Source organism: Thamnophis elegans, chromosome 2, assembly GCF_009769535.1.
Source record: "Thamnophis elegans isolate rThaEle1 chromosome 2, rThaEle1.pri, whole genome shotgun sequence".
Taxonomy (NCBI): domain Eukaryota; kingdom Metazoa; phylum Chordata; class Lepidosauria; order Squamata; family Colubridae; genus Thamnophis; species Thamnophis elegans.
In genome coordinates this window covers 51,908,949-52,053,127 of record NC_045542.1, presented here as the reverse complement: position 1 = coordinate 52,053,127, position 144,179 = coordinate 51,908,949, and the positions used below count along the sequence as shown (strand labels likewise).

Sequence of the window (144,179 nt, the reverse complement as noted above, 5' to 3'; positions counted from 1 at the left end):
CTCTTCTTACTCTCATCCTCTGTAAATAAAGAGAACAGATAAATGGCAGACTAATGTTAACCAAAGCGAAACAAAACGAGGACAGAATCATAGGGCTGGAAGAGACCTTAGAGGTCTTCTAGTCCAACTCCCTGGCCAAGGCAAGAGTCTTTATACAGGTAGTTCTCAATTTATGACCACAAGGGAGCCCAAAATGTATGTTGTTAAGTGAGTGCCCCATTTTATGACCTTTCTTGCCAGAGTTGTTAAGTGAATCACTGCAGTTGATAAGTTAGTAACCCAGTTGGTAAGTGAATCTGGCTCCCCCATTGATTTTGCTTGTCAGAAGGTCACAAAAAGCTATCATATGACCTTGGGACACAGCAATGGTCATAAATATGAACCAGTTGCCAAGCATCTGATTTTTGACCACATGATCATAAGGATGCTGCAAAGGTCGTAACTGTGAAAAATAGTCATGTCACTTTTTTTAGCACTGCTGTAACTTTGAACAGCCACTAAATGTACTGTTGTAAGTCTAGTACTACCTGTACTGTCCCATAAAAATTGTTGTGATATTCCCAGAACTCCAGGAAAATATGGCAGACATCAGATGGAAGAATGCTTAACTATCCTGCGTGAGAGCAATGAGTTAATGATGCCCAAATGAGTCTCCACTGAATAGAAAAGTAGCACATCAAAGAGAAGTATTTACTCTCCCAGCCTAGAGATAAGTTAGGGTTAGGGTTAATGTTAACTAACCCTCATATATCATGAGATACCTTTTAAACAGATAAGAGAATCCTCATCGATCTGCACCTTAAAACCCAACTTTGCTGCAGAATCTGTTTGTTCTTACAAAAATCTGATTCCAGTACAACAAATGTAGAACACTATATGGCTAGAAAAATGACATCCAACTGGTTATTTAAAAACTATTTTATGGATTGTATATTATCCGCTACTGTTTCTTCAACATTATTTCCATTTTTGTTAATGGAAATAATGTCAAAGAAACAGTGGTGGTTAACATTTACTGCGTTGAGTTATCCCATGTGGAATTGTCCATGGTGAGTTGTTGGCCACAGATGGCCACAGTGAGATGGCCCTGGCGGGTTGGAGGTGGTGAAATGGCCATGGCGAGTTGTCCCATTCCACTCCAAATTCATCAGCTTTTTTGACTGCAGTGCCAAAGTCATTGGTTAGGTATTACCTAGCCTAGTTTAGATAGGCTCTTTGTCAGGCAACAGAGTGCTGTGACTTAGCCTAATGGATAAAGGAGCCCTTGCTCCTGTTTGGTCCTCTCTGGGAATCTTGCTTGATGTTCAGCACAGGACAAACTTAATCAAAGGGGTGTAGGAAAAAAGTTCCTGAGGTTTTTTTTCTCTCTCCATTGTTCTCCTTGACTTTACTTTGTCACACTTACTTTCTTGCAGAATGAGTTGGACATGAATATGGGTCTCTGGAACATTGCTTCCTGATGTCATTTGTGCAAAAATGTCAATTGACAATTCTGGTGGGACAGTAGTCAAGGTCTTGGGCTAGTTCAGTGGCTTTTGCCATCCAATTAGCAATTTCAGCTGATAGTTCTTTTATTGAATAGGATGACAACAAAGGCACATGCCCTTTCCAGAAGTACAAGACTGATGGAAATAAGGGCATTAGTGAAATAGTTGAAAGGACAGGGTTGGTAGCATAGTCCATGATGAGTGTATAACTATCTGACTTTGCCCATGACCCAAAAAGTATTCAGGATCCAAAGAAGAGACACTCATTGGAGAGGAATATTCACCACAAGTGATCAGAAGTGACCTTTCCCCTCAACATGGATCTCAGATGCAGATAATTAAAAAGCCTCCTTATGTAGTGTATGGAATTTCATCTGGGTTAAATCAAGTCCTAAACAAGACTAAAAGTGGATGATTCTGGAGGTTTCTTCTCTTGACAAATAGCAGTTCACCATTAAATGGAGCCGTGTACCTGCAGAAGTTAACATCTTACCTCAGAGCATAATCTATATAAATAAAAATGTAATGGTTGTTTGTTCAAAATCCCTAATCTCTGAAAGTTCATCACCAATTGCTTTGAAATTTTGACACAATGTTGCATTCGAATACTCAAACGCGAGCGAAACTACCTAAGTCCCTTTTCGATATGATGGATGATTTTGAACTGAGAGATATCTGGCGAGAAAGAAATGCAGAAGAATATGATTTTTCTTTCTTTTCCGATAGACCCTTTCCAGAATTGATTTCATACTAATTACCAATGACTTGCTTTCTAGGGTGAAGAAGACAAAGATTTGTGCCAGAGTCTTACCAGTTTGGATGGAGTTGGGAGGGGTGACACAAGCAAGAAGGTCCTGGAGATTGAATGAAAATTTATTCAGATATGAGAAATATATTAATGAATGTAAAAAATTGTTTACAGAATACTTTGTTTTTAATATGAATAGGGGCACATCTATGGAAATTGTATGGGATGCAAGTAAAGCTTACATGAGAGGAGCTTTGATAAACCTAAATAGATTACATAGATGTAAACAAGGGGGAAAGCGAACAAAACTGGAAGATGAAATTAGGAAGAAAGAGCAAGAGTTAACTTTAAAACCAGGAGATATAAAGATTAAAGAAGCAATTACCTTATTAAAAGACCAATTTAATATGTTGATCTCAGACCAAGTAGCCACTAGTCTGTTATATGCAAAACATAATACTTTTTGTAATGCAAATAAATCTGGCAGATGGTTAGCATATCAGTTTAGGAAAAAACAAACATCTCGTAACATAGCTAAATTGCACTATAGAGGGAAAGAAGTGTTTCAACAGGGGCAGATTCAAAAGGTCTTCAGTGAATTTTTTACAGAGCTGTACAAGGGTGACAAAATTAATGGTCTAGATATAGAGAGATACTTGGACAAAGAAAAAATACCCATAGTTAAAGAAGAGCAGAGGCAAAAATTGAATCAACCAATAACTTCGGGGGAAATTTTACAGGTAATTAAGCAGTTAAAGGCAGGGAAGGCACCTGGTACAGATGGCTTGACAGCGGCTTACTATAAAAATCTACAATTAGAAATGGTAGAACCTCTTAAGGAATTATTTAATAAGATTCAAACGGAAGGTAAGGTACCTCCATCTTGGAAGACAGCTTTTATATCCCTGATACCCAAAGAAGACCAAGATATTACCCAACCAAAAAACTGTAGACCTATCTCACTACTTAATGTAGATTATAAATTTTTTACTAAAATACTAGCAAATAGGTTAATGTTGGTTATTCAACAATTGATTCATAATGATCAAACAGGTTTTATTCAAGGGAGACAAATGAGAAGTAACGTAAGATTAATTGTTAATGCACTAGAATATTTGGGAAAGAATAACCAAATTCCTGCTGCGTTCATATTTCTGGATACTGAGAAAGCCTTTGATCGAGTTAATTGGCAATTCCTGTTTAAAACACTGCAAAAAATGCAAATAGGAGAACATTTCTTACAATCAATTAAAGCAATATATCAACAGCAAACGGCTCAAATTATAGTTAATGGAAGTTTAACAGACTCTTTTCAAATTTAAAAAGGTACAAGACAGGGTTGTCCCTTGTCTCCATTACTGTTTATTATAACTTTGGAAATATTGATGAACAAAATACGGGGCTTGGAGGGCCTAAAGGGAATTAAGATTAGGCAGCAAGAATATAGAGTGCGTACTTTTTTGGATGATCTGGTTATAATATTAACCCAACTGCAGGAATCTAGTATGATCTTAATATGATTAACCAATATGGTCAAGTGTCAGGATTTAAAATAAATCTAGGGAAAACAAAAATACTAGCTATAAATATGAATACTAAACAAAAGGAAGAACTAGAAGGAATTATAGGATGCGAAATAGTTAAGAAGGTCAAATATTTAGGGGTTCATATTTCAACCTCAAATGGGAAATTATATAAGTATAATTATGAACCACTTTGGCATAGTATACAGACAGATGAAAAAATGGGACAAGTTACAGTTATCTTTGCTGGGAAGAATAGCAGCAGTGAAAATGAATATTTTACCTAAATTTATATTTCTTTTCCAAATGCTACCTATACTTAAAAAAGATGTGAACCTGTTAGAATGGCGGAAGGGTATTAATAAATTTGTATGGGTAGGAAAGAAGCCGAGAGTAAAAATAAAAATAATGCAAGATGTGTGTGAGAGGGGAGGTTTGAAAGTACCCAACCTAAAATTATATTATGATGCAGTAGCATTATCTGTAATTAGTGTTTGGATTGATTTAACAAATGATAGGATACTTAATATTGAGGGGTATGATCTGATATATGGCTGGCATGCTTATCTGTTATATAATAAAAAAGTGGACAAGAATTTTAAAAGTCATATCTTAAGGAATGCTTTACTGCGGGTTTGGAAAAAATATCAATATAAATTAAATGATAAGATACCCATCTGGGCAATTCCAAGACATGCAATAGAAAATATGAACATAGCACAAAAACAGGACATACGGTAATTACTTACAGACAGCTTCTTACCCTAGAAAGGGGTGTATTACAACTAAAATCCTTAGATGTATTAAAAGAGGAAAAGGTAATTCAAACATGGTTCCAGTATGGACAGCTACAGGCCAGGTGGAAAACAGATCAAAAAATTGGTTTCATGCAAGTCGAGGATAACTTATTTAAATAAATAAGAGTTCAAAGTTTAATGCATATAAAGAGAATATACAATGTATTAGTACAGATGGATTCCAAAACAGAATTAGTTAAAGACTGTATGATAAAGTGGGCTCAAAATATTGAAGAACCAATAATGTTGGATACATGGGAAAGAATTTGGGTAAGAAATGTAAAATTTACACAAGCCCAAAACTTGAGAGAAAACTTTTATAAGATGTTTTATAGATGGCATTTGGATCTTAAAAAGTTGGCTTCTATGTATCCGAATCTACAACCCAAATGTTGGAGATGTGATTCTCTCAACGCTACATATTTTCATATATGGTGGACTTGTAAAAAGGTTAAGGCATTTTGGATAAAAATATGGTGGATTATGCAAAATGTTCTTTAAAAAAGGATAAAGTTTACTCCTCAGTTATTTTTGTTAGGTATAATTACTGATTGTACAGCTGTAGAGATAAATTTGATTTTGCACTTAATAACTGCAGCTAGATTGTTGGTGGCGCAATACTGGAAGAAGGAAGACTTGCCTACAATTCAAGAATGGACATTGAAAGTCAAAAATTTAGCCGAGATGGCTAAAATATCTGCATATCTTAAGTATCACTCAAACGAGAGATATAAACGAGACTGGAAAAAATGGATTGATTATATACAAAATAAATACGGGACTAAGAAATTCCAGATATCTTATGATTAAGATCAGGAATGATATAAATTGTTTAAAGCTAGCTTAGCAAGGAGGAGCTAAGTTCAATGTAAAGATGTTATCAATTTTTGGCCTATCCCCAGCCAGCCCAGCGGAACTCCAGAGGAGGCGGAGGTGCAGCATCTCCTCAGCCCGGCCAGCCGTGCACGCTCTCCACCCCACCTTCACAGCGAGCCAGCTACGGCCTCCCCAAGGCAGCTCCGACGAGGCGGCGGTGGAGGTGTCAGCCTGAGGTGCAGTGGGGCTGGGGCAGCCCCTGGGTGCCCTATGAGGCGGCACACTGAGGACTTCTCCTCCTCCGAGATCCTGGACGTCTCACTCTCCCAGGCCACCAACTTGGGGGAGCCCAAGCATAGCTCCTCCGAGGAGATGCCCAACAACTTCCACGAGGCTGACAGCCCTGGCACCGTCTCCCCCAACCAGCCTCGCCTGGCCCAGCAGCCCCGAGTCCTGACCAACGGCAGCACCCACCTGCCACCCCACTACACCCAGACTGGGCCACAGCAATGCGTGGCTGGGTATAGATAATAATAATAATAATAATAATAATAATAATAATAATAATAATAATAATAATGCAGACTTTGCAAAGAAGCTGACGAAACTGTTGATCACATACTCAGCTGCTGTAAAAAAATCGCGCAGACTGATTATAAATTGCGGCACAATTCAGTAGCACAAATGATCCATTGGAATTTGTGCAAAAATTATAATATTAAAACAGCAACAAACTGGTGGGAACATCAGCCTGAAAAAGTCACAGAAAATCAGATGGTCAAGATCTTGTGGGATTTCCGTATACAAACCGACAAAATACTGGCGCATAATACACCAGACATCACACTGGTTGAGAAAAATAAGGTCACAATCATAGACATTGCAATACCAGGTGATAGCAGGGTCGCCGAGAAGGAACATGAAAAAATCGCAAGATACCAGGACTTAAAAATCGAAATTCAACGACTATGGCACAAACCAGCAGTGGTAATTCCAGTGGTAATTGGCACACTGGGTGCTATTCCAAAAGCACTGGAATTACATTTAAAACAGTTAAAAATTGACAAAATCACCATCAGTCAAATGCAAAAAGCCGCACTGCTTGGATCTGCACACATATTACGAAAATACGTTACGACGTCCTAGGCCCCTGGGTGGGGCCCGACTAGTAACCAATGCCAAATCCGGCGAAACAACTGGCCGCTGTGATACAATTGTACAACAACAACAACAACAATAATAATAATAATAATAATAACTCCGCCGTTGCCGGTCCCAAGCCCGGATGAGAAAGGAGGAAGGTTGGGATCAGGTTGGCATCTGGTCCCGTAAAAAACCCCCCGCCAACCCATACAATATGGTGAAAAAAACGAATAAGAATTCCATACCGCATCGGTCGTCGCGCGGGTTAACAAGGGCCGCGGCGGATGTTGGGGTCCCTGGACATCCGTCGACAAGTGGGCTACAAGTGGACCAGCCAACAAAACGACAAAAATATAGTGCAGATGAAAACCGTGCCATAATGGCCTGTTACTACAACTCAGAGCCAGAAAAAAGAGGATATTTAAAGCGAATGTATGAATTATGGAAACAACAATATCCAGATTCAAATGTTAGTGAACAACGACTAGCAGATCACAGGCGATTTATTATACGGAATAAAGTGTTTAGTGAAGTTGAACATGAGGAAATTCAGGCAAATTGCAAAACCCAAAAAACAATATCACAAGCGGAAATAACTGATATTCAAGACACAACTAAAGACACTATAGTAGAACTCCCAGAAGAAGCTCTCAGGGAGGAAATAACATCACCACCACTAGAACCAGTTATCACTGAACCAACTGATGAACTAACTCAAAAACAAAAAGAATTGAAGGATAAGATCATGGAGCATTTTCTGCTTAATGAGGAAAGGCAACGTTTACCATCACTAAAAACTGTGCCTAAGAAAATTTTGGCCCCTATCATGAAAATGGTTAATGCAGTGTTTTCAACAATTGAACCGGGATCCATCTTGGAAACAAACCAGTTAATGTACAGCGCAGCTGTAATAGTCACTAATGAACTAGGCATTAAAATTAAAGTACCTAGTCACACAACAGAAAAAGCATCAAAGCCAAAGTGGAAAATCCGTCTAGAACAAAAAATCAAAAAATTAAGGGCAGATGCTAGTAACTTAAAGAACATGCATGAGCAACGGCTTAAAAACAACAAAATCATAGATCGGCTAATCAGAAGATATAGATTGGATACAAGAAACATCAATGAAGCTGTAGAGATTGTAAAACAGCAGATAACAGCAACAGCTAGAAAAATTGAAAGATATGAGGCACAAATCATCCAATATAAACAAAATCAGCAATTTCGATCAGACCAACGGCGTTTTTATCAAAGTCTTAATGTGAATGGTGACACCAAAAGTGAAAAACCAGAAAAGCAGGCCACAGTTGAATTCTGGAAAGAATTGTGGGAAAATGCAAAGGACTACAACAAGGAAGCAAAGTGGATACATGACTTTGAGAAAAGCATTGGCAACAAACAAATGCAAGTATTAGAAATAACAACTGAGATGATCAAAAATCGAGTTAAAAAGGTAAAGAATTGGACATCACCTGGAAAGGACCAATTACATGGTTTCTGGCTCAAATATCTGACCAGTTTACATGCAATATTGGCCAGGCAACTGAATGAAATTTTACAAAAGGGCCAAATTGATGAATGGTTGACAACTGGAAAAACATACTTGATTCAGAAAGATCCAACTAAAGGAACAACACCTGAAAACTATAGACCAATAACATGCTTACCAACAACCTTCAAATTACTCACAGGCATTATTGCAGATAACATGATGGATTATTTGGAAACAAACAACATCTTGCCAGTAGAGCAAAAAGGCAACAAAAGAAGGAGCAGGGGCACAAAAGATCAGCTTCTAATTGATAAAATGATATTAGAAAATTGTAAGAACAGAAAAACGAACTTGAATATGGTCTGGATTGATTACAAAAAGGCATTTGACTCACTGCCACATAGTTGGATCATAAAATGCTTAGAAACAACTGGCATTAGCAAAAATATTACATCCTTTACTGAAAAGGCAATGAAACAATGGAGAACTGAGTTGGCAGTAGGGAATGAGAGCTACGGAATGGTTAATATCAAGCGAGGAATTTTCCAGGGTGATTCACTTTCACCTCTTCTCTTCATCATCGCAATGATCCCACTATCAGTAATCTTAAAAAAAATGAAATTAGGCTACCAAACAGCCAAAAAAGCTGAAAAAATTTCGCATTTACTATATATGGATGATTTGAAACTCTATGGAAAGTCAGAAATAGAAATCCAATCACTGACAAATACAGTCCGAGTATTCAGCACCGATATTTCAATGCAGTTTGGCATGGAAAAATGCGCCACTGTATCCATAAAAAGGGGCAAAATCACTGCATCTGAGGGAATTGAAATGCCCAATGGCCAACTAATTAAATGCAAAGAAAATGAAGCCTACAAATACTTAGGCATTCTGCAGTTGGATAACATCAAGCATGGAGAAGTAAAAACTATTGTCAGGCGAGAGTACACCAACAGAGTTAGGAAAATTTTGAAATCTAAATTGAATGGTGGAAATACAATCAAGGCCATAAATACCTGGGCAATACCAGTTATAAGATACACAGCTGGCATAGTTAACTGGACACAAGCTGATTTGGACCTTTTGGACCGAAAAACCAGGAAACTAATGACAATGCACTACAGTTTACATCCACGTGGTGATACTGATAGACTATATCTGCCCCGAAAATCAGGTGGCAGAGGATTATTACAAGTGAAGCAAACAGTTGAAGAAGAAAAACATGCACTGGCTGATTATTTAAAAGAAAGTCAAGAACATCTATTAATCGAAGTAAAGGACAAAAATCTACTGAAGGCCCAACAGACAAAACAAGAATACAGAAAAGATGTGATAAAATCAAGAATGGAGAGTTGGCAGAACAAAGCACTGCATGGTCAATTTCTGGAAAAAATAAAAGATAAAGTGGACAGTGAACAAACTTGGTTATGGTTAAAAACAGGTACATTAAAGAAAGAAACAGAGTCACTAATCCTGGCTGCGCAAGAACAAGCTATCCGCACAAATGCCATTAAGGCCAAAATCGAAAAATCCTCTGATGATGCCAATTGCAGACTTTGCAAAGAAGCTGATGAAACTGTTGATCACATACTCAGCTGCTGTAAAAAAATCGCGCAGACTGATTATAAATTGCGGCACAATTCAGTAGCACAAATGATCCATTGGAATTTGTGCAAAAATTATAATATTAAAACAGCAACAAACTGGTGGGAACATCAGCCTGAAAAAGTCACCGAAAATCAGATGGTCAAGATCTTGTGGGATTTCCGTATACAAACCGACAAAATACTGGCGCATAATACACCAGACATCACACTGGTTGAGAAAAATAAGGTCACAATCATAGACATCGCAATACCAGGTGATAGCAGGGTCGCCGAGAAGGAACATGAAAAAATCGCAAGATACCAGGACTTAAAAATCGAAATTCAACGACTATGGCACAAACCAGCAGTGGTAATTCCAGTGGTAATTGGCACACTGGGTGCTATTCCAAAAGCACTGGAATTACATTTAAAACAGTTAAAAATTGACAAAATCACCATCAGTCAAATGCAAAAAGCCGCACTGCTTGGATCTGCACACATATTACGAAAATACGTTACGACGTCCTAGGCCCCTGGGTGGGGCCCGACTAGTAACCAATGCCAAATCCGGCGAAACAACTGGCCGCTGTGATACAATTGTACAACAACAACAACAATAATAATAATAATAATAATAATAATAACTCCGCCGTTGCCGGTCCCAAGCCCGGATGAGAAAGGAGGAAGGTTGGGATCAGGTTGGCATCTGGTCCCGTAAAAAACCCCCCGCCAACCCATACAATATGGTGAAAAAAACGAATAAGAATTCCATACCGCATCGGTCGTCGCGCGGGTTAACAAGGGCCGCGGCGGATGTTGGGGTCCCTGGACATCCGTCGACAAGTGGGCTACAAGTGGACCAGCCAACAAAACGACAAAAATATAGTGCAGATGAAAACCGTGCCATAATGGCCTGTTACTACAACTCAGAGCCAGAAAAAAGAGGATATTTAAAGCGAATGTATGAATTATGGAAACAACAATATCCAGATTCAAATGTTAGTGAACAACGACTAGCAGATCACAGGCGATTTATTATACGGAATAAAGTGTTTAGTGAAGTTGAACATGAGGAAATTCAGGCAAATTGCAAAACCCAAAAAACAATATCACAAGCGGAAATAACTGATATTCAAGACACAACTAAAGACACTATAGTAGAACTCCCAGAAGAAGCTCTCAGGGAGGAAATAACATCACCACCACTAGAACCAGTTATCACTGAACCAACTGATGAACTAACTCAAAAACAAAAAGAATTGAAGGATAAGATCATGGAGCATTTTCTGCTTAATGAGGAAAGGCAACGTTTACCATCACTAAAAACTGTGCCTAAGAAAATTTTGGCCCCTATCATGAAAATGGTTAATGCAGTGTTTTCAACAATTGAACCGGGATCCATCTTGGAAACAAACCAGTTAATGTACAGCGCAGCTGTAATAGTCACTAATGAACTAGGCATTAAAATTAAAGTACCTAGTCACACAACAGAAAAAGCATCAAAGCCAAAGTGGAAAATCCGTCTAGAACAAAAAATCAAAAAATTAAGGGCAGATGCTAGTAACTTAAAGAACATGCATGAGCAACGGCTTAAAAACAACAAAATCATAGATCGGCTAATCAGAAGATATAGATTGGATACAAGAAACATCAATGAAGCTGTAGAGATTGTAAAACAGCAGATAACAGCAACAGCTAGAAAAATTGAAAGATATGAGGCACAAATCATCCAATATAAACAAAATCAGCAATTTCGATCAGACCAACGGCGTTTTTATCAAAGTCTTAATGTGAATGGTGACACCAAAAGTGAAAAACCAGAAAAGCAGGCCACAGTTGAATTCTGGAAAGAATTGTGGGAAAATGCAAAGGACTACAACAAGGAAGCAAAGTGGATACATGACTTTGAGAAAAGCATTGGCAACAAACAAATGCAAGTATTAGAAATAACAACTGAGATGATCAAAAATCGAGTTAAAAAGGTAAAGAATTGGACATCACCTGGAAAGGACCAATTACATGGTTTCTGGCTCAAATATCTGACCAGTTTACATGCAATATTGGCCAGGCAACTGAATGAAATTTTACAAAAGGGCCAAATTGATGAATGGTTGACAACTGGAAAAACATACTTGATTCAGAAAGATCCAACTAAAGGAACAACACCTGAAAACTATAGACCAATAACATGCTTACCAACAACCTTCAAATTACTCACAGGCATTATTGCAGATAACATGATGGATTATTTGGAAACAAACAACATCTTGCCAGTAGAGCAAAAAGGCAACAAAAGAAGGAGCAGGGGCACAAAAGATCAGCTTCTAATTGATAAAATGATATTAGAAAATTGTAAGAACAGAAAAACGAACTTGAATATGGTCTGGATTGATTACAAAAAGGCATTTGACTCACTGCCACATAGTTGGATCATAAAATGCTTAGAAACAACTGGCATTAGCAAAAATATTACATCCTTTACTGAAAAGGCAATGAAACAATGGAGAACTGAGTTGGCAGTAGGGAATGAGAGCTACGGAATGGTTAATATCAAGCGAGGAATTTTCCAGGGTGATTCACTTTCACCTCTTCTCTTCATCATCGCAATGATCCCACTATCAGTAATCTTAAAAAAAATGAAATTAGGCTACCAAACAGCCAAAAAAGCTGAAAAAATTTCGCATTTACTATATATGGATGATTTGAAACTCTATGGAAAGTCAGAAATAGAAATCCAATCACTGACAAATACAGTCCGAGTATTCAGCACCTGATATTTCAATGCAGTTTGGCATGGAAAAATGCGCCACTGTATCCATAAAAAGGGGCAAAATCACTGCATCTGAGGGAATTGAAATGCCCAATGGCCAACTAATTAAATGCAAAGAAAATGAAGCCTACAAATACTTAGGCATTCTGCAGTTGGATAACATCAAGCATGGAGAAGTAAAAACTATTGTCAGGCGAGAGTACACCAACAGAGTTAGGAAAATTTTGAAATCTAAATTGAATGGTGGAAATACAATCAAGGCCATAAATACCTGGGCAATACCAGTTATAAGATACACAGCTGGCATAGTTAACTGGACACAAGCTGATTTGGACCTTTTGGACCGAAAAACCAGGAAACTAATGACAATGCACTACAGTTTACATCCACGTGGTGATACTGATAGACTATATCTGCCCCGAAAATCAGGTGGCAGAGGATTATTACAAGTGAAGCAAACAGTTGAAGAAGAAAAACATGCACTGGCTGATTATTTAAAAGAAAGTCAAGAACATCTATTAATCGAAGTAAAGGACAAAAAACTACTGAAGGCCCAACAGACGAAACAAGAATACAGAAAAGATGTGATAAAATCAAGAATGGAGAGTTGGCAGAACTAAGCACTGCATGGCCAATTTCTGGAAAAAATAAAAGATAAAGTGGACAGTGAACAAACTTGGTTATGGTTAACAACAGGTACATTAAAGAAAGAAACAGAGTCACTAATCCTGGCTGCGCAAGAACAAGCTATCCGCACAAATGCCATTAAGGCCAAAATCGAAAAATCCTCTGATGATGCCAAATGCAGACTTTGCAAAGAAGCTGATGAAACTGTTGATCACATACTCAGCTGCTGTAAAAAAATCGCGCAGACTGATTATAAATTGCGGCACAATTCAGTAGCACAAATGATCCATTGGAATTTGTGCAAAAATTATAATATTAAAACAGCAACAAACTGGTGGGAACATCAGCCTGAAAAAGTCACCAAAAATCAGATGGTCAAAATCTTGTGGAATTTTCGCATACAAACAGACAAAATACTGGCGCATAATACACCAGACATCACATTGGTTGAGAAAAATAAGGTCACAATCATAGACATCGCAATACCAGGTGATAGCAGGGTCGCCGAGAAGGAACATGAAAAAATCGCAAAATATCAGGACTTAAAAATTGAAATTCAACGACTATGGCACAAACCAGCAGTGGTAATTCCATTGGTAATTGGCACATTGGGTGCTATTCCAAAAGCCCTGGAATTACATTTAAAACAGTTAAAAATTGACAAAATCACCATCAGTCAAATGCAAAAAGCCGCACTGCTTGGATCTGCACGCATATTACGAAAATACGTTACGACGTCCTAGGCTTCTGGGTGGGGCCCGACTAGTAACCAATGCCAAATCCGGCGAAACAACTGGCCGCTGTGATACAATTGTATAATAATAATAATAATAATAATAATAATAATAATAATAATAATAATAATAATAATAATAATAATAATTCAGAAGGTTTTAGAGAATGAGAAAGTCAAGATCTTGTGGGACTTCAGAATTCAGACTGACAGGCACTTGACCCACAACACACCTGATATAACAATAGTTGAAAAGAAAAAGGTATGGTTCATTGATATTGCAATACCTGGAGATGCACGAATTGAAGATAAACAGCAAGAAAAAATCACAAAGTACCGGGACCTGCAAATTGAAGTTGAGCGACTGTGGAAAAAGAAATCGTGTGTTGTCCCTCCAATTACAATTGGAGCCCTTGGAGCAATACCTAAAGGGCTACCTCGCTATTTGGAAATTTTAAATTTATCAGACTTGAACATTCTGATTCTACAAAAAACCACCCTACTTGGAACAGCTTATATCCTCCGACGTTACCTTAACAGTTCCTTGGTCCTTGGTTAGGACTCGAGCTGTTGAGCTACCAACCAGGCCCAAAGGCTGTGAATGTCACCAAAGATTAACCACATAACAACAACAACAACAACAACAACAACGATACATTTTGTTACCACCAGGATGTGCGCATGTGCGAGAGAATGGAATGGCGACTAAGCTTTTCCGCTCCAATACGAGCTGGCGAAAAAGCGCTGGGGAATTCCAGGAACTGGCTTTGTTCTGCTCTTTCTGAGGCCTCCGGGATGAGTGACCTTCTGGGGGTCTGTGTGGACCAAAACTTGAAGGGAACCGGCGTCCTTGACCAGCCGTGGACATCAAAAACTCCAGCGCGTCCCGGCGTCTTTAGCGGTGAGAATGACGGCCCCATAAGGAAAACAGAGGCGTTTGAAAACATTTTGCGGCGGTTTGAGTGTCTGCGGAGTTTTTCAATCCTCCCCTTCCAGCTGTTACAGCGGGGTGAACTTGGTGAGCCTCTTAAGGTGGTACCTCTTAAGGTGGTATGGCCTGTGCTGGCCAACTACTGCCAGCCTTGCCAGCCTTTAGAAAGGAGGAGATCAAACAGGACTCCTACCCAGAGCAGGCGAATCGGGCGGCTGGCTGAACCTACCGTGACTGTAGCCTTCTCTGGATTTCCACCCCCCTCATATTTGGCTCAGTTCTTCCAACGACGCTGCCTCCTTAAACAACGCTGCTCCTTCCACCAATGCTGCTTTTGCTATCAACGCTGCCCCCTACATCAACGTGGCTTTTTCCACCGTGGCTCTTTCCATCATTATAGCCCTCCCCCCCACAGCACTATTCCCTCTACCAATGCTGCCTTCTCCGTCAACACTTCCATCAACACTGTCCCCTCTATCAATATTGGTCCCTTATCATCTTGGGCTTTAACCATTTGACTGCCCTCAAGCATATTTCTAGGACTTTTGGATTGGTTATCTTGGCTCCAACTGCTGCCAGTATTACTATCTTTCACAGCTTGTGGACTACCAGCATTGACAGCTTTATTACCTCCTATTGCGACCCCTGGACTACCAACGGGGAGAATGCCTGTTTATTCCATCTAAGCCTCTTTACTATGGACTGTGGACTGTGGTCACTTGGAGGTATTTGCAGTATTCCACCTTTATTACCTATGTTAGCTGGCTCCCCCAGTTCATTTTTATGGACCTGGCCTGTTGGACTCCTAGTTTTATATCTTCGTTCCCAGACTATGACCACTATTACGACCATCACCGGCCATTACCATTACCATCTCAGGAACTTTATTTAGCCACCTGGACTATTGCTCCTCTTATATTAGACTACCAGAGAAAGAGGTTATTCTATCTCCCTTATACCTCGCCGGCCTTGACCGGCCTATTGTGCCTCGTTCCATGTACTTACGTTTCTATGTAAGGATCTACTCGCCTAGCTTTAACATCTTTTTAACATCTGCGCAATTTCTCTTGTATGTAGTGTGAATGTGTGTGACTGTGAGTGTCTGATCCCACCTTTTTAACTTAATGTAATCCCTTTGTTCATATTATATTGTTGTAACTTTTTAAATTTCTTGTGGGGTTTGAGTGAGCGAGCGCTTGGGTGTGTATGTGAGGCTTGCGATTGGAACTGGGTTCCTCCCCACTGAGTGCTCTGCAGAAGTGTTGGGGGGCTCTGGGCCATTCCCAATCTCAGGATGATTGATTCGAAGGACCTGCCGGGGAATGCGGAGGCTATGGGGGTGGGTGGAGGGACCATGGACACGGGAGTGGTCTTAACAGGGGGGGGGCAGATATGGCGGGGACTTTAGGGCTAGCCATTACCGGGGAAGGAGGGTTCGCTACGTCACAGAGATCCCTCCTTCTGGCCCTATTTGTCCCACTCCAAGGCCAGATGGCGTGAGTAATCAGGACCCTGGTCTCAGGCTGCTGTCGCTAAATGCCAGGTCTGTAGTTCACAAGGCTCCCCTCGTCTGGGACCTAATATTAGACGAGGGGGCAGACCTGGCATGTATTACTGAAACCTGGCTGGGCCTGGAGGGAGGAGTCCCCCTCACTGAGATGTGCCCAGAGGGTTTTCAGGTGCTTCATCAACCGCAACCTCAAGAAAGGGGTGGGGGTGTGGCTATTGTTATCCGAGAGTCTCTAGCTCCTCGTAGGATCCCTGCTCCGGAGCTTGTCAGGTGTGAGTCCTTGCTGGTGAAGTTGGACCTCACGGGTCAAGTGGGCTTGTTGTTAACATACCTGCCTCCCAACAGCATTGCAACAGCCCTCCCCTCGCTCCTCGAGTCAGTAGCCGAGCTGGCAATTGAATTCCCCAGGCTTATGGTTCTGGGGGACTTGAATGTTTGAATGTTTATTTTATTTATATGCTGCCTTTTTCCCCCGAAGGGGACTCAGGGCGGCTCACAACTCAAACCAGGGAAGGGGGATACAAACAAAAAATTAAAATGACACAAAACAATACATAATTTAAAACACACGACAGTCATACCATTCGAGACGGGGGCAACAATTCTTTAGCCCCAGGCCTGTCGGAACAGCCAGGTTTTAAGGGCTTTGCGGAAGGCCTGGAGGGTGGTGAGGGTTCGAATCTCCATGGGGAGTTCGTTCCAGAGGGTCGGAGCAGCCACAGAGAAGGCTCTCCTCCGAGTAGTCGCCAGTCAACACTGGCCGGCGGATGGAATTCGGAGGAGGCCTAATCTGTGGGATCTAATCGGTCTACTTCAATTTGCCTTCACTCGGCGAGCACTCTGATGGAGCGCAGGAGTTCATGGCTTCCATGACAGCCATGGGCTTGGCCCAAGTAATCCGGGGCCCGACTCACTCGGCGGGTCACACGCTCGACCTCGTATTCCTTTCGGAGCAGTGGAGTTGTGATCTTGGTTTGAGGGGTAGTGAGATCTTACCCCTGTCATGGTCGGACCACTACCTACTGAGGCTTGACTTTCGGAGGCCAAACCCCCACTGTAGGGAGGAGGAACCAATTAGGTGGTTCCACCCCAGGCGCCTTATGGACCCTTTGGGCTTTCAGACGGCGCTTGGTGTTGTTCCTGATACCCTCGCCCGCAGTCCGGCGGAGACCCTGGTTGCTGCTTGGAACTCAGCAGCGTCAGAGGCTCTCAACCAGATTGCGCCTTTACGGCCGATCCGAGGCAGTGGATCCAGGAGGGCTCCTTGGTTTACTGAGGAACTCCGGGAGATGAAGCGCCAAAAGAGACGCCGAGAGCACCGCTGGGGATCCAGTAAGTCCGAGTCAGTCCGGGCACTATTAAAATCTTGCATCAGAGTTTACCTTTGGGCAATTAGGACGTCAAAAAGAACACATATTGCCACTCTGATAGCTTCCGCTGAGTCGCGCCCAGCCACCTTGTTTAGGATAACCCGTTCCCTCCTGAATAGGAGGGATACGGGTGATCCTTTGTGAGGTAGAGCTGAGGAATACGTCCAATTCCTTGCGGATAAAGTTGCTCGGCTTCGGGCGGACCTGGACTCCAATTGCGCAGAGCCAGCCTCTTAACAACTGCAGTGATTCACTTAACAACCGTGGCAAAGAAGATTGTAAAAATCAAATGCTACTCACTTAACAACTGCTTTGCTTAGAAATGGAAATTCTCATCCCAGTTGTAGTTGTAAGATAGTAATAAGGACTTAGACTTATATACCACTTCACAGTGCTTTATAGCCCTTTCTAAGCAGTTTACAGAGTCAGCACATTGCCCCCAACAATTGGGGTCCTCATTTTACCCACCTCGGAAGGCTGAGTTAACCTTGAGCCTGGTAACATTTGAACTGCTAAATTGCAGTCAGCCGGCACGCAGCAAAAGTAGCCTGCAGTACTGCACTCTAACCACTGCACCATCAAGGGTCATCAGATGAAGATGATTTGTAGCCAGGGCCAACTAAACTATAATACTGTCAAGGGACAACATGCTCTTTTCCCCGCCACATAAAAAAGAACAGATTGTAATTTGAATCAAGGCAGTGTCTTCCACTGGTCAAGGCAATAGATTGGCTCTCACAGGGTGCAGGATGCACCAAGCTTCGTTTTTCAGTATGTTTCCACTGTTCTCCATCTTTCTCCAGGGTCTGCTTTCTTTTTTTTCTTTTTTTTCATAAATGTTTTTTTTAATTTTAGTTTAAAACAGGTACACATCTTTCTTTACATCTGTAGAAAATGTATCAATCAATTACAGATAAGTTTTGGTACATCTCCTCCACAGTCAACCAATATAACTCATATTAACTAAAGCATTATTATATATCCATTTTCATTTAACTGTAATTATTATTTAGAAATATTGATGAAAGTAATAATCTTGAACAATCCCTGCCCACACCGGTGGGAGAGGAAAAAAAAAAAAAAAAGAAAGGACAGATAAAAAATAAAAATTAAAATAAAAAATAAAAAATAAAAATAATACAAAAAAAGACAAAAACGACAAGAGACAAGGCAGGAAAACAAAACAAAACACAGGTGTCTATCATGAGAAAAAAAAGAAGTATATCAACTGGTTACAACATGCTTTGGTGCTTCTCTTCCATTAACTCATATTAATTCAAATATCTTAACTCGAATATTTACCATATCAACATCATTATACCTCCAGTTTTAATTATTATGGTTATTTAAACATCCTTCATCCTTAGCTATGCATTACATAATTAATCCATAACACATGCTGACAATTCATTTACTTATTTGTAAAATCCTCTATTATCATCAAATCCTCATATCCTATTTTAGCTGGACATCCATAATATTTAATTATATCATATATCATAACATTTTCCCAGTGTTGATTAACATTTGATTGTATGTATTTTATTTAGTTTTTTAATAGTGATAATTATTGTAGTTAATACTCTTTATGTATAATCTTCCAATTGTTAGTTATCATATCAACTCCACATTATATACATTACTATCAATATCAATTATTATTCAACTATATCTGTTACAAGAAAAGGCGATTAGGTTTAACTAGTTTTCAATTGTATTCTTCAATCTATCAGCCAGTTCCAAATTATATATACTATCCATATCAGTCATTATTCAGCTATATCTATTACACATTAAGGTAATCAGATTTAGCTAGATTTTAAATTACGTTCTTCCATCTATCAGCCAGTGTCTCTCCAATAGCAAGATCTTCTCCAGCCAATTGCCACGCGTTGGATAAATTTACCAAATGTTTTCATAAGCAAATCCAGACAAAGATATTTTGGCACCTTTGGACTCTGAATGTCAGTGATGAAATAATAATGTTGTCCTGGGCTTGTAAAATTTTCCAAATTAACTTTAATTCTCAAGGGTGGATTTTCCATTCCTCCTGCACTCTGTCTTTTTAAATGAGTCTTCTTTATAGCTCCCCCCCTCCTTTCTTCCTCTGAGATAGACCAGACACCATTTCTCACATTTTCCGTTTGTATTTCAGGAGCATTTAAACATTCAACGATCTCAGTTTTTACTTCATATTTTAAAATCAGATGCTCCAATTTTCTTTCCAGCCTTTGATAAGAATCAAAGAGTCCTCTGCATGCGGAAAAAAGAATCTGAAATGAAATCTTAGAGGTATTTTGGGACGCCATGATGTGTCGCAGTTAAAAATTGCAAGCTCTTTTTTTTTTCCACAGACTTCTTAGTCTGTTACAGGCTGTGCAATCTTATCTGATCGTAAACAAAGCCAAGTAATAAAGTAATAAAAGTGTTGAATCGTGACGGGCTAATTAGTAGAAAATAAATTTTACGATCCACTTAGGGAGATTCAGAGGGGGGAGGATGTCGAGGAGTTTCTTGAAGCATTTAAGAAGTAAAGTAACCACCAGCCATAAATCCATTAAAAAAAGCCAATTCGCCGCTAAATTTTCCTGTTCTTTGGTTTCAGTTATCTTAAGTTTTTAACGCAAACAGTCTCTCTTGGATAATAAAATCAGCTTACCAGATGACATCACTTCTACCATTCTTAGGGGCAACCTGCAGTTTCAGTTAGCACGCAGCTAATCCAAAAAGGAATTGGCACGAGGAGTTAATACCCCCCCCCAGAGACTTGCGGGTGTCTCTGAAGTCCTGGGTCTCTCCTCACCTTCACTGTCGTCTACGGGACAGCTAGAGTTCAAAGAACCCATCCAAAAATCCTTCGGTATAGAGGAATTTCAGGAGTAGCCTGAAACTCCATCTTCTCACTGCTAAGCCCCGCCTTCTTCCCCCTCCAGGGTCTGCTTTCTAAGGCAGATGATTCATTCCATCTAATAGTAGGGCTAGCCTTGATTTTAGTTTCATGCTCCATATCTATTTTCATTTAATGCCGTTATTTCCGGTAAATGATCCACAAACACACCAGCTGACTGGGTGGTTCCATTCTCTAATCTGTCTGCCAAGAATAAGTTTTGATTTATAATCTGGGCACAAGATTATGTGTAAAGAAAAAGCCAATTTCCCTCAATCCATTTCCAGAAATCTATGCGCCTCTGTGGTAAGAACGCCGCTTGGCATTTGTGCATTGTCCATTGTCTATCGTTGCTATGCAATGTGATAATGCAGCTTAGCTATGTGTCTTTTTGGAATCAATCCTTGCAGCTGCTAATGATAATAGTCATTGATTCTCTTGCTTTTAGTTGCACGAATGAAAAGAGAAAATAGAGAAAGAAACAGTTGCAGGCATTCCTTACTAACATTTATTGGAAAAGATATAGTCTTTTCCTCTTCAATTTCTTGGATGATATATATTATGCATGTCATTTGGGGCTCTTCTGAAAGAAAGAAATTGCACCAGGGCACTTTTTCCCATCGAGATTTCAAAATACCAGTTTGAAATAAAGAAACCTCTTTTTCTATATCAGATTTTATGGCAATTGCCCCCACCCTGAGTTTTACATTATGCTGACCTCCCTGCATATTGAGTTATAAAATAGCTGACCCTCAGTTATTTTGTGAGCACCGGTATATATATATTTTAGTTGTCTCTTGTATATTATTGTTTTATTCCACAACCTGAAACCTTCCAGCAAGGGTAAAGGTAAAGGTAAAGGTTCCCCTCGCACATATGTGGTATTTCTTCCTGACTCTAGGGGGCGGTGCTCACCTCTCTTTCAAAGTCAAAGAGCCAGCGCTGTCCAAAGACGTCTCTGTGGTCATGTGGGCGGCATGACTAAACGCCGAAGGTGCACGGAATGCTGTTACCTTCCTACCAAAGGTGGTCCCTAATTACAATGCATATTTTAAAAAGCTCAATCAATTCTATAAAGATTAAAAAAACAAGCTGTCTTATACCCAAAGTCCTACTGAATTAAGTTTGTCTTCCTCCTTCTCCTCCTCCTTCTCCTCCTCCTGAAATTTTCATCCATAAAACATAATTGAATAGCTCATTCTTTATTAAGGAGGAATCAATTGAAGTTAAATTCTTTATTAGTTGCTTAAGTCCCTGTATTATTATAGGTCAGCCAAAACTTCACATTTTTCATGCTTTGCTTGGACAAGTCAAAAGTCTCAGACCCCTGTCTGAGGCTGGTCTCTGCCTGTGCGTGGAAACCCAATCCTTTCCAGATATGCTGTGGACTTTTCTACCAACTCTACCTGCAAAGCAAGAAAAATGTGAGGTGTTAGCTTAGTAGTATTTATGAAAACATAAATAACAATTCTCGCAGATTAATTTAAACCAGGTAGAAAACGCCCTGTAATAACTGGGTGCCAGACTATTTCTTCAGCTTTTCCCAGTAGTTCTAATAAGAGGAAAGGGATAGAGAAATACCTGAAAGATATGCATCAGCTTATCAGGTTCCAGCTTATCAAGTGTATTGATCAGCTACTTCCGCTGCAAATGGGATTTTTTTTTGCCCATGTGAATATCTACCAAAGATTGCCAAGGTGCTGTTGGCAGCAAAAGTTGACTTGTATCCTTGATCTGTTTCTCTATTAATGACTTAGATCATTGGCAACACCCCAAAGACCCAAAAGCAAAGGCCTTCTCTCTTTTTTTTGTAATTTATTATTTTAAAGTAATGACAGAGAATAGGAAAAAAACACAAAGATAAAAATTTGATTTGATTTGATTTGATTTATTGCATTTCTATGCCGCCCTATTCCCAGAAGGACTCAGGGCGGCTCACAAACCAAGTAAGGGTGGGGGGGGGGATACAAACAGGAGGGGAAAAAAATCCACGCATTGTCAAAGTAAATATTTTTAAGTGAAAAAATGCAACAAAAGGAAAAGGGTATAATATTTCCTAGATGCAATTCTGTGTATAATTATCTAATTTTGTAATTTTGTAATTTAATAAACTTATATGCTGCCCAATCCTGTAGGACTCCGGGCGGCTTACAAATACAAAGATAAAACAAAAATAAAGAAAATAGGGGAACGACGAGAACAATTTAAAAGGAACACACCATACACTCGACTTAGCTGGGGGCTGGACCTCATTCATGGGTCAGCAGCCTCAGGCCTGCCAGAACAGCCAGGTTTTGGTGGCTTTTTGGAAGGCCGCGAGAGTGGGAAGGGTCCGGATCTCTGCGGGAAGATCGTTCCACAGGGCCGGAGCAGCTACAGAAAAGGCTCTCCCCCGAGGGGCCGCCAGCTGGCATTGTCCGGTCGATGGCACCTGGAGGAGGTCTAGCTTGTGAGTTCTTATCGGCCGTTGGAAGGTATGTAGCAGGAGGTGGTCTCGCAGATATCCAGATACAAGGCCATGTAGGGCTTTAAAGGTAATAACCAGCACCTTGAAGCGCGTCCAGAGACCAATAGGGAGCCAGTGCAGCTCGCGGAGGATAGGTGTAACATGGGTGTATCGAGGTACACCCAATATCGCTCGCGCGGCTGCATTCTGGACCAACTGTAGTCTCTGAACACTCTTCAAGGGCAATCCCATGTAGAGCGCATTACAGTAATCGAGCCTTGAGGTGACGAGGGCATGAGTGACCCTTTGAAGTGCCTCCCAGTCCAGATAGGGCCGCAACTGGTGCACCAGGCGAACCTGGGCAAAAGCCCCCCTGGTCACAGCCGACAAGTGGTTTTCTAATGCGGATCCAGGAGGACACCCAAGTTGCGGGCCCTCTCTGAGGGGTGTAGACTTTCACCCCGCTGGCTAATAGATGGAAAGTCTGGACTATCCTTGGGAGGGAACATCAATAGCCACTCGGTCTTGTCTGGATTGAGTGCCAGCTTGTTTACTCCCATCCAGACCCTAACAGCTTCCAGGCACTGGCACATCACTTCCACTGCTTCGCTGAGTTGGCATGGGGCAGACAGATACAGCTGGGTATCGTCCTCATATTGGTGGTATTTTATCCTGTGCTGGCGAATGATCTCGCCCAGTGGCTTCATGTAGATGTTAAATAGGAGGGGGGGGACAGGATCGAGCCCTGCGGCACCCCATATTTAAGGGGCCTAGGGGTCGACCTCTGTCCTTCAACCAACACCGACTGTGACCTGTCAGAGAGATAAGAGGAGAACCACCGCAAAACGGTGCCTCCCACTCCCACCTCTCCCAGACGTTGCAGAAGGATACCATGGTCGATGGTATCAAAGGCCGCTTAGAGGTCAAGAAGTACCAGGATAGAGGAATGTCCTCTATCTTTGGCCCGCCAGAAATCATCGGTCAGCGCGACCAAAGCAGTTTCAGTGGAGTAACCAGGCCTGAAACCCGACTGAAAGGGATCTAGATAGTCTGCTTCATTCAAGGACCGTCGGAATTGAAAGGCCACCACCTTCTCAACAACCTTCCCGACAAAGGGGAGGTTGGAGACTGGATGATAGTTTTTAAGAATAGCTGGATCCAGAAAAGATTTCTTAAGGAGTGGTCTCACCACTGCATCCTTTAAAGGCTGCGGGAAAGATCCCTCTTGTAATAATCTAACACAATTATTGTTTGTATATGTATATATACACATACACACACTAATTGTGGTAGATAATTATACATAGAATTGTAACTTTGATATGTGTGTGTATGTGTGTCTGTGTGTGTGTATGTAGAGGTTCCCCTCGCACATATGTGCTAGTTGTTCCCGACTCTAGGGGGTGTTGCTCATTTCCATTTCAAAGCCGAAGAGCCAGCGCTGTCCAAAAAAGTCTCCATGGTGATGGGGCCGGCATGACTAAATACTGAAGGCACATGGAACGCTGTTACCTTCCCACCAAATGTGGTTCCTATTTTTCTACTTGTATTTTTTATGTGTTTTCGAACTGCTAGGTTAGCAGAAGCTGGGACAAGTAACGGGAGCTCACTCACTTACATGGCACTAGGGATTCGAAACAGCGAACTGCCGACCTTATATATATTGCTTATATATATATAAACAAACCTGGCCATCTCACTAACCAGAGCTTGGAGTTTCCTGACCAGCATCTTATTTAATGCTGCCAATAGACTTAAGTACAGCAAGTATAACAGATGGGTTTTCTCCCCTGCCATATGGAGATCATCACAGAGAATGGTACTTAAACTTAAATCTAGCCTGATGATCCCAAAGCCCCTTAAGCAGCAGGCTGTTTTTTAAGTTAGCTAAAACCAACAGGCTAGAAACTGGCTGGTAATAATTTGAGGAAACAGATGACTTAAGAGAAAATTTCTTGAGTAGGTACTGCAAACTTTTATTTTTTTTAAAAAAATGAAGCAGTGGGGGTGATAGTGTACGTGTATTGTCTGTGTTCCTTAATGGAAGGGTTCACTACGGTCCCCAAAAGTGGACAAATTAACTTCCAGGCAGGTTGAAATAGTCAAGATGGCCAAGAATCTAATCCACAAGGGGTCAATCTCAGAATACTCTTTTAGTTTTGCAGTGAAATTTTGCAAAAAAAACCCCAACCATTTACCCAGAGAAGACACAGCTCTGAAGACCTCATAGACAAATCTGTAAACAAAACTGGCTGCAAACGTTGAGTTCTGAATAAATGAATTCACTTGGGTGCACAGCAGTCAATCTGAATTAGCGCAACTGGGCAGAACTTCAAGGAGCCTGGACAGTATTTTACAATATCTGATGTCTGTATACAAAGAAAAGAAAACCTTCTTTGTTCTCACAATAATCCTATGATATTTTATTTTAATTAACTTAAATCTATTTTAGTTTCTCTCTTGGATTCACCTATTTTCTTTGGAGCATAACCAATTTGATGCCTGCATGTTGCTCTCAATCCAACCCTATTCAACCGGTCTGAACCAGCTGAATACCACCTCTGAACTTGTCGCCCTGCCCCCCGCCCCCCCTGTATGGACTGAAAATATGCAGGTTGGCTGCAGTTTATTCAGATCATCAATGCGATTTCATTCAAAGTAGTGCATGGTGAGTTACTCCATTTGAACCAGATTGATTTTCTCCAACTAGCTACTTTGCTCTTGACAAATTATTCATGCCTCATCTAAACAAAATAGTATGGTTATGCCAGACTGGTGTTTTGATGCTAGCTTTCATCAAGATAGTTTGACATTTCTTTGAATCAAAGAAAATGAAGCGAACCTGGCCGAAGCTGCCTCACAGTTGTCACAAACCTTGAGAAAGGAGGGTAGGAGGGAGTTGATAGCCAAGTTTACAGTCAAAATAAAAAGTTTTCTTGTGGGAACCAAGGATTCATTGGACAATGTGACTGATGATGACACTGGGGAGGGGGGAAGCATTAATCTTTAATTAGATGAAAACCATGGGAACTTTCAGAGTTGGTTTTTACTGGCTGTGCCGATATGATGTAGCCAATAAACCTGTTCTTAGAGGAATCTACCTGCCTCAGAGTTCTGCTTCAATGGGTGCATTACTCAGAATGCTGACACAAAGTACCCCTTCAAGTTCTGCAAAGGCCCATATTAAACTAGCAACATCCCAGGCAGGAGTAGGCTTAAAAGTTTTTAGCAATGGGTTCTCTGCCCGGTGGGCATGGCCATGGTTGCGTGGCCTAGTTGGCCTCCTGCACATGGAAGGAGGCCCATTTTCCGGGTTTAGTAATTAATCGCAAATGTCTTCAATAAAACCAAACGTATTGGAAAGATTGCCTGCAATTTCTCCCACTCGGTGCCTGGGTATGAATATAAACAGGTTCACCAATGGATAGAGAACAGGGGTGGGGTTGGAAAATGTGAGCAACTGGTTCTCTCCCTGGTTGCTGGGAGAGTGTGGCCTACTCGGCCTCCTCCACCACGGTGTAGAGGCATTTTCACCCTCCCCAGGATCCAGAGGCCCTCTGGAGGCCAGAAACAGGCCCATTTTCAGACTTCCGGTATTTCCAGTAGGCCTGGTTTTTGCCTTCCATGTGGACCCTGCACTTACCTGGCATGATGAAGGGACTACATAGAGACTCCTGGGAGGGTCAGAGCAGGGAACTACCGGTTTGGCGAATCAGATGCAAAATTAACACCCGGTTCACCCAAACCGGTGCAAACCGGCTGAATTGCACCCCTGATAGAGAGATAGAAGTGCATACACCATTTGGAGAACTTTTCCAGATTTATGTCATCCTACACTCGTGAAAAATGGAAATCCATTTTCTACTCAGAAGTTATTCTTGATCAACTTGCAGGCTATAAGACATAGCAGCAATAGAGGATTCACTGCCTCATGCATGTCAAAGTATGCCACAGCCACCAAATTATTTGTGCATTGGCCCCTCTCCTTTCCCAACCCCCTGAGTAAACTTGCTGTCAGCCTCTGCTTTGCTACTGCTTCGGCTGCCATTGAAATGGGGAGGGGGGCATGGTATTTGGGAGGGGAATCATTATGTGCTGGAGGAAGATTCTAGACGCTGTCCTGACCATCTCATTGCGCATGTGGAGGAAGGAAATTTCCCGCCAAGGTTAACTGTCCAGCATTCCACCCTGATGATGTTTTTTGAAGATATCTCCCACCTGACAGTTGGGTGAATTATAATTGGACTATGGACTGGGGTGCCAAGGGGAGGGGATTGACCTATACATGATATTCTTTGCTTTCGCGCCTAATTAACCAGATTCAGCTTAGCTTCACTACTATTCATTTGTAATTAGAAAAAGTACACTTAATTTCTAACAAATGGAGTTGAGTGGTTTCTTTCCTGATTATTAAATGAAGCAGCACCTGACACTTGCAATCATAAGCTAACCTAGTTCATCAATTTGCTATTTTTTCCATGTTAGCCAGCAACAGTGTCCTGTGGCAGCCACTTCACCGTTTGAATGGTATGGCTAGCCAGTTTTAATGATGAGCAGATCCTAGCACTGTTTGATTCGTTTTGATTCAGTGTGGTAGCTAAAGATCACCTCAAGGGCAATCAGACACTGAATCTTTTGTAAGTTACAAGACGGTGCCTACAAGATGGTAGGCACATGTCTCTTACAGCTGCATGCAGTTGGAAAGAGTGTAACTTTTGCAGATTATCTACAAGTACAAAATACTGTAGTTGCTCTCAGTCGGCTGTTACCCTTCAGTTATATCGGGCTTAAATACAACTCTTAAACTGGGTTGGGAAAGCTGCATAACAGAATCATTGCTACATATAAATTTTACTGCCTTGCACATAACGGATTCTTCATTGATTTAATTTCCAAGAAATGGAGTTGATGTTTTAGGTATTATTATTATGATTGGTTGCATAGTAAGCCAGATGCATTTTATCCACACATTGAGCAAGGTGGGCTCAGTGCGTGGATAGACAGATATTGTGGCTTCATAATGTTAAAGGTATCATCACAGGATGTAAGCTATTCCCAGTAAGGCTTGCTACTATGCTTTGCTTTCTTCCAGGCAACCCTTTGCACCCTGGGCAGAGGCAGAAACATCCTTTCACTTATGCCACTGGTTGCCTCCCAGAAGCTCCCTAATTTCTGCTTCACCTACTGTTCAAAAACATGGTTCTAAATAGCATAGGGGTATAATACTTTATTGACATGTAGGATGTCACTGGTTTGAAACCCAGCAGAAATTTTATATATATTACAATTTTTCCTTCCCTAGTCTACCTAAGTATTCATTGGTCTTTTAAAAGTAATAAGTCCACCAGTAACTGACGTGGGGTGAAACCATTCCACTTCAGCTGACTGGAAATATTATAAATGATTCTAGAATTTCTCTCTTCCTGATCTTCTTAAACTAGCATTTCCCCCCCTTTTCCCCCAGCATCCATGAAAAAGTAGGAAATAGAATAATGGATAAGCAACAACAATGACAAACACATTTGGGTAGTCACTGTGTTAGAAATGCAGCATATGAGATTTATGTTTAATTCCTTGCACCTTACACAGGTTCATGCTCTATGCTTTCTATTTCTATTCAAAGCTATTCCAAATTCTTCAAAGTTGAGGGTGTGATTCTTATTGATTATGCTTATTTGTACAGTGGCAAAACTAATTGGCAAACCTTTGCAAATAAGGATGCAGCAAAGTATTTAAGCCCAGGGCCAACGAAGTTCTTTTGCTATTGCAAATCTAAAGAGATTCCCCATAGACATTTCTAAGAAAAGAGAGGAAAACTAAGCTATATAGTGTTTGCTTTGACACACTGCTTATTTAATCAACGGCACACAACTCTACCCTTCCTGAGAAAAGGACAGAAAATTAGCAAAACCACTGATCAATGAAAGCAGTCAAGTCTTTGGTTGCTATTCTGAATTAGGTCACATCACTATAACCATAAAGGGCCCTAGGATCCTTCCATCCTTCCTTCCTTCCTTCCTTCCTTCCTTCCTTCCTTCCCTGGCTACTCAGATACTGTATCTTCTTTCATCCATGCAACTTAATCATAGGTAAAATGCGACATCTATGAAGTTGACAAAATTAGTTACACAAGACCATTACCATTTTGCATAATACGTTACTGAGCCCTTGGAATTTAGCCCTCACATATACTGAGCACAATTGCTTTGGTGCTGAAGCTAAAGATGGATAGAAGGAGAAGGGCTTGGGAGAACCCAGAGGATGCTTTGGAGGTTGGCAGGAAAGAAGGCAATAGCTTTAAAGTGTTTTAGAAGGATTGTGGTACAGACAACTCCATTTCAATTAGAACTGCCCATTAAATTGTCACAGGGAAAATATAATATGCCTTCTTCTGGGGTATCATTTTTCTTCAATTCTCCAATCTAGCTACACTTGTGATGTTTTCTTAGGGTATCCAAATACTAATCAGGTGGAAATCAGCCAAAGTTGGCTGGTTGCTGCCATCTAGTTTCTCCTTTTCCCTTTCACTCAACTGTGTCTGATTCTCCAAAACCTCCTGAACAAGTCCCTGCAGTTTTCTTGGCCAGGTTTGTCAGAGCTGGTTTGCCATTGCATCCTTCTGAGGGCTGAAATAAAGTGACTGGCCCAAGGTCACCCTCCTGGCTTTGTACCTAAGGCTGAAAATGTTTGGCCACTTTCTTTCCAGCGACATCACTACTTCACCAAAAGGCCTCATGCAGTTCTCCAGAAGTCCAGAAGGCTATTTTCATCTGACCATCAGCAATATTTTATACTCTCCAGCAGAGGCCTCACTTTGAAGTAACCTCATCTTCTTAACAGGATGGGGCTTCCAGTGTGCCATTCAAAGGGCAGGAAAATGGCACCTTGCCCTATTGTGTTGGAACAGCAGTCTGAGTCAGATCCAGTTAAAACATAAAGAAGGGCAAGAAGGAAGGACACAGGTGCTGACGTTGCCTGGCAACATTTAGCATCTGGACCTGGTCCAGAACATCTGGATAAGTTAACATAGAGGTCATCTGATCTCATCCTTCCCAGAGGGAGATATGTTGCTATTTTAATATTAGTACTTCTAAATGTCCCTTTAAGCAGATTGATTTCCATTTGCAAAACATATGCAAATTGTGGCTCCCTTTTGTTTTCTTTTTGTTTTCTGTTATTCTGGAGGGTTACCAAGGTAACACACATAAAATGTACTATTGGGTAGCAATAATACAGATAGTCCTCGACTTAAGGTTGTAAATGAGCTCAGAGTTACGGCCATAAGCCATTGCAGTCAAGATATCACAAGACCAGACCCAATTTTTTGACAATTTTTGCAGTGGTCAGTCAGCAAATGCCATTGTCATTAAGTGAATGATGCAATTGTTAATTGAATCCATTTCCCGCCAATTGGTGGAGGTTTTTTTGTCGTAAACTGGAAATAAATGCTGGAAACCAGCAAAAAAAAAAGTCACAAATCATGGTCACGTGATAATAAGATGCTGCAAAGGGCTATAAAAGTGAGGTGTTTGCCAACTTTCAAGAGGTGACTCCTTTCATCCCAGAACTTGCTGAAGGGGTATTGTCTTTTCTCAGCTGAGTCAATGACATTGCACATCAGTAGCAAATCTCTGCCTGTTCTTCCCAGACAAGAAGAGCTACTTTTAAGTCTCATAAAGTAGTTTTCCACCAAGATGAAATGTCCAGCTACTAGCTAATTGGATAAAAGTATATATCATGAAGAATCCCTTCCCTACAGAGGTGGGTTTCACATCATTTTACCACCAGTTCGCCGTGCACCAAAACTCTGAGCGCATCCCTCTGTGTATGCACTTTGCTCATGCCCGCAGCTTGCACGCATGAGCGCAGCTTAGAAATTGTGGCTAAATAGGACGGCATAGAGCCAAGGCGGGTGAGTAGGAGTGGGATGGGCGGGGGCAGGGTGGGTTGCCCACCTGCAGGTCATCACTGCCGGTTCACCTGAACCAGTCCAAACTGGCTGAATACCACTACTGGTTCCCTATAAGTAAGGGTGACATACTTATGAAAGAGAACTGTGAAGCTTCTGAAAAGAGTTGGCTTCCTTTCCCTGCAGTCTGGAAAACAGACAGAAAAAAAATGGAATAAATTGCTTTTGTAACTGAGCCAGTCCCCCCTCTTTTCTGCGGTTCAGAAGGGGTTGGAGTTTAACATCTACCTTTTTTTGCTAGGCTCATTAGAGTTATGAGGGTTTTTTTAAGCTTTTAGTTTCACTGCTGCTTTCAGTCATTTTAAAATTGGTTTTAAAATAAGCCACCTAGAGCCATTGCAAGAAATGACATGTAAATTTAGAACTCAATAAAATGCATTAATCAAAATAAAAATAATTACTTGTACCTATTCTTGGCTCTAGCTAACTCCCTTTCTTTTAGCTTTACCTCCTGCATAGTCCCCAAGAGATTTCCCCAAAGAATACTTTCTTGCAGGAAAAAAATGCAATGCTATCTTGCTTCTCCTTGACCTACTTATACTTTCTGTTATTTCCAAAATTCAGGAGGAATTGTACTTTTTCCAACTAAATTTTGTTAAAATGATAATTTTGTGCTCATCAGATGCATAGTACTTCTATAATCTTCCAGCAGTACTGATGAACTAGCAATCTCCTGGTGATTTTGCAATCTGTAGTTTTAAATCACATTATTCCTTAGCTCAGGGGTGTCAAACTCGTGGCCCATGGCCCAAATGCATCATGCGCTGGCCATGCCTACCCCCATTTTAGGAAAGTTGCTATATGTCACATGACAATGCGAGTTTGACACCCCTGCCTTAGCTCCATACTTGACAGCAAGGGTGAGGAAAACAATCACCCAAATCTTCCAAATTGAAGGATCTAATCAAGAAAGAATGAATTTGCAAGTTAAGTTTGCTGAGTGTTACCAAGGCTCACCTGTGATTCCTAATAGCATGCTTTTTAGGATCTAGCTGGGTGGCCTCTGCTTTAAGTCAGTAGAGCAGCAAATTGTATCCACTGGCCCGTGCCAAGGACTGACCGCAAGAGGGCAGCCATGGAGCGAGATGCCATTCCTGTCTGTAGAATATTTGAAAACTTCACTAAAGTTGTTAACCCTCTCGTCTCACTTGAAGGTTGATTTGCAGTTTACAAAAAATGTGCTATTGTAACACTAGCCTATGGAAAGTAGAAAAATTTAATTGTTTGAACCACAGACTCTAGATAAACATCCTCATTTTGTTATTGTGGAATGAAAGGAAGACTGCACTGTGGAAAAGGACATACAAGCAGAGAAATACTGATGCTCAAAACAGGGTTATTTGTTGGTCAGAAGCTAGTTTGGTTAAGAAGTGTGGGAGATAGAGAGGAACTATCAACTGGACATGAATATTTTAAAATTAATTTCATTTCTAGTGCTCAGAGGCAAATAATCAAAGGTTGTTCTGACTTCATTCCTCTGCAAAAATTGCGAAGGTAAAGGCTTGTTTGAGTCAAGTCTGAATACATGGCTGTATCATTATAAGTTTATTGGCAACAGTGTAGAAATGGTTTGTCATTGTTTTCTTTGGAGGATAATCTGTCAATTTCCTAGTGTAGTCTATAGCGCTAGGTATTTCCTGAGTTTCTCACATCCAATCAGAAATTAGGCCAAAATTTGTTTAGTTTCTGAGCTCCAACAAGGTCCGTTCGATGCTGCCATGTGTCAAAAGTAGGACATATAATTAAAAGATGGAAGGAACAGGGAAATAAAGGACATTGGCAGTAATGAGAGTCCTTCAGTACATTTGAAGAAAGAAAGCACATGTGATTTTTCTAACACAATCTACTTCCTTTTAAATTATACTCCTGAGCTTCACATGAGGACATAAACCAGGAGATGCAGCACATGTTCACTGAAACCATGACTACATTTGGATAACTGTCGTCCTCGGTGTCTCATAAGCAAAGATCCCTTCGTAGATCCAGCCTCAGTCTTGTGATGGAATCTCTGTAACTTGCTGGGGACCCAAAAACATTTTCCTTCATCAAATCAACATTTTAGGTGCTGGTGGGTTCAGGATCTACACTTGCTGAAGAGGCAAATGAGGAAGGGAAAAGCAGAACTCAGTGGAGATAGCTTCAAACCTCTCACCCATGCATTATATAATTTAGTTCAAAGAGGGGGGGTCAATCTATTTTCCAAAGCACTAGAAAGCAAAACAAGAAACAATGGGTGGAAAGTAATCAATGAGAGAAGCAAACCTAGAACTAAGAAGAAATTTCCTGACAGAAGAATTAGCAAGTGGAACAGCTTGCCTTCAGAGGTTGTGGGTGCTTCATCACTGGAGGTTTTTAAGAAAAGACTGGACAGTCACTTGTCTGAAATCATATATGGTCTCCTGCTTGAGCAGGGGATTGGACTAGAAGACTTCCAAGTTCCCTTCCAACTCTGTTATTCTGTAAATAAATATCAAGTTGTCAGAAAAGGTTTGATTCTAGACTAGAAAATCAGATGTACTTAACATAGGTTTTGACCTTCAATTTGACCCTTGCCATGATGAAAAATGTATGCTGATTGCAACAAATGCTGAATCCAACATAGCAAGAAGACCAAGCCTTACCTTAAGAGGGATCTTTTAATAATATGGAGATTTGTGTTTCTAATTCCTGATTAGTCCATGCATAATTTCAGAGGTACAAGCAGACAGGAATTATTTAGCAATCATCTATGAAGGATGGGGGGGGGAGGCAACAGTTGTGGCTATAGTTATGGCTGTTTCATATTCATCACCACTCGGCTGAGTGTTTGGAGAGCTCCAATTGGGCTTGGTAAGTGCAGCTCTTTCCAACCTTCCAAGTGGCAGCTCTGATTTTACTTATGCTTGCTTGTCTCTGAACACTATCAAAGCAGAGCCCCAGGTTGTAACCCAAAGCTCACTACATTCATATTCAGGATCTCCATATATCCTGCTAATCATGGCATGGAGACACCCCTCTAATCACATTTATAATAGTTTTATTAAAATGTTTTTTTCAGATATAAAAGATAAGATGAACTTTAAAGAAGAAAACAATTCAGCGAAAAAAGTATGATAGAAACAAGAAAAGTACTCAAAGAGCAATTCCTGATCTCCTTTACAGCAGTTAGAATCAATCTTCATGCCTCCCTCTTTAAAAATATATATTTATACATCTTCCCATTATTCAGCCCTTTTAATCAGAAAAACATAAATCACCAAATCGCTTCATTTTCCCCCCAATTCTCAGTAAAAAGTCCACAAAACATTTCAAATCTTTAATAACAGAGAATAACATTATCTTGTTCCCGATCAGTTCCATTTTGCCATTTCTACTCATTCCATTCCATTATCTCCACAGGTCCTTTCCTCATTTATTCATTCATTCATTCATTCATTCATTCATTCATTCATTCATTCATTCATTCATTCATTTATTTACCACATTTATATGCCGCCCAATCCCCAAGGACTCCGGGCGGCTTACAAAAATAAAGAGAAAAAAAAAACACATAACGAAACACATAACGAAAGAAACAGTTTAAAACAGCAACACCTCATACATTCATTCTAATTGGGGCTGGACCTCAACAATGAGATCAACAGCCCCAGGCCTGCCGGAACAGCGAAGTTTTTACAGCTTTCCTGAAGGCCATGAGAGTGGGTATGGTCCGGATCTCTGGGGGTAGCTGGTTCCAAAGAGTTGGAGCAGCCACAGAGAAGGCTCTCCTCCAAGGGCCCACCAGCCGACACTGTCTGGCTGACGGCATCTGAAGGAGGCCCAATCTGTGGGATCTTACTGGCCGCTGGGAGGTATGTGGCAGTAGGCGGTCTTGAAGGTACTCTGGCCCTAAGTCATGTAGGGCTTGAAAGGTGATAACCAACACCTTGAATTGCGTCGGGAGACCAATTGGTAGCCAGTGCAGCTCGCGGAGGACAGGTGTAGCGTGGGTGTACCTCGGTGCACCCAATATCGCTCGCGTGGCTGCATTCTGGACTAACTGCAGTCTCCGAACGCTTTTCAAGGGTAGCCCCATGTAGAGCGTGTTGCAATAATCCAGCCTCGAGGTGACAAGGGCGTGAGTGACCGTTTGAAGTGCCTCCCGATCCAAATAGGGCCGCAATTGGTGCACTAGACGTACTTGGGTAAAGGCCCCCCTGGTCACAGCCAATAGATGATGTTCCAGTTTCAGCTGTGAATCCAGGAGGACCCCCAAATTGCGGACCATCTCTGAGGGGCGTAAATTTTCACACCCCCCGCAAGGTTAAGGATGGACTGTCTAAGCAGTCCTTCAGGGGCAGCATCCAAAGCCACTCAGTCTTATCGGGATTGAGCACAAGTTTGTTCACCCCCATCCAGATCCTAACAGCCTCCAGGCATCGGCACATCACGTCTGCCGCTATACTGAGCTGGCACGGGGCAGAAAGATACAGTTGAGTATCATCCGCATATTGATGGTACTTTACCCCGTGCTGTCGCATGATCTCACCCAGCGGCTTCATGTAGATGTTAAATAGGAGGGGGGACAAGACCGAACCCTGTGGCATACCACATTTGAGGGGCCTAGGGGTCGGCCTTTGCCCCCGACCAACACCAACTGCGACCTGTCAGAGAGGTAGGAGGAGAACCAATGTAAAACGGTGCCTCACACTCCCACCTCCCCTAGGCGTCGCAGAAGGATACCATGGTCGATGGTATCGAAGGCCGCTGAGAGGTCAAGAAGCACCAGGATAGAGGAATGTCCTCTATCCCTGGCCCGCCAGAGATCATTGGTCAGGGCAACCAAAGCGGTTTCCGTGCTGTACCCAGGCCTGAAACCGGACTGAAAGGAGTCTAGATAATCCATTTCATTCAAGGTCCGTCGGAGTTGAAGCGCCACCACCTTCTCAACAACCTTCCCTAAAAAAGGAAGGTTGGAGACAGGACAATAGTTTTTCAAAATAGCTGGGTCCAGGGAAGGTTTCTTGAGGAGGAGTCTTACCACTGCTTCCTTTAATGGTTGCGGGAAAGACCCCTCCTGCAAAGATGCGTTAGTAATCGTCTGGAGCCAGCCTCGTGTCATCTCTCTGCTGGTCGAAACCAGCCAGGAGGGGCACGGGTCCAATTAACAGGTGGAGGCACTCATCGCTCCCATGGCCTTGTCCACTTCCTCAGGGGTGACAAATTCAAACTCATCCCAGAAAATCCGATTAAGACTAACATTTGGCATCTCGGCTGGTACTGCCCAAGCGGAGTCCAGGTCTGTCGGAATCTGAGTGATTTTATCTGACAGAAACTGAAAGAACTCCTCAGCTCTTCCCTGCAGGGGTTCCCCCGCCTTCTCACCTTTCAGGAGGGAGCGGGTCACCCTAAACAGGGCGGCTGGGTGAGATTCCGCAGACGCAATAAGAGCGGAAAAATGTGTACATTTTGCCGCCCGTATCGCCACTAGATAAGTCCTAATAAAGGCTCTTAATAGTGATCGATCAGATTCAGAGTTACTAGCCCTCCAACGTCGCTCTAGGTGTCTCTTTTGGCGCTTCATCTCCTGGAGTTCCTCGGTAAGCCAAGGTGCCCTCCTGGATCCACTGCCGCGGAGAGGCATCAAAGGCACAATCCGATCCAATGCTCCAGCCACCGCAACGTTCCAGGCAGCGACCAAAGACTCGGCCGGATTGCGGACAAGGGAGTCAGGTATCTCTCCAAGCTCCCTCTGAAATACCTCCGGGTCCATCAGGCGCCTGGGGTGGAACCACTTAATCGGCTCCACCTCCCTGCAGTGGGGGAGTAGCGTCCTGAAGTCAAGCCTCAGCAAGGAGTGATCTGACCATGACAAGGGCGAGGTCTCTATTCCCCTTAACTCGAGATCATGTCTCCACTGCCCCAAGAGAAATACAAAGTCAAGCGTGTGTCCCGCTCTATGAGTCAGACCCTGAACTACCTGGGTCAAGTCCATGGTTGTCATGGAAGCCATGAACTCCTGTGCCCTATCTGAGTGTTCACCAAGAGACAGCAGATTAAAGTCCCCCAGTACTATTAGTCTGGGGAACTCTACCGCCAACCCAGCTACTGCCTCTAGCAGCACAGGCAGGGCTGTCGTGACGCAGCTGGGAGGGAGGTACGTCAACAGCAAGCCCAATTGAACCCCTGGGGCAGGGATCTCTGGGGCAGGGATCCTGCGAGGAACGACCTTCGGACGATAACTGCTACTCCCCCACCCCTTCTTTGGTGTCGTGGTTGGTGGAGCACCTGAAACCCATGTGGGCACATTTCTGAGAGGGGAACTCCTCCCTCTTGGCCCAGCCAGGTTTCGGTTATACATGCCAGGTCTGCCTCCTCGTCTAATATTAAATCCTGGACGAGGGGAGCTTTGTTCACAACTGACCTGGCATTTAGCAGCAACAACCTGAGACCAGGGCCCTGTACTACTCTGCCACCAGGTCCTTGAGTTGAGTCTGAGGGGCCGGAACAAGGAATCGCTGTAATGTAGTGAGTCCTTCTTCCCCGGTAATGGCTAGCCCTACAGCTCCTGTCATATCTGCCCCTCCCAGTCATAACCGAAATGCTCTGACATCCCCCCATCCCCGTAGACCTCCCTCCCCCATGGCCCCCATTCTTCCCGGCAGGCCACATGTACCATTCACTCCAGGGTGGGAGGCGAGTCTGGGCCCCCATCCACTTCTGCTTCTGCACTCAGTGGAAGGGACTCCAGGTCGCACTCCCGGTCCTATCATACTCACCAATCAAACACTCTCTTCAGACACACCCCACAATAGTTATTAAAATACAATAATACAATAATTAAATTAAAAGTGGGGACATTTTCTCTCACATTCATACACTCATACACCCAACAAACCAACTAAAAAATGCTGTTCCTAAATTGATGGCAATTAAAATAATTTAGGAACAGTAAAAAAATTGAAAGTCCCGATCAGCGGTTCCAAATGGTCTTGTCCCCAGAAAGTCACTTAACTGTAGCAGGGGAACCCCCAAGCAGGGGGTGTTATCAACTGCTTGGGGGAGATCTTGGGTCGGTGTCCTCTGGGTCTCCAGCTCCGGCACGGGGTTCTCCTCTGCTGTTTCCCGCAGCCTGGCCTGAAACCGGGCCCTCGTCCAAGCCCTGCAAGGGAGGACCTTCGTCCGAGCCCCACAGGGAAGGCGCTCAGCATGAGTCCGAAGCAGCTGGAGCCGGTGGTAGTTGGGGGGGGAGTTCCTCGTTCTCCTTGTTCTTCTCCTCTGCGGGACCTGGAAGTGGCGCAGGAAATCTGAGGCAGCTAGGGCAGCTGGCGATAGTTGGGGGGGCAGGCTCCCCGTCCTCCGATCAGTCCTCCGGTAAAGAGAGGCCATCGGGATTTAAAATAGTTGTTCCATCACCGTCCGGCTTTTAGCACAAAAAGCACTGAGAGTAAGACGGAGGCCAGGAAGTAGAAAATGAAGCCGTAGAGGCTGTTGAGGCCGAGGATGCAGGCGGTGGCTCCCGAGAGCGCGGAGACGGACGTCCTGAAATAATCCAGGATGGTTACGTTTTCCCGGAATGCTGGTTCGCTGATGAATTGGGGGCCTTCGCATTTGGCCACCACGGCGGCCATGGCTTCAGCAGGGATTGGTGGGGCAGCTCTCCTACCGGATGGTGCTTTCTCGCCATGTATTTTCTCCCCTCACCTCTCGCCCAACCACTTTCGCCGCCTCCGACCTCACCGTGAAGAGGCCGCTGCCGCTGCCGCCGCCATACCGCTATCCAAATACCACTATTGTAGGTATTTCAGTGTTTTTCCATTTTGTGCATGCAGCAATCTTGCTGCATTTATTATATACAAAACCAACCTTCCATAGTTTTTTTAACTTACTACCCATAAGTCTCAATAAAAAAAGTTCCAATTAATAATTATTTTTAACATTCTATCATTGTGTGTGTTTATATCCAGTAATTCATTTCTTGCACACCATGCACAGTTAAATGATCCTTGATGTTTTCCATGTTTCCAACAATGATTGGACTCACTAATGAAATTTAGAGGATGTAGCCTCCATATCATCCCCAGTTCACCATGGATACAGCCATTTCTATTACAAAACAGTAGCATTTCCTTCTTCTCCCTACACAAGGCTCATTGCGCAAATGATGTGTAACTTCTCAATCATAATCTTGGTAATGACATAATCAGATATTGGATTGTGTAAACTCCTATTTGTTAGTTGAGATTGCTGCAAGCATAACTCTTGTCTCTCCAGTGAACATGACTCACCATGATCATTTTAGCATTAGTTGTAAGAGAGACTTGATTTCTATTGAGAAACCTGCTGATTTTCTTCCTTGTTTTGTTACATTGGGGCATGTATCGCTTTTGAATATTTGGAAGCTAGGATAAAATTGACGAAGTTATTCCAGCTCCAATGATAGGAAGAAAGAACATGTCTGTTAGAGGACTGGTAAAACTTTGCCCACCTGACAGGACAAAGTGGAAGGAACTCTCTTAAAATGGAATGTGAAATGCCTCCCACTTCATCCTTCACCCCACCTCCAATCTATCAGCTGGACTACATTTAGACAGAGATTTACCAGTCTTTCAGAAGACTGGTAGACCGGTTTATTCTTCTTACTTCAGAAAAAAAACTAAGTGAGAACTTACAAAGGTGAAGCACCTCAGAAACTAATGCTTCCAATTCATGGACACCTGTTCCCCACCCCTATCCTCCCATACACTGGATAGGAGTGCTGCCCTTAAAAATGGCCATATAATTAAATTATGGGACATGGTGGCTCAGTGGCTAAGATGCTGAGCCGGTCGATCAGAAAGGTCAGCAGTTTGGTGGTTCAAATCCTTTGTGCCACGTAACGGAGTGAGCTCTTGTTACTTGTCCCAGCTTCTGCCAACCTAGCAGTTCGAAAGCATGTAAAAATGCAAATAGAAAAATGGGAACCACCTTTGGTGGGAAGGTAACAGCGTTCCATGCGTCTTTGGTGTTTAGTCATGCCGGCTACATGACCACGGAGATGTCTTTGGACAGTGCTGGCTCTTCGACTTTGAAACAGAGAGGAACACCGGCCCCTAGAGTCAGGAACCACTAGCATATAAATGCGTGGGGAAACTTTATCTTTACCTAATTTAAGTTATGCAGACAGGATTACTTGCTTCTTTACTGAGGTAGGTTAGTTTTGTCATCAGGGCAGCATAAAACACATTGACATATGCTGACAGAGAGGAGGAGGAGTAAACATTGATGTGACCCTGACAATAACACTTTAATGCAACCTACCATGATGGAATGAGGACCTTTCTGAGAGAAACAATCAACGTCCATATGCGGGCCTTGAGTGAAAAGCCAAAACCTGTTTGTCCCCCCCCTCCCCCCCCCCCAAAAAAAAACAGACTCTGGCTAGCATTTCTAAAGCTGTTTCTGGACGTAGTTCTTGTTTGCACTGCTGTTTATATATTGTTGATGCATGAATGAAGTCCTGATGCTCTGGAGTTTACTGACAGAAAAATGGCAGGTAAGTTGTTATCAGTTTCCACTACATTGGACATTGCACTTAGAAGCCTGGCAGAATTTGTTAAACAAAGGCAGAAAGTTTAATAATATCTACTTATCTGGGAATAAGCTGTACTGTACACAATGGGATTTATTCAGTCATTACATTTGCCTAGGATTGTGCTGCAAATTACACCATTTTCAGGGAACACATGAATTAGCTCAGCAACCTGGTACACTGAGGAGAATTATAAAGCAGGTTTCAGCCTAGTAAATGCTAATGCCGATTTGACATGGGCCAAACTCTTTATATGATTACTGGGCTTAAGATTTCTGTGGCAGCTCTGGCCCTACAATAAAATGGAAATAGTTTGCAAACTGATGTCCAGCAAATGACTTGTACCCTTCTGGCAAGCAGACAGTGAAAGCTGGATAATCAGGCCTGGCCTAGTTAAAAGGAAAGAGTTTGGAGATTTTAACTATTATAGGGTGACTCTTTCTAAGATCTTATTGGCTTAAAACTATTAAGGCATCATGGGGAATTCTTCAAAGATTTGAACGTGGTGTTGCTTCATGATCTACCCTCATCCTCACCTGCCCTTTGTCCTTCGAAAGCAGTTTGACTTGTAATAAGAAGCCTCGTCTCAAGCTATTCCCAATGTCATGAAAAACTGGATCTGCTGGCTTCTCTTTCAGGCCAATATTAATGTTATGTGAATACATAAGGATCAAAGGTGGTATTCAGCAGGTTCTGACCAGTTCTGGAGAACCAGTAGCGGAAATTTTGAGTAATTCGGAGAACCGGTAAATGCCACCTCTGACTGGCCCTGCCCCCATCTATTTTCTCTCTCCTGAGTCCCAGCTGATTGGGAGGAAATGGGGATTTTGCAGTAACCTTCTCCTGCCACGGCCACCAAGCCAGGCCCACAGAACCGGTAGTAAAAATTTTTGAATCCCACCACTGATAAGAATGGTGGCTTTTCAAGGCTCTCCGAAAGAAAATAATTGCAAAGCACAAACCGTTTTTCATCAGGAGGAGGAAAAACCAGAGGTCTAAAAGCAAACTTACTTCAAACAGTCTCTCTAGGATGGATCCTGTTTACCGTTCATGATCTTGAGTAGCAGGAATTGAAAGGGAAATATTTTGAAATGAAGAGTTCAGGAAGGAAGCTAAGTGAAGTAGCTGTGCCCAGAAGCACTTTGCATTTTATTGCAGGCCCCACTGGTAGATTAATGTAATCAACTGATTATGTTGTAAACTTCCAAGGAATCCAAGTCCACTTCATCAGAAAAATGATGGGTTTATTACTGTGCATTTGATTAAGTGAGTAATAAGTCACAGAAGCATTAAAAAGGTTGGCTTTTAAGGGAACATAAGGCTCTTGGCCAGGGGTGAAATTCAGCAGGTTCTGACAGGTTCTGGAGAACTGGTAGGGGAAATTTTGAGTAGTCCGGAGAACCGGCAAATACCATCTCTGGCTGGCTCCAGAGTGGGGTGGGAATGGAGATTTTGCAATATTCTTCCCCCAGGAGTGGGGAGGGAATGGGGATTTTGCAGTATCCTTCCCCTGCCACGCCCACCAAACCACGTCCACAGAACCGGTAGTAAAAAAATGTGAATTTCACCACTGCTCTTGGCTATTTTTGCAGCAACATATTACCATGGCTTCTCTGGCAACAATCTCACTGGAAAGTCCTTTGGGGCCAATGGGATGATACAATCAGCTGATTTATAATTATGTTCGCAAACCCCAAGCACTCTCCAAACCTTACGGCCTACTTCAAAACATCTTTGAAACCAAGCGACCCTAAAGCTGATCACTGCCTAAATTGGGAGCCATCTTGGATTCACGTGTAAACTGCCTTTACTTCTACCTACCCTAAACCTGGATACTTAGTCTCTCCCACTCTAACTAATTCAGTCATTTTTAATAATTTTCACACACATACAAAAATCAGATTAGTCAACTCTTTATCAAGCAAGATCCTTGTGGGCTTTAATGAAGAATGGGAGAGCCATTTAATAAAGCCTTTGCTTTCCTAATCTTCTTTGGCCTTTGCCTGATTGCCTGTTGTAAAATGGTTCCCAAGTACAAGGCCCAGAACATTGATTTGAGATAATCACATTATATCACACTTGACGCAAACAATACATCGAAAATGAAAGGCAGTACAGTCTTGTGGACAAATTGTTTCTCTTCTCTTACCGGCATCACCTGATGAATATAAATGCAAAATTGTAATCTCTTACTTGGATTTTCTGACTAAGAGCGCATATTGGCCTTAAATGCATAGCTTGTTTTAACAAGACTTCATTCTACAAACACAACCCTTGGAATTTACAGAATATGCTGGCTTGTGGTTCTAATTTCAAGCAGAAGCAGATCCTGTAAGTCCGATATATTATCCAGCCCAACAGGCAGAGACAAAAGCTCATCTATTCTTTTTGGAGAGTGGAAAAAGTATGTGTGTGTGTGTGTTATTTGTATTACATCAGCCAGCTGCCGGCCTTGAATTTACAGCTCTCACTTACCCCGGTTAAGGTTATAAGTTAAATTATAAGACTAGAGAGTTTGGCTAATCTCATGCAGACTTCAACTTTTGCATACAATGTGATCTGTGTATGTGGCTTTCAAAAAAAAAAATCCTTAATTTTAAATAAGCACACAAAATCAAGGCAGCATTTTGCTCCAGTAAACAGATTCTTATATTTGACATCAAACATTAATCAAGGAAAACAAAAACAAAAGAAATATTTATGGAAGAGGAATGATTTTATACTATACACAGATACAGGGAAATGAGCCATAATTAGAAAACAATTCCAGAAATGAAAACACTATTATTAGTAAGTTGTTAATTCATCATGATTATTGAAAACCCTGATTGGCTCCATTTCTGGAGTAAATTGAGCATAGGATATTATCCTTGTGTGCTTTTGATTGCTGCATTAGGTACGACTCCTTACCATATCCCCCTGGCCAAAAGAAAGTGAACCTCACAGGCTGGCTGCTACAACAGCTTTCAATTATTCTACTTCCCATACTTTGAAACCTCCAAAGCATTAAGCAAGAAGTATTGGGTCTTGCCTACTAAGCCTTTTCTTGCAGTGGCAATCCAGGAATGTCTTTACCCAAAAAGAGAGAAGATGGTGGAGCATCAGAAATGCTTCTCTCCTTGAAAAGAGGACAGAGGAACTGCCCCACAAAAGGACGTTCATTTGTAATCAAATTAGGAATTAAAGTAAGCTTAGACTATGGTCCTAACAGGACATAGTATGGAATAGTTCAATCAGCATCCAACATGATTTCTCTCTGAAGAGAGCCAGTTGAGATCTATAGGGATTAATGGTTTTAAATGTTTAACCAGCTATTTTAAAAGTTAATGGACTACAGTACAGCTACGCATCACAGTCCCCCTTTTCAGTGTGGCATCTGACGTATTACATCCTTGTCCTGTGCATACATTCTCTTTATATATAGATATGTGTACGTGTCTCCTACTACAGATCCAACTGAGACACCAAATTCATTTTGGATTCACATCTTGAAGCCAACAAGCTAGCTTAAGCTATTTATAGAGGGTATATGAAAATGTCTCATCCTCCTCTTTAAATACAATTGCTTCTCCAAAACAGTGCAGGCAGAATTATCAGGCCATGTGTTTGCCCTTTCAGGTGACCCAGGGCAAGACGAGATCTTGCATCTACATTTCCAAGCAAAGGGAGGGGAAGAGAAGAAGGGCAAGGAAATGTATCTAGGGAACAGGAATGCGTAGGGGAAGGGGAAGGGGAGGCATGATCTGGCCAGCTTTTCCAATATTGCCCTTACATCACCTCCCTGCTCGAGGGTTTGGGGTGCTTCACAGATTGCTAAAGAGTTCGTTTTTCTTGCTCCAGTCCATTTGTGGTGCCCGTTTGCTGGTGCGTTTCTGATGGGCGCGCTCTTTGGCTACTGCCAGTGGGATGTCCAAGTCAAGAATGGGATCGGATGTGGTGCTAAGTTTGTCCTCCTTCTCATGAGAGTACAGCTGTAAGAACAAAAGGGTGCAAAAACAGACAATATACCCAACAGCTATCAGCTATTCTGCTGAAACAACCTCTGTCTTATGGGTGACCCAAAGCCCACACACTTATTCCTGTGTGCATTTACATGACACAACTCTCTATAGTTTGGAGTAGCAATGAGTATGAAGCCTATGAAGGCACCTAGCAGGAAGATTATTTTCATCTCTTGATATTAAAGGGCCTGGAATATTTTGGTTTGATGCAGGATGGGAAAAGATTAACCTTAAAAATGTTACTTTTTAAATTTTTATTACAGAACTTATTGTGAATTTATGAATAAAAGGAGCAGCCAAGTGACAATGGAAATACTGCAGCGGAAGCAGTTGTGCTTGTGGTCTCTTTCTGTTGTCCTGCTCTGGGACCACAGGCTGGAGGGTAAGAGAGCAGTAAGGTGGGTCACTGTTCTTTAATTTCCTGTCTGGGTTCAGGAACTCACACAGCCAGGACTATAAGCCATGATTCTAGATTTAAACTGTCATTTTTTAAAAAATTACTTTAAAGACAGGTAGCTTTAGGCTGATCAAAGGAAATCAAAGTAAAAGTCAGTTTAGTCTTAGTGTTTAAGCCACACAGCAATGCCAAGTTGTTCTGCAAGATCACAACGGCAACATAATTTGCAAAAAGGATCTAATCCACTTTGGGAGCCTGCAGAAAAAGGTTAGTCTAAATAACTCTCTTTTAAGCATTCACAGAATTCAGCCTCATCCACTTTCGGGATCACAAAAGCCACACCCACGCAGTATTAAAATATGCCACATTTGGGGTTTTCCACTGGATATATGCAGAAATGGGTTGGGTGACTCTCCCTAAGATCAAATTAGCTTTATGACCAAAGGGGATATTAGTCCCTCTTTTTTTAATAACTCTCCCTGGACACAACTAGATCCTTAGATTAGTGTTGGGTACAAATCAGGGGTATTGCTGACAGTTTTACTACCGGTTCACAACCCCGTGCACTGTTCAATGTAAATTGTTCTAAACACTAAAATCCAAAATGGCAGCGGTCCAGTGGCGGCAAGGGAACCAATTCAGGAGCGTGGCAGGCCTGAGTCGCTGCCGGTTGTGCAACCCAGGTCTGACTTCCACTGCCAGTTTGGCCTGGTTCGGCCAAACCGGCAGCAACCCACCTGTGGTACAAATAGCAAATCACCTCCCTTCAACTGTTTTCAGCAGGAACATCTGACAGTTCCTAATCTGTTACTAAATCTCCAATAGCTATTTCTCACCAAATAAAAAGTAGAAGTATTTAACAAACCTCTTTTTTTAAAAAATATATATATGGATAATGTAATCTTTCCAAGCAGTCGCAAAAAGAAACTGCAGAAGTTTTACTTATCATTGAGTCATGGTGGTGCAGCGGTTAGAATGCAGGATTGCAGGCTGACTCTGCCCACAGCCAGGAGTTTCATCCTGACCGATTCAAGGTTTGACTTAGCCTTCTATCTTTCCAAGATTGGTAAAATGAGGAGCCAGATTGTTGGGGTCGATATGCTGACTCTGTAAACTGCTTAGAGAGGGCCGTAAAAGCACTGCAAAATGGGATATTAGTCTAAGTGCTATTGCTGACAAATTAAGAGAAAAATGTTTCTTCTACCAAACAAACTGGGACCTAGCTTCTCCATCACTGCAAAATAGTACCACATGTATCCTTCTGGTCTTTTGAGACAGTCAAAGGAATATTTACCTACACCTCTCATTGGATGACCCACATCACTCATCACTCCCATTTGCCTACTACACCCAGACTGTGTTCATACCTCAATGGAAGGTTCACTTAGAGTTGAAGAAGGAGACAGGGTCATAGGGCTAGAAGGGCTTTCAGGATTAATCTCCGTTTGTTCATCTCTAAGGTTCCCCTAGAAATAAGAAAGAAAAAAAACTTGTAGTGGCAGGAGAGGGCTCTTTAAGTAATAGGCACAGCATTATTTCAAATTAAAGGCAGTGGAACGGAACACATTTTATTGTAATGCTTTCTTTTTAGCCAGTCATGATGATCTCATAGTCCTATTTCCCAACTGAATTGTTAACTGCTATCCCACCATAGCTTCCCATAAGGGACTGGTCAGTTCTGTCTGTGTAAATACACTGTGTCCATTCTTCTCAAGACCATTGTTCTCTGTATCAAGGTTCATTTAAATTCTCCCCTGAGCTGCTGGCAACAAGGTCAGAAAAAATCTTGTTAACATACAATACAAGGATAAGAAGTTGATTCAAAAGAATTTTTCTTGTACAATTCCGAGCTGTGGGTGCAGTAGCAATTCCTCACTTTCCCTGGGAACTTTTAGTTCGTTTCGTTTCGTTTATTGGTTTTGTATGCCACACACTTCCGAAGGACTCCGGGCGGCTCACAATGAGGGGGAATGTTTCTTTATTTAACAAGGAAGCTGTGTGGGCTATCGATTCTGTTTTGACCAATCACTTGAAGGGCATTATAGAATTAGAAAGTGAAACAGAATGGATGCCATCTAATATAGAATTAGAAAGTGAAACAGAATGAATGCCGCATAAATCAATCTGGAAAAAGGGTGACAATCCCATGAGACCATGCCCAGCAGCTATTCTTTCACTCATCTGCTAACTTCATCTCTCTTTTTTAAACCAACTGGCCAGTTCAGCTTTTTGGAAAGAAGTGAATAAACCACCAGCAGCACAATTCCTCAAGCTAAGTTAGAGCAAATTCCCCTTTCGTGTTGCTTGCCTTAGGACCAATAAATTTGTTATCCACATGGGAGAGCATTTTCTTCACTTGTTCTTACACCAGTGAGTGTATTCAGATGCTGAACATGACCAAGTACTATTACAATGAGCCACTCCCTATTCAGTTCTTCTGCTTCCCCTATTCATTTTTTATCATGCCACCATAAACTATGAAACTATGATTCATGATTAGAAAAAGCAAGACAGTTTGATCAATTCTGGCTAAAGTCTTGCTTGTTTCCACCAAATATAGTTAAGACTAACCACAATTTGTCCAGATTTGAATGATAAGCAAATAGTTCATTAAAATCTCCTTGCAGCAGCCTTCTGTTGTTCTCATAGCACCAAACTTTCAGCTGATGTACACAATTTAAGCAGTCTATTTTTGGTAAAATGCTATGCATGTATTGAGATTTTATTAAACTTTGAAATTTCTGGGAAAGAGCTAAGCTGGACAAATTAGGAGATGGATTTCTGGGAAAGAGGAAAATTGAAAGACTGAAAGATCTTTAATTCTGTTGAAATGTTGCCCCAAGGAATATTTGCATTCCAGAGTCTTTTAAAACAAGAGATTCTCCCTCTGAACCACATGGGTGGTTCAAAAATGTGAGATATAAATAAATGAATATATAAATATAAATAAATATACTTCTATATTTGTTCTATAGATGTATATGAAATGATTCTGAAAGTGATTATTGCATTATATCATATGGCATATTCATCTGTGGTGCAGAACAGCAACTATTGGCTTGCAATTAACATTCAGACCAACTAGGGGGGAAATGACATTGAATGACATAACTATCCTGTTTACCCATAGTCTGGCAACATCCTCATTCTGTCTCTGAATGTATATTCATTTTTTTTTATAAAAAAAAGCCCAGCCCTTTTTAAAAAAACACGTTTCTAATGAGGTTTTCCTTCTTCTCCGACTTTAATTAGGCTTTGTTTTTTCAAAGCAGACTGGAAGTAACTTGGCCTTTTAAAAGATGTGAGATTCCACCCATGGGGTGAAGAATGGGCCATTCTATTCAGTGACAAGAGGCAGGCTCTGAAATGAGTGACAGGCCTTCCAAGGCATCGGCCATCCCTCTCCTCAGACTGCTTTTCTCTACAGGATCATCAAGAGCAATGATTTCACAGCCCACCTTCCTTTACCAATTTAGGAAGAGTTCACCCTTTTGATCTGGCAGCCAGCCAAGGGCTGCTCTGAGCAGTTTGCACAGGGAAGGTTTTTTCTTAAAAAAAGGAGAAAGAAAATATCTTACAACTATGAGAACACAATCTTGGCATGTGCAATGCTTCTGTATTATCTCCAGTGTGAATGTATTGGAAAACTAGGGCCAACAATGTAGACTCAGAAGGCATGAGAGTAGTTCAGTAATCTGTTGATGCTCCACCACCACCAATAACAACACATATAGAGCAGAGAAATCTGCAATGTTGAATGTTGATTCTAACACATCTATCAAGGAACCATGTGATTGGCAGTAATTTTTACCTTCTCCACATCACCATTGGCAACTGGTTCTGGTAAAAGACCTAAGAGGGAGAAAGAACAGAACAAACAAACAAAAAGGAAGTGAATACATTTTATTCTTCTAGCAGGATTTCTACAACCCATTGCAATACTACTTAGCATATCCCGTAACCACTAACAGGTTGACTCAAGAATCATTGCTTCCTCTGGGATCTCCCAATTTTGCTACAGAAATATATCCCATCATCAGAACCCCACCCCCTCTCTCTCACATGCACACACACACACACACACACACGTACATAAAGAAACACACCCTTCTCTGCAGTCACTTCCACAGAGCAGATCCAATATGGGGCAAAAATTGACAACTTCTTTGTCTTTGGAATTGGTTAAGGAGCAGGACAGATAATATTAGACATCACCAGATTGGGTAGGTGATCACTGTTATACAGTTTATTGTATATAGGTATGTATATATGTATGTACAGTATGTGAGGGGCTCAGTGCCTAAGACACTGAGCTTGTCAATCAGTAAGGTCAGCAGTTCAGCGTTTTGAATCCCTAGTGCTGCGTAACAGAGTGAGCTCCTGTTTCTTGTCCCAGCTTCTGCCAACCTAGCAGTTCGAAAGCATGTAAAAATGCAAGTAGAAAAAATAGGAACCACCTTTGGTGGGAAGGTGACAGAGTTCCGTGCTCCTTCGGCGTTTAGTCATGCCGGCCACATGACACAGAGATGTCTTCAGACAGCATTGGCTCTTTGGCTTTGAAACAGAGGAGCATCATCCCCTAGAGCTGGGAACGACTAACACATATGTGCGAGGGGAAACTTTACATGTATGTATGTATGTATGTATGTATGTATGTATGTGTGTGTGTGTGTGTGTGTATGTATTGGATGGATGGATGGATGGATGGGTGGATATATTTCTCTGCACACTTTTATCTAGGGACCCAAGAAACCTTACATGGGGACCATTAGGGATTAAGGGGTCAAATTAGTACCTTCCAGTTGCTTAAAATATCCATTTGGTCCTTAGATCCCTCCAAAACTGGCCCAGTATTATGGTTTTCAGTGAGTGCCTTGCACCATTACAATCTCTCACAATTTTGTGTGAGGCAAATAGTACCAGCACCGCCTCTGGCCTACATACCATACAGGTACGTGTGAATTGCAAAACCATCTATCAACCACAGGTACTGGTATTTTCCCTTCTCAGTCGCCCAATAGGCAGGTGATCAGATTGAAACACCGATGCAATTATTGCTGCCTACATACAGAGATTTGCTACATTTTCAATTATAGCACAGCTGCCTTCAAGGAGAACTGGGAACAAGTGTGGTTTTATTCCTGCCTTCATGTTATTTTCATAGAAACTCTGGAAAGCAGAGAGAGATCATGGAGATCACCCAGTGAATATTGTAGCAAATCCATATCCCCCCCAACCTAACATGGACGCTCCCATTTCATGTGTCCAACACACTCAAATTTTGTACACTGCAATTTTAACCAACTGTAACAAATAAATGCATGGAATTTCATGGATTTTATGCAGAATCTTTTCTATAATTTTATAGAAAACATCTGGGGCAGGGGCGGCAGGGCACAAACTGAAGAGGTATATCATGAGCCATGGACTGTAGACCAAGCACAATTCTCCCTAGCACAATCTCACCTTGCTGACACTGCTTTTGTTTACTGCACACCTCATGGGGTACCCCAAAAGTGAGAATAGGAAGAGCTGCTTTAATGCAGTGACAGGTGAGTGAACAGCATTCTGCTGTGGAGCAACAGCAGCAAGATATTAATTTCCATCCATTTTCCCAAGCTTTCTTGGGGTTGATAGCAGCCATCTAATGTATAGGGCAATGATTTGGGATGGGCAGGTGTTCATACCTGCCAAACCTTTCACAAGACCTGCATGCCCGAAGATTTGGATTTCAGCTTTATTACCAATGCTATTTTGACCAGAAATGACTGTCTGCCAGCAGTTCTAAAACTCAACCGTGTAGTTGTTAGGACACTTTAATAATGCAACGATGAAACAGAACCTTCTATTGCAGATTATTTTATTTCTGCAAGTTGTGTTTCACTTTGGTTCCCCGCTCCATAAACTTCAAAAGGTTCATGAATATAAGCCAACCTTATGTAAGAATAGGAACTATTTACATACACCATAAACCTTGAGATCATCTTTTCACTTCTTCTAAGTAACTTCTTCTAAGTAAGTATCCTGTGCCTGCCCCAAGATTTTTCTTGCTTAACTCCGTCTAGTCTTTTATCAGAAATGCTGTTGTAACCTAAATCTTCCTCTGAACATCCTTTATGCACTCACAGAGTTAGTACTCCTTTACAGTATTAATATTTTTCTCTTCTTTTTGCATCAGATTTAAATTTTTGAGATCTAACATTTGACACTTTTCAATCGCTGGCCTTATTGTTTTATGGCATTAAATCAAAAGAAAAACTGTGGCTGAATAATTAGCTGTTTCACAAACGTTGAATTGAGTTCAACTCTTGGAAAGTCATTAGAGGAAGTGACTCAGGGTCTAGAACTGCAAGTCTTTGGTGCAACAGCCGCTTTGCATGCTGGGGGATTCCAGGTACTGTTCCTGGCATTGCCAAGAAAACAGTGAAGTAGCAAAGGATGGGGAATTCTGCGTGGAGAGCCACTGAAAAGCAGGACAATTACTCTCCATCAAACTAAGGCTTGATACGGTTTAAAGCAACTTTTCTGTGCATTCTTGAATGCTAACTGGGTAAGTGGGAGTAAGAACACACAAACCCAATAATCTGCAAAACAACCTGCAAAATTCAGAATGATGCCTTAATGAAAGGGTTGAAAACTGCAAAAGCAAGTTGTTGAATTACATTTGTGGGTACATATACATATATTCCATATATTACATATATTCAAAGAAGCCTGTTAAGACCTGGTTGCTATGATACCAACACAGTGGCCAGATTTATATATTACACTACAGGCTGCCCCCCCCCCCCATATTTAACTAGGGCACAAACTGAGGAATACACAGGACCTGATCCAGAATCACGATATTAACCTAGTCCCTTTTCGTGTGCGTGCTGTCACAACAGATACACGAAAGGGATGGCACTTGCATGGCAACAGCGTAATAATGCATGTCATTTAACTCCTCCCCCTGACCGACATCTGGCAGGGGAATCAGATCAGATTCAAAGCCAGGACTCAGAGCGGAAGTGGAACCACCATTGTACGTGACCATCAGTTACCACAAGTCAAGAGAGGAAGAGAAAAAATGTTAGCTCAGCAGTGGGGAAAGTTGCAATGAGCTGCATTTCGTTTGGTTTAAAAGTAAAGTATGAACCAGGCCATTAGGGCTTCTGCAGCAATCCTCATTTGGCATCATGTGAGAGTTCAGCCAAGGTGCCCCAGTTGTTCAACTGGTTTCCACAAGTCTCCAGATTCTGTCAATAAATCCTCACCAGTGACACAGTGGAAATTATGCCCTCAGTCCAAGAACTGAAGAAAGTCTCTTGTTTGTGATCATCTACTTTGGATCATCCAAATAACTGCTTCCTGATCTACTTCCTCTCCCTTTCTAAAAATTCATCTCCACTCCCCCAATGCAATAACTTTCACTCAAGGCCAGCTCTAAGTCCCAACCATGTTTGCTGAGCAGCGGGAAGAATCCATTTCTTTCTGGGATTGGACACTGTGCTTTTGTCATCAAAGAAAAAAAAAAGGCAGTTAGCTGGCGTTGGAGTTGTGGTTTAGCAACAATCACAGAGATAATTCTGAGGTGTACTTGCCAAAGACACAAACAATGCACAAGGACTGAAGGAAATGGCAGTTGGTGGCTGGTGCCACAACAATGAATCTTTTGTTTATAGGGAAGGAGAGAAAAAACATGTCCCCATGTTGCCTTAAACAAAAAACTAGACCGAGCTGGAAGCCTGCCTAACTCTTCAGACCCTGGATCCTCTTCCAATTATAGCATGTTGCACATAATTGCAAAATATTAGGACACCTTTAAGTAAAACAAATGGCCATCTTTCATAACCCAAGTATAGGTTTGGCTCTGGTTTAGGTGAGACAAAGCTCAGAGCCAAACTAGAAGGGCAGACAGTCTCCATCCAGAATAGGCAAGTTCTCAGGAACAAAGAGAAGGTCAGCTGGACACAGGGTGGCTATCAGCTAAGAGAGAATGTGATTTCTTCCCACCTCCTTGGGTCTTGCATGTCGCACTGCAATATCATCTGCAACATCATCAAGAGTCATTGTGGCATAAGCGAGAGAAACAGCAGCAATAATATCGCCACCTCTGTAGGTTCATTCCCCAGATGTCAAGCCGCATAGAGTCGCCTCAGTGAGATGGGCAGCATAGATGTTTGAAAGGAGGGAGAGAAGGAGAGGGAGAGAGAAGGAAAGAAAGAAGCAGGAAAGAAGGTAGGTAGGTAAGTAGGTCAAGATAAGCTGCTGCAAATGCAGAGGTCCTACACCAGAAGGCATGAATGTGTGAACCTGGAATGTGATTCAAATATGGATAACTTGAGAATTGGGCTCCTTACACTGAGAGGAACAAAGCACTAAGATTAGGAACAAATTGTCTATGAAGATTCTTAATTATTTAGGTCATGGTTGTCCCAAGGAAGCTTTTTCCAGAAACCAACTGGACTTTCGGGGCGGGGTGTGTTTTCTTTGAAAATGTTTCACTTCTTATCCAAGTAGCTTCTTCAGTTTTGAATGGAGAACTGTTAGAACTGAAGAACCTTCTTGGATGAGAAGTGAAACATTTTAAAAAGAAAAAAAACCCCAAGAAAGTCTAGTGGCCTTTTGGAAGAAGCATCTCTGAGACATTAGGAACAAGCTTTGCAGTAGACACAGAGCTTAAACATTCTGTGCCCCTGGAAAAAGGGGAAACAAAAAACCTTTGGGAAGAATCCAGAACTTTCAGAAGCTCATTCAGCTTGCTCCTTAGCAATCTGTTGCCTGAGCTCTGGGCAATTGGCAAGCACAGCCTAAGGCTACAGACATTCTCCTTGCAGCCCATCCCGTCCAGAGGTGGGTTGCTCCCGGTTTTACTACTGGTTCGCTGCCCTTGTGCGCCAGATGTGTGCTATGCGCGCGCGTGCAGTTCAATGTAAACTGTTCTTCACACATGGGCAGAACAATTTACAGTGAAAGGACGTTGGTCTTACCTGAACGTCTATTTTCAGAGTGGGAGGAGGGAGTGGTCACGTGTGGGTTTTATCTTAGCCTGATTGGTCCAAAGACTGAGAGTGAAGCTTTAAATACTGGTGCCTTCCAATCCTGGCCCAGATTCTCGAAGTTGAACGGTATAACTGAAACAACAAAAAAACAACCACAACAAACCCCGGGAACACCCGGGCCCTCCCCTTGGCCCCAATGAACAAAACTCAGTGCGGGTCGTGACCACTCCCTCCCCCACTCTGAAAATAGACATTCAGGTAAGACCAACGTCCTTTTTCCAGAGGAGGGGGAGGGAGTGGTCACGTGTGGGACATACCCAAGCTAAGGTCCCAGGGAGGGAGAACAAGAACCACTAGGGCCCAAAGGGAGCCTCAGCCGCCACCCACTGCAAGACTCTCCAACCGAAGGACGCATCCGCAGATGCGAGAGCATCCAGATGATAATGTCGGATGAAAGACGTCGGAAAAGCCCAAGTGGCCGCTCGACAGATGTCCTCAAACAGGGCCCTCGTGGCCCACACCGCTGTGGTCGCGGCACTCCTAGTAGAATGGGCCGTGATCCCCGACGGGGCCGGCCGACCCGAAGCCCCGTAAGCCTCCACAATGGCCTGACGCAGCTAACGGCCAATGGTAGCCGAAGACACTCTCGATCCCAGCAACCCCGGCTGGAAGGAGACAAACAAGGCCTCCGACCTATGGACCTCCCCGGTCCGCCGGAGGTAGATTCGCAAAGCGCGGCGGACATCCAACCGATGCTAGAGACGTTCCCTGTCATTGGATGGGCCTGGGAAAAAGTCGGGCAGGACGATCTCCTGAGCCCTATGAAAGGGGGTGTTCACCTTTGGGACGAAGGCTGGGTCAAGGCGAAGAACCACCCTGTCCTGGTGAAAGTGACAAAGGTCATCCCTGGAAGACAGGGCGCCTAGCTCAGAAATACGTCGGGCGGATGTGATCGCCACCAGGAAGCCCACTTTCAGCGACAAGAAACGTAAGTGAACTGAGCGGAGGGGCTCAAACGGGGCCCCTGTCAAGGCCCTGAGGACCAGGGGAAGATCCCACGTGGGGAACTTGTGGATGGGGGAAGGCCTGAGATTAGCCGCCCCCTTCAGGAAAAGCGTGATCAGGGGAAACTGGGAAAGGGAAGAAGACCCCCCCCCCCAGGACCGAAGACAGAGCTGCCACCTGGCGATGCAAAGTATTCTGCGAAAGCCCGTCCTCCAGACCCTTCTGAAGGAAATCCAAGACGTTGGGAATGGTGGCCCTATCGGGAGAAATGCCCCTAGGCGAGCACCATCGGACGAAGGCCGCCCAGGTGGAGTTATAAATGCGGGTCGTCGACGGCCGCCGAGCCGCCTCGATGGTATGAATGACCCCGGAGGACAGATGAGCCTCCCTCAGAAGCTGCCGTTCAAGACCCAGGCGGTCAGATGAAGCCACTGGGGTTCCGGGTGTACCAGAGCCCCCTGCAGCAAGACTACCTCCCCCGGCAGAATCCTCCATGGAGGGGCCACCAACAGCTGTACCAGATCCGCGAACCAGGGCCTCCTGGGCCAATACGGGGCCACTAGAATGACCAGGGCCCCCTCCACCACCACCTTCCTGACGGTCCCCGGGATGAGGGGAATGGGAGGTAAAGCATAAAGAAGGCCCGGGGGCCACCGGCTCCGGAGGGCATCCGTGCCCTCCGCTGACCTGGACTGGAAACGGGTGAAAAACTGTGGAAGCTGGGAGTTCGCGGGCAACGCAAACAGGTCTACCAGAGGAGATCCGAACCTTTGGCAGATCCTCTGAACAGTGACGGGTGGAGTTGCCACTCGCCGTTGTCCAGAGTCGCTCGACTGAGCCAATCTGCCTGGACATTGGAGAGTCCCGAGATGTGCTCTGACACCAAGGACAGCAGGTGCCTCTCCGCCCAGGAGCCCAGCCACAGAGCCTCCAACCAGAGGGCCCGCGAGTGGGTCCCACCTTGACGATTGATGTGTGCCTTGGTGGCCACATTGTCCGTCAGGAGGAGCACATGACGCCCCTCCACCGAGGACTGGAAGTGATGCAGAGCTAGTCGCGCCGCCTTCAGCTCCAGCCAATTTATGTTGTGGCGGAGGTCCGAGGCCAACCACCTGACCTGCGCCATCCGAGAGCCCACCAGGGCCCCCACCCGAACAGACTCGCGTCCGTGGTGACGGTCACCCTGTCCGGCTCCCAGAAGCAGCAGCCCCACTGAATGGCCAGGGAGAGCCACCACGCCAGAGAGACCCGGACCCCCGCCGGGAGACGGAGAGTCCAAAGAGAATTGCTCAATCGTCCCCTCTGAAAGGGGATGAGTTCCCACTGGAGAGGCCTGAGATGAAGTCTGGCCCACGGAACAATCCCGATGCAAGAGACCATCTTGCCCAATAACTGTGACAGAGAGAGGATGGAAGTGAACCGCCTTGCGCGAACGCTTTTCGCCAGCCGACGGAGGCTGCCCTGCCATTCCTGAGACAGACTCACCACCCCCGACTCGGAATCTATGACTGTCCCCAGGTGAAGAATGCGAGTGGAGGGGGAAAGATGGCTCTTGGTGAAGTTCACCGAAAAGCCCAGGCTTTGAAGGCTCCGAATGGTGAGCCCAAGATCCGAGCTGGCCTGAGGAAGAGACCCCGCCTGAACCAAGACATCGTCTAAATAACATTGGAGCTGAACCGGCACAGACCGCAGATGAGCCGCCAGAGCCGCTAGAACTTTCGTGAAGGTCCGTGGGGCCGAGGCCAGGCCGAAGGGAAGAGTCCTGTACTGGTAGTGGCGGGACCCGTGAGAGAACCTCAAGAACCGGCGATGAGCGGGCAGGATGGGAATGTGAAGATAGATCTCCGTGAGGTCCATGGAGGCCAGGAAGTCCCCTTTCCTGATGCCCTGAAGGATAGATCTGAGGGATGACATTTTGAAGCGCCTGTACACCAGAAACCTGTTCAGGCGCTTGAGGTCTAGAATCGCCCTCCAGCCCCCCGTGCTCTTCGGAACCACGAAGAGATTGGAGTAGTGGCCCAGGCCTCGTTCTCCCAGAGGAACTGCCTCCACCACCCAAATGTCGAGAAGGTGGGCAATTGCCTGATCCATCAGGCGGCGGCGCTCCCGACTCCGAGACGGAGGGAACGACCGGAAGAGGTTTGGAGGAGTGGAGAGAAATTCTAACCTGAGACCGTGATGAACCGTGGCTCGGACCCAAGGGTCTGACGTGATCTTGTCCCATTGATCCGCATAGAGGGAGAGGCGGCCGCCGATGGGACGACTTGGGTTCGAGTCACTTCCCCCTGCAGTAGGGACGGCCACCTCCTCCATGAAAGGGCCGCCTAGCCTGGCCCTGGAAGCAATTCCTGTCCTGAAAGGACTGCCCGGAGAACTGTCTATCAGCTGGGAAGGAAGAAAAACGCTGGTTATAGCCATAATCTGCAGCCCTATACCTTTGCCTACGGAAAGGGCGTGACTTAGTCTCAGGCTTCTTAGCATTAGAAGGAAGGACCTTCTTCTTGTCCTTATCCTCTACTAGGATGGGAACGAGGGCCTCCCCGAAAAGATTGGGCCCCTTGAAGGGGGCGGCCGCCAAATCCCATTTTGCCTTGTTATCCATCTGCCAGTGACGCAACCAAAGAAGCCTACGAGAGGTGATAGAGGTGGCCAAGGCACTGGAGGCAAACTTGACCGTATCCAGGGTCGCATCAGCAGAGAACTGGCAGGCCGCCATGATCTTAAACAGATCCTGGTAGATTCGCTCGTCCTGGATGGGAATGCGCTCCTGAAGCTTCTTAAGCCACATGACTGTGGCGCGGTTAAAGTAGGAAGCCGAGGCCGCGGACTTAATAGCCCACGCCGTGGCGTTAAAATTTTTCTGCAAGGTAAACTCTGCACGCTTATCCTTCGGTTTCATCTTATCTGCCGCGTCGCCCGACACCACCGGAGAGGAGGAGACAAGGGCGGCCACCGGGTTGTCAATGGTTGGCAGCTGAATGGCCTGAGCAAAGGTCTGCTCCACGTTATAGTGCCGGCGGTCATTACTGCCAGGAGCCGAGAAATTGGAGGGGCGAGCCCACTGGTTGGTCAAGACCTCCAAAAACAGGGGAGGAGCAGGAATCTCCTCCTTGTTGGTGGCCATAGCAGAAAACATGGCCATGTCAGGATCCCTGGGGGGGGCACTGACGGATCCCCCGTCCCAACTTTAGTGGTCTGCCGTGCCTTGTCCAAGAGAATCTTAAACATGGCAGGAACAAAGAGGCCCTTAGAAGATGGCTTGTCAGAAAGGGCCGCATTCTCATCATCTAAGAAGCCCATTTCCTGGAGGTTCTCCCCTCCCCAAGAAAGAAGCCTCGCTGACCATGGAAGGAGAGGAAGCTCGATACTGGGCCCTGCCTAGCCCCCCATGCCTAGAAGAAATGGAGCCCTTCTCCCATTGGGCAATGCCCCGTGAGATGGCTGCAGAAATAAGTTGTTTAATTCCTTCAGGAAGATTATCCAGATCCTTCACATCCCCATAAACAGAACCAGGCCCCTGGGGTGCCAACATGTGAGAGGAGCAGGGGCTCCTGGATGTACCCTCCAGAGGATCACCTGCAGGGGAAGGGGAATGCCCTCTCCTGGAGAAGGCCCGAGGCCTGCCAGGGGAGCTTGAGGAAGAAGCAGGGCTAAATCCCCTAGGGGAAGATCTGCTGGAAACAGGCCCGAGGGGGGACCTGGACCTGGACCTGTCCCGGGATGAAGGCCTGGCCAACTGGGCCTGCCTCTCTGCTCTTGCAAAAGACTTCTCCAGCGCCCTATGCCACCTGGCTTCCTCCCTAGTGGAGGACCTAGAAGGGCGCCTGGCGACCAAGGATCCCTGGGAGGGAGCCCCCCACCCCACTTCCTGATCCAGGGCCTCCTCACCCCCAGCTGGGCCCACCACCTGGCCCTGGGGAATCTCCGCTCCCTCGTCCATACCCAACTCACGTGTCCGATGAAGGGAGCAGGAACACAGGCCTCCGAAAGTCCCACTGGAACCAGGGCCTAAGGGCCTGTGGGGAAAGCTAGGCCCAAAGCCTCGTGCTAGGCCTCACCCACGAGGTAGGCCGAAACAAGGCCCCGCGCACGTGGCGACCTTCAAAATGGCCACCGGAACTCCGTGTGCGGGTAAAAAGGCCGGCAACAAGTCCAGCGGCTTAGCCGGGCTTCCAGGAGCCGGCGCTGCGCTGAGAAGAGTCGGGGAGAGCCATGCGGCACCCAGGCACGCTCTCCTCACCCCCGCTTGGCCCCCACAGCAATTAAAATGAATACGGCGGCGCGGCGATCAGCTGTTCAGCGGGCGGCTCGCGCGCTCCACGAGGCACTGAAGCCACTTCTGCCGCCGCTGCCTGCAATGAGAGCTGCTTCTCAAGCAGCTGAAGCTGGAGCTGGCACCCCCGCACTCCCGGGGATAGGGCTGAGGCTCCTGGCCCTTGGGGGAGGGGAGGACAAACGCCCCACAGGGCCCTCTCCAACCGCCCGAGGCAGAGATCTGTCCCTTGGGGCCGCAGCTGCACAATTTAGTGTTTTTAGAAAAAGTTTTAAAGTGCCCAATTAAGCCAAATAGGAACCAGATTGAAACAACAATAAATCCTACCTAGGTATTTCTCTAACAGTGCTTGGACCAAAGACGGAGAGAATCTGGGCCAGGATTGGAAGGCACCAGTATTTAAAGCTTCGCTCTCAGTCTTCGGACCAATCAGGCTAAGATAAAACCCACACGTGACCACTCCCTCCCCCTCCTCTGGAAAACTGCATGTGCACTACTAAACAACATGCTGGCAAAAGCAGCAGCGGCCAGGAAACCGATTCGGGGGCGTGGCCAGCCTGGATCGCTGCCAGTTCTGTGACCCAGGCCAATATACCACTACCAGTTCGGCAAAACTGGGCCGAACCGGTAGCAACCCACCTCTGATCCTGTCCATCTCCAGAGCAGTAAGATGGAACTAGGAAGGAAAATTTATCATCACCATGTGTACATTCTTCTGTGATTGACCTAGCTTATTCCATCTGGCACCACCAATACTTTTCAAAGTTTTGCTGCTTTACGCATTAGAAATTGCCAGTAGGGGATTAAATTTTAACTGCCAGTAGGGGATTAAATTTTAACTGCCAGTAGGGGATTAAACTGATTGGGTTGTGTCTTGATTAGGTGGAGGTGTGTCCTTATTTGGTGGAGGTGTGTTCTGTTCTGATTGTTTGGGGGGGTTGTGTTTCATGTGAGGGTAGGAGGGGTTTTAAAGAGGCTGATTGTACTTTTGCAGTCTGGCTTCTGGTTCTGGGTCGTGCCTCCTCATCAGTTTGTGTTTTTGTCTGTTTTCTTTGTGGATGTTTTTTGGTGATATTCTGTGTGGCTATTGTGGGTGTGGGCCTGGTCTCATTCATCATGTTTGGGATTCGTTTGTTAATAAGGGCAAGCTTCCAAAGGGCTGGCAGGCGGGAGGTATCATCCCGCCTGTTCATGCTGTGTGGGCGTTTTTCTATTTCGATTGCTTCTCTGATTATACGGTTGTTGAAGTGTTCGGCCTTGGCGATAGTTCTTGTCTTATTGAAATCAATTTTATGTCCTGTGGCTTTGAGGTGTTGGACCAGGGAAGAGGTTGGTTCCTCTTTTTTGATTGCATTTTTGTGTTCTTCAATGCGTGCACTTATTCTTCTGTTGGTTTGTCCGATGTATGTGGTGGGGCAAGTAGTGCATGGGATTTCATATACTCCTTGATTTTCTAATTCAATTTTGTCTTTGGGGTTTCTTAGGATGGTGGATATTTTCCGGTCTGTGCAGAATGCTGTCTTGATGTTGTGTTTGCGGAGGATTTTGCTGATTCTGTCTATTCCAAAGAAATAAGATCACCAACCTAATCCAAAAAGAAACCCCCACTAAAGTCCAGGACAGAGAACAAGAAAATGGAAAAGCCCTCCTCCCATACATAAAAGGCACCACAGACAGAATCAGCAAAATCCTGGGGTTGTGACACTAATATATACTTTCTTCCCTGGCTTCAGCTGATAAGGAGGAGACCTGTGGCTTGATGGCTAAGACGTTTGCCTAAGATGCAATACAGCACAGGTTCGAATCCCAGTAAGGGTATGGCTAGCTGATGAGAGCTAAATAGCTTGAAATAGATCTATACTAGTCTCCCTTTATTTATTTATCAGCACAAATAAAAACACACACATATATATATATATATATATATATATATATATATATATATATATATGTATATGTATATGTATATGTATATGTATATGTATATGTATATGTATATATTATATATGTATATGTATATGTATATATATATGTGTGTATATATATATGTATGTATATGTATGTGTGTGTGTGTATGTGTATGTATGTGTGTGTGTGTGTGTGTGTGTGTATAGATAGATAGATAGATAGATATAGATATATAGATATATAGATATATAGATATATAGATATATAGATATATATATTCATCTGTCCTATAGTAGAGACTATCTGAAGCTCAGGGTTGAACTGTGTTATCGGTGCTCTCTGATTGTTTGCTTGCAGACATTTTGTTACCCATCATGCTGGCGAGCCTCTGGAGCCTGGGGAGGGCGAAAAATGCATGCAAAAAATGGGGGGGGGGGTGCCTGTAGTGCGTGTATGCACACTGTGTGTGTGTGTGTGTCACGCATTGCATTATGGGTGCAGCACACCCGCACACGACCCTCCTGCGTTCCCCCCACTTATGGCACGCGGGCCACAAAAGGTTCACCATCGCTGGATTAAGAGATTCCAAAGAGCACTGTTCCTCTTTCTTAGGTAAGTGACCCTGTCCCATTGATGCTCCAGAAATGTTTCCCTCCATGCCACCCAAAACTATTCCTTCATGGGATCCCAAAGCAGGCAATCCAAATTCAAAAAAATGCTGTACAAGAGATGTCAGTTTGAGGATGCATCGCATGGAGAGAGATTAAGCTCTTGAAAACTTAATTCAATACACTGCAACAACATCTCCAGCTTGTAGTGCACTAAAAGTAAGTGAATGAATGGTGTAATAAAGGTCAGCTTTGGTCCAGGGAATCATAAAATAAAATGTTATGTTTTGCTCAATAGCTCTGAGATGAAAAGGCACAACAGCACTGAGTCATCTAATTACTAAATTATTTAAACAACTTTCAAAGGCTAATTATTGGTTTTTAAGAACCTGAGCAGTTCTACACCTCTTAGTTTGCATGGCTGTCTAGCACTGAGTCAGTATGTAGAACTATCTTTCAATTTAACATATGGGACATGTAGGCATATATTTCACTTCCGATTCGTACTAGGATCTAATTAATGGCCAATCATCACATTAAACATTGTCTCTTGGCAGGAAAGTTCTCATTGAGAATCCAGATTAGGGAAGGTTCATAAGGCAGAAATAGTCCAAGAAAAAAGAGCTTCCTATTTGGCAAAAGGCTGCTTGTTGGAAGGTCCCTGAAAGTCAGATGTCAATACCGTAATCCACAGTTTTTTCTTTCCCCATTCCTCACTCATCTGATTCAATGATCCGGCATCAGGGGCCTCTTCTCTTTGGTCTCTTCCTTCTTACAAAACTACTCTGTATTCCTCTTTCTATGGAGCAGGGAGACTTGGGATGGTCCTTCCCTTCAGTCTTGTGAAGTGGACTCATGAATGATGGCGTCTTATACATGCTCTACTAGAGATAGTTCTTAATCCTGACATTTCCAAGGTGATTGGATTGCTGATCCAGTTCCTTTCTTCCCAATACAGAGCATGCACAAGAGACTCTTCTATCAAGCCCAGGTCAAATGCTTTCCCCCGGATGTTCCTTTCTTGAAAAACTAGATTACCGCAATCATAAAAATTATGTTTAACCTAGAAACCTACTTTTTCCAAGTACCAGAAAATAGTTTCCACTTATACTGTATATGGATACCAAACTTATTTGACCCCAGCAACATACTTATGAAGGATTTAATTGTTTCTAATAATGTCATGTAAGAAAATGGATTGGGCGATGTGTTAAAATAAGCCATTCCAAGACACTCTTCAAGATCCAAGCATCTCCCTTATTATGCATTGTGGTAGCTGTTACTATTTAGTTAATGGTAAGGCCCTCTATTATGGCATTATTTAATCATCATTAAAAAATCTCATCTCCTGAATTACTTCTTCCTGCCCAATTAACTTTGAAGTAGAATATACAATGACTATAGAACATAAGGGCTATAGCGATTCTTTTTGCATTACAGAACTATGGTAGAGGACAAGAAGGCCTGGAGGAACGTTGTCCATGGGGTTGCGATGGGTGGGACACGACTTTGCAACTGACAAAAACAACAAACTATTTCTATTGCTCCTTCCTGCAGACAAAAACACAAAACCATCTATGTGGGATGATAAGAGGAAGAATGTGGTCTTGCTAGAAAAAGCACTCTCACACAGGAGGAATAAGGGCCAGAACTCATGGTGCAGTTAAAACAGACAGCAATCTCTTCTGCCTCCGCACACACATATAGGCCCCAATGTGTTCACACAAGAACCAAAATCCTTCCTAAGGTCAAATTGATCCATTTGCATAAGGTAGTCCTCAATTTACAACAGTTCCTTTGGGGACCGTTCAAATGTACAATGCCACTGAAAAAAGTACTTACTGACAAAAGTGACTTAGGACCATTTTTCACACTTACGACTGTCACAGCATCCCCGTGATCAAAATTCAGACACTTGGCAACTGACTCATATTGATGATGGTTGCAGGGTCCCAGGGGCGTGTGTGTGTGTGTTGCAACTTTCTGGTAAGCAAAGTCAATGGGGAAACCAGATTCACTTAACAACTTTGACAACAAAGATCATAAAATGGGGCAAAACTCACTTAATAAATGCTCGCTTAACAACAGGGATTTTGAGCTCAATTGTTGTCGTAAATTGAGGACTATCTATAAGAGATTTTCATACAAGGATCCTCCCTTAGAAAAACTCCTTTCTTTCCTTCCTTCCTTCCTTCCTTCCTTCCTTCCTTCCTTCCTTCCTTCCTTCCTTCCTTCCTTCCTTCCTTCCTCCCTCCCTCCCTCCCTCCCTCCCCCCCTCCCCCCTTCCTTCTTTCCACAGGTTTTTTATCCAAGAATTACACTGTGTAGAGAAATACAGAGACTGTCCAGATATTCTGGACAAAGGTCTAAGCAAGCAATTGCCAGAATCAAAGTTCCATCACTGTATCCATCTATGATCCCCATCTGTAAATCTGTCTGAATTACACCCATGATGCCTTGGACATCTTTTAAAGGTGCAGTTTCCACCACAGTTATCCACTAATCTTAATCCTGTTCAGGAGATAAAGGGAATTCCCCTTCCAGGACGTAGATGATTTGGGAAGCCCTCACTGAATGTCAGGCATGAACTCTAAGGCCAAATTTAAAGGCCAGAATCTACAGCAGGGATGGACAACCTGCAGGTCATATGTACTCCCCCCGCCCGCCATGCCAATGCATGCAGTGTTAATGTTGACAGTGTGATATTTGCCATTGCTGTTTTGATGAAATAAAGATTAAAACAGGGGTACGACGACTCTGCCAGCTTAATCCAGAAATGGTTGGCACACCCCAAAAAAACACCACAAATCAAAAATCCTGGCAGCAACATTCCTTGAGCCTCCTAGTTTTTATCAACATTCAAAGAGTAAGACTGCAAATTACAGCAGCCCTGGTTCCGAACCTGTTGTCTGCAGATCTCAACAACAATAAAAGTTGTAGTTTGACATCTGAGCACCAAGAGCATGTGAAAAGGGTGGGCTGGCACGTATCTCTCGCCTTCTTGCTTTTTTTTTTTATCCTTCCATGGTTGGGATGCTGGGGACCCCATGCAAAGGTATAGAGCTTAATGTGCCTCAAATGTGCTTTGTGCTCGTTCATCACATTCATTTAAACCAGCATGGCTTAAATGTCTTTCTGGTTTTTAGGAAAATTCTATTTTGTGTTTGAATGTAGAGAACGAGGAGGCTAGAGAAAGACTCTTATTTGTGTGGTAAGCAGCCATGCATTCCCAAGATTAGCTCCCAGTTACCAATACATGCTTTTCAAGGACAGGCCTACTGGCTTATATATCCAACATTTAATTTCATTTACCGTATGTTTCAGAGTATAAGATGCACCTCAAAAAGCAAGGTGAAAATCTGGGTGCGTCTTATACACTGAATACAGCTTTTTTGGCCTCCTAAAACAATGCCCCCTTCACCAAAATGGTCATGCATAGCCTTTAAAAGGCTTCCAGAATGCTCCTGGGGGTTGGGGAGGGCAAAAATGACTGAAAAACGGGCCATTTTTGCTTCCCCCCCCCCCGCAGCCACCAGGAGCACTCTATAAGCCTTCTAAAGTTTATGCATGCTCTGTTTTTGACAAAAAATGGGCTGTTTTGGGGAGGTCTGCAGAGTGCAAACACTTTTTTTTTAATCTGCTTCTTCAAACTCTTGGTGTGTCTTATACTCCGAAAAATACTGTATATGAAATTTAGCATTCATTTATCTGTAGAACCAGGTCAGCATTTGAAAACATTAACCAGATTTTTTGTGGGGTGGGTGTCTTTGTTCTACTATTGAAGGAAAATACACCCCTCAACAGTACAACACATGCTTTGAATGCAGAAAAAAAATCTAACTTCAGTCCCTTCAGGACTGTCCTGAGGAAGGGCTGGGCAAACTGTCCTGAACCATGGACAGCAGCTACCAGTCTGTACCCATCATTCTGGGTTCAATAAACCAAGAGAGTGATTCAAAACTAAGCAGCTTCTTACATTCCTAAAGATGGAAGAACATCTTGTAACTCATTTAACAATGAACTCTGTCTTTCTGAATGAGCCAACCACCTGCTCCTACTTCTTTTTAGTTATTTTATGCCAAATACCCCAACTATTGAGGATGTTCACATAGCTCGTTGTTCCTGGCCATTCTACATTACTGGGATTTATTTAATGTTTAAAGGGACTGCTAGTTCCTGTCTTGTTTCTGGTGAGATCAGTGGTGCAGTGGTTAGAATGCAGTAGTACTGCAGGCTATTTCTGCTGACTGCCAGCTACCTGCAATTTGGCAGTTCAAATCCCACCAGGCTCAAGGTTGACTCAGCCTCCCATCCTTCCGAGTTGGGTAAAATGAGGAGCCAAATTGTTGTGGGCAATAGGCTGACTCTGTAAACCGCTTAGAGAGGGCTGTAAAGCACTGTGAAGTGCTATGTAAGTCTAAGTGCTATTGCTATTTCCACTCAAGACTGAGACATAGCTACACCACACCATTCTCCTCCCACAGAAGGTACAGGACTCTAAGGCAGAAAATGAGAAGTGTCAGGGGCTCTTTGCTAGCCTATCCAGTGGGCCCATGCTCGCTTCACACTTGCATTCCAATACACTCATAGCATCTCTGTCTAGGAAGGAGTTAGTTCTTTAAATCTCACCCAAACCACAACAATATCTTCTTTAGCAAACGGATGCCATACCTTTCAGATGTGCTTCAGAGGGGATGACTTTGCACTTCTTGAAGAATTCATCTGTTAAATTATCCACTACCAGCAGCTTGGTCTCATCTCCACCAGACTTTATGGCTGAAACAACATCTGAGTGTTGCTTGCCTTCCATACATTGCCCATTCACCTGCCAGGAAAGAAACATGTTTCTGAGCCCAAAGAAAAAAAAAACCACATATTCAGGCAGACACCCAAACAATATTGAGACTTTACAAATGTTGGCGTCCATCCCACAGAAATCAGTAGCACTCCACAGCAATAGCAAGTACAGGACTATATGCAGGGGTGGGCTTCAAAACTTCCAGCAACGGGTTCGCTGTCCCGTTGCTGGGTAGGCCATGGTGGGTGTGGCCTAGTCATCCTCCTGCAACACAGTGGGAGAGGTTGCATTTTTTTTGAGGATCGACAGAAAGACGAGACGAGAGCCAGGACTGCCAGAACAAGAATTTTATTTCAAAGAAACTATTTACAGGCGATTCAGCACCATCCCTGCTTGACAGCTATTTAAACGGGCTGTCAAGCAGGGATAACCAATGAGCGCGCCTTCTGCGGCTAGCAACGAATGATGCTGCGCCCTAGCCAATCAGGGCGCCTCTAGCGGCTAGCAACAGACAATGCCGCACCCTAGCCAATCAGGGCATTGCCTGGCCTGTTGCCAGCCGCCAGGTCGTAAGTCAAGGACTTTCCAAGTCCTCAACAATTTTTTGCCTTTCCCTGGCTCCGGAGGCTTTCCTGAAGCCTCTGGGAGGGAGAAAACTGTTTCCTCTGGGCTCCAGAGGTCCTCCAGAGGCTGGAAAGAGTCCTGTTTCCAGACTTCTGGACCCTCCAATAGGCCTATTTTTAGCTCTCCCCAAGACTCTGTGCGGGCCCTGCATGATGAGCGGGCTGCGCAGAGACTCCTGGGAGGGGTGGGGTGGTCACAACCAGTCTGGGGTGGCAGAACTGGGCAGAATCCTAGCTAGAGGACTGCCCGAACCCGTGCGAACCCCCAGCAGCCCACTCCTGACTATATGGTATCTTATGATATGTCTCCCACAAAAGCAATAGGAATCACCACAACTCAGGCTTTTGCCAATGTGATAGGATATTTAAAACTGCCACATACTATCATTTGAAACTTTGTTTAACTATCTAAATTACATATAGTAAAGGCCTTTCTTTGGTGACATAAATGTACCTCAAACAATCTTCCTCAATCTTGTATCAAGCTATAATTCTCAATATCCTTCACCAGCATGTTTTTGTGTTTAACACTTTCTGTGAACAAGGATATTTGGGTTATGACACTGCCTTTTGAGCAAAATAATGCCAAGCTGAAAGGCTGCTTTTCCAAATTTCACACTCCATGTGAACAAGAAGTAGATGGGCCTAAATCATGGCTCTGCTCCATCTTCAAGGGACTGCATTTCTATTAAAACCCAGTTCCTAATACCTGACATTAATCCCTCACATATACTGCAAAAGGTCATGGAGCATAATTCTTGAAGACCAGGTTACTTCTGTTGGAAAAATAGATTTCTACCAAAAATTGTCCAATAACACAAGCCTTCCTAATGAAAATTCTCCCATAGGTTTCCAAGGAAGTCTAAGGGTCCACACCAGGGGTGGGCTTTACTGCTGGTTCACTCGTGCGCGCGCATGCACAATTCAGTTAAAATTGTTCTGCCCATGTGCAGAACTCAAAAAGAAGATGACAATGGTGGTGACTGGGGAACTGGTTCAGAGGTGTGGCAGGCCTGGGTCGTTGCCAGTTCCAGCGACCCAGGCCGCCATACCACCACTGGTTTGGCCGAACCGGGCCAAACTGGTAGCACCCCACGACTGGTCCACACAAGTGGGTGAGAGCTTCAGAAGAGCAGATGCAGTCTATCAAACCCTAACCCTATCAAAGCAGTGCCCATGTAGTATCATTCAAAAGCAGCTCTACGATCTTAGGATATCTATCTTTATAAGGGCTATTGCCTCTAGCGGTAGGCCCTTCAGTAGGAACCATCAATGATTCCTCACCATGTCAACAAAACTAAAAATGGTCACTGGATGACTTTAAATTTCAAGTAAGCTATGGCTCAGAGTCAGCCTAGCGAGAACATAACACTGCTCAGTATTTAGACAAGCCCAATTTTGCCCTATCTGAAGGTTCAAGAAGGAAGGAAAGATGGCCATTAAATTTTGCTGAAGATTATATTATCATTTAAAAACACCATGTTTTGTGGCTTCTGAATTTCTTAACAAATATGGACAGGCATTATTTTGATCAAGAACATAAGGGCAAGTTGTGGTTGTTATCTTAAAAGAGAAGTGCCTTGTGTAACACAGCAAACAGGCCAGGGATGGATATAGCTAGATTGCAGCAAAAGCAATATAAACCTGGCTGTACTCAGAACTTAATGAGCACCTATGTGCTGAAAGGCAATCTATAAATCATAAAAAATAAATTACAACATGTATCAGCATTTTAATTAGACTGAAAGTGGATACTCCCAGCTCTGACCTTTAGTTGATGCCATTAGTCTTGCTCACTATTCTTAAGTCATTCTTATTAGTCAGTATGACTTAACAGCAGGGAATAAGAACATCAGCTATATTTATTTCTTCATTTTTACTTTTATCCCACCTTTATCATCTTTATAAATAATTTTACACTCAAGGTAGTTTTAAAAGAAAGTACAAAACCCACCCACAGAGGGTATATGTATATATATTATTTGCATATTATAACCCTTACATTAATTTCATTTTGAGCTAAAAGGTTTCTTGTTTTGTTTTTCACAAAATAGGCATTTAGAGCAGCAGTTCCCAATCTTTCTGGTGTTGCAGACTAGCAAAGGAGGGGGGGGGGAGAGAAGAGATGGTTTTCCACATGGCAAACATGCATGCAGCAGCTCTATTCACGTAGTGGCGAGCACACATGCCTACCACTTGTGCAAATGGAGCTGCATGCACATACTCACCTGCTGCTGGCGCAAGCAGAACGGTGTGTGCACGCTTCCACATCACTTCTGTGGCTCGGTTTGAAATGGGACGTGGCCCGGTACTGGGATGTGGCCTGTGGATTTGGGACCCCTGATGTATAGCAACTCTCTGCTTTTATCAGAATGAAGATGACCTCCAACTTCCCTTTTGGGAGCATACAGTACATGCAACATTGCAATGCATGTAGAAAAGGGATGGGGCTCACATCATGATGCTGCAGCACTGCTGTGGCCTCCCTTGCCCTCCTCCCCACTCCTCATTTGCAAAGCTAGCTTGATAATTCAATGCAGGGTCAGCAATATAGAGCTTGAGAACACCAGCATCTTTCTGACACCTCCTTCCGTGTTGGCAAACTTCTTATTTTGCTTTAAAGGATCTTTTTAATTAAAACATAATAGAAGCATAATAGAATGGCATGCTGCACAGCAAGTTCCAACTATCATCATCTTTATTTACCAGAATGCCTCTAGGGCCCCAAAGGCTTTATGACTGGACACATGCAAAACAACGCGTGTAACACAAAAGACACACCCAGGGCTCCCACAACACTGACCAATCAAGACTGCCCAACCCTGGTTTCGTGACATACTGAAGTAACAAATAACCTAATTGCTAGATCTCCTTTCTGTGTAGTTGAGCTATAGAAGCCTAAACTAAGCACACTTTAGGGCAAAAAATAATATGCATTAAAATAATGAGCTATAGAACCTTTGGCCTTAGGCTTGAAATACTGATGGGTCTGTAAATTTACACACAGTAGGAGCTGCATATGTTTGTCTCTCTCCCTTTCCTAGCTTATACATTGGCACAATATAGAGAATTGCCTTCTCAGTCTTCACCTTCCACTCAGTTTGGCTAAACTCATATTCTCCAAAAAGTGCTATTCATACTTGTTTCTCCCTAAAGACTGGAACAGAATTTCATGCTGAGAAGGCATCTATGCAAGTGGGTAGTTGCGAGTCTGTATAAAATGTCACATATCTACAGTGTTGTGTAGCCTCATCTCTAGCCATGCACGCCTGACAGCTTTGATTGTGCAATCAAATGGTGACTGCTTCAGAAAAATCTCACTCCTTTATGAATCCCTGGACAGTGCGGAGAAATTATCTTTGTTTAACTTAGCCCTTCCAAAGCCCTTCTGTGAAATGATCCAGTGCGAAGATCTATTTGTCTTTGGCTCCCAGACTTGGTCATATCTTCCCTACCATTGGCATTTCCCCTCTGATCTTTAAAAGAGGCTATTTGGCATGAAACTGAGCTTGGGTCATCAACATCCAATCTATCCTATTGTGCTTATGACACTGTCCATCAGGACTTTCAGGCTTAAGCTCATGCTGAAACCAATGTTAAGAATCAAGGATATTCTTTTAAATCATAAGCCTATTCTTCCCCTGCTACCTTTGCCCCCAACATTTTCTTTTTATTGCTTTTCCATACTCCAATTTAATTGGCAAATTCCTCAGGGCAGGGACATGCCTTGCTGGATAGAGCTGTAATTAGTGATGACAATTTGAAGATTCTAAACAAGCATCACGTAGGTGGATCCACTGAGCTCCTATGCCAAAAGTATCCAGGTGAACCTTGCTGCCAGGTGAGATTGCAATCATGAGAGGGGCCCAAGAAGAAAGGTCTTAATTTATGTTAAAATATGTTAAAATAGTCTACAAAGATCTTTGAGGAAATGGTCTCAGACAAGAAAGAGAATTCTACTTATTTGCAAGGTAAAGGCATTTGGGAAAGACAAATGCCTTTACCTTTATGGCAGGGTATAGAAATACTGTATAATAATAACTACTCTCAAATCAGACAATGGGTATTTTGATTCCCCAAGTTCACTGGCAAATTTTATTTGGCTTAAAAACAAGCGAGTTGTACGAGGTGATTTCGAAAAGCCAAGAAATGGCTAAGCTGGCACAACTCTTGGATCACAACTCCCCTTTAATCAATTCTCTTTGAGAAGACAGCGTCTAGGTTAACCAAACGTTAATTAATGTGCAACTAACAGTGCACCCACCACCACCACCCAATACATACCTCAATGATACGGTCTTGAGGCCGCAGCCCTGAAGCTTCCGCAGGAGAATCTGGATCCACAGCCCGAACGTATTGGCCTGGTTTTGTCTTATCACTGTGGAGGTTGAACCCGTATCCATTGGGGCCCTTCTTCATCTGGCACACACGAGGTCTCAACTCTTTCTAAAGCAGAGAAACAATAAGAGGTATTTGGGACATCAGTTTTCAGTTATTGCCACGGATCAATTTCTTTTTGATCAGCATCTGTTGAGATCTGAGTCTTGCCATCAGCAGTCCTAATATCCAATAATGCAAATGTAGGCTCTCTAGAGGAGTGGGCTATGTTCTTGGTAGGCTGGCTTTCACAGCTTGGTGGACGCTCCCAGAAATATTAACAATACAACCACTTATGAAGTCTGCTTAATAAGCCAACATCAAAAACAGTAGAGGAGGAGGAAAGAATTATCTGCTACCGTGTTTCCCCAAAAATAAGACAGGGTCTTATTTTCTTTTGACCCCCAAAATAAGCACTTGGCCTTATTTTGGGGGAGGTCTTATTATTTTCGAGGTGCAGAAGGAGACTAGCATGGTCACCTCATGGCTGCTGCTGAGTTGCAATATTTTCGGGGAGGGCTTATTTTGAGAGGAGGGATTATTTTAGCACATGCACTCAAAAGCCCAATTGGGCTTATTATTGGGGGGAGATCTTATTTTCGGGGAAACAGGGTACTATGGATTGATATGTCCTTCTAGTTTATTATACCTTTCTCATTGCCTGCAAGTGATATTTATGAAGGAAGGGGAAAAAACCAGCCAAAGACCAGGGCTGTTCAATTACTTCTCAAATTCTTTCCTCAAGGCTGAGGGCATTTTTGTCTCTTAACCTTCTCTGTACCTATTCCATGGGTGCTCCTGGAACTGAAAGTTCTGAGATATGTATGTATGTATGTATGTATGTATGTATGTATGTATGTATGTAGATTTTCACGGGTGTAGGTATGCTGGTCTTGTTGTATTCGGATCTTTTCCCATGTAAGATTCTTACACGGGAAAAGACCCGAATACAACAAGACCAGCATGTATGTATGTATGTATGTATGTATGTATGTATGTATGTATGTATGTATGTATGTATTTATTTATTTCATGGTAGTACCTAAGAGTTCTATCTAACAAAAGCTGCATTTGTACAGAATTGCATTACATAAAATGCTTATGTCCTTTTACATAACATAGGCACATAACACAAACCAGAGAAAGCATTCATTTTTCAGCAAGGCCTTTCTGAAAAAGTACAGCAAACATGCCAACAGGAACAAAGAAGAACAATTCAGGCAGGTGAGCATCAGAAGTCAGTAGAAGGTCATTGAAAAGTGACTGTGCCTTGGAATGTTTAGAAGGGGACACAATTTGGTCTTTGGGGCTAATTAGACTTCTCAAGGTCAGCCCCAGTTGAATATTTACTAACAGTTCCAATGACATTTGCAGGAACACATATTATAGGCAGCCTTCCCCTTATAGCATTCCTCTATTTGACTGGGCCACTTCCAGATGTTACTCTATTCCAGCTTTCTTTCCTGATCACAAGCAGGAGAGAGGAAGATAGAACATGGCAGTAGGAGCTCTTACCACACACTAAAGGTATCCAGAAGGAAAAAGAAGCTGGCACACCCAATCTCCCACACAGCAATTTCAACCTCATCAGATACTGAAGCCAAGCCCATATGATGGAATAGGTGAGGTTTCTGGAGAAGCAAACACTCAGAAAACTCCACCAGCAACAAGATTGTGCCCAGATCCTGCCAGGGCTATCTCACGCATCAACATCGTGTGGCTTATTTACATCAAATTTTGCATCCCACAAAGTGTCTCCCAGAGAAGAATAAAGCCAATGTGTATCAGATGTCATGTAACAATGAATCCCCCCCCCCCCATGCTTATGTGATCAGATTTATTTACCTAGTTCTGTTACTCTGTGGTTTGCAAAGATAAAATAATCTCTTTCAGGTGTTCAACTTCTAGTGATTTCATGGAAACAGCCACATGGATTTCTTAGCAGCAATGCAAATGTTTTTATGCATTAAAATGCCCAATTTAGCCTACAACCCAATTATTCTCTGGAGATTCACTAACCAGGTCTGACCCTGCTTAGCTTCCAATCAGCTTACCTTATCTTAATTATAGAACTGTTAAGGAAAAAAAATGAAGCACTTTGTCTCAAAAATAGCATAAACCACCAGCGGTTATTTGAGCTCGATGATATAAGCATATTGCCTAGCAATCTTAACTGTTAATGGATCTTCCTAAAAAGGGAAGAGAAAGCAAAGGCTGCACAACCTCATTGTTGGGGAGGAAGGAAAGAAGTTTCCAGGAAAATGCCAGGTCTGGGATTTTTCCCACGGGTAGATTTGGTGTTTTATACTGGAGAAAGGAGGACATGAATTACACATATAAAACAAGGTATGAAAGTCTGAGGAATTTGGTTCCTTCCAGAGCTGCCTTGTGAGATAGGCGGCATAGAAGTCTAGAAACAAACAAATAAAATTGTGTTAGCTACAACTTCTGTTATCTCCAGTTCATATAACAATACCACTTAGACTTACATATCGCTTCACAGTGCTTTACAGCCCTCGCTAAGCAGTTTACAGAGTCAGCATATTGCCTCCAAACAATCTAGGTCCCCATTTTACCCACCTTGGAAGGATGGAAGGCTGAGACAGCCTTGAGCCTGGTGAGATTTGAACTGCCAAATTGCAGTCAGCCGGCAGCCAGCAGAGGTAATACAGTAATAGCCAAAAGCCATCATGGGTTTGTCAAAAACAGATGATGCCAGACTAATTTTATTGCATTCTTTGACAAAGTGACAAATTAGTGGACCAGAGGAATGCCGTCGATATAGTTTACTTGGACTTCAGTAAGGCATTTGATAAGGTAGACCATAACCTACTACTAGATAAAGTAGAAGAATGTGGGTTGGACAGCATCACCACCAGATGGATTCATAACTGGCTGACCAATCGCATTCAACGTGTAGTCCTCAATGGAACTGCATCTACATGGAGGGAAGTATGCAGTGGAGTACCCCAAGGCTCTGTTTTGGGCCCAGTACTCTTCAACATCTTCATCAATGATTTGGATGAGGGAATAAATGGGGAACTCTTCAAATTTGCAGATGACACCAAGCTGGCAGGAATAGCCAACACTCCAGAAGATAGGCTTAAGATACAGAAGGATCTTGATAAACTTGAACATTGGGCACTATCTAAAAAAATGAAATTCAATAGTGAAAAGAGTAAGATTTTGATTGTCACAATGTAGAAAAGATGTTGAGACTCTAGAAAGAATGCAGAGAAGAGCAACAAAGATGATTAGGGGACCAGAGACTAAAACATATGAAGGACGGTTGCAGGAACTGGGTATGTCTAGTTTAATGAAAAGAAGGACTAGGGGAGACATGACAGCAGTGTTCCAATATCTCAGGGCTTGCCACAAAGAAGAGAGAGTCAAACTATTCTCCAAGGCACCTGAGGGTAAAACAAGAAGCAATGGGTAGAAACTAATCAAGGAGAGAAGCAACTTAGAACTGAGGAGAAATTTCCTGACAGTTAGAACAATTAACCAGTGGAATAGCTTGCTTCCAGAAGTTGTGAATGCCCCAACACTGGAAGTCTTTAAGAAGATGTTGGATCACCATTTGTCTGAAACGGTATAGGGTTTCCTGCCTAGGCAGGGGGTTGGACTAGAAGACCTCCAAGGTCCCTTCCAACTCTGCTATTGTATTGTATTGTATTGTATAGGTAGGCTGCAGCACTGCATTCTAACCACTGCACCACCATGGCTCATATAGCCATGTTTTCCAGCCTATGGAATCCTCAAATGCCATACCTCGAAAAACTCTCAGCAAATCAGACAACCTCATCTAAGGCAGGCTGGGACAGACCATTCATGATATCTTCTCATGCACGACAGATCACAGTTACATGCCCACAGATATTTGGGAAATATTTAATTCCCTCTGTTGAGGGCTGAATACATTTGGAATCAATCTGTTTTAAGAGTTGTATGCCAGTAGAAGAGACAGACGAATGTAGCCTCAGTCTAAGCCACTGTCGAAAGGTTCTGGGATTACCCATGTTGTCTTCTCTGTCTGCCGGGTGGGAATCAGCCTGCCATGTCAGAGACCTGGATTCAGAGGGGGGCGGCACATGAATTAAGAACCGATTCGTCCAGCACCGAAAATGTGAGCGTGCATGCCATCCATGCATATGCCTGGCCTTCACATGACAAACAAGGCTAAATAGGACAGCATATCACCAAGGGCGGGGGCGGCCATCCACAGATTGCAACTACCTGTTCACCTGAACTGGTCCGAACCTGCAGCAGCCCACCACTGCCTGGTTTGATTCTTGCTGTCTAACTCTTATTCTTATGCATGGACTGTGCTCTTTTCCATAACAGCCTCTTCTGCATTCAAGAAGTCTACAGTTATGACACATCTCTTCAGTGTAACCTCCTGCTTGCCCTAAATGCTCTTCTTACGCAGTTATTACACAAGGCAATCTGTATGTTCTTTTATTAGAAACTTTGTTCTGATTTGCTAAGCACGTCCTTCCTACCATGAGGAACGACCTATTTAACATTCGGTAGTTAATTATGACTTCAAGCAAAACCAAATATTTAAGAAAAGCAGCAACGTGATCGTCATCACCTTAGTTATTACTAAGGGATACAGACAAATGTTCAGAAGAGCCCGATGGAAAAATATGCAACAGGAAGACCACTGCTGAAAGCATACATAATCACAGGATGTGAGCTGAATATTAAGAATCCCGAACATCCCATAAGAAAAGGAAAAGTTATACTGGGAACTCCGATACATAGGGGAGAAGTAAAATCTTTATAGAGGCTTTTGTCCCACATTATAATACGGGCCGAAACTCAAATACTGAGAAACTCAAATGAGAAGAGAGGACTCATTGGAAAAGACCCTGATGCTGGGAAAGATTGAAGGCAAACAGAGAAGGGGACAGCAGAGGATGATGATGGTTAGATTGTGTCATCCACACAGTGGCATAAGTTTGGATGTCAGGGTTCCAAGTAACACCCCCAACGAAGGAACACTCCGAGGCTTGAGTGTCCTCAAAGATGTATGTAAGCTGAATGACAAAGATGGTTTCCAGGCCCTGGACAGACTCAGGGAGACGGTGGAGGATAGGGAAGCCTGGCGTGCTGCACTCCATGGTGTCACAAAGAGACAGGCATAGCGACTAAACAACAACAATATTAAGGGGCACACTATGCCTTCTTTGCCCTTTCAACAGACATCTGTTTTAATTACCCAGTAATCTGGAATCCTTTTTTAAAAACAAAAATCAGCTGCACCTTCTAAAATATGCTGGTAGATACAAGAAAATAACGCACATAATAGCCACATTTTTACACCAACCAAAGAAAACTCAACGACAGAAAGGGCTTTCTCTGAGATTCCAGCTCTTCCCACAGCTTTTTAAATGTAGGAATCGAAGGACTAGCAATATAGGGTTTCTGCTTAATTTTCCATGTATCAGGCATTACTTTTTGTTTTAACTCCACAAGATGAAAAGGGAAGAAATATCCACCAAGAAAACTGTCTTGGGGGATATATTTGGATTGCTTCCATCTCTCTGGAATGATTGCTGGGAACGAAGACATCGACATAAGACAATTGGTCTTCATCACCCAAACTTCTCAGAGCAGGCGCGCTTTGACTCTCAGAAACAAAAAAGCTTTATGTTGTCAAAGGTCAATGTACGTGAGTGAATATTATTTTTTGTTTGTTTCCTTGTTAGGCACATACAAGAAAAGTCTTTTTTTTTTTCTTCAAAACAGCATTAAAGTTTTAAAAAATTCTGTTTAGGTTTTTTGTTGACACTAATGGTAAGAGAATAGGCCTCTGTTCTGATAATAGTTACGGTAGCAGCTGACAGCCATTCCTTCTAAAATGCACCCACCACTTGTACAGGTAATCCTTGACTTATGACCACAATTCAGCCCAACGTTTCTGTTGCTAAGCGAGACATTTGTTAAGCGAACTTTGCTCTGTTTTACGACTTTTCTTGTTAAGCGAATCTGGTTTCCCTATTGACTTTGCTTATCGGAAGGTCACAAAAGGTGATCACATGACCCCCAGGATGCTGAAACCGTTATAAATATGAACCCCTTGCCAAGTATCTCGGTTCTGATCATGTGATCAGTACTGTTGTAACTTTGAACGGTCATTAAATGAACTGTTGTAAGTCGAGGACTACCTGTACACCAAAGAAAAGCGGCAACTACCACAAACACACAACATGCCCGTTACTCATTTTGTCAAGCAATAACAATTTTGCTTGGATCAGATTAAAAACAATTTGAGCATTTATCACCCCACATTATTATTATTATTTTAAAATTGCATTTAAACATACCAGTTTCATTTCAATAGCCAAATTCACTAAAGATGCCTTTTTAAATCCTTTTAATCCACAAATTGAAAGACACTTTCGTTTTATAATCTTCAGTAGAATGTATATGGATGGCCACGCCATCCATCATGCAATGTATACCATGTTCCCAACCATTGGCATCCCAGCATAACTTTAGCAAATAAATAAATGGTTTTGCTTTTTTCTCTCTCTTTCTGCAGAACCATAGTTGAGATTGGACTGGTTTCTTCAGCTCTGCTCCAACAGTTCACCTGCTCACCCACTCTCTGGGCACCTTTGTGTTTCAAATAATTCCAAAGATTGCAAAACCCTTTTTTGTTCCAGAAAAAAAAAAGCATCCAATTTCTGTTTTATCACCCAAATTTTTTGAAGGAAAAAAATGAGTGGTAGTGGTGGAGGAGGAGAAACTATTGGTATTCTAAAGAAAACATCTTGCTCTATCTTGCTTCTATGTTGATCAGTTATGTAGTCAGATTTTAATATTGAAACCCATTTTTTTTAAAAGTGGCAAATCATTTCTTTGAAGTACATTTTTAGTGGCTTTCAAATGGCAGAGGCAAGTAAAGTCCAAAAACAAACAAACAAACAAACAAAAAAGCTCCAGCACTTGAAATTTGGCTTCTTTGATTCCAAATTTACTTAGAATGGAGTCTGATGAACTTTTAATGCCAAAGTGAAAGTCTGGAAACTGTGACTGGCTAGAAGGCAGGGAAAATATTGTGCTGACCTCCAACAACCTTTTGAAACAGAACAATCCCGAACTCTACCACGCAATTCTCATACGCCCTGATCAGGTCTGATGTCTTGTGGTTGAGAAAAACATACTGGTACGCTTGGCTGTTCCAACAGGCTACTTACATAACTGGCCTGTAAGGAAAGCAATGAGACAGAGGGACCAGTTTGCATGCAATGCTAAGCCAACCACTGATGGAGCAAGAGATGATTTATCTGCTCTGGCTGTCAAGAGGAACCAAGCAGAATAATTATACAGCAAATACCAGTTGAGGCTCACTTGCTCCTGCTAAATCAGAGTTCTGGTTACTTGATATGAGTGACTGGCTCATTGTTCTCTTTCTGTCCAGCCTGGTATTTCTAAACTAGATTTCTAAAAAGAACTACATGGAAACCATAAAAATAAGGTCTATGGCTGTTCTATAGCAATAGGCTTAATGTAGCCAACATGTCAGACCCAGAATTTTGGAAAATAAATGGGAATGAAAGGGAAAAAATGTTTTTGAATCACTTGATGATCCTGTAGACACATTTCATGCAGTTTTCTAGGTTTTGCGTTATCTTTTTCTGCAGTGTAAAAGTGGGGGGGGGGGATTCCAGAATAGGTCAATATCCCTTTCAAGTACTAAAGGTTAATCTTGTTTAGCTTCACAGCCTTAGACCAGGGGTCTCCAACCTTGGCAACTTTAAGACTTGTGGACTTCATCTCCCAGAATTCCTCAGCCAGCTGTGCATGGTCTTAAAAGTCTTAAATTTGTCAAGTTTGGAGACCCCTCACCTAGACAAAAAAAATAAATAGATGCTAGTGTAAATGGGCATACTCAGTTTGAAGTTCAGATCCCGGTCTTCAGATCCCTATGAAGTTTACAGTACTCACTGGCCCTGATACACTCTTAAAGCCTCGGCCTAGTTTATCCCATAGGGATGTTACACTGGCAAAAAGTTATAAACCTTGAGCTCCTTAAGCAAATTCCAGGCATTAAATGAAAAAAAAAAACAAAGTATTCAAGAAATAAAAAAAAATAGCTTTGGAAATACAAGTCAGAAAGGGAAGGGACATTCTGCAAAAGAATGGTCCATGAATAGTTCAAGAGTAATTCAGTACAGCCATTCTACTGCAGGTTTCCTAGTTGAGCCCCAAGAGTCCCACATAGTAGAGGCCACATATATAGTATTTGGGATGAGAGAGGAAAAGGCAGAGGCAGAAATCGCCCCAATCTCTGCTCCTATGCAAGTGCCATGAATGGTTTAATTCAGTGATGGCGAATCTTTTCGGCACCGAGTGCCCAAATCGGAATGTACGCATATGTGCGCATGCCGGAATGTAAGAAACCCAAAGACCAGCTGGCCGGTGTGCATGTGCATTTTTGGCTGTTTTCTGGGCCATTTTCAGGCCGTTTCTGGGTGCTCTGGTGCCCACGAAGGCCAATTGGCTAGCATGCATGTGAAACCAGAAGAGCAACTGGCGATGGTGCATGTGCCCACAGAGAGGGCTCTGAGTGCCACCTCTGGCACGCATGCCATAGGTTCACCATCACGAGTCTAGTTGGTATCAACTTTACATTAGTCTCTTTTTTTCTCTCTCTCTCTCCCCCTCCCTCCCCTCTCTCTCCATCTTAATACTGCAACAACAGACCAGCAAGGAAGGAAAATCTACAAAATTGAGAGTGAGCAAGAACATTTGCAGCTAGCAATGGTGCCTTTAGGGTAACTTGCATTACAAATGCGATCACTCTGGGGAAGGAGAGAAGGGAAAGGAGAGGAGGAAGGAAGGAAGGAGAGAAGAAAGAGAAGAAAGGGGGGAGGGAAGGAAGGAGGGAAGGAAGGAGAGAAGGAGAGAAGAAAGGAGGGAAGGAAAGAGGGAAGGAAAGAGAGAAGGAGAGAAGAAAGGAGGGAAGGAAGGAGGGAATGTAGGAGAGAAGGAAGGGGGGAAGGTAGGAGGAAAGGAAGGGGGAAAGGAAGGAGAGGAGGAGAGAAGAAAGGAGGGAAGGAAGGAGGGAGGGAAGGAAGGAGGGAAGGAAGCAGGGAAGGAGGAGGGAAGAAAAGAAGAAAGGGGGAGGGAAGGAGGGAAGGGGGAAGGAGGGAGGGAAGGAAGGAGGGAAGGAAGGAGAGTAGGAGAGAAGAAAGGAGGGAAGAAAGGAGGGAAGGAAGGAAGAAGAAGTAGGAATGTTGTACCATCACTCTGGGGAAGGAGAGGAGGGAAAGGAGAGGAGGAAGGAAGGAAGGAGAGAAGAAAGAGAAGAAAGGGGGGAAGGAAGGAGGGAAGGAAAGAGGGAGGGAAGGAAGGAGGGAAGGAAGCAGGGAAGGAGGAGGGAAGGAGAGAAGGAAAGAAGAAAGGGGGAGGGAAGGAGGGAAGGGGAAGGAGGGAGGGAAGGAAGGAGGGAAGGAAGGAGAGTAGGAGAGAAGAAAGGAGGGAAGGAAGGAGGGAAGGAAGGAAGAAGTAGGGATGTTGTAAGATAAGATGGAGTTATGGGATGGTAAGAAAGCAATTTCAAGTATATTGTCAACTGTAGGGGAAAAATTTGTTATAAATACATATTATTAATAACAGTTATGAGATCATATAATTGTGAATGTATATATGAAATTAATAAAATTTTCAAAAAAAAACAAAACCAAATGCCATCACTCTCAATCAACGTATGGAGGATGCAAGCTATAGTCCAACAGCTGTGCAAGATACTAAGTTGGGAGAAACTGGCTTATAGCTCTTGTTTATTATGAAATCAGATTGTTGCTTCATCAGCATTTTGCAAGCGTGTTACATCTGGAATTGAGTATCCAAGCCAAACCCTTCCAGAGGCAGCAAGTCCAATAAACCTTTAATGATTTTAAACTGGGGTTATTAAAATAATTCCAATTTAATAACATGCCATTTTGTGCATGGCTTTTAGATCTTCATTACAGGTTTGTGCCTTAGTCTTTTTGGTTGCATAAAGTTTTAAGTAGAGCAATGATCATAATACTGTTTACATTTGTTTTCATGCAATTTACTTATGATTATATAAATAACCAGCATGAATCAAGAAGTATAGCCAGAAGCAGTAATTTCAGCAAAATTCTTGTTACCTTAACCTTTGATCTCAGAAGACATCCTAAATTCTAGCCTATTTAAACTAAAACATTTTACATCTAAAAATTCTCAATTAAATGTAATTTCAAAATAATGTGTATCGTTAGGTTTCGGAAACTGAAGTTGCTAAATTCCCTGTCAAGTACCTGCAGATACCCAAAGGCATCTATTCTACAATATATCCTACTTTAACCCCTGGCATTTCCATGGGAGAAATAAAGTCATCTTCCACTTTCTGTAGTTCCCACAATGCCTTAGATTCAGTCCCCTCTGGCGTCAAGGTCCTCCACATCACAAGACATGATATCTTTAGAATATGCCCACAATACAATTTGAGGGAGAAATGTATTCATACAAAAGTTTAATGATAAAGAAGGAAGAGCTACCATCCTGTGTTGTGGCCATATGTTAATGATAAAGGTTCTAAAACCATTTCCGCCAGTTGACAAATTTACTATTAGTCGTCTTGAAAGACAGGAGACCATAATGATTGTACCAAACCACTTACTTTCATGCCTGCCACTCAGCGCAAAAATAAAATAAAATATCAATTTGTCACACCTGGCTGGGCTCCCTGTACTTGCCAGGTATAAGTGTGCACATCTGCACTCTTTCCATAACTAATGACATGAAACCACTGCCGCGCATATCAACATGTTTGATATGCTTCCTACTGCAAATTCCAGCTTTCAGAATGACCTGAAGTGGTACACAGTGGTCTTAAATGCCCATGGTGGCCTTAAAAAGGCTAGCTAGGGCCGAGGAACATGTAGACTCAGGAACTTTCAAACTGTGTGACCCAGTGTCAACAGCATTAATGGATATATCTCTTTTGAAAAACTAAGGATACCAGCATCTGCTTCAAAGCTTAATAAAATCTTAATATAGAAGAGTCACAGGGTCCCAAACTGAATGAAGTCAGTAAACATCCCTGTCACACTAGTTAGAATGACGAAAGCATGCAATGTACAAAAAATACATGTACAACATGTACATATATAATGTACAACTCCTTGGCTCCAACGATCCAAACTGGATTCAACATAATTTTACTGCAAGGATGTTCCATGATTATTTATATATTTTTATTTTTTGTATATATGTATTAATTACATTTATATTGCTGCCCATCTCACAACAGGCCTTCCTGGATGGGTTTTCTTCTGAAAGGCAACAAATATGCATGGAAAACCACTACCAATGTATTTGCTTCCTTGACTAACTTAGCTGCACAAACATGAATTTTCATTGGAAGATTTTGAAAATAAAAACCTGTATTATCTTTGATCTTGTAATCCAATAGTACTCTACAAATTACACGCTACACTGTAGAACTCTATAGATGTTGTACGTATGTAAGTAGAGGATAAATTTGTTTTCTTTCCCCTTCAGGGAATAGGAGATTCATTAAAGACAGGAAATATTTCTTCAGATCATATATCATTCTGGAATTTGTTATGAATATCCACCAATGTATCGCTTTCACAAGAGATGTTTATACAAATCTTCTGAGAATAAAGCCCTTCAGCTAAAGATGTATTCACCCATATGATGGCTACAGTATATATTGAGGCCTTTGAACTATGGTGTTGGAGAAGACTCTTGCGAGTCCCTTGGACTGCAAGGCGATCAAACCAGTCAGTCCTAGAGGAGATCAACCCTGACTGCTCTTTAGAAGGACAGATCCTGAAGATGAAACTCAAGTACTTTGGCCACGTAATGAGAAGGAAAGACTCACTGGAGAAGAGCCTAATGCTGGGAAAGATTGAGGGCAAAAGAAGGGGACGACAGAGAATGAGGTGGCTGGATGGAGTCACCGAAGCAGTAGGCATGAGCTTAAATGGACTCCAGAGGATGGTAGAGGACGGGAAGGCCTGGAGGAAAGTTGTCCTTGGGGCCGTGATGAGTTGGACATGACCTCACAACTAACAACAACAACAACAACAGTATATATTATCTTTGGGATCACAAGCAGCATAATTCTGAATATAAAGAGTGAATAGTTTTTATATACTGCAATACCAGAATGGGAGCTGCCATGTTCTAAATCTTCCCTCTGGTCCGCTGTTACGGCAGGAGCCAAGCTTGCAGCTGATTGGTTGGCCGTCAGACAGCCGAGTATAAAAGGGAGCTGTCAGATGGAATCCTCAGCAGTTGCCTGTCACCGAGCCTGTTTGTTGTTAGCCTTGTTAGAATAAACTTGTTAGCCTTTTACCTTCTCCCTTCGCCTCAGTTTTTGTGCACCCCCCACCCCTGAAACTACAGGGTGAGGTAATCCACAGACGTCAACTAAAATGCCATCAATATGCAGATGACATTAGCTCTGCTTCTTCTGATCAACAAAGGGGTCACAGTTGGCATTCTGAACCAGTCGTGTATTGGATGAGGGCCAAAACCTGAAATTAATCCACCCAAGATGGAGAAACTTTTTGTGGAGGGTGTCCAGTTGGGTGTTGGGGGGGTGGGGATATACATTCATTGAAGGGAACAAATACACAAGTTCTGGGGATGCTCCTAGACCCTTCATTGACACTACAAGTCTATGGCCTAGGTGGAATGGAGTGCCTTTTGTCACCAGCCACACCTCTACCTAGACAGATAAAATTTCACAACAGTTATTCATGTTCTGGTAACTTCCCAATCAGATTATTGCAATGTATTTGTACAAGGAACTGCCTTCAAAATGGTCTTGAAACGCCAGTTATTTCAAAATAGATCAGCTAAACTGCTCGTCAGGCTTGGCTGATACAAACGTATTATTCCAGTCCTTCAACATCGACTTTGACTAGCAGTCTGTTTCCAGACCCATTCAAAGTGCTTATCATTTTGGCACCAGATGAAGATCTTTCTATTTTCCTTTGATGTTCAGACATTTTTGTTTAAAAAAAAAAAAAAACCTAAATAATGAAAGCAGCCTAGAACTAAGGAGAAATTTCTTGACAGTGAAAACAATTAGTGGAATGATTTCCTTCAGAAGTTGTGGATGCACCAACACTGGAAGTTTTTAAGAAAAGATTAGACAACCTCTTATTTGAAATGGTATAGCATTTCCTGCCTGAGTAGGGGGTTGGATTAGAACACCTCCAAGGTTCCTTCCAACTTTGTTATTGTGTTATAATTCTGTTGCATATATCCAAGAATTACACACTCTTATTTACTTGTTTGAAAATACCCTTTTCACACTACAATTAAGTCAAGGGATAGCTTCTTGGTTCAAAAAATATTTTAAAAATCAAACTGGTAGAACGAAATACTGAAATAATTTCAACTTTAAAAAAAAGCCTGTATAAAACGTAGCAGTTTGGACTTAGGAAGCGAGTCTAATGAATTTTTACAGCTTCCCTAAACTTTGTTACTGCCACCACCAAGTAAGTCTAACATTTCATATTCACTTTCTTGCTTGATTTTGAAAGGTGATGACATAAGGTCCAAACCCCCCAAAAAAGCTGATAAGGAGACAAGGATCTTTGTGGCTGTCATCTCAAGAGCAATCCTTCTCCCCAACAGGTGTTCTTCATATACTGCTGAGACTGCAGATCACATAATCTTCACGGTTTGACAATTTAGCAGAATCCAGATGGGGGAAGCCTGGTGCTGACAGTTCAGGCTTTAAATCTGGAAGAAGATAATCAAATGATGCTAAAACAGAGCTAGAAAAACATGTTTGAATGGTTGGCACCAGATAAAAGACCGCCTTTCATATTTCTGCCCAGCTGAAGATTCTGGCTAGTTCTAAAAAGACAGCCACATAAGTATGAGAGCATTGCAAGGGAGCATAACAGCAACCAACACATAGATGATAGCAAGAGATGCTGCCTGCAGCTAGTAAATAAAAGCAAGCAGATAAAAGGCCTATAGATAACTCCACCACTGGAGCTTTCAGAGGAGTATTGGGTTGAGAGAGTACTCTCAAGCTACGCTACTGCTCCTTGAATGGCAATGCAACCCCATTCAGGAGCATGGAAAAAAAATCTCTTCAGTGATCTCATAACAGACAAGGCCCATTCATCTGGATTTTGCTTCATTTGGCCAACCCTTCAATTTGGCACTGGTAACTTCTTCCACTGCTAACAGGTTTTCAACATGTAAAGTGGAACCTCCATTGTCTGTCAATCTTGTGTGGCTGCAAGCACACTTCCTCCTCTTTTCTTCCTTTCTTAAATCTTGATGTGTATTGACTTTTGATAGTAATGTTAATTTTAAAAGAAAGGCTTTGTTGACACAGAATGGTCCAGGCAGATTTTTGCAAAAAGTGCCATTCCTTGGAAAATTCCTTGGCCATTCCATGCATTCATACTTGACTTGAATCAAATCCTAGAGACAAAACTTCCCAACTAAGTGCTAGACTGCAACTCCCCTACGCTGCAATATGTTGACTTGTTTTGATATATCTATAGATTTAGTACCTGTATTGTAAAACATCTAGAAGATAACCATTTGAAGACGTCTGATAAGAATTGATTCCTGTACTGCACTTTTGTTCAGACTTTTTAATTGAATATCTTCCCTGTGTCCAGACATTTAATGTCAGCTGATCATTTTCTGATTCATACAACATTTTTATCCTTTAGTTTATTTTTGAATGTTAATAGTTCATTTAGCCAAACCTTTTAGTTAAAAAAGTACATAATCGTTACTAATAAATTAATACAATACTACTCAAAGAGACAACACTATTACCAGTTAGACCTGGTTTAAAGCCAATAATTAGAGGCAGAAACTTAAATAATTCCAATTTTAGAAAGAGCACTTGGCCCTATTCAAATATTCCCTTTACTCTGCAGGGGAGGGCTGAGGGGGAAGGAGTGCATCTGCCAGAATTATGAAGTACAGAATGATTTCCTTAAAATTTGCTGGAGTTTAAGATAACTGTTTTGGTTGGGAAAGTATCTTAAACATTCTCAAAACTGGATGTGCTCAGACTTTGGCTTTAGCCTCTTCTAAAGTGAAATCCTCAAAGTGCCCTGCAAAATTTACGAAAACTTTGAGTTGATGGAAGTTTTGATAGACATGAAAAGTGTGGATCATATGAAGCATGTATGCATTTTTTATCCATGTTCCTTTGTAGACATAGCCCTCCCCCTCCTCAGTTTCTCTATACATCTGGACTACATACAGAGTTAAACTCAAATTAAATTAACAGCATGGATTGATCAACTCTACTCCCACTATTTAAGGCATTTTTGCTTCTAGATAATTCTTTTTATTTGAATGTTAACTTGAAAATACAGGAGCAGAAGACATCCAAACCATCGGATATCACCGTGGCCAACCTTATGGACCAAGCAAACCTAATATACCCTTTGGAATATCTGAGCAGTGCCAACAATTGTGCAAGGACATAGAACAAGCTAGGTAGGAGAACTCCATCTCCCTTCCAACACAAGTAGTTTTTCTCTGAACCATATACACACATCTGTTTCTGAGTGAGTTTCTATGCACTATGAGCAACATCTGCACTTCTGCCTATACTCTGATTTCTAACTGCTGCCACAAATTTAAAGGGAAGCTCAGCATTTGAAAAGTCAACCACATTGCCAAGCCAGATGTTCCTGCTTTCAAGATGCTAGTGCTTCCTCTGTAATCTGTCCTTCATCGGGTCTGTCCAGGGATTTCAAGAGGTGCTATTCTTTCAGACTGGCTTATTTTTTTTAAAAAAAAAATGATTTTGTAGAATAGGAGTGGGCAGATATCAGACTCGAAGGATCTACTTTGTTGTTTCTTGGTGGTTATGGTTTTGTTCTATTCTGGTAGAATAGACCCAGCAATTGGAGGTTAACACACAAAGCCACACAACACCTAGAAGAAAATAAATCCCAAACTGAGGAATTTGTTCAGAGTAAATAAAGGCCCCAAGCCCTTACCACAAATCCCACATTTTAATTTTAATAGTATAATTTAAGAGGGAAGGTATTTTCTTTTTATGGCTACTGTGTTTCCACTCCCCCCCCAAATATTGATTGGGACTTATTATGAAGCCCAATGCTAGGGCATAAGGGCTGATGGTGGCTTAGCTGGATTATTCCATGCAATTTAAAATGTTCACAAAAACCAAGGTCTTGCTGATTTTGGGCAGTCAAGGCAGAAACAATTATTTTAGCTTGCCGAGGTTCATGGCAGTATAGGAACAAAGGAGCGCAACCCCATTATCCAAACTGAAAGTGGGAGTAACAATGGGAATAATAATTTCCTCATTACACAATTTAGGCTCGTTGAGCTCTGATCTGAAGATTACTTTATAACCTGACTAATTATGAGATACGATCTAGTCTACAGTAACAGACTTGAGTTCAAAAAGTACCATCTTTGTTTGCTCTCTGTGCTAGTTATGTGTTAGTTTGGTAATAGTCTCGCTGCCTGCAATAGAAATGGGAAAAGATAGCATGTGAACAGAATATGCCAGGAGTTGGCTGGCTGGCACCACTGCTGCATATTGTCTCCACCAGGGCAAACCGGTAGTGGCAGCAGCGGGAGGCTCTGCCCACCCACCCGGACGCTTCTGCACATGTGCAGAAGTGTTGTGCGAGTAAAAAAATGGAAACCCGCACGACACTTCTGCACATGCGCAGAAGTGTCTGGGTGGGCAGGCAGAGCCTCCTGCTGCTGTCACTACCAGTTTGCCCGATCAGAGCTGAACCGGGAGCAACCCACCTATGGTGTCCACTCACAAGAGCTGTAAAACCACAGTCTTTACTTCCAGGCTGAGGTGCATTCTACCTATAAGATGGTTTGCTAAGATTCTAATTTGTTCTAGACCTGTGCAACTATTCACACAGAAGAAAGTTGAGGACCAGTGTTTAGCTCTACACCTTTAGCAAAAAAATATATTAAAATTTGCAGTCTTATCATGCTTCCATTCCAGGTTGCAGATGAAAAAGGCAGAATGGAACTCTCATACATTCGGACAGATCCTTCCACGATGCCCTCATAAGGCTTTTAAATGCAAATCAACTACAGTACCAGATTAATTGCTAATAAAGGGGAAGTGTGTGCGGTTAACTCAGGACCTGCAAAAGCATCTGGTAAAAAAAAGTTTCAAGGAGGTTATTTTCATGGAGGACTTTGACAGTGAGAATGTAAATCAAACATCCATTTCATTGTGCGTACTTGGTCAGAAAGTAAAAATCAAACTAAACTGCTTTCAGCTTTCAGGCTACTGAATTTATTCAGTTAATAGAGGGATCCATGCCAATTTCTACAAACATCAAATGGGAGAATGCTACTTTTGTTAAGTAAGGGAGAATTGTCTGGAAGTTGAGTCATGCAACTGGACTTCTTTTCTTACCATGACTCAACTACCAGTCAACTCTACCTGGATCACAGAGAATCTTCATCAATGTAAAGGAAGGATTGTTAAGATGTACTCTATGGCTCCTCATTGACAGTTCTGCTTGAGAACTTGAAGGCAAGCAGTAGTAGGAAACAGTCACGGACAGAATGCACATGCTTATTTAACTATAGTTTGCTCCAATAAAATTCAATGGGTATTTTATTTAGCTTTGTGCTATATAATCCAACCAACTGGCTGAATTTTTACATCATGCTATATCTGAAATATCATGCTAAGTGTGAAATAAATGGCACTATGGCTTAGCGGTTAAAGATGTTGAATTTGTCAGCCAGAAATCTGACAGTGATGGGATGAGCTCCCATTACTTGCCTCAGCTTTTGCCCACCTAGAAATTTGAAAGCATGCAAATCAGGCTCTTGGTATGGCCCAGTTCAGCCGAACCGGGAGTACAATTCAGGCCTAGGTTGCAGAACTGGCAGCAATCCAGGCCTGCTACACCCCCGAACAGGTTCCCTCGGTGCCTCTGGGCCACCACCATTTTTTATTTTAGTGACTGCACGTGCGCAGTGCACTGTAAATTGTTCTGTGCATGAGCAAAGAACTATTTACATTGAACAGCGCACACGTGGGGGTTGCAAACCAGTAGTAAAACCGGCAACAACCTGATGCAAATGCGAGTAGAAAAATAGGAAAAATAGAAAAATACCCCTTCAGAGCATTCCATGCACCTTGAAATATGCTGGCCACATGATCATGGAAGTGTCTTTGGACAACGCTGGCTCCCCTTGGCCAAGAAACAGAGATGAGCACCGCCTCCTAGAGTCAGACTTGACTGCCAGGGGAATCCTTTACCTTTAAGTCTGAAATAATGGTTTATATGATTCATGTAAAGCACACCAAGGTAAAAACAATGCTGATGAGTTATAACAGTCCCAGGTGCTAATGCACACAAGGTAGCTTTTCAGCAAAGAGCATTTGAAAATCTACTCATTCTATAAACATTGTTAGAAGTGAGGTGGGTGGATGTGCAAGAAACACCCAGGCCAGCTTTTGTGTTGATTTTTGGTCAGATCAACATTTCCTTAAGCTGACTGAAGAGTCTTCATTTACATCTGCTTGCAAGTGCTCTCCAGTTCTGGGCCTCTGCTTTTAATCCCAGAAGGAAAGGGCAAAGTTCAGACATTCTAAATAAAGACTTCAGCTTCTTCAGTTCTCTCTGATCTAGTTTTCAAAGGCTTGGAGGAAATTGATAGTAGATGTATTCTTATTTCTATCCATCTTGCAAGCTATTCCTCCACAATGGAAACCCATCAACTGCCAACCAGACAAAGACACAATTTAAGTATTCGGAGCAGAGATCAAGGTACTCAGGAAGTTGGCTGAGATGACAAGGGCAACCAAGCTGTGTTCTCATCATGGCACCTGAGCTCGGAAAGCAATATAAGAGCTGAAAAAGATGTGCTTAAGAAATTCACAAGAGAAAAGGAACAAAAAGGAAAGGAAAAATAGAAAAGTATTAAGTACTTATTAAGATACAAATACAGAACTTTAAAAATGATACGTGGATTTATGATAGGGAAATAAAATGTGAAAGTGGACATTTGTTTTTATGTAAATATAAAGCCGGGGTTGCTGGAATGCCACTCTGAAAATCCATCAGAGAAAGAAAATAAGCAAGGGCAACAACGGAAGGAGGAAGGAAGAGGGAAAAGAAGAAAGGGTAAAGGAGATGAAGCAAGGGAAGGGAAATGAGTAGGAGAGAGGGCAAGAAAGAGAAGAAGAGAGGAGGAGGAGGAGGGAAGAGCGATGGGAAGAAGAAAAGAGGAAGGCGAGGAGGAAAGAAGAAGGTAGAGAATGGAGGTTGGGAAGAAGGAAGGAGTAGGATTGTTGCAAAATAAGATGGAGATGCGGGGTGGCAGGAAAGCAATCCCAATGGTGTTTTTTTAATTTTTAAGCAGATTGTGATAAATGCTAAAAGTCAACAGATAAATGCTAATAGTATCTATGAGAATGTATATTTGTGAATGTATATGGAAAGGAAAAAATAAAACTTTTTTAAAAAAAGAAATTCACAAGAGCAGAGATCACCATAAACCTGACCCGTAGCCACCAAAATCTCCCCATAAATCCCCCCCCCCCATCTCTTCAAGCAGAGAGAGCAAGAAAAAGCTTTCGGTCCCCCGTTAATTTGCATGAAAAAAGAGGCAGGTAGGTACCAAATGATCCATCCTTTCAAAGGCTCATTCCAAATGGGAAAGGGGCAACTAGCAACACTGAAAGAAAGCTGCCCTCCTCTCTTTGCTGTTTCACCACAATTATAAGCAAGTCAGTCAATTATTGGGGAGCAGGGAGAGAGGGAGAGAGCTGCCACCTAAGAACAAACTGTGCTGTTTTAATTGCTTACAGTGCTTTGTTAGTAGTCTTTTCCAAGATGGGTTTGCCAAAAGTGCATGCAATTCTCACTTGGAAGTCCTCAAGATCTCTGAAACCTGTCCAGGAAGTCAGAACATTCTAACCTAGACCAGCAGTGCAAATGCCACGCAGCCATTAGCAGGAAGAATATACATTCCAGTTTTCCTTTGTTTTCAATTTACAGGTAGTCTTCTGCTGACGATCACAATTGAGCCCAAAATTTCTGCTGTTAAGTGGGACATTTTGTTAAGTGAGTTTTGCCCCATTTTATGACCTTTCTTGCCACGGTTGTTAAGTGAATCACTGGAGTTGATAAATTAGTAACCTGGCTGTTAAGTGAATCTGGCTTCCCCAGTGACTTTGCTTGTCAGGAGGTTGCAAAAGGGGATCAAATGAAACTGGGACACTGCGAATGGCCATCAATTTGAGACAGTTTCCAAGCACCTGAATTTTAATCCCAGGATCATAGGGATGCTGCAAAGGCCGTGACTGTGAAAAGAGAGCATAATTCACATTTTTCAGTGGTATTGTTAACTTTGAACAGTCACTAAATGAACTGTTGTAAGTCGAGAACTACCTATATTGAAGATCTCCCAGAAAAGCAGCAAAGATATTAGGCATGAAAAAGGGGAAAGACCCATCGTTTCAAAGGTCCCATCTGAATGGGGCTCTTTGGGATTTTAAACTGCTTTTAAAACATGGCTCCTATGCAGTGGTGGGATTCAGATAATTTAACAACGGGTTTCTGCCCTAGTGATTTCTTCCAACAACCAGTTCACCAAACTGCTCAGAAAGTTAACAAGCGGTTCTCCTGAAGGGGTGCGAACCGGCTGAATCCCACCACTGCTCCTATGTCAATAATTCATAAAGAGGTACAATAGATAAGATATATGATTTTAATGATGATTAGCTTTATATCTTACCTTTATTTCGTACAATTGAAGGCTGTATGCATAATGCTCCTGCTTCCTATTTCCGTCACTACAACATCCCTGGGAGACAAACAGGACTAAGAGAGAATGGCTGGCCCAAAATCTCCTAGATGGCTTTCATACCTAAATCAGGACTAGGAGTAATAGCCTCCCAGTTTCAAATCCAGAGTCTTTAAATCACTACAGTATACCAAACTGGCTTATTTTAATAAAACTGATGGGCCCTGTGTCAGCTTTGAAAGCTTACCTCACATCCAAAATGGGCCAGGGGAGGGGAGGGGAGGGGTGGGTGGGATGAGTGGGGCCAGCCAGGGGTGGGATTTGGAGGTTCTCCAAACCGGCCATAATGTTAGCTACAGGTTGTCCCAAACCTGGGCGAACCTGTAGCAGCCCGCCCCTGGTTATTCTATTTAGAAGGAAAAATACATAAGAGTTAAAATCAATTGAAACTATAAAAAGGTATGTGGATTGTATGACTTGATATTTCAGATTCTGCTCCTAGATATAAAGATTTTATTTAATTGCAGCCAAATAAATTCAATTTATTGGATTTTAAAGATTAACCCACCCTACACAAAGATAGAGTGGGACTATTTGTGGTTTTCTTTTAGTCATGACAAATCAAGATTTTATTTACAGTTTTGACAGATGGTAAACCATTCAATTACCGTAGCACTAATTCTTACATTTCGGTTTTGGGACATTTGGGACAAATAGCTAATAGCGATCTCTTCATCTCCAGACCAGATATAGGTCATGGGGGGGGGGGGGAATAAAAACATATGACCTACTGAAGAGTAATGAAATCTCCACATTTGATATGATGCTCCAAAATATCTCACAGAAATACTGTAGTAATGTTATATTTTTGCCTCTTTTCAGTTAAGTGCAGTACAAGAAGAAAGGCTGCTAGAAGTAGCAATAGCGCTTAGACTCATGTGCCATTCCATAATGCTTTACAACACTGTCTGACAGGCAATATACAAATGTCAGCATATTGTCCCCAACAATCTGTATCCTCATTTTACCGTCCTCAAAAGGATGGGAGGCCGAGTCAACCTTGAACCGGTCAGGATCGAACTCCTGGCTGTGGCAGAATTAGCCTGCAATACTGCATTCTAACCACTGCACCACCAGGGCTCATCTCATTGAGATGTGCAGGTGAACTGAACACAATAGCCTTGTTTAGTTTTGGATGTCAAATTGTGTATACAAGATCATTGCTGGCCAGCTGAGCAAATGTTCAGAAGCTTGACTGAAATATAAGTACTGTACACATATTTGCTATATTTGGATAATGACTGCCTTCCCTTTCTTGAGAAAGTAAATATACCCAAATTCAAAATATAACTCTATATTTCAGTGACTTTCAAAGTCAGGAAAGATTCAACGGAAATTGTGACCACATAAAAACGCTGTTACTTCCACAAAGAGGAAAATGAAGAGCTGCTTAAGAGATAATTGATGCTCTAAATGTCAAGACAGGCTTTCATATCAAATCTCTCCTTCTCTCTTCATAAATTCCCCTTTATTTTTATTTTAGTTCTTTTAACAGGAGGTGTGTGGCAGGAAGTCATGGTATCCCATTTACCTGCTCATCAAGTTGTATTCTTATTGCTTTCTAATTGTCAGCGTATCCTGACATTCTGCTGAGAAATTTAAATACTCAGAAATGTTGAGGCTGTCTCTTTTCACTTTAATATATATATTTGTTAACACAGCCCCTCCCCTTCTATTTCATTCAGGCACCATCAGCCTGGGAATTGAATACAACTTTCAGTCTTCACTTGCCTCCTGCATACAAACTCAGCTCTCTGATTTTCTTTTGGAAGCAACTGTCAAAGTAATAATACAAGTTTTTCAGACTCATAACCACCACGGTTATTTACCAAAACTCCTTAGAGCTCTTGGTGATTTTCTTTTACATTTTTATCCTGTTCTCGTCAAGGGCTGTGGCCAGACAATTTGCCAAACAGTGACAGGATAGCAAGTCAAATCTGGTTTTGAAGAGGGCACAGATATTCATCCATCATTGGTAGAAAAACAAATTTAGCACAGGAATCGGCGGCACTTATAAAGACCACCAATATCCTTCTTCATCTCCCATCTCAATATGCCGATGATATTTAAAGCTGAATTTTAGACACCTCATTCCATCTCTCTTGCTATCACAAAAAAACACTCCAAAACCCCTGATCTTTTCAAATGTGTGCAAGTCAGGACAATTCTTCATGAAACAGGGTGATGGGCTCAAATTTCCATAAATTATGAGTGTGCCTACGGAGCCAGCTGCTTGTTGTGCCTTGATAGAATCCACACTCCTTCTTCCAATTAGCCCTGCTAATAATTTCATGGACCTCTCCAAGAGTTTCCATCTCACGCAATTCAAATAGAGCAATGATGCAGAAATGTAGTAGTGCTATTACCTACCCTCCTAAGACCCCATCCCAAAGCACAACATGATCCACAGAGACAGCTGAGATGGATGCCTCCAAAGAAAGAAAATCCCTCCAAAATTTACTTACTCCCCCATTTCAAATTCAGCACTAAACATGCTTTACAATGAGATGTTTGGCAAACATGGAGTAGTAGTCTCAAGCATATCAGTCTTGGGGAAACTGGAAAGAGAAGCCTGCAGAGCTCCCAAACCCCGAATGCAAAAGTTGTCCATGGCTTGAGTTCCTTCATCAACAGAGTGTGAATCACCCACTACACTACATTCTAGCAGGAAGGGGTGGGGGGAGTGCTTCAAGCTTGTTAAGCAAACAAAAGCCAAGGCTATGCCTATAAAGTAAACAGGACTCTAATGCATGCAAATACTGCAGCTAGCGAGCAGGAGTTCAAAAGGATATTGGACTTTCAAGCCAGAGGAATGTGGCATGCTCCTCAGAGGATATACACAGCTGTTCATCCCAACTTCACGTGTGCTGCACCCTAGCTTTACAACTAGCCTCAAGAAGGACAGCTTCTAAAGCAGGACAAAGAAAGGAACTGCAAATGCACCTTTTCAGTGCATGGACTGATGACAATCCAGCAGAAGGGATTTCAAGATTCAAAAAGCCCAGAACACAGAGAGGCAAGGTCTGGGATATAGCAACCAGCAACTGAGTACTTCTTTCTCCAACTCAGTGGCTCCCAGAAACACAGAGCAAAAATGCTTCTTGTGGAATCGACAGAGAGTTTAGCCTGGGAAAAGCTGAGGCATATTACAAACACTCATTAATCAAAAATTCAGAACTCCGTCACCTACAATAATCTGATCCCCACCCTTACCACACCCAGGTTCTGCACTTCCTCATTGTGTGAACAAATGCAATAGGTTATTCCTGGAAGCTTCCTCTGAAACTGGGATTTTTCAGTACAGTATGTAACAGAGGTCCCACAGGAAACTGAGTGGCCTAGGAGTATTCTGAATAGCAGAAGCTTTCCAAAATAGAAAAAGTGAAACTGAACTGACATGTACCAAGCTGATGCAGCAAAAGTGCAAAGCAAGTCACTCACAGGACAGTATTTACTATTCGAACTCTCATGCCAAGATGGGAAAACTGCTTAGGAATGCTGTCTCTGAAAACTGTCACAAAATGACACAGTAATGGACCTCACCTCCCACCCTGAGAGAGGCGGCTTCTGGCTTCTTGGACATACAGGAAGTCGGAATCTCAACTGGAGATTATTACCCTTTGGCACTGAAGCCTTGTGAAGTGTTGCCTATGTTCAGTTTCAAGAAAAGAAAAGCTTCCCATAAACTTGACAAACACACACACACACACACACACGCTTTTCAAAAACCAAACACAGCCACATTCCCACAGTAAGTAAAGCGAGAGCGATGCAGGCCCTAAGCCATCCGCCAATCATAGATGAGGAAACCTTCCTGCCCTGAGACGATGGCTGAAAGGAAGCAAATAACGACTCCAAACGGCGAAAACTGGCCGTACGCTTGATGTAACGGCGTAGCACCCTGCGAATATCCAGCTTGTGCCAGCGCTCCTCGCGAGGATGCCTTGGGTGCGGACAGAAGTCAGGAAGGATGACCTCCTGGGCCCAGTGGAACCAGGAATTAATTTTAGGCACGAAAGAAGGATCCAGCCGAAGGACCACCCTGTCCTGGTGAAACAAGCACAAGTCCTCACGGACAGACAAGGCAGCCAGTTCAGAGATACGTCTAGCTGAGGTGATGGCAATGAGAAACAAGGTCTTAAAGATGAGATGTTTCAAGCTGGCTGAACAGAGAGGCTCGAACGGCGGTTCGAGCAGAGCCTGTAAAACCACATTAAGGTCCCAAGTCGGGTATCTGTGAACCATCGGGGGACTCAAGTTAGTCGCCCCCCTGAGAAAGCTGCGAATGGTGGGGTGACGGCCGAGAGAAGGCTGCCCCTCAGGGGCCAGGATGGTGGAGAGCGCGGCAACCTGACGACGAAGGGTGTTAGGCACCAACCCCTTATCAAGGCTGTCTTGCAGAAAGTCCAGAATGACAGAAATCGAAGTTGAAGAAGCTGAAGCACCTCTGGAAGAACACCAGGTAACAAAGGACCTCCAGGTGGCGTCGGAAATCCGAGTCATGGAAAGACGACGTGATACCTGAATGGTGCGGATTACCTTGGTGGAAAGGTTGTTCTTGCTTAAGAGATCCCTCTCAAGTGCCAAACGGCTAGTTGCAGCCACTGGGGCTCTGGATGAAGAAGGGCCCCCTGGCAGAGAGAAATCTCGTGTGGAGAAATCTGCCACGGGTCTCGGACGGACAGACTCACCAGATCAGCAAACCAGGTCCTCCTGGGCCAAAAGGGGGCCACCAGAAGGATCTGCGCTGCCTCCGCCAGGATCTTCCTGATGACTCTGGGAAGAAGAGGCAACGGGGAAAGGCATAGAGCAGACCTTTTGGCCAAGGGCAGTGAAGAGCGTTTACTGCCTCGGCCCTTGGGTCATGGAACCTGGAGAAGAACCTGGGAAGATGAGAGTTGGCCGCGGTCACGAACAGATCCACCTGGGGGCAACTGAACCTCTGAACTATGCGCTGGAACAGCTGCGGGGGCAGGCACCACTCCGAGTGATCGACAGTCGCCCTGCTCAGCCAGAGACACCCACCAACTGAGGGAGCGACGCACCTTCGCGGAGACGGGAACGAGCCGCGATGAGCTGCTCTCATTGGCTCTTTGATAGGGCAGCAGGAGCCACTGGAGGGGACGAGAGTGAAGACGTGCCCACGGAACAATGGACAGGCACGATATCATCTTGCCCAGGAGCTGTGACAGCAGAACTACCTTGGCACGAGGAGACCGCTGAACCTGCATGGCCATCTCCCTGAGACTCTCCATCCTCTCTGGTGACAGGAAGACCTGGCAGGTGACGATGTCGATGACGGCCCCCAGATGCTGAAGCCTGGTCGTTGGGTGAAGTTGGCTCTTTTCCAAGTTGATGGAAAAGCCGTGACCCCGGAGAACCTGCATAGTGTACTGCAGATCCTCAACCGCCTGCTGGGGGGATGACAACTGGATGAGCACATCGTCTAAATAGTAGTGCAGTCTTACTGGTTGCGACCTGAGGAACGCCGCCACTGCTGTGAGGACCTTGGTGAACGTCCTTGGGGCTGATGACAGGCCGAACAGCATGGCCCGGTACTGGTAGTGTTGACTGGCGTAGGTGAACCTCAGGTATCTGTGGTGAGCTTTGCGGATGGGTACGTGGAGGTAGGCCTCTTTCAGGTCTATGGAGGTTAAAATGTCTCCCTGCCTGATGCAGCCCAGGATTGACTGGAGAGACTGCATCTTGAACCTCCAAAAGGTGACATGATAATTTAGCCTCTTTAAATCTAGGATCCCCCTCCCCCCTCCGGAGTTTTTGGGAACCAGAAACAGGATGGAATAGAACCCTGTCCCCTCCTGACCTGGAGGTACCGGCTCTATGGCCCTGATCTCCCTGAGATGTCTTATTTCCTGTTCCATGAGGGATCTTTTGACTGGGCACGAGGGGACGGGGCACCTGATGAAATGACAGGGAGGAAGCGAGAGAAATTCTAGGGTGAGACCCAGCTGGATCGTTTGCAACACCCACTGGTCCGATGTGACCTGCTCCCACTGGGCGTGAAACAATTGGAGCCGCCCTCCTATGGGAACTAACTCCCGACAGTCACTTATACTTCCTGAAGGGACGGGAGCCAGATCCCCCCCGAAAGGGGCATCTGAAGTAATACGGCTGACGACCCCTGTCCAGAAAGGACTGGCAGTCCTGGAACCTGTCTGTCTGCTGGTGGAACTGGCGATGCGACTGCGCAGAACTCGAAGAAGTTTCCAAGTTCCGAAAGGACTGCCTCCTATAGGAATAAAAGCCCTTCTTATTGGATTTCTTAGAAACCGATGGCATCACCTTCTTTTTGTCCTTATTTTCCACTAGGACAGGGTCTAAGACCTCCCCAAAAAGCTTGACCCCTTTGAAAGGGGCAGACACCAACTTCCACTTGGAGTGCATATCAACGTTCCAATGCCTCAGCCACAAGAGACGCCTGGTGGTAACATTCGAAGCCAGGGCCCGAGAAGCGAACTTAGCCGCACTGAGGGTGGCAGTGTACTCGGTGGCCGCCATGATTTTGTTAATTTCCTGCCTCAACTTGGTATCCTTAACTGGAACCCTCGCCATCAGCTTCCTCAACCAAAGGAGAGCTGCCCTGGAAAGAAAGGAAGCCGAGGCAGACGTTTTAATTGTCCATGCGGCCGCCAGGTGCGTTTTATGACAAACATTCTCCGATTTCTTAACCTCAGCTTTAAGGCCCTCCAACAGATCAGGCGGAAGCACAGATGTTGAGGTGAGGGCCGCAATCGGAGGATTGATAGGTGGTAGCTTAAGTAAATCCTTCAGGCTGGCATCCACAGTATACAGCCTCTTATCATTACTAGAGGGGATAGCCATGGTAGCAGGCTGAGCCCATTGTTTCTGAACCAAATTAAGAAACATCTTGGGAATAGGAATGATCTCCTGAACTGAGACCGGCTCCTCAAACAAATCCCCAGACAAACCATCCAGTTCAGCAGGAGCTTGAACAGGTGGAGTGGACCCCATACGGGTGGCCAGCTTGGCCTTGTCCAAAATGGTTTTGAAATTTGCAATGTTAAATAGTCCCAAAGAAGAGGGCTTTTGAACTGCTGCACCTTCCTCCCCAGAGAATTCAGCCTCCTGAACAGGCAGAATGTCATCCCAGTCCGAAGCCTCAGAACCTGAAGAGGAGTGGGGGGAATGCAAGGGACATGCAGGAGAAGCCACCTCGGGAACCGGCTGGGGCTCTAGGTGCTTAGTTTTGCGAGTGCGTTTGCCCTTGTGCAACATGCCCGCTTCGATGCCCTGGGAAATGGCCCTGTTGATAACTTCCTGCATTTCCACTGAAAAGTCAGGCCCAAGATCCTCCATGGGCCTCGCCCTGGGTTTAGGCCTTGAAGGCAGAAGCTGAGGGGCCAAGGGGCCCAGGGCAGGGCCTTCTTCAAGATTTGAATTTGAAGGGACTCAGGGCGGCTCACAATAAAAAGGGAGGGGATACAAAAAGATCCGAAGGGTAAGAGAAAAGATCAGCTTGATCCACCATAGAGGCCCCTGGAGATACTGCCCTAGACATAGAAGCTGTGGGGGAAAACTCCCGGCCTTCATTCTCACTGTCTGAAACAGGCCTTGGTTGGACTGGAGGAACCTCCATGGCGGGCTCCTCAGGAGACACCGATTGGGAGGACTGCGTTTGTTGCTGGGCCTTGGAGAATTGCTTTTCAAGGGCCTTTTGGCAATGCAATGCATCCTTATCTGGCCCTGATCCCTGCTTAGGAGCTGGTTTGGAGTCCCTGATGGCCTCCCTGGCAGCCACGCCAGCCTGCCTGGAGAAAACCCTGGAGGAACCCCCTGCCTGGGTGGAATCCTTGGGAGCCTGCTCAGCTATTATTAAACTGTGGCCAAATATAATCAGGGGCTACCTCCACTCACCACCTTGCAAAGCCGTGCAAACCAACAGACGCTCTGGAGAGACGTGGGGGGGGGGTTGCAGCAGAAATATCCAGCAGGTGGAATAAAGCACGAGCGTTAACAGCTCCCAGTGCTGCAGAAATGAGGCTTGTGACCATCGGCCCCAATCCTTGCCGCTCAGGTGAAAAGGATACACCTAATTGCCAGCCAGGCGGACAAAGAGTGGCTCCTGCACCTGCTGTGAATCAAGCTGCAGGCAGCTGCCACAAGGTTGCAATCAGAAACCGAAACTGCAAATAGCTCCCAAAATGGCGACCCGGGAGCTCTAATGACTCTAAAGGAGCTCTAAAGTAGCCACCAAACCATCCTGAGCTCTGAGGCACCGCACCTGCATGCCGGCCACCAAAGCCACGGACGCCAACTGCAGGAGCCTCAGCGGGGCTTTTCCCCTCCCCAGCGAGGGTCTTAACTGCCCCAGCAGCTGCCTGCGTTCCCCATGGCGCCTGGGAGTTAAGCAGGACGCCGGAGAACCGAAGAGCGAGTTAGAAATGAATTAAAGAAATCTAATTACACTCACTCAGCCTGATCACCCCTAAACTGAAAATACTCACAGTAAATGCTCAAGAGAGTCCAAGTGTCAGCCTCTGCTTTGCTGCTGCTTCGGCTGCCATTGTAACAGGGAGGGGGGTCATGGTAATTGGGAGGGGAATCATGATGTGCTGGAGGAAGATTCTAGACGCTGACCTGACCATCTTACTGCACATGTGGAGGAAGGGAGTTTCCTGCCAAGGTTAACTGTCCAGCATGTCTTTTGAAGTTATCTCCCACCTGACAGTTGGGTGCATTATAATTGGACTATTGTATTGTATTGTATTGTATTGTATTATTTGTATGCCGCCCTTCTCCGGGAGGACTCAGGGCGGCGAACAATTCAAGGGGGAAAAAAGGGGGGAACATAAAAGACAAAATACAAATAATAAAAGTAGACAACAGTCGCACAACCATACATGTCGAGAGGGGAGGGAACTCATCACCCCCAGGCCTGCCGGCAAAGCCAGGTTTTGACGGCTTTTCGGAAGGCCTGGAGAGAGGTGAGGGTCCGAATCCCTGCGGGGAGTTCATTCCAGAGGGCCGGAGCTGTCACAGAGAAGGCCCTCCCCCGGGTAATAGCCAGGTGGCATTGGCTGGTAGATGGCACCCGGAGGAGGCCAACCCTGTGAGATCTAATGGGTCTGTGGGAGGTAATTGGCAGCAGGCAGGCTCTCAAGTACCCAGATCCAATACCATGAAGGGCTTTATAAGTTACGACTAGCATCTTGAAGCGTATCCGGAGACTGATCGGTAACCAGTGCAGCTCGCAGAGGATAAGTGTAACGTGGGTGTACCAAGGTGCACCCACAATCGCTTGCGCGGCTGCGTTCTGGATGAGTTGAAGTCTCCGAATACTCTTCAAGGGCTGCCCCATGTAGAGCGCATTGCAGTAGTCCAGTCTTGAGGTCACGAGGGCGTGAGTGACTGTTGCGAGTGCCTCCCGGTCCAGGTAGGGACGCAACTGGTGCACCAGGCGAACCTGGGCAAATGCCCCCCTGGTTTACTCTCGTAAACGGCGAAACCGTGTTCAGTACCTGGTGGCTTGGAAGCATTTTCCCCCGTCTCACACTGAATGGGTTGACAGGTCCCATGTTCGGGCTCTTCGTCTGCTCCGCAAGTTCTACTCTGCCTATCCTGACAAGCCCTGATTGTCGGACGACCTCCTAATTTTTGTTTCTTTTGTTTTTTCTCTCCCTTACCCTTTCTCTCTTTTATGTGTTGTTGTGTGTCCATTTGTTTGTGTTCTTTTCGTTTCTGCAGGTATGACCACCCTTTTCTGGAGGAGGGCCAGATGTCAGCCTCTGCTTTACTGCTGCTTCGGCTGCCATTGTAACAGGGAGGGGGGGGCATGGTAATTGGGAGGGGAATCATGATGTGCTGGAGGAAGATTCTAGACGCTGACCTGACCATCTTACTGCACATGTGGAGGAAGGGAGTTTCACGCCAAGGTTAACTGTCCGGCATTCCATCCTGGTGATGTCTTTTGAAGTTATCTCCCACCTGACAGTTGGGTGCATTATAATTGGACTATGGACTGGAGTGCCAAGGGGAGGGGATTGAATTATACATGATATTCTTTGCTTTCGCGCCTAATTAACCAGATTCAGCTTAGCTTTGCTACTGTTCGTTTATAATTAGTAAAAGTACACTTGATTTCAAACAAATGGAGTTGAGTGGTTTCTTTCCTGATTATTAAATGAAGTCGCATCTGACACCAAGCTAATAAACTAAATAAAGAGAAACTTAAAGCGCGTCTAGAACTGGGCTAGCTGAATTGAAAATCTGGGGATAATCAGCACCAGAGGCGTGGCTTACAGTTTCAATTCAGCTCTGGGCAGTTTGGCTGTATTTAACCCTTGCTTGGACTCTCCTGAGCAGTGCCCTGGAAAACAGTTAGTTCACATGAAAGCAAAATGTTCTACATAATTCTGCCCTGAGGTCATATTATAGAATTATAGAATAACAGAGTTGAGGTCTTCTAGTTCAACCCCCTGCTCAAATAGGAGGCCTTATACCATTCTGGACAAATGGCTGTCCAATCTCTTCTTAAAAACCTCCAGTAATGGAGCATCCACAATTTCTGGAGGCAAGCCGTTCCACTGAACAATTGTTCTCACTGTCAGGAGATTTCTCCTTAGTTCTAGGTTGGCTTTTTCCCCTATGATACACTTCCATAGCTGCTTCACCTATAATGCTAGGGAAGAGAGGATAGATTTCGCCTTCAGCTGTGCCCATAGAGATTCCCACCTGAGCAGAAATCTCAAGAAATATCAGACTGTCTCTACATGCACCAATGAGTTTCTGCAGGCACAGTTATTCATGAGACACCTCCTCCTCCATGCTACATGTATAGAAGATTGGACAATGCCAATGTAATGTGTGAAACAATGAGGGCAGGGCACATCACTCCCTTCATAAGCTGCAGTGGCGCAGTGGCGCAGTGGTTAGAGTGCAGTACTGCAGGCTACTTCTGCTGATCACCAACTGCCAGCAGTTTGGAAGATCGAATCTCACCAGGCTCAAGGTTGACTCAGCCTTCCACCCTTCCAAGGTGGGTAAAATGGAGACCCAGATTGTTGGGGGCAAGAGGCTGACTTTGTAAACCTCTTAGAGAGGGCTGTAAAGCACTGTGAAGTGGTATATAAGTCTAAGTGCTACTGCTATTAATCAAGCCTCCCTCTTTCCTTCTGGGCTTTGACTGGATCCTGATGGAAGAAATCCAATTCAATCCAATCCAATCCAATTCTACATGGAGTAAAATGCTTTGGTTTGCACCAGCACTGTAACATCTGGAGAACCAGAACCACATTCCTTCATCCTTCTTGAAAGGTAAACCCATCTACTTTCCTAAGATTTCTGCGGTGAGAGCAGGGAATGGAACGAACAGGGAAAAGTTCATCTTCAGCAATTGCCCTGGGAATGATTTAACAGTGAAACGATTAACCAGGTTACTGAGAGAACATTGTGCCAATTCAACTGTTCTCTGTCTACGGCCGCTGCTATTTTTTAACCCTCTGCCTAACCATTCTTGACCCTTTGGCACCAAACCCCTTGGGTGGAGGAGGGACCTTCCTTCCTCCGCTGCAATAAAAGGTGTAGCAAAGGACAAGGACATCATTAACCATCTGTTGATAAGGATTTGTATCTTAAGCCACTTCTAATTAGCATTATCTCCTTTAATAGTCCTCAGAGGAAGCTGTGCTGCTAGCTGGAGAGAAAGAGGATTGCCTTCGCCAGCAGCAGAAGCCACATTCTGAAGTTTATTTATCAGCAAGATCATTGGAGATCTTTTCTGTTCTCCTGACATCTTTAGTTCGCTCTAATGGCAGATTTTGAGGGAATTTGGCATAGTCCATAGATTACCCTGATTAAGGGGCTACATGCTTTCAAGCAGGGATGGAATTCAGCAGGTTCTGACAGGTTCTGGAGAACCGGTAGTGGAAATTTTGAGTAGTTCAGAGAACCAGCAAATACCACCTCTGGCTGGCCCCGGAGTGGCGTGGGAATGGAGATTTTGCAATATCCTTCCCCTGCCATGCCCACCAAGCCACACCCACAGAACCGGTAATAAAAAAAAATGAATTTCACCACTGCTTTCAAGGTTGGTTACCAGCAAGATAAGGAATACTTTTCGTGTTAAAATCCCACATGACAGAAGTTTGAATATCATGGGTGTTCAATGTTATGCAACTTAACAGTGCTTAGTGCCCCAGCATCACCAAAACCAACAATTACAAGAAATGTGATTTTGATGATACAATCACCAAGAAAGGAAAAACAACATTTTCTGGTTCTGTAATTGTTCTGCTCTCTTAGACACAGACAGGCAAGTCAACAGAATATAAACTGACAGCATAAAGCACCCCTTACTAGCACTGATGATGTTACCCAGTTAGGGTAATGAAACCTCTGCAAGAAAACAAGCAAGCTGAGAGCACCAAGGACCCCTCATTTCAACCCTGAGCTACAAATATTCTCCTTTATTAGACAGTCATATAAGATTGAAACCTAGGAAACATATTCTATGGAAAAGAAACGCTCACAGTAAAAATACTGAATGAGAAGCAGGGAAACACAGGTACCAGTCTCCCCATAGCCACAAAAACTCATGGGGTAACTCTGCGGCAGTTGCTCAGCTCAGCCTAACCTATAGAGTTATGAATGAGAGAAATAATAGAAGGGAGCTCTATGTTGTCTTGATCTCCTGAATGAAACGCAGGATAAACCTGATATTTTTTACATGGGGCAGCCCTTGAAGAGTATTCGGCGACTTCAGCTTGTCCAGAATGCAGCCGCGCGAGCGATCGTGGGTGCACCTCGTTTCACCCACGTAACACCTATCCTCCGCGAGCTGCACTGGCTGCCTGTTGATCTCCGGGTGCGCTTCAAGGTGCTAGTTGTCACCTACAAAGCCCTTCATGGTATTGGATCTGGGTACTTGAGAGACCGCCTACTGCCAATTACCTCCACTAGACCAATAAGATCCCATAGATTAGGCCTCCTCCGAATTCCATCAGCCGGCCAATGTCGACTGGCAACTACCCGAAGGAGAGCCTTCTCGGTGGCTGCTCCAACCCTCTGGAACGAACTCCCCGTGGAGATTCGTACCCTCACCACCCTCCAGACCTTCCGCATAGCCCTTAAAACCTGGCTGTTCCGACAGGCCTGGGGCTAAAGACTTCAACCCCACTCGAATGGTATGACTGTTGTGCTTTTTAACGGTGTATTGTCTTCATGTTTGTAACTTGTCTATTCCTCCCTTCCCTTGAATTATGAGCCGCCCTGAGTCCCCCCAGGGGAAAGGGCGGCATACAAATAAAGTAAAATCTAAAATCTAAATCTAATCTAAATTTTTAAAAAAAAGAGTTGGCTGATGTAAGCAGAACAAGGTGTGCAACATTACACAAACTGAAGAATTATGTCCTGTTTTGTCAATAAATAATTCTCAATGCACTTTGAATCTGAGGCTTTCCCATTTTGTTCTTTATTCCATTTTTATCTTGCCTTTCCCCCTGAAAAGTTCTGAACTGTCAACCGAGCCCAACTTTTAGATGTGTTGGACGAAGACACCTCCTATTAGCCCAATCTCCACAATGATCCTGTATGGGCAATTTATTTCTTACATTTCGACATGCATGGAACAGAGAGGAGTCCCTCTGCTCTTTAGGTTGCACACCGTGATGTCAAAAAAACAGTCAGTGGATTGTGGAAGTGGTACAATTATCTGAGCAAAGCACCTTCACATATGCTCCCACCTGGGTTAGAAATCTATTGCATTCCAGCAGATGTCTGAACCAAAACTGCCCATTGCGTGCAATTATGCTGTACTGGTTACGATTCACTCTTGAGTGGCATGACTAACATGACATTAGATCATCCCAAAGGTGTTTTTCAAAAGGCAGCTGCACTTTCTTACCCTGTTTCCCTGAAAATAAGACCTCCCTGGATAATAAGTTCAATCGGGCTTTTGAGTGCATGCGCTAAAATAAGCTCCCCACCCCAAAAAAAGCCCTCCCTGATCAATGTTCCTTCTAAGCTGTGCGCCTGCGCGGCCGCGCAGGTAACAAGAAAACACCATACACTAGTTTCAAACTGCAGCACAGTGTTTTTTAATGTCTTTAAATGTGACTAAAAATATCCCCCCTCCCTCCCCTCTCTCTCTTGCACCAAACTCTCTCCTCCATCTGGTGATTGGTGAAATCAAGGGAGACTCTGCCCAGAGACCGATGACGCTGCAGAAGGGAGAATTCCCATTGGTCCTCTGGGACTTCGTTGGTTCCTGGGAAAACGGGATTTGCTGGTTGTAGCCTGAGTTCCCCTGCACGTTGGGGGTTTCTCAGGCATTGCGTCATCTGAAGCCCCGTTCTGGGCTTGGCAGTTTTTCTGCGATCCCTTCGCTTTGGGGAGAGAGGGAAGCAGCATGGAGTTGGACTGCCTAAGCCAAAGGGGTCCACGGGATCTTGAGACTTCATTTTTGAGCCATTCCACTCTTTCAATTCCCTTTCTGTCCTTCTTCTATCTTCTTTTCCTTTCCTTTCTCTTTTCCTTTCCTTCTTTTCCATTTCCTTTCCATTTCCTTTCCTTTCTCTTTTCCTTTCCCTTCTTTCCCATTTCCTTTCCTTTCTCCTTTCCTACTTTTCCATTTCCTTTTTCCTTTCCTTTCTCCTTTCCTTTCCTTCTTTTCCATTTCCTTTCCTTTTTCCTTTCCTTTCTCTTTTCCTTTCCTTCTTTTCCATTTCCTTTCCTTTCTCCTTTCCTTTCTCCTTTCCTTTCTCTTTTCCTTTCCTTTCTCCTTTCCTTTATCCTTTTCTTTCTCTTTTCCTTTCCCTTCTTCTTTCCCATTTCCTTTCCTTTTTCCTTCTTTCCCATTTCCTTTCCTTTCCCTCCCCCTCCCTCCCTTCCTTCCTTCCTGGGGGGTGCCCCCCTCCCCAACATCTGCTCTGATGGCAATTATGGCTAAAAAAAATCAGGTGCTCAGGCAGGAAAATGTGCCGCTCAAACACTATACTTTTCCACACACACTGAAAAAAAATTAGAGGGAACATTGTTCCTGATAATATTACAACACAGCAGCAGCCATGAGGTGACTGCCTCCTGCACTTCAAAAATAATTAGACTTCACCAAAAATAAGGCCAAATGCTTATTTCGGGGGTCAAAAGAAAATAAGACCCTGTCTTATTTTCGGGGAAACACAATAGGTTTTGTCCCCACCTTGAAAACGTTTTGCTTCTCATCCAAGCTTCTTCAGTTTAGATGAGAAGCGAAACATTTTCAAGGGGGAAAAAAAACCTAAAGCAGTCCAGTTGCCTTTTGAAATCACCTTTGGGAGAACTATGACCTGGATGTTGAGACTCTTCATAGACATGACATTAGATCATTCTCAAGTCATTAATAACATCCCTTAGTGTTACTCGGCCATAATAGAGAGGATATAAAGCCAGTCTTTATTCCTTTCAGAATATGAATCTAAAAGCTGAAAGTGAAAAATGGCTTGTTGCTCATCATTCCCCGTGTGATGAATTCTTCAAGACATTAAATAGGGCTAATTATCCTAAAAACAATGTGATAAAAATGGGTGCTTGAAAACTGCCAGATAATTTAAGATTACTCTCCAAACTTTATGGCTAAGAGTGGATTTTAAGCTGGATTTTCCTAGCCGTATTCTAACATCCTACTCAGTGAAGGACCAGTAATCACATATATCACAACATAATTCCCAGAAGTCTCTATCCCCATAACCAAAGATAAGGGAAACTGGTTGTTATCTCTCCATTATATAGAGCGGAACTTCTCTTTTTTTACTCTGATTTCTCTCTGCTATCAGCTTCGATGCCCTGCTAAGCATCAAGGTCTTCCACCATGAACTGTGGCTGCCACTCCTAATGAAGAGGTCAGGGTGGACAAAAGGAAGGAGCCATAAATGTTTGGGAACTATTAACAGACCTAGAGACAGTCACTAGCAGAGAGAAGGAGGAAGTAATGACTCAGCAGCTATGAAAGCAAAATCTGTTTCCTTTCCTATTAGTGCCCTAAAAAAACCTCCTTATCCTTAGGCAACATATTTTGGGTTAAGGTGGCTGCTATCTATACGAAAAGTGAATTTACATACCCACCAAGCTATAGCTTGTTTTTATTAAGTAATTTGCTTTTTAAACACAAATGGTTTATTAATCATTTATTAAATACCAAAGCAGTCAAAAATTAAATAAAGTATTAAATAAACACCAAAAACAGATAAAAATGATATGAATAATAATTATGGAAGCTGACCTCAGGCTAGAGAAATACACTGCACATAATCTCAGGGAGTAATTGGAACAAATCAGAACACACAAAAACACTAACAGCTACCATCAAGACTTTATCTCTCTAAGATAAGATGAAAAAAGGAAAATGAAACTCCAAACCAAACTGCACAAGCTAAACCCCAGAAGCAAAGAGATACCTGAACCCAAAGGAGGAGTTGACACTCCAGCCACCCCCTATCCACCACAAAACATATCCTCCAGAAAGACCTCAATTATAATATAGACAATATGAATCGGTTAGAATATTTTGCAGTCTTAAAAGCTGCATTTGAAATCATAAGGACGCACCACAAAGACGCAAGAAAACAAAAGGCAGGCAATCATCCCACAGACCAGAAGAGCACAAAAGCAGAACCAACTCATAGTGGAGGAAAGAGAAGCCCTCAAAACATAAAGAAGGACTAAACCATCACCATGTTCCCAGCAGATAAAGGTCAAACCATATTTACAATGGACAAGAAACAAGACATACAAAGAGCCAAATAATTACTCGAGGACAAAGAAACCTACCTCCCCATAAATACCAACCCAATACAGAAACTGGACAATCTGATCAGGAGAATCTTCAATGACCTAACCAAGAAAGGTTAAATCACAAAAGAAGAACAATGGCATATCAAAAGCAGTGGAGACTGTCCTCCCATACTTCTATAGATGCCACAAAACACACAAGCCTGCAGTGTTGGGTTGCAGGCGGTACGCCCCAGTAGGGGCATACAGGTGCCTACCCAGAGCACCGGGTATTGTTCCAGTACGGTGCTCTGGAGGGCCCACCCGCCTGCCTATCGTCCTTACCTGTCTTTAAACTCTTTGGCGCTTACACACATGGTGCGTACAGCACCTGCGCGATGCTCCCCTGAGCAGCTAGAGCGTCTCACAGGCGTCGCTGGAGGGTAGAACACATGTGCATGCTGCGCGCGTTCATGTGGAGGATGATGGGCCCCGTTGCAACCGTACTGATTGCAACAGGATCCAGAACCCACCACTGCAAGCTCGATATATCACTTTGTAGATACAAACAAAAGTTGGGTACCCTTAGCTTTAACTGGGAAACTGAACATCATCCCCCCCCCCCCTTCTTTCAATCATGTCCAATTCTCAGTCTGAAAAAGTCCCTGCAGTTTTCTTGGGAAGGTTTTTCAGAAGTGGTTCGCTACTGCGTCCTTCCTAGGGCTGAAAGAAAGTGACTGGCCAAAGGTCACCCCCCTTGGCTTTATGCCTAAAATGGAACTAAAATTTACTACACCAACCTGACTCTAGACCAGTGTTTTTCAACCACTGTGCCGTGGCACACTAGTGTGCCGTGACATAATGTAAGGTGTGCCGTGGGAAAATTACTTTATATATAGTCAGTATAGGCACAGAGTTAAAAATTTTTAACATTTTCTAATGGTGGTGTGCCTCGTGATTTTTTTCATGAAAAAAGTGTGCCTTTGCACAAAAAAGGTTGAAAAACACTGCTCTAGACCAAGCTTAAATCCCAAAACATTAAGGAACTCTGAAAGCTTGGCATTTAGACAAATCAGCCGTCAAAAGACACAGAGATACAAACCATATTTATACTCAATTCAAAACAGAAAAAAAAGCTAAGAAGGAAATACAATGACTAGAACGCATCCCCTCCAGCAGCCAACACCCCATTAAGCAGGGATTAACACCAGGCAAACAATCAACCAGAAAAACAACACTTTAAACAAGGAACTACCAAGGAGAAAACTATACCTTCCCCCAAAGAACAAGCTACTCTCTGTGTCTTTGTGTGTGTTTTTACAAATAAATCAAGGCAGTGAACATATTCAACACACCTTCCTTCTCCTATTTTTCCCACAACAACAATCCTCTGGGGTGTATTGAGCTGAGTGAGTGACTGGCCCAAATTTGCCAGCCGGCTTTCATGGCTAAGATGGGACATGGACTGATAAGTCTCCCGGTTTCCCACTTTCTAGCCTGATGCCTTAACTACTAGCCAAAACAGGGAACAGACCCTAAATTTATTAGTTTGCACTGATAATATTGCCTAGTTGGGTAATGAAATGTCTGCAAGCAAACAACCAACCCAGCATCAAGAATCATTTGGATTCTTTGTAAAGAGGTAGGTATCAATATTCAATAAACACTCTGAATGCAACGCAACACATATATTCTACAGGAGCTAGTAAGAACTAAACTGATTACAGATTCTTATGCTAGATAAAGCTTCAGATCATCAATGCATATTTTCTTCACCTCTGCAGTAGGGCACACTTAGGATTTAAGCCTTCAATTTTTATTTTTATAGTATTGCAACTTTTTTCTTCCCCCTCACATTTTACTCTATGTTTTATGTCCTTTTTTGCCACGGGAACGTTTCGGCACACTTTAATTGTTTAATGTATGAATGAGCTATTTTGAGATACTGTTATGACCTACTTGACAAGAACCGGAACTAAAACAGAAATGTTTATGGGCGGTTTCCTCCAAGAGAGGGGAATTCTACTGCATCTGTGCCTTGTAAGAATTATAAAATAATTGCAGCCATTACAGGAAAGCTTTGGGGGACAGTAGCACAAATTCCCTCCCTCGTGAACAATGTTTTGAAGTGAAACCATACTCTCTGCCACAAGAAGTTGAGAAATAATTCCTTTATATAACTGCATTATTGTTCTTTATACAATTGCACTAGCTGTTCCCTCACGAAATAATTAAGAGTGCATCCTTTGGGAACCATCACACAAAATATAACAATTCTTTATCCTGCTGCCCATTTAATTTGGTAAATTCTGTTAAAATCAACACACAGTAAGCTATCAAACATATCTGCATGTGAATAAACTACTATTCCAATTTACTTTCCAACTTACAGGAATGTAGCAATGGGGACAAACTTGGAACATTTGCAAAAAATGAAATCCGGCTATTGTAAAATTTCAGCTCAATTAAAAGAAAAGGCCAGTTAAATAACTAGACAGGCTCAATGATAGACTCAATTGACTTGAATGAGTTTTCTAGAAAAAAAAAATCCAAGATGCTAATTTAAATATCAAACAAGTACAGGGCACAGGGGTTCAAAAGCTCACTCATCCCTGAATTTTCCTGTTGATGGGACTAGAGCAAGGCTTTCCAAACTCGACAAATTTGAGACTTGTGGACTTCAACTCCCAGAAATCCCCAGCATGGCTGGCTGGGGAATTCTAGGAACTGAAATCCACAAGTCTTAAAGTTGCCAAGTTTGGAGACTCCTGGATTAGAGCAACGGGCTGTGAACTTCATGCTATGTCATCAGACATACAGCTTATTTGGTTCCATGTTAGTCTGTAAGTGATCCAGGTCATTTTAACCTGTAAGCCATGCTTTATGGTTCAGATCAATATCTGAATCCAGACACTATTTCTCTGCTTATCTAGTAAGAAAGTTATAAGGATCAGAGGGAGGAGAAAAAGAATGACAAGACAGATCTGCCTCTTCGGAATTAGGAGTATTAAGATCAGAAATGAAAGTTCAGTTTGCAGAGTCATTTATTAGCTTTGCATATCTGGTTTATGATTGATAACACACTGGTTTGGAAACATATCAACTACACCCAAAGGTGCTTGCATGCCAATTTAAGTGCATAAGAGCAAGCTGATTTAATTTTAATTGGCCTTTTAATGTAAGCCTAAACTTTATGTATTGTTTGGGGGAAGACCAGATAGATTCCTAGGAAGTCAGAATGACACACAGACCTCTCTTTCTCAATATTTTCTCTCTCTCTCTCATTTTATATTTGTACGATATTTATTTTACAGTTTGGGACTCACTTAGGTAATCATTATATTCCATTTTTAATCCTATCTTTTCACAGTCTACTTATGCCAACCTGTTCTATCTAGTGTTAAAAAACTAGTATTCAGCTATTTAAGGAGATCAAGAGACAGACAGACTAGCTATTGTTCCTCATTAATTGGTGTTTGAACAAATTGTTTTAGATATTTGCAGTGGTTTCAAAGACAAACCTTTGACACCAAGGACAATAGATTAGCACCTCAAAGGTACAGGACAGGACAATGGCTGAGCTGCAGAATCAGGAAAGAAATCAGATTTCAGATAAATAGTTTACCAATTTGTCATAGAGACCTTTAACAGAAGCATATTAACAAGGTGAAGGTATTAAAGGGCATGGCTTGAAGGTAGATGTCCTCCCTTTTAATTCCAGGAAACTTTTGTGGAGATATTTCAAACCAATTCTTATTCTTGTAAATCGAAATTCCTCCCGCATTCCATTGGTAAGGCATCACTGCTGCAAACATGTTTTCTACATGCTAGACAGGAGGAGAAAGAAAACTATTTCTCTAGCTTCAAAGTCAAATTAGTATTTTATTAAAGGGTTTCAAGGCCTTAGCTGAAGTATTACACTTTACACCTTAGCTGAAGTATTACAGTGTACCTAATACTCTGAAGTATTAGGTATTTCAACACAAGATCCCTGATCTACTTGGAAAGCTGGCTGTGTGGCACTCTCAGGTGGGTAAACAATTTTAGCCAGATTGGAGTCATTTTCAATCAAATTAATTTAAGAAGGATACAAAACTTCTACATCATTCAAGCTTTTTTTTTTTTACAAAGAATTGCAAAGCATGAGAATTATTACAAATTTGTATTCAGAAGAAACACATTGTTTCCTTTATCCCTTATACCAGTGTTGCGGGCCAAAAGCGCACGTGTCCACATCCATGATACAATGCATGCAAGACCCCCCTCTGCTCCCTGCCCACATGCACAGACACACACCTGTGGCTCATTTTGGGCCTAAAGCACCATTTAAAGAAATCTGAACGATGATAGACACTCAGTCCCAAAAGTTATCATTAGTTGGGCCTATTGATTCAAGGCAATGAGTCAAGAGAATCTCCACAATGTCATTCAGACTGGCAGGAAAATTAATCCTAATATAGCTCTACTCTCCAGTGGTCCCAAAGGGGAAAAGGCCCTGTGGTACCTACAATTTTGCTTCTGCTCCCGCCCTATAGAACCTGTTTTATCCAATCTAATAATAGGGTTAGCTCATGTAGAGCATGAACCCATGAAGGGACAGAGCTCATATGCTGTGCAGTTAAATGATGCCAGGTTCAATCAAGTTCAGCATAATATTAATAATAAACATATGAAATCCAGTTTAAACATCTAACCAACTATAATTTTTCCATTGGCATCAATGGAAAAACTATAATTTCCAAGTTTCCTGAATGTGATGCAATCAAAAAACTGAGACAAGCTGAAAAATTTGGGGGGGGGGAATCATGCTAACATTTTATGGGAGTTTTGCACATACAAATTGATCACTATCTACAACACACTCCTTAAGAGCAATACTTGAAAAGAACCATTTTTGTAGAAGTGGAAATTATCAAGGCAGCAGAATCAAGCAAAAAAATTGGGGGGGGGGGGGAATGGTAAAACATAGAGTTCAAATGATCATAATAGTACATCATGGCAAATATCTACAAAGGCAAAGAGGGCCTGGCAGAATATATCCCGGCTGGAAGCAGCAGCGCTCTGGACTGCAGATCTTTATCAGAGCCGCAGGCTGGAGCCATGCAAGTAGCCCGCTCGGGTGGGGAGGGAGGGAAGTCCTTGCCCGTCCTTGCCACCGCCGCCCCCTCACCCTCGGCGGCTGTCACAGTGTTTCTTCTGGCTGGGATGCTGGAGCAGCCAGAAGAAGGAGAAGCTGCTGTGGGGGAAGTAGGCAGGGCAGACACCGATTGCAAATGCTTCTGGTGCATCTGATGGAACATGTAGAACGACTACTGGGACCTGAGACGGCGGCGGCATGGACGTAGGCAACATGCCTGGCAGAGGCAGTAGCAGCAACAGCATTGTAGGGGGCAGAGGATAATGCCCAGGGGTTTCTCCATAACTCAGGTCAGGAACATGGAGCCAGGAAATGGGTCTCCCAGGGCATCGGCTGGCCAAAGCGCAGGCCTTCGCAGGCCGCAATAGAGACAAAGTCTGTGCGCTGGGCGGGGTGATTGCGAGGCTTGGGGCCTGGTGCCGGCCAGCTCGGCTACCCCACCAAGAGAAGCGCTTTCCTCTGTTGTCTCCGAAGGTGGCGGGGCATGGCAGGCGCAGCTGCTGTGAATGTAAGTGGAAGGTGCTGGGTCCATTCCTTCCAAAACAGTCAGTTATATTCCTCCCTGGGTTCCGTCTCCCGGGCAGGCAGAACAAGAGCCCAGGGCTAAGCCCATCGGCCACAGCCTCCATTTCCAAGAGCAGGCTGTTCAGTCACCCTCAGTGAAGTCCGGGAGACAGCAAAGAGCCTCGGGAGGGCGGGGGAGGCTGTTTTTGCCTTCTCCAAGGTCCTTGAAAGCCTCTTGAGCCTGGGGAGGGTGAAAAACGGGTCTATCGTGGGCCAAAAGGGAGGGGGTTGCGTGTGCATGCGCAGGGTGTGCGCGCACATGTATGGGCAAGGAGGGTCACACGCATAGCATTATGGGTATGGCACGCCCGCGTACGGCTCCCTTGTGCTCCCCCTGCTGTTGGTACGGGAGCCCAAAAAGGTTCACCATCGCTGTCCTAGAATATCAATCAAATGTGTGATTAGTTTTGTTTCATTTTGCTGTATTGTTTCTTAATGAATAAAAATAAATAAATAGCAATGTCATTTACTGTTCCAATTCATTGGTTATAACATAATGTACAGTTATCCAAGAATAGAAAAGTTATGCCTAAAACCCAGCATTGCTGCTGTCAGTCAACGCAGAGAATTTTGCAGCAGACAGAGCAGTCTCTTTTTTTAATCATACTGACTCACTAAATGTATTCATTTAAATATTATTATTATTATTATTGTCAGTCCCTCAAGGTACATCAGACTAGGAAACCAAAGATATGAATGCTAAAACTGTTTTTTATTATTATAGTTACAATAACATAATCTTTCAAGTCTGCATATACTTGCCCCACCCCCTTCCTCCCTTTGTCTTCACAAGAACGTGGGAGGATTAAGTGTGGGACAATTTCTTTAAGTGTGGGACAATTTCTTAAGTACTGTTGGAAGAAATGTCCTTCTGAGTTTAGTTCCAAGTGAGGAAAAAGACACTAGATATATAGAAGTTGCTTGGAAAGAAGGTTTATTGATGAACAGGATCACATGGTTTGAGATCCTGGGCAAAAAAAAGGAGAGATCCTGAGAGAGCCTGGGTTTTATGCCCTCTGTTGGGCTTTGAATTTGAGCTTGTGTTCTGATTGGTTGTCAGACTCCCATGGGGCCATGCAGGAGTAATTTGTAGGTTCTCTTTTGAGTCCCAGGCTTGGTTGACTCTTGCTGAGTGATGATGTAATGAAAGGGCTTTGGACAATTCCTACTATGGCTCTGAAGGAGGTAGATCTTTGTTATGAAGAATAGACTGGCTCAGGTCTTAATGACCCACTGACAAAGTGGGGGGGGGAGGTTGTAAGTTTCCCTTTTAGGGAAAATACTCTGTTCTTTTAATATTTCCTAACATATCTCATTTTCTTGGAGAATGGTGGGTGCTAACTTCCTACAGTACCAAAAAAGAAGAATATTTGTACCTCAGACTTGAAATGAGGCGTCTTTGGTGCTCTCTGAGCTTGATTTTTTTTCCTTGCAGACATTTCATTATTCAAACTAGGTAACATCATCAGTGCTAGTAAGGAGTGGGGTTTGCTCTCAGCTTGCACTGTCAGTGTTGGAGGGGGTAGTCTTAGGGATTCTTGGGTTGGGTTGTTTACTGTTGGCTTGCTTGATAGTTTCTTGATTGGGGTTAACTACTTTGGGTAATGAAATATCTTCAGGAAAACAAGGAAGCTCAAAGAAAGCTTCACTTTCTTAAGTTACATTTCTGCCCTGGGCTCAGATTTCTTTTGTCTGACTGTTGTCTTGGTGAGGCTCTTCCTCATGTTCCTCAAGGCAATTCCATCTGCCCATTACAACAAGATATATGTTGCTCCCGGTTTGGCCCAGATCGGACAAACCAATAGTAGCAGTGGCAGGGGGCTCCGCCCAGCCACCTGGACACTTCTGTGCATGCGCAGAAGCATCACGTGCACGAGCGCACGTGTGAGCATGAGCGAACCGGAAGCGCAGGGATTTGAAGCCCACCTCTGATTACAACTATGAACAGGAAGAAAAGGAGTCCTCCCCATTTTCCCTTATCTCCTTCTCCAAAATTCTTTAGTTAGAAGAATCTGCAAATCTTGCTAAAGTCCCTATTTAAATATTTAGCTAAATGGTCACTTGTGGTCACATATTTAAAATTCCTAAGCAAATAAACATTAAAATTCTTCTGTTAGTTAGCAATTAGGTATATTCATGAACTTTAGAAGTATTTAATGGACACCTTAAATGACCATGATTGTATTTCATGAGACATACAGCCATCCCAGTACATTAACAGAAGTCTATTTCACCATCTTGTCACTATTAAATGTAGCCCTTTAACCATACTTTGTAATTTCATTAAGCCAAGTACCACGGAAAAACCCCAAACAGCCCCCATTTCTGGCTAACTTAAACCAGAATTTGAAATCATGGTAACTTCAAAAAATTTGGATTGATGGAACATTCAAATGAATCATTTGGAGAAAATGTGGTTAAAAGATCTGAAATTCACATTGTGTTGCTGCTTAAAAGAAAACATTTTAAAAAATGATATACCATTGGTATCTGACACCAAATAAATTGTCTGACAGTACTATGGTATTCTAATCACTGTTAGAAATGTGAAACTGAGGGAACATTTTATCATCCATGATGTACTTGTAAAAAAAGTGAAAAGATACTGGATGCTAATACATTTTGGTGATACAGAGTGTTTTAAAAATTAACATTCAGATGAAACCAGAAAACTTTTTATTAAGACTTACAGACATTTAGCTAGAAAAGGTTCATGGACACTTGGTTTTATGTATGATAATTCAGCAAGGTTATTATATGCACAAAAATGCAAAATTAAAAAGCACCAATAATGGAGAGATGGATTGTGAAGATTGCTGAGTTTGTAGAAATGGCTATATTGATTTGTTTGATTAAGGAGTGGACTACAGCTGCTGGAAAAAGAAACCAAAACACTTTACTATTGGGTTTTTGTTGTTGTTGTTGTTGAAAATGGATAAAAGTAAACTGCTGATTTTGGGATTTATTAATTTAAAAATTTGTTGATGGGAGGAAGGAAATTAAAATGTGCAATAATGAAGAATATAGATAACTGCTGTATGTGTAACTACTCCAAAGAAAATTAGAAATAACTGACTTAGATATTTATTTTTAGAGTTTTTTGTTATTCAATTTTCTTTTACGCTCTTTTCTCTTCTACATTTCCATTGCTTTTTAAATCTTTGAATAAGAATTATTCATAAAGAGAAAATTATTATGAATAATTAAAAATGGCAATGGAACTCCTTCAAGTACAAACAATATGCTTATTCTTATGTAAACCTTATTAAAGTGTTGCAAAAATAGGAAAGATGGAAAGGCATACAATTCAGCTTACTTAGTAAGAATTAGGTGTGCTAGTTCAGTGTTTTTCAACCTCAGCAACTTTAAAATAGGTGGACTGGATGGTTATGAAAGTCTGGGAATTGAATTCCACCCATTTTAAAGTTGCTGAAGTTGAGAAACACTGTGCTAGATTAAAATGACTTCTGGGACTTTCACCATCTCAAAAGCTGACCACTGATGACTGAGGCATTTGAAGAAACCTATTATTGGATAGCATACACCAATTACCAGGGATGCTCAGTTTCACATTGACATTTCTGAATAAACAATGGCATGCTTTATACATTGTAGTATGCTTTAATGTAGTTTCCTTGATCTGAGTTCAGCATGTTGTATGAAGTCAAGCTTTGTGGTTTAGAAATCATGGTTTATACAATTATTCCCAGTTAGCAAAGTCATCAGTGAGAATTCTGAGAATTGAGGTCTACATATCTAGAGTACTTTCTAGAATACTCTAGAGTACTTTCTAGAGAAAGTACAAGAAAGGCTGTTGCTGACACCGATCAATGTATCTACTCAGTGTGTGCCATTTTTATTTAAACTATGTATTTATTAATTCATGGCATCCGGCCCTCTCAGTTCCTGGCAAATAGATGGGGAAGAAATGGAGATATTGACAGATTTTATTTTCCTGGGCTCCAAAATCACCGCAGATGGGGACTGCACTGCAGCCAAGAAATTAAAAGACACTTGCTTCTGGGGAGAAAAGCTATGGCAAAATCTAGACAACATACTAAAAAGTAGAGACATCACCCTGCCAACAAAAGTGTGTATAGGCAAGGCTATGGTTTTCCCAGCTGCAATGTATGACTGAGAAGGTTGGACCATAAAGAAGGCTGAGCGCCAAAGAATTGAGGCCTTTGAACTATGGTGCTGGAGAAGACTCCGAGTCCCTTGGACTTCAAGATGATCAAACCGGTTAGTCCTAGAAGAGATCAACCCTGACTGCTCTTTTGAACACCAGATCCTAAAGATGAAACTCAAATACTATGGCCACCTAATGAGAAGGAAGGACTCACTGGAGAAGAGCCTGATGCTGGAAAAGATTGGGGGCAAAAGAAGAAGGGGATGACAGAGAATGAGGTGCCTGGATGGAGTCATGGAAGCAGTAGGCATGAGCTTAAATGGACTCCAGAGGATGGTAGAGGATAGGAAGGCCTGGAGGAATGTTGACCATGGGTTTGAGATGGGTCGGGCATGACTTCACAACTAACAACAACAATTTATTAATTATACTCAGTGAAATTCAGGGTGGGTCTCAATAACACACACATTGGAAATATGTTCACACTATACAAATAGGCTAAATGCTCACATGCCTTTCTTCCCTTATCAACTTATAAGGCTTTCTTCCCTTATCAATGTTATAAGAGACCTTGACATTGGAACAGTGCAAATTAATGCTCAGCCAGATGAGAGATACTGTATAAATTGCGCGTCCATGAAAGGAAGAGGAAAATTCAGGAAAAAATTGACTTCTTATAACTTAGTGACAAGCAGCTATATTTGCCAGCAGCAAAAAAATAATTCTAAAATCATTTACATCCCAGGAAAAGCTTGATTGACATACTGCTGTATCTCTATTTTTCAGACAGTCCCCAAAATAATTTAGTAAACTATTTAGCTACCTCTCATAGGTCAGCTTTCAAAACCCTACATCAGTGATGACTAACTTTTTTCTAAAGGTGTGCCACAACTGTGTGCATGTACGCTATCGTGCATGTGCATCCCACCCACCTGGACATGCGTGAGCGACCCCCCACCTGCGTGTGCACAAGCAACCTCCCCCCCCCATGCATGCGTGCGCAACCCCCGTGTGTGGGGGGGATTTTCACCCTTCCCAAGCTTCAGAGGCTTTCCTGAAGCCTGGGGATAGTGAAAACGGCCTCCCCCGGGCCTCCAGAAGGCTGAAAATCAGCTGGCTAGTGCGCATGTGGGCTGCCAAGGGCTGCTGTGTTGGCAAATATGACTCCGCATGCCACAGGTTCGCCATCACGGCCCTACATGGTACACGGGCAATTTTCTTAACAAAGCTTCATATCCATGGATTTTCTTTACATGCCACTGACCTACCCAATTAAATGTGACCCAGGTTAAGAATATGGAGTTTATCATTGATCCTATTTTGGGAAGCAGACTTTCCCAGGAAATGTAGGATTCTGAATCTGGGTGAAGCTCTCTTTTGCAAAGTTAATCCTGGACACTTGAGAGACATCCAACAGAAAGCCAAAATTCTCAGGAGGACTGTGGCATGTAAGCAGAACTACCTGTTTACAGGGAAATGTGAGCAATTAGTTTTACTTTCTCCCATAATAGCATTGAAGGAGTAGTAAATTTCTGCCTGCTTCATCGATCTTCTCTTTCAAATGGGAATAAAAATGGGAAGCTGACAGCTCCCAGCTGTGCTTTCTGGGGGGCCCAGAAGCCTTCTTAGAAAATAAATATGATGAGTAGCTGCAGGACATTGCTTTATTGAAAACAAGCTGGCATGCTCAGAAGACAGAGAAAATGAGGCAGTAATTTAGACTTATTCTGTGGGGAGGGGTCAAGAATGTTGCAGGGAACAAATGTACCACGCTTGCTTTCCTGCAACCTTCTCATAAATGGGTATTTGTGGGCTAGCTCATCCCCTCCCTAGCAGCCATTTTGTCAGAATGTTCATAATACACTTTCAAAATTCCAGATGTCTTGAAGTTCCAAACAATCAAGGACCCTTGTTTGTTGGTAATGGCGAGAATCCTCCCCCTTCCTCCCCCCTCCCAAGAGGTAACCATTAACTAAGGCAGATTTGACTATCTGCTTCCAGTGATTTGCATATGGTTTCTAACCTATCAAGCCCAAAGAAACAGGAATCAAATCAATAAAGGTACCATAATTTTCTTTCTTTGTCACGAAATATTATAGGTGGTGGCATATTAAGGATATTTCTTCAAGATTTTTTTTAATAGATCATAGTGGAGTCTGTAAGATTTGGTGCCCCAATTAAACAGCCTATACTTTGGCTATTCCTACCACAATATTCAGAGGGATAAAAGTACTGAATTCTGCGTCTGTATCTTCCTGCAATTCTTCATCAACTTTCCATGTCATTGAAGCTTCATGTCACTGTGGACTCTTGTGTCTATTCAAATCAGGAAATCTGCTATTTGAATATCAGTCTAATTTGGGAAAACCAGTTTGATTTGATCCGGACATTCAAATCAAGATATCAAATCAAGTCAGTTTTATTTGAATTTCCAAAGGGGGAGGGACGTTTCTCAAATGCAGTAAAATATCATCTAAACTGATTTGAAGGCATCTAAACTTTTTAAATCTCAAAATATCAATTCAACTTAGATATGGTCTTCACATTGAACACATACAGACATATGCAGTTATATGTTTGCAACAGCAGCTGATATTGGTACTAACTCCTGGATAAAATCTACCTACGGACAAGTATATGGAGACTCTCAGTCATCCAGGTCACAGTTGTCCCAAAGGTGCTATTTTCAAGAGGCAAATGGTTTTTGGTTTTTCTTTTAAGAAGCTTCTTGGATGAGAAGCGAAACGTCTTCAAAAAAACCCCCAGAAAGTTCCAGTTGCCTTTTGAAAAAAGCACCTTTGGGACATACCTACTGTTATGTTGTTGTTAAGAGTTTGGTTTGATGGCTCATAATCAATCAATCTATGCTGCAGCCAAGAATGTAGAATGGGTAGGAATGTAGCTAAGGATTTATATTAGACTGAAATCAAGAATGAAGAAGCAGGAATGTTTATAAGCCAATGCTGAGGTTCAGTGATAAGTCCAAATTTGCAACTTGAGAACTGTTGTTCTGTATGACTGGGATCCCTTCAGTTAATGTCAATCCTGTTCCTTTCCCCAACCTTTTGGACAGGAGATGTAGGCAAGATGATGTCTAGTAGGGATTTTGTGGCAGCTGTAGTCCAAAATATTTAAAAGGTACCAGACTGCCCACCAGTATTAAACATTCCAAAGCTGGTCAAGTCCAAACTGTGTCCTTTCTAATACTCCAGCTGTACATTTCAAACATCCCTGCTAGCCTTTATCTATAACCATTTCTCCACAAATATGAATCCAGTCAAAGTCAGGAATTCCCATAGCAGACATTTATGACTTAAAACTAATCTAATCGAGCTTTGTATTACAGCACTTATCGCAATCACTTGATTTGTTCATGGGAAGCCTGTACTTCACTCTCTTCTACATTCCCTATATGTACAGCGTTCCCTTATTTTTTTTAAGGAAAATTACTTCTCTATTTCCCAGAAAGTTGTTGCTGGCCATATTGTTCTAAATCCAGTTTGATCAATCCTTAATAGTAAACACATTCTCCGTGTTGGCCAGAGCTCCAAAGAGCCTGTCTTTTTGTCAGCCTAACCACAATCAGGACTCCAAATACCCTAATCCTGATTTCAAACATCTAGGATCATATGCATACTCCCCTGCATTGCAACAAGCTTTTCAGCAAGTGTTCATATCCTTGTTCCTAAGCCTCCTCTCAAGCAAAATCAGAAATAGAAAGCAGTACCAGAGCAATGTCTTGGAATATAAAGGGAGTTACTATTGACCTAACAATGATCTATTTGCTGGTTTTATCAGCAACCTTTCATTGATTGCTTCAGGTTTTAAAACTCAATTTAATGGTTTCAGTGGGCCTCTACATTTGTTTTGGGCGCTATCTCAACGAAGGTTCATACAACAAAAGACTGAAGCCCATTGTCTCTCCCTCAAAAGTTCATTGTTAACAGGGGAAGTCAAAAATGCTCCAGTACAAATCTATAAGCAGGCATATCGGTATATCCATCACAAGACCTCGAGGGTTAGATTTCCAAGAGAGGGAAAGGCTTGTCAATCAAAATTATTTTAATAGGATTCTAAAGTAAAGGAACTATTTTTTCATCAGCTCATTTTATATATTTGGAGACTATAGAGAAAATCTTGTTATTTATATTAATCCATGTTAGGTATCAATTTAAAAAAAGTGTGAGGTCTTAATAGCTGAATGAGCATGTAAGTACGATCTAACCTATGGCCTATCCTTAGGAGAGGCTAAGCCAATACACCAAACAGGGCCTTTTTTGTTACAGCACCCTTTTGTTGAATCTTCTCCCCAAAGTCAGCTTAGCTTCAAGTTTCAGCAAGTTGACCAAGCCATCTTCTTCCTCAAGTTGTGATCAGCAGTACTTGATCATATCTTGGAATTAAATCTACCTCTCAGATCAGTGGAGCAGATTTAATTTTTCTATAAAGCAATCCAAAAGGTATAAAAGTAGCAGAAAAGACCTGAGCTCACTAAATTATCTAGGGAAATAATTTTTTTAAAAAAAAACTTAAATAGATTTATGTTTAAAAAATGGGTAGGAAAACAAGATTCAGTTTCAGTAAACAACAGTTCCAGCCTCTTGTTCAGATAACTGAGTTTCTTTTTTCCTACCCCTCTGCTTTTAAAAATTCAAAGTTCTCTGTGCCCTTCAGGGCTCAAGATGGGGCCAGTTTCACTGAGACAATTAAAAATTCACCAAATGCTTAATACCAGGTTATGGTAGCTCAATAAGCAGTAAGTACTTGGTTTGATTTATTCTATGCCTTCCAGAGTTTAGGAAGTGTGCAGGAAGGTGATAATTATTTTTAAAGCTTTTTAAAAAAACTTAATAAATTCATCTCTTGATTTAGCAAAGTAGCAAAGGAGGAAAGAAATTAGCACACATGAAAATAAGGTGGCAGTCCTATCACACAAAAACACATTTACTTTTGATAGAATGTGATGACATAATGAAGTAAAATAAGGTGACCTAACTACATTTGTGCAGTAAAGTACACCACTGGATGATTTAAGTGGAAGGCAATACCCCAGTTTTTCTAGTATCTACTGGAAAAGATAGTCTTTTCTTTAATAATGCACACTCGGGATTTGGAACACAATTCCCAAATGTAACTTTAGCACATCTGGAATGAAGCAGATTGAAGGCAGTTGGCCCAAGAGGATTTCAGCTTTGATGTGTACCATTTTTTAAAAAAGAAGTTTTATAGGGGAGGAGGAGTTGTTACAAAGAGTACCAGGCACCAGATAATCTCTTAATTCAGGTACAGGAGGAAAAACGACGCGATCAAGGATCAAATTCTTCGAACGTTCTTTCCGCTCCGGCGATCTAACACAGGGAGGCACGGACAACACCCCCTCCCCGAGCTTTAAAGGAACACTCCGAACTGGATTTGGGCCGCGGGATCCCAGGAATGCCCGGTTCTCTTCCCACGGGGGTATCTCTGTAAGTCTGAGAACGCAGCAGACATCCGAGATTGGCAGAGCTCACATTGCAGAGCCTCTCCTCAATTTTTCATCCGAAGTCTGCCCTCAGCTTCACCGCAAGCCTCGAGGCAAAGGCAGCGCCCCGCAACCGTGTGGCTGCTAGCAGGACTCCTGCCCGGCTCTCACCCGTCGGAAACCACCCACAGCTGCTGATGATGATGATAATAACAACAACAACAACAACAACAACAATAATAATAATAGGTGACTTTTTCAGGCTGATGTTCCCACCAGTTTGTTGCTGTTTTTTAATAACAACAACAACAACAACCCGGACCGGGGTGGCGGTGGGAAGAAGGGGCGCCACAGAACTGCTGCTTTCCCTTGGATCTCCGCGTCCTCCACCCTCTCTAGTCAACATGGCTACTCTTTGCTTTCTAAAGAGTAACGCAGTTCATCGATAACAACAGAAACCACCTTATCTCTAACGCAGCAAGGGAATTAACGGGTGAAGAAGGAGTTGGGGCTTGTTTTTTTGCCATTTATCAACCAACAGCCAAAACTTTTCATTAGCTCTTACTTCCAGGCGCCTTCTACTACTTGTCATACCAGATCTGCTTGGAAACACACACACTAAACATTGTTAACGTGCTTTCCTGGTTCTTCCCGTGTGTAATCCTCGCCCAACCCACTTAATTGTATATAGCCTAGGTTTCCTTCATCACACCCCCAACAGAGATTTTGTGCTGCTTTTTTTTTTGCCCAGCGATTGGCAAGAAATTCAGTGGGGTGTCCGGTAGTTCCGCCGGCCACCGCAGTGCCACGTTCGGAAAACCTCGCGCAAAGGTGGGGGTGGGGACCCCGAAGTGGTGAGCCCCGACCGATTCGGTGATGGGAAGTCCTGGCCTGTTGTATTTCTGCCTGTCGCGTTTGGAGATCAGCCTTTCGACCTGCATTGCTTAACCTCTCCCTCCCCCCGCACGAACGAGACCTAGATTTTTACCCGCTGGGCAGCGTGATGGTTTTCCTCCCCATCCGCTTTCGTTTCGTCCTCCAGGTCCTGCTGGACAGCCTCCTCCTCCTGCTCGCCGCTGCTCGCCTCGGGCGTCTCAGGCAGCCCACGGATGAATTCTTCGCGGCATTGGAGGCCCAGCTTCTGCAGATGCTGGTCGGTCTCCGAGTCCACGACCAGCAAGCGGACCGAGCCGGGCGAATTTCGTATGCGGTTCACTACTTGCTGGTGGCTTTCCTTCTCCACGTTGTCTCCGTTCACTTCTACCAAGCGGTCCCCAGCCTTCAGACCGGATTTCTCGGCCGGGGAATCGGGCTCCACCAACCGGATGAACTGGCCTGTTTTGCTCTTCTCCCCGTGCAGATGGAAGCCGTAACCGTTCGGTCCCTTTTCTGGGCAGCACAATCGTGGCAAGAGCCGCGGTTCGCTCCCTCCCCCGTTGTCCATGTTTCTTCTTCGATGGGTGAAACGTCCCAAGAATCTCTACCGGGATCAAGAGCGTTCCGAGTTACTCGAAGGATGCGAAGTCTTAGGAAGCAAGTAACTTCGGAGGGACTACTACTAGCCCGAAGCAATCTGGCCGGTCCTGTTTCGGAGCAGCAGCAGGTGTTTCCAGGGCGGGTGCGGAACGATTTAAGACCAACAGGATCCCGATTACGATTGTATTAAGAAGCCTCGACTCCGCCAATCACAACTTTAATGGAACGCGTCCGAGCGTTCCAGAATATCATTGACATTTTATCAGAGGGGCGGGCACCATTGCGACTGACGTCGTCGGACCAATGAAATCCGGGAGAAAGGCGTTGCAACGCGCTAAGCACGCCTCTCAAAGGCGAAGACCAATTGGAAACGGGAACGGAGGCGGAAACATGCAAATAAAAGCCCCGCCCCCTTTCTTCATTATATTTCTTTATTGGCCGTTCAGGTGGTACAATTTTTTTTCACTTTCTTCCACGAAGCCGGGTTGCAGTTTTAGAGCAGGGGTTCTTCAAACTTGGCAACTTTAAGACATGTGGACTTCAACTCCCAGAATTCTCCAGCTGGGAGTTGAAGTCCACAAGTCTTAAAGTTGCCAAGTTTGAAGAACCCCTGTTTTAGAGTGTCGGTACTATCTTACAAGGTAATTATAAATTTTCTTTTATGGAAAAACAGCTCTTTTTGCATGGAAAACAGAATTGCACAATCGCCTTCGGTGACATTGAAACCTAATTAAGTTTAATTAAATAAAATAAACTTCCAGTCAATTGAGGACACAGGAATATCTTTCCAAATTAAGCTCTGGGCGGTCTCGTAATGTACATCTACTTATCTGGGAAAGAAAAGAGCAAGGAACTGGATACGGTACCACGGAAATATCTTTCGGCCACCCCAAATCGAACACCCATCTCTGAGAAAGTCTGTTGCAACCTATTTTTGAAGCCCCGTCATGGGGAATCAAGCTTGTTTTTGTCCTAAATGGATCTTAAATAGACGTCTGTATACCACAAACACCTTCCAATACCTCAAATTACACTCCCATATGTGCAGGAGATAGTGCCTTGCGAGACAAAATGGATCTTATTCAGTCCAAAACTGACAAGCCGATTTTAGCTAAACTGAAAGATAGTCACAAATGTAAGGTATCTCTATGGGATCTCTCGCAAGTCTTTCCTGAGCAACTCTTGCTCTCTCTTGTTTTGTTTGGAACTTCAGTGTTCTTTTCATATATTTTATTGGTGGGCTATGTGTATTTTGTGGGTGCCTCAGAATCGGTATTTTATTTTTATTTTTGCAATTGCCTGGGCAAATCTCTGCAGTTTTCTTGGCAAAGTTTTTCAGATATGGTTTGTCATTGCCTTCTTCCTAGAGCTAAGGGAAGGTGACTGGCCTAAGGTCACCTAGCTGGCTTTGTGCCTAAGGCAGAACTAACACTCAGTCTCCCAGTTTCTAGTCAATACCTCCACCACTGCAGCAAACTGTCTCTACTTCATATTTTAAAGGTAAAGGTTCCCCTGGAGCATATGTGCTAGTTGTTCCCAACTCTAGGGGGTGGTGCTCATCTCCGTTTCAAAGCCGACGAGCCAGCACTGACTGAAGACGTCTCCATGGTCATGTGGCCGGCATGACTAAACGCTGAAGGCAGCCAGAACATTGTTACCTTCCCACCAAAGGTGGCTCCTATTTTTCTACTTGCATTTTTACATGCTTTCGAACTGCTGGGTTGGCAGAAGCTGGGACAAGTAACAGGAGCTCACTCCATATGTGGCGCTAGGGATTCAAACCACCGAACTGCTGTTTTTCTGATCAACAAGCTTAGCATCTTAGCCACTATTTATTTATTTATTTATTTATTTATTTATTTATTTATTTATTTATTTATTTATTTATTTAGTTTGTATGCCGCCCACTCTCAAAGAGACTCAGGGCGGCTTACAGGTAAAAAAAGGGAGGGAAATACAAAAAAAAATAAAAAACAACATTAAAAGTTCAACAACATTCATAACTTAGGATGGGGCTGGATACATCAACAGCCCCAGGCCTGCCGGAACAGCCAGGTCTTGGTCGCTTTGCGGAAGGCCGGAAGGGTAGTGAGGGTCCGGATCTCAACGGGAAGATCGTTCCATAGGGCGGGAGCAGCTACAGAGAAGGCCCTCCCCCGGGGAGTCGCCAGCCGACATTGACCGGCAGATGGAATCCGGAGGAGGCCTAGTCTGTGCGACCTAATAGGTCTTTGGGAGGTGATTGGCAGGAGGTGGTCTCTCAGGTAGCCAGGTCCGATATCATGTAGGGCTTTAAAAGTAACAACTAGCACCTTGAAGCGTATCTGGAGACCAATGGGAAGCCAGTGCAGCTCGCGGAGGATAGGTGTGACGTGGGTGTATCTAGGTACACCCACTATCGCTCGCGCGGCTGCATTCTGGACTAACTGAAGTCTTCGAACACTCTTCAGGGGCAGCCCCATGTAGAGCGTGTTACAGTAATCCAGTCTTGAGATGACGAGAGCGTGAGTGAGCATCCAAAGGGCCTCCCAGTCCAGATAGGGTCGCAATTAGTGCACCAGGCGAACCTGGGCAAAGGCCCCCCTGGTCCCATCTGACAAGTGATGTTCTAGCATCAGCTGCGGATCCAGGAGGATCCCCAAATTGCGGGGGTATAATTTCACCCCCCAGGCTAAGAGATGGAATAGCTGGACCGTCCTTGGGAGGGAGCATCAATAGCCACTCAGTCTTGTCGGGATTGAGTGCAAGCTTGTTTGTTCCCATCCAGACCCTAACAGCCTCCAGGCACTGGCACATCACTTCTACCGCTTCGCTGAGTTGGCACGGGGCGGACAGATACAATTGTGTATCGTCCGCGTATTGGTGGTATTTAATCCCGTGCCGGCGTATGATCTCACCCAGCGGCTTCATGTAGATGTTAAATAGGAGGGGGGACAGGACCGAACCCTGCGGCACCCCGTAATTGAGGGGCCTAGGGGTTGATTTCTGCCCTCCAACCAACACCGACCTGTCCGAGAGGTAAGAGGAGAACCACCGATGAACGGTGCCTCCCACTCCCACCTCTCGCAACCGTCGCAGAAGGATACCATGGCCAATGGTATCGAAGGCCGCTGAGAGGTCAAGAAGCACTAGGATAGAGGAGTGACCCCTATCCCTGGCTCGCCCGAGATCATCGATCAGCGCAACCAAAGCAGTTTCCGTGCTGTAACCAGGCCTGAAACCCAACTGAAAGGAATCCAGATAATCGGTTTCATCCAAGGTCGGTCGGAGTTGAAAGGCCACCACTTTCTCAACAACCTTCCCTACAAAGGGGAGGTTGGAGACTGGACGATAGTTACTCAAAATGGCTGGGTCCAGAGAAGGTTTCTTCAGGAGGGGTCTCACCACTGCATCCTTTAGGAGGTGTGGGAAGGATCCCTCCCGGAGAGAGGTGTTAACTATTGTCTGGAGCCAGCCACGTGTCACCTCCCTGCTGGTCGAGACCAGCCAGGAGGGGCACAGGTCCAGTATACAAGTGGAGGCACTCACCGCTCCCATGGCCTTGTCCACTTCCTCAGGAATGACAAGTTGAAACTCACTCCATAAAATCCGCTGAAGACCTTCCCCCGGTACCTCGGCTGGTACCGTGCAATTGGAGTCCAGATCCATCCGAATCCGAGCGACTTTATCCGTTAGAAACTGAACAAATTCCTCAGCTCTACCCTGTAAAGGGTCGTCCGCATCCCTCCCTTTCAAGAGGGAGTGGGCTATTCTAAACAAGGCGGCTGGGCGCGATTCAGCGGATGCAATAAGAGCGGAAAAATGTGCACATTTCGCCGCCCGTATTGCCACGAGATAGGTCCTGATATAGGCTCTCATCAGTGCTTGGTCAGATTCAGAGTTACTGGCCCTCCAGCGGCGCTCTAGGCGTCTCTTTTGGTGCTTCATCTCCCGGAGTTCCTCGGTAAACCAAGGAGCCCTCCTGGATCCACTACCTCGGAGAGGCCATAAAGGCGCAATCCGGTTTAGAGCCCCCGCCACCGCTGAATTCCAAGCAGCGACTAAGGACTCTACCAGACTGTGGACGAGAGCGTCAGGTATTTCTCCAAGCGCCGTCTGAAATCCCATAGGGTCCATCAGGCATCTGGGGTGGAACCACCTAATCGGTTCCTCCTCCCTACAGTGGGGGATTGGTTTCCGAAAGTCAAGCCTCAGTAGGAAGTGATCAGACCATGACAAGGGCAAGGTCTTGATGCCCCTCAAATCTAGATCACATCTCCACTGCTCCGAGAGGAATACGAGGTCAAGCGTGTGACCCGCTGAGTGAGTCGGACCCCGGATTACTTGGGTCAAGTCCATGGCTGTCATGGAAGCCATGAACTCCTGCGCCCCATCAGAGTGTTCACCGAGCGAAGGCAGTGAACCACCATGACCCATTTTAGTGTATAATAATAAATACGGATAGTCCTTGTGTTCCAATCCATTTGTTCAGTGACTGTTTAAAGTTACGGCAGTGCTGAAAAAAAAGCTTTTGTTAAAATTGGAAGAGGGATTCCCATGTATACCACTAGAAATCCTGAATGGAAGATGGACTATAATCAATAATGAATATTCTCATCTACATTCTTGAGCAAATCATTAGAGAAAGCTTACCTGCCTTCTGTTTGGCTTGTCCACTTCAGCTTCTCCTCTCTGATCCCCAACTAATAGCTCTTGGGCATGTAACCTCCCTTTATTTTACTATCCAATCCTATTATTCCATGGCAATAATTTGGAGACCAAGAATGGATAGTTCCAATAGGAACCCAGAACTTGGTTTCTAGTTTCCTCTTGCTGGCTGAATGCTAAATGATGTAAGGCCTTCTGAAGAGCCTGCATCTCCTATTAGGAAATTAGGGTAGAAAAGGAGCTAATCCTTTTTTTTTTTTTTTACAAGCTAAGAGATGTTTTCCCTTGTCATCTTCCCAGGTTGCAAAATACACTCCTTTGAAAGTTGTGTTTGATCCCCACTCTTTAGGAAATTCGTAAAGCTACATCTCTCCTTTAATCTACCTGTTTTGACTTTTTATTAGGTTGTTTTAAGTTTTGTTATTTGGCATGACACTCTTCAGAGTAGAAAAAGAGAGCACAAATCTGACAAACACCTACATATATTCATGGGAATTTCTCAGAGATTGACCTTGTGACTTCTTAATCTCAGTCTAAGGATTTCCTGCAGCAGGGCTTTTTCTTACAGCTGAATCCTACTCTGAGGACAGTTCAGTGCCAGCTATGTCATCCAATGACCCTCACTGCTTCAAGTCACAGGATATTATATAGGAGCAATATTAGTAGGAGTTGATCTCAATCATCTAATTTCCCAAGAAACAGTAAAATTACATAGGAAGATACAAATTGTAGAACAATCCTTTCCATGTAGCATTCCAAACTAGGTTTATAGCAATAGCTTGGACAGGAATTAAATTAAGTGTTTATTGACTGAATAATTCAATAGTTTACAGTAGATTGTCTCTCTTTTCATTTCTGACCTCCTTCCCTTTTTTGGTATATCATAGAAATGAAAAGCCTGGGCTGTATCCATGCTTTCAGTGTATTCTTGACAGATCTGAACTAAAGCCCATGCACCAGTTAGTCCTTCTATACTAGCAGGAATCAGTTTAAAAGAAATTGAACCAGTTAAATCAATCCTTACCTCTCCGGGAAACTATTCTGTCCTCTGGCCCCTTCATAGACTTGACATTCCCTGTTCACCCAGAATTGAACAGTACTGCAAAGGAAAGCTGAGTTGGTAATGGCTATGAACACTGGGGCATCACATCTGGACCACAATAATTAATGTGATCCCTGTGTGTCAAGAGTGTCTCTGTCTCTGTCTCTGTCTCTGTCTCTCTCCCTCTCCCTCTCCCTCTCCCTCTCCCTCTCTCTCTCTCTCTCTCTCTCTCTCTCTCTCTCTCTCTCTCTGAATACTTCAATGGAGTGACAGCATATTTTTTGCTCCACACTTACACTGTTTTTCAACTTCCTTGCTCAAAGTGTTTGAAAGTCTGCTACTCTGTTCTACTCCTGAAAGCTTGAAAATATCTGAACGGTTTCAGTTTTACTTGTGAACTTGTCTTGGTTTATGAGCTTTGTTCTTTACCCAATTCTGTCTGGCAGGTGATGCTGCAGTAAATGCGGTCAGTGTATGCCGGGTTCCCTGGTGTTCACTCTTAAATCCATTCCATCTCATTAGCACATCAGTCTGCAAATCTTTCTATTGGAAAGCAGCTAAGTTGATACGAATGCTGTTACTTTACTTCTGTAAAGTTACTTCTGTAAAGCTCTTCCCCCAACCTGAGTAGTTTACACGAGAAAAAAAAGATTAAAAACCAGTACCTACTATCCCTCTCCTACTGTCCCCATTTATTTGTCCCCATTTCCTGTGTTCTTATTCATGTTTATTCTTATTCCTGTTATCTTGTACATGGGTGACAAAATAAATGAATAAATGAATGAATGAATGAATGAATAAATAAATAAATAAATAAATAAAATAAACCGTGCAACAGTGAAAATTAATAACACCACACTGTTCCCTTTCAGCTGAACAGCCATGCCGAAAGAGAGAGGAGAGGGAAATAATAAACTAAAGAAATTAAAGACATGAGTTAAAAAATGGGAAACATGCCTAAAAGTCATAATGGGATTAGGCAGCTTTAAATTTAACAAAAACAAGCAAGCAATAAATAAATAAATAAATAATAAATTTAATGTATACTAACTATTCACTAAGTCTCCTCATGTCTTTCATGTTTGCAAATTGTGCTGGCTTCCATTATGTCCACATGTTGCTGCATATATTGTGTTTTGCTTCTTAAACGTTTCTTCACTTTTCTTTTTTTCAGGACCTCATCCACTCATTACATGTTGGTTTTCCTCTTGACCCATTCTTTTTTTCTTCACATACTTGTTTTGAAATTTGTTTCACCTTCATTCTCTTAGTTGCTTTGTGAGTGGGGAAAGTTGTTAAACCGCTGCATTGTCTGCCTTAACAGACATGTTGACTGAGGGAGCACATCTCCATTTGGTTGAGTTCTCAAGAAAAATCTCTGGCTATAGTTGTCCCTTTTTCCGAAACAATCTGCCTCCTTGGTGGTCAGTAATTCTCCTGTACCCATACACAGAAATTTCCTGTAATGAAAGAAATGAAATTCCTTTGTAGCTATTTGATTTGGATCCTCCCTAATGATTTAAATGGGCTTTTGTTGTGTTATTGTCTCCTTTCATCAGTCAGTGGTATTCACTCACCTGATCTGAAGGTGCTTTCAGGTACTTTCTACTGCTATCCATTCCAGTTGGTAATTCAGCAGTCTTGACTCATAATGAATCTACATTCTTTGCCCTGCCTTGCCCTGCTTGAAGATAAGCTCCCTACCCATTAGGCTGGACTAATCTGATTTCCAGATGGCTCTTTTAAATCAAGTGCTTCTTGTCTGGATTACCTCAAAAGACCGACAGGCTGGAAAATTACACATCAATAGGGAAAATTTTGTTGCTTATCTTCAATCATCTTGCCTTAATGCTTCATTTGTTTGGCTCCAGCACTTGTTGGGCCTGCTGCCTTAGCTCTAAAGAATAGACTCTCCAAGTTGATGCAGATAAGAGCTTTTTCTCTTGAAAACATCTGGATTCCATGGAATCCATTTCCTCTCCTTTGCAATAGTCACTACATTCTTACATGCTGAGATTACCCTGATCCTAGATGCCTTTCCATCTGTTTGAGTAAAATAACTTAGAAAGGCTTGCCCAGACTTTTCATTATTTATGCCTTATTTAGCTGTTCTCAAATGCTAATCTGCCTTATCTTGCATGCTGTATCTTCTTTTAAAGTGTGTTTGTCTGTGTGTGTGTTTGTGTGTGTGTGTTTGTGTGTGTGTGTGCATGCAACACGCCTATATGTAGGGGTATGCATTTGTCTCTCTGTGTGTATAGATACACACAAACATGCAAATGAGGGGCAGATTGTTATAAAAAATAAGTAGCTTTTTTTTCAAAGTTTAGCCAACAAAAGTTTCCTTTTGCATGTTGTACACCATAGAATGTTCAGCAAGATTGGTTGCAGTTATCCTGTTAGTGATGGGAAAAACGGATTTGCAGATAAACACCTCTTTTTTTGTTTTGGGACTTGTTATACTTTTACACTGAAAATCATGCAAATCTTTTTAGAACTGTTGATGCTTGTCAAGGCTGCCTACTAGTTGCTTGACATTATTTGGAATCTATTAAGGCATCAAGAATTATTGATCTGTTATGCAAGAAACAGTATAACTACAATAATATGTAACATTGGATGGATAGATATATGTCTGATTTATAGCAGTTGCATTTTGCTGTTTTCTGGCCCATAATTGTTTTTCACTAGAAGGATAAAACAAAGGACTTCTAAGCAAATATTTCTTGTTTTCTCTATAACAAGTTAATAGCATTTTGTTCATTGTTGTGTTATATATGGTGTTAATACTATTACATTGTAGAACATTTGATTAATATTTTTGTACCATCCAAAGATTAATTTGATATTGTTATTTTTAGTTATCATTTTAAAAAGCTCCTTATTTCCTTTGTGTGATTTATCATGCTAGCATTTAATTGTCTGCATTATTGTCTTGATTTACACTTTAATCTTAGCTTTTCATTTCTTAACATTTGAAAGAAATTATTCAGATACAGGTTCTTTTATATGCATATGTATGCCTGTATGCATTTTAAATAAGCAACTTCATTTTCAAAGAACTTGTATTATTACTGAATAACATGCACAAAAAAGATTAAAAAGATTTTTTTAAAAAAATTAACAAGCATACATCAGAACATAGTCTGAGGTCTGGCAATAATTCTGAAATAAATATGTTAACTCAGTATTGGGACATCTGGAAGAAAAGTGTCAATTTCTTTGGATAGAATTGCAAATACTATTGGATCAAATCCTGGATAACTGCTGTCAGCTATTGTAAATGATTATTAGCACAATAAATTTGTTCCCATTATTTCCCATATTTTTTTCTAATCAGCAATTCCCAACCTTCTTAAGTGGGTCAGTGCAACTGTAATGTTTAGAATATGCAGTAATTGCTCTCAAAGAATCTCTTGGGAGAGAGAGTTAGATCCCTACTCACAGAATGGCTGGACTAGGGGTGTAATTAATTCAAAAGTCCTGCTTTACCAAAATACTACTTTGCCGTTCCTTTCCTCAAGATAGTAACCACTCCCATTGCTTAGTTTTATCCTTTTGAGGCATGGTATTTTGCTGGTTCGCACCGGTTCGGGCAAACTGGTAGTAGCGGCAGGAGGCTATGCCCACCTGCCCAGACGTCATCACACATGCTCTGCACACGCTCCCAGTTCCAAACTAGTAGCGAAGGTAAGAGGATTTCATGCCTGGTAGATACAGCTCTAATTGTTCATTTTTATTTGTAAGTGTTGGAAGAAAATATCCATCTGGTTCAGTTCCAAACTGGAAACATGGAGGCTGATTGGAAAGATAGTTTATTGATGAAGCAGAACCACCAATCAGACGTGATTCTGGGCAGCTGACAAAATGGAGTTGAGAGTGGCTGGATTTTATACCTTCTTTGGGCTTTGTATTTGAGCTTCCTGTTCCTGTGCAAGAATATGTATTCTATTGTCTGTTCCTATGGGGTCATGTAGGGTTCATAGCGGGGTCTATAGGCAAAAGAGGAAATACAAATTCTAGGCACTTGTCTGAGCTAATCTGGTCCACCTCTGGTTTATTGTTTATTTGAGCTCCCAGGTTTCTGTGATTTTGAAGTTTGGACTGTTCTAGAGGTGGTGCAATGAAGGGCCTTGTGTTCTGAAAGGTTGTTAGGCAATTCCTTTTGTGGCTAATGGCTTTCATCCTGTGTTAGAACTTGGGTGAGGGGCTGCTTTCTAACCCTAGCATTCTGCCATTGTTAGCTGTCAAACTTTGCTGCAAGGAGTTTCAAAATATCCGATCTTGAATGGATTTCTGCCTGCAGTATATGCTTTGCTTATGAATGTATCTATCTAGATGCTTGTATTTCTCTTTCAATAAACAGTTTATCTCTTAAGCGCTGGCATCTGCTGTGGGCTATTAAGAAATACTTGGGCACTGATTTCTGTCTTTAAGAGTATGTTTCTCCATTTCTCCTTTAGGGAAATATAATATTCTGCTTTTTAAATAGAATTTCATTCTTCTAGGAAGGGGGCCTTCCCACATAAGGAAGCACATAAAGCTTATATATTCCAAGCCTATATCTTTTGTGTGCGCATGCCTTTGCGTCAGTTTTAACCCCTGGCATCTGCCTGGATGATTTCCTGCAGTTTTCTTGGCGTGGGCTTTAGGAAGTAAATAGAATAGAATAACAAAGTTGGAAGGGGCCTTGTAGGTCATCTAGTCTAACCCCCTGTTCAAGCAGGAGACCCTCTACCATTTCTGACAGATGACTGTCCAGTCTCTTCTTGAAAGCTTCCAGTGATGAAGCTCCCACAACTTCTAAAGGCAACTTCTGTTCCATTGGTTGATTGCTCTGTCAGAAAATTTCTCCTTATTTCCAGGTTGAATCTCTCCTTGTTCAGATTCCATCCATTATTCCTTCTCTGGCCTTCAGGTGCTTTGGAAGGTAGGTTGGACCTCTCCTCTCTCTGGCATCCCCTCAAATATTGGGGCACTGCTATCATGTCTTCCCTGGTCCTTCTTTTCACTAGACTAGCCATGCCCAGTACCTGCAACCATTCTTCATATCTACAGTATTAGTGTCCAATCCCCTAATCATATTTGTTGCTTGCTCTTATGTTTTGCCCTTGCCTCCTTTCTACCCTGAAAGTGATCGGCCCAAGGTCACCCAGCTAGCCTTTGTGCCTAGTGTGAGGCTAGAGCTCACTGTCTCCTGGTTTTCTGGTCTTCTTTAATCCTACACCAAAGTGCCTCAAAGCAAAGCATATAGCGAAGGTTTGGGGTTAGGCTAGACAAATCTACCACACCAAGAACTGTCCCCTGAAACCAACTCTAACCACATGAATTAGAGCACTGTTTCTCAAACTTGACAACTTGAAATGTGTGGACTTCAACTTCCAGAATTCCCCAGCCAACCCTAAAACAATGTTGTTCAAATTTGGCAATTTGAATATGTCTTGGCTGGGGGGTTCTAGGAGTTGAAGTATACACATCTTCAATTTGCCAGATTGAGAAGTTCTAATTTAGAGTGAATATTCATTTCTAATTTTTTTGTTGCCTAGAATTGCCCATTCTTGTTGAAGGGGTCAAAAGCAGCTAATGTTATCTGAAAAAATTACTGTTATCTTGAAGAGCAGAGTATACCTACCAATATACTGTATGTGATACATGGCTTCATTCTAAATTCTGCCAGCAGCATTATATTTAGTTTAGGCTGCATGTTCATTGACTGTGCGCTCTTTCAAAGTTTCACACAAATAAGAAACTGGGAGCTAGTACTCATCATCAATATAATTCAAGTAACAAAAGTAAAAATAATGTAGGTTTGCCCATTTCCTTTCACAGTTGGGGTGAAATGACAGAAATAACTTGAAAGATATCTTTGTGGCTTTTTTCCCTCCCACAGACCTATAAGAGACAAGCCTGGAGGGAGGCCCTGGTCTGTTGGAGTACATGTAGAGTATGCCTAACTCATCAGCTGACCATACTGTGTTTGAAGCAATAACACACACCCAGGTTTTAATAACTATAGTACATAATCTGATGGGGGAGTGGGTGCATAAGGGCTGCAAATTCCTCTGTACAATGCAAAGGAAAATGCATTGTTTGTCCCTCTAAAAGCAGAAAGAAATTTATAGAATGTCATTGGGCACACAGTGATACAAACAGGGAGGGGCCACGTGGCAAACATTTATTCAACAACATTAGGTGGGGAGCAACTAAAGGAATAGCAAATGATGGGGTCATAAGAACTAGCAAGGTATAGCATCTTTTTTCCTCTTTATATTTTCAAATATTTTATCATTAAGGTCAGCCACTTTTCTGTTTATTCCTAGTGTGCAAAACCATGTCTTCCAATTTCTTGAAAAGAGGGCATTTTTCAATCTTCATTTTAGGATAAATTTGACTTTAATGTTGTTGTTGTTTTTGAGCTTAATTGGTGCCACTTAGTGGGGGATTCACTGCTTTTTCTTATACCTTCTGTCTCATTTTGTATCTCCCTTCTCCCTCCCTGGTTGTTTACCCTTCCTATTCTGAAAAATTGGAGATGCGGTGGCTCAGTGGCTAAGACGCTGAGCTTGTCGAACAGAAAGGTCGGCAGTTCGGTGGTTTGAATCCCTAGCGCCGCGTAATGGAGTGAGCTCCCATTATTTGTCCCAGCTTCTGCCAACTTAGCAGTTTGAAAGCATGTAAAAATGCAAGTAGATTAGTAGAAAAATAGGAACCACCTTTGATGGGAAGGTAACAGCGCTCCATGAGTCTTTAGTGTTTAGTCATGCCGGCCACATGACCATAGAGAAGTCTCTGCTGGCTCTTCAGCTTTGAAACGGAGATGAGCACCGCCCCTTAGAGTTGGGAATGACTAGCACATATGTGCGGATAAATTTACTTTTATTCTGAAAAAGCAATGAAAGGAGGTTCTTTAGTCTTCCCTAGAGATTCCAAAAGATCAGAAAGACTCTTTGTGGGGAGAATTGTGCAATGCAACAACTACATACATTCAGAAATAAATATATTTGAAAGAAAGCAGCATTAGAAATTCCTATTATATTCTGGTAGTTTATGGAAGACCAACATTGTTTGATTGATCTAGTCAAGTGGCTTTTCTGAGCAGATCTGAGGAATAAGATTCAAAATAAACTCCAGGGGTTTTTCCCAATCAATAGTTCTTAAACTGGGGATAATTTAGGCATATCCTGGAGCAATGCAGTCATTTTTAATTGTTTCTTTGTGAGTTGAGGATCCAGTTTGGGACAACCACTGCCAAAAGACAACAAAATCTGTTTTTTGTAGGAGTAATGACACCATTCCTAATCAGAAAAGGCTTTAAGTGGATCTATCAGTTTAAGAGCCACTCTTGTGTAGGAAGAAGAGTGACAGAGGAAAACCCATTGAGTGAGTGAAGTTACATTTCTCTTTGTTTGAATTTCTCCTTATTTCAAACTGCAAACAGCATCTACACATAGTAGGCCTTTATTTTTCAAAACATCAAGGATGGTAAACACTTTGCGAGGAGGATGCGGGCTTGTTTGAACATATAAAAAGTACAAGCAAGGGTACAAAGTGGTAGAGTAATTGTCTAGTGGTTTAGGCATCAAGCTAGTAAGTGGGAGACCATGGGTTCTAGTCCTGTCTTAGCTATGAAAGCCAGCTGGGTGATTTGGGGCCAATCACTCTCTCTCAGGCCAGCTTGCCTCCCAGGGCTGTTGTGCAGAAAATAGGAAGTGGGATACGAGGGGGATATATTTATCACCTTAAACTATTTGTAAAAATAGTAAAGGTGGGATACAAACAAACAAATAAATGGAATAGTAGTAGTGTGATCCACAATTGCATGCCTAATATGTAAAATAGTTTTGGGAATGAGGGTTAATATTAAGGCCACAGTCTAACTGTATCTAGCTACATTTGTAACTTACACCATAAACCATAATCCGTCATTGCCCCCTGTATGTATACATTTTTGCCAACACAAGTGTGGCATCCTACCCTCTTACGTAAGAGCTTGAATATCTGGTTCTGTCAGTTGCCCTGTAGCTCGAATGAGGGAACTTCATGCTTGTGTTCAAACATTTTATTTCATTTTCATTTTCCTTTATACAATCACTGAAATACTGTGCAGTTAAAAAAAAAGCAATAAACACAACATAACACTTCTATCCTTCATACACCCTTTCTTCTACCCCTCCAACTTTCATTTCTCCCCTCCAACAATCCCCTCTTCTACTTCCCCTCCCCCTCAACCATTCCCCTTCCCACCATCTCACCCTCCTTACATTCCCTTCTCACTCCCTCTTCATTCCTCCCTCTTCTTTCCCTCTACTCCTCACTTCGGTGTATTTTTACTATTCATTGGTCTATTCGTTTTGTAATTTACACTAAAATTATAAGGAAAAAAAAAATTTTTAGGGAAAAGAAAAAAAAAAGAAAGAAAAAGAAAAAAGCAACAGTATCCAAGTGCATTCATTGTTTTAAAAATTGAATCTATATTTCCACCCTCCCCCCCCTCTCCCCCATGAACCCCCCTCCCTGACCCCCTTCCGACTTCCCAGATCCCATTCCCGACATCGTTCCTTATCAAGCAAAGTCTGGAGTATATTGAAACCAGATAGATTAAAAGTTAAAAAATAATAAAAAATAAAAAGGAAAAAATAAAGGAAAAAAAGAAAAGAATAATTAAAAAATAAAAGGGGGAACCCCCCCCAAAAGAAAAATCAATAAACTCTCTACCTTAAACTCAGCTTCCCATCAATATTAACACTTAAACAATATACATCATTCCTAATCTCAATCAATTTATTACTTGCAGGATTTCAAACTATGTTGAAACCAAGTGAGTTGATCAAATAAAATTCTACTCTAGCTAGGGACCTTATCTCTTTATCTAAATATGTATCCATTTCCAAACCTTTAATATATCCCTTTTACCTCTTTCTCTATAAAGCAACTTAAACACCTCAAATATTTCTCTCGGTTTCTGTTCCAACTCCACTCATCCTGCCTCTACCCGTGTCCATATATATATTTTATTATCATCCGTACACCTCCCCTATTTATTCCGCCTTCCTTCAAGCTCCCTGAATATATTCTTCCAAACTTATGTTCAAATAAAAATTACTATAAAAGTCAGCTTACTTTCTGGCTCAAAATAATCTCTAATTAAACCTTCACTACCCTCCCATCTGCGCCACCCTTCCCAACTCGATTCAACCTAAACCCCAATCTGAAAGCGTCACAATCTCCGCCTTCCTCACCCCAGAGAACAAAACATAAGCAGTTTATGTAAAAGTTCCAAGTTGTCCATCAAGTCCTTTTTTTTTTAAGTCCCATACAATATAATTTCCAAGGTGATCAGCATCATTTCTTACAGCCCCAATGTCTCTTGATCGGTATAGCGCTATGCCATTTTCTACAAGACATAGTCACAGAGTGTTATTCAAGTTAAGATTAAGCAAATGTTTTGAAAGCATAACCAAATCCCTGTTCTCCGCTCCGCTGCCCCTCCGAAGGGGAAAAACGACAGCTCCCGCCCTGTAGTTGTGTGATTGGTTATTTCTCTTGTACTTCTCCTTGTATTTGTCCAAGTCCGGGTAGTTCAGGAAGTCCCGCCTTTAAAATCTTGTGATAAAAATCTCGGGCTTCACAAGCTGAGTTGAGGCGATGTTTCTGATCGTCAAGTGTGACTGTAATACCAAATGGCGCTTCCCATCTGTACTGTATCTGATTATCTCTAAGTTCTTTAGTTAAAAAGGCATAGTCTCTCCTGGCTTTTAACATCTGGGGAGGCACCTCTTTAAAAACAATCAAATCCTGTCCATCAATTCGCAGCCTGTTGTTGTAAAGCTCTTGTAGTATCGCGTTTCTGGATTCTTTTGTAGCAAAATATATAACCACATCTCTCGGAAGCTGTCTCTGTTTTGCTGTCCACGAATTATGGCGATAAATTTTTTGGATCTGCCAATCAAAGTTGAGTCCCGGACCTCCCACCACACGACTGAAAGCCTCAAAAAAGGTCTGCTTCAAATTCTCCTGTTCGTTTTCACGCAATCCCCTAACTCTTATTGCAAATGCAGTCTTTTTATAATTTGTCATAACAAGTTGTCTCTCTGCCTTTTCAATTTCCTGTTGCAACTTTTCAATTTTAGATGTCAGATTAAAATTGTCTTGTTCCAAAAGTTCCAATTTATCCTCCATTCCTGCAATGTAATCTGTCATCACGGTTATAACTCCGATGGTATCCTTCCTTGTTTGGGCAATCTTAGCATCAAGTTTATCACATAGTTCCGAAATAAATTGCATTATTTCCTCTCTAAATTCTCTGAGAGTTTCAAAAAGAAATTCTTTCGTTAACAGATCTCCAGTAGGGGGCGTAGAAGGCAAAGACTGTGGCCTTATAGCGATTACTTGGGATGTATTGTTAAGAAAACGCTTAGAATTTTTTGACTTGGGAGCCATTATAAAAGAACAAAAGCGAACAAACAAAGTCTCTGCACACCTTGATTTGCAATAAAATACTTTGAGTAAACTTTGGCAATTAGTAAAGAGAAGTCTTCAGAAAAACAGGGCTGAAATATATCAACTGCGAAGGCTATAAAATCGCCATTTTGAAAAACAGTAAAATAAAGGAGTTTTTTGTAAGATTGAAGCTGGTATTTTAAATAGTAATAAACAAAAAAGATTTTCAGGAATGGTCACTGCCCGGACCGATTTTAAATAGCTTAAATTTGTTCTTGGGGGGGAGGGCGACCTGCCTTGGGCTGAAAAAAAAACAGCTGAGAAGATCTGGCTGGAGTAAAAAAAAAAAGCTCAGCTTTGTGTTGAACCTCTTCTCCGTTCACAGCGAAAAACAAAAGGCTGTGAATTTCAAAGAGATTCTAACGACTGAGCTCCTCCCTGCCCCTTTCTGCCTAAAAGGGGAGATATCTATAGATCTTTTAGATATACAGACCAGAACTCTGAGGGGAGCTCCGTTGAGCCCCCGACGGCGACAGCTCCTCCCCCGGAAGTCCAGAACTTCATGCTTGAAGTGGTTGATATATTAATAACAGATCCCACTCACCCCCCACTCATCCTATTCTCTCCCTCCCCTTTTAGTTACAGTTGATAATTTATACTTTTATAGTATTTTATTTGTACTATATACATCAGAGGTGGGTTCCGGCTTCTTCCACTGCCAGTTCGTTCAGGGACGCCCTTTGGGCGCCGCCCCCCCCCCACTTTGGGCACACTCATGCTTAATGCACAGTAGTAAAAAAAAGCAAGATGGCAGTGCCTATGGCGCTGCCAATAGAACCAGTTTGAGGGCATGGCCGGCCGAGTTACTACCTACTCGGCCGAACTGGTCTGAACCGGTAGGAACCCACCTCTGATATATATGTTTTGTATAGTTCTATCCTTTTTAACAGGGATGCGGTGGCTAAGTGGTTAAGATACTGAGCTTGTCGATCAGAATGGTTGGCAGTTCAATGGTTCGAATCCCTAGTGTTGCATAACAGAGTGAGCTCCCGTTACTTGTCACAGCTTCTGCCAACCTAGCAGTTTGAAAACACGTAAAAATGCAAGTAGAAAAATAAGGACCACCTTTAGTGGGAAGGTAACAGTGTTCCGTGCACCTTCAGCGTTTAGGCATGCTGGCCACATGGCCACAGAGACGTCTTCGCACAACACTGGCTCTTCGGCTTTGAAACGGAGATGAGCACCGCCCCACTAGAGTTGGGAACGACTAGCATCTATGTGCGAGGGGAACCTTTACCTTTACTACCCTTTTTAACATTATAAGTTGCCCAGAGTTACCCTGTGTCAAGATGGGTGTTAAACCAATTTAATAAAATAAATAAATAATAAATATTCAGTGTATTCTTGAACATATAATACAGAATGAAGCTTGGATTTTGTACTAACATACCACTACTAATCTTTCTCAACCTTGCAATTTTGAAAGGTGTGGATTTCAACTCCCAGAATGTCTGACTGGGGAATTCTGGGAGTTGAAGTCCATCCAACCTGCTGAGAAATACTGCTATGGATTGATAGGCAAAGTACAGGCCCAAAGTACATGCAACTTCCTCCTGCTCCTTTTTTTCAATGGATTTCTTATTATGTTGTTGAACCTGTCTGTTGGATATTGTAGAGGTTCAGCTTGTACTTGAGTCAATCCACAATTTTAAAAAAAATCTGGGTGGGGGGATGGGGTATACTGTAGCTGGGTTTTTTCCCCCAGAACATTTCCAAGAGTAGCTCCGTTTATTAATTCCTGGAATATGATCACATTGACCAAAGAGAGTCTTTATAAAAAGAAAATTATACAAGTCATTAATATGGTGTGAAAAGAGAGATTTTTTTATTTTGGCCTCTTGAACAAATTGTCCTCTTGGGTAAATGTTGCTGGCTTGATAAGTCACTAATTCCGCCCATCTCCTCCTCAAGAAGATTAGAGAAGAAAAGAAGATAAAAAGTCATTGATAGGAGGCAATAACTAGCATTGCTGAGTTATTCTGATCATTAGGGCAGATGCTGAGATCAGGCAAGGCCATAATCCATCACTGTACTTTGTTTGGTTTTAACTTAATATGTTACATAAACCTACTCATTGCACTTTGCAAATTAAGGTGGCATGGACTTAGATTTGTGGGAACGTAGCCAATTGCAATGGTTTCATAAACCAAGCATTTAGCCCTCTGGGACAAAATTCCTCTCCTGAGATCTGGTTGCTCCCACCCCCTCCTCCCACCTGCTATTGTTTAGAAGAGACCTTCAGCCAGGTATTTGGCAAGGGAGAGTGACAACTCTTGTTTCATCACACTTGCTGTTTTTTTAAATCTT

At 42.9% G+C, this 144,179-nt stretch overlaps 1 protein-coding gene across 1 annotated transcript; it reads right to left on the bottom strand.

Moving 5' to 3' along the window:
- Positions 1–43,064: 43,064 nt before the first annotated feature.
- Positions 43,065–125,940, bottom strand: SLC9A3R1 (SLC9A3 regulator 1). The gene is made up of 6 exons (XM_032209586.1): positions 125,196–125,940; positions 71,249–71,410; positions 66,215–66,368; positions 48,577–48,617; positions 46,133–46,231; positions 43,065–44,338 (listed from the first exon to the last, which is right to left on the bottom strand). Exons 1-6 carry the CDS (start codon positions 125,649–125,651, stop codon positions 44,171–44,173), a joined length of 1,080 nt encoding a protein of 359 aa, XP_032065477.1. The 5' UTR covers positions 125,652–125,940; the 3' UTR covers positions 43,065–44,170.
- Positions 125,941–144,179: the final 18,239 nt, after the last annotated feature.

What these genes read in the sequence shown, in the direction of transcription:
- SLC9A3R1 (XM_032209586.1), bottom strand. Translation starts at nt 125,651, where the DNA reads ATGGACAACGGGGGAGGGAGCGAACCGCGGCTCTTGCCACGATTGTGC. An exon ending in CCAATGGTGATGTGGAGAAG is followed by an intron (nt 46,232 to 48,576) that starts GTAAAAATTACT and finishes TCTTATTTCTAG; the next exon opens with GGGAACCTTAGAGATGAACA. An exon ending in TAAGTGAACCTTCCATTGAG is followed by an intron (nt 44,339 to 46,132) that starts GTATGAACACAG and finishes TTGTTCTTACAG; the next exon opens with CTGTACTCTCATGAGAAGGA.